Genomic DNA, 144,179 nt, shown 5'->3' with positions numbered 1-144,179 from the left:
AAATACTCCCCTATTTGCAATTTGTTTTTGTCAAATGCCTGGTTGAACCTTAATGTTTCAGCATTTTCTTGACCTGTCCGTTGGACATCATAAAGGCCAGTTCCCCAAAATTTTTTTTCTATTACAAGTTTTATATGCCACCTTACTACAATCATAATCTCATGATCTGAGGGAATGCAGACATAATTCTGAAGGGCATCTGTATGCAATGCAGCCTTGCTTATGACTAGCTATTCTGAGTGTGCCACTTATGACATGGTTTTAGAAGCACCACCGATGAGTGTGAAAGCACACTTGAATGTTCTATTACTTCAGAAGCATTGGTTAAGTTATATGAGCTCCTTATTTGGAGACAAGAATTTATGAGCTCCAGGATAGCTTTTCCAAAGACTTTAGATACATAAGCCTTTTCTAAATGGGAAAAGGGACAGATTAGATTTCTTAGACTTAGATCAAAAGAAAGAGATTGTCTTTGAGGAGAGAAGTAGATTTAACTAAACTTTAAAATGTTAGAAGATGAGCTGACTAGAAAGAGAGGTGATTAAAGAGTCGAGAAGTGCCTGAGGCAGAACACAAGTCACCAGAAATCTTTAAGTTATCGCATAGACTTCAAGTATCAATAACATAACTACCACCTGGAACTGACACATATATTAAGTGTGTTGCTGATCTTTGTTCAGAGTTTCACTTCTTCTCTGTCCCTTATGAGACATTCTGGTATATTCTGGGACATTTGTGATATTCTAAACTCAACATTTTTGACACCTGCTCTGGCTGAAGCCAGCTGGCATTGGTTGGGGCCTGATTTTAGACGAATCTCTTCTTAGCAGGTCAGTGAAGGTCCTGGCCTCCATTACAGGTGTCTTGGAGGCCTCACAACCCTTTTCTCCATGTTTGTGAGTCCAATTCACAACACTAGGCCAATCAAGGGTAAGAGAGAGAAGATTCCTAACAAATAAGTTACAGTGACAGTCATAACTGGGTGACATCTGAGTGAAAGATAATGATAGAAGCAAGTGAACTTTAGTCCTGGGTACAAGTGCATTGCAACTGTGAATTGTATATCTCTTAAAGTTTGTAAGTATAATATAATATAATAACTCTTGGTTTGCATGAATAGAATTTGTAGGTTTGATAAAAGGGCATTTATGCTTTAAAGAGAAATATCTCCAAAAGACTTTCTCATTATAAAACATTTGATTTTATGGTGCAATAAAACAATTCCACAACCACACCAACTCAGTATTCAAAGCAATTCACTTCTCAATGGAAAGAGAAATGAACAGACACGTTAACTTCCTGGACATCTCCATTGAAAGAGGTAACAACGGCACTTTGGTTACAAATGTTTATTATAAAGAATGTTATGCAGACAAAATATTAAACTTTGGTAGCAATCACCACTTATCACATAAATGGAGTTGTGTTAAAACATTGTTTTAAAAGGTGTATATGTCACATGGGCTGGACGGGCATTCTGGCCAGGAAGCATACCCGGAAGGAAGAGATGGACGGACAGGCCCTGTAAAAAAAACAGATATCGCTGGGGAGTTTTTATTCCCCCAGCATGCTAGATGGCAGCAATCCCAGATATCCACGTCCAGTGGGAAGCCAGCAGGGTATGCCGGGAAATGTAGTGCAGTAGGGCAGCCCTGCTGGGGTCACTGGGTGCCACGAGAGGGTGCTGCAGGGAGACAAGCTCCCTATAATAATGGACGTCCGTGTCACCTGGAAGTGCTTCCATCGGGCAATCGCCCTGGCACTGGAAGTACTCCTGAGTCTGTAATAAATGGGACTGCACTCCCTTATCCAAGCAAGTCAGAGCTGGGAGATAGTGGAACAACGCTTGAGTGGAGGAGGGCAGTGCGGTAAGGAGAAAGAAGGAAAGTATTGTGGAGAGAAAAGACCTGTTTTTGTGTTTATATCACTTTTTTGAAGGTAAATATAATAAAACTTTCCAGTATTTGAACACGGGACTGTGCTTCTGTGTTCGTGTCATGGTTCAGGCTTGCTGATGCCTGGATTTCCTTCACAACTGGCGTAGTCGGCAGGATTTTATGTTCGTCAGACTGGCAGAAAACCTGTTTTTATAAATTTGTTGGAATTTACACGATTTTTTGTTTTCTTTTGCTTTTACCATTTTGTTTTTGTTCTGTGGCCGTTTGGCCAAGATTGGAGAAAAAATCCGTTAAGAAGAATGGGAATGCCCGTCCAGCCCATGTGACATCTACAAAGGATGTGAACCCACTGTAATACAAAACAACCAAAAAGAATGAAAGATGTCTGTTCAATCTTTTTTTTTTTTACCAAACAACTACCCCAAGACATTTATCAAACAATGCTTGCATTGAAGATGCCCCAGACCTCAGCAAACAATTGCCACCAACCTGCTCTCACATTGTACCTGGTACAGTCTTCCTTATTGCCGTAGAGTATCTGAAACCACAGCATGCATCCTCTCCAGATAAGGCATTACAGTAGCGCATAAACCTGAAAACACTCTATGGAGCATTGTTTTTAAGGCCAAAAGCAAGAAATCTGCAGCAGAGACACGGTACGCAGTACACACTATACCATGCAGTGCATGCCCAGCTGTATATGTGGGACAAACATCTAAAACACTCATAACATGTATACAAGAACATTGCAATTCTGTCAGAAGAAAGTATCAACAGTCTCTGATATATGCACATACAAATTCAACCAGATACATATTTAAGTGGGACACGGTGCAAGTAAAATTCAGGGCTAATACTAAAAGTGGAAGAGAGCTGGCTGAATTGTGGCTATCAAATGAAAATGCCATTAACAGACACTTGTACATAAACCCAGCATATGCAGGCTTAAAAAGAAGAATTTCCAAATAATAAAAAAAAAAATTTAAGACCAACACCCTCTGAAACCCACCTTACTAATCCACCCGTCTTACAATTCCTCATTTCCTAAATATTGCCTTTGATTTCTGCATGTCTAATCATTTTGCTCTGATGATGACACCTGGCAGGTGTTAAAAGCTTAAGAATAAAAAACTATTTAAGATATGTGATTCATTTTTTTTCACTTTGTGGCCTTCTTGCTGTAAATATGATATCGTGAAGAACAAACAAGATTTTTGTTTTTGAAGCTAGAAACAACTAACAAAGAATTCTTCTAAAAACAATCCAGTGGTTTTCTTACATGTTCTCTATTTACAAAAACAGCCTAGCAGTCTGCCCAGCTGCCTAAAACCCACAATCCCTACCAATCATTTTGATTTTTTTTTTATCAAGTCTATGTTTTGACCTTCTTGGTATTGCTGTTTCTAAGACCAGCCAATTTATTATTCCTGGTCTTGGAATGACACCTCACAGTGAATGGACGACGACAACAGCATCGCCAGCTATGGCCCCAATATCCCATTATCCCAAATTGTGAACAAAAGGCAGCATCATAGCACATTATAGAATACCCTGAGAATCGCTGAGACATCTTGCCCTTTTCCAAAACCTGAAGTCCACAGGGTTTGATTTTTCTCTTACACTGGTGCAGACTGGAATTTCAGGTAGATCTTCTGTGTTTTTTACTTATACTGTTCCCATCAGGAGAGAACCTTATTTAAGAATAACCAATATTGTTATCTAAATGTGTATATCTGTGTATACATATTCCATTATGTTTTTGATTTTTGCTGTAAGGGGTTGTGAGCCTTTTCTATTTTCTTTGGTTAATAATGTCACATGGCACATTGGTTGTAACTGTCACTTCACAATTCCGGGTACCTATTATGTGCAATCTGCAAGCCTTTCTTATGTCTGAGATGGGTTACTTTGAGCACTCCTGCATCTTCCGAAATTCCTAATATGTTTAGGCATTCAGTTAGTTGTGGAATCGAAAAAATCACGATGTAAGTGATTGTGAGTGCTATCTGTTGCTACTTACCTTGCGCCCAAAATTGCTGGGAATGGGAAAAGCAGGCAAATGGCTGACAGATTTTTTTATATGTGATGAAGCTCTGTGCAAGCATGCAGGATCTATTTGTCATAACCAATGTTCCTAACAGTACATGGTCAGGTTGTGGGAGGAAGAAAAAACATTGCACACTTTGTAAATATTCTGTAAATCTAGGTAAGGAAAATTATTTCTTAGCTATTGGATGTTAATACTGGAGAATATTTTTGAATAGTATATGCTGATGATATAGTGCATTACATATTAAATAAAGAAACTTCTTTCAGTATTTATTATTTTTAAAATTAGCAAGCATTTTGTAGAATACTGGCAGCATTTCTTTTTTTTTTTTAATTACAGGATTATTTTAATGCCCAATAGTTTATTACACTATTAAGATTTTCATAGTAAAACCAGCAAAATGTGATCTTCAAGCTAAATATTGTGCCATTGCATCTTTGTTTGACGTCAAGGTCTTATCAGAATTTGTTCCTTGATCTTTTAGCAAGTAACACCTGTGTGAGCACATTAGACATGTGGTGGGCTTTCAGTTGCTAAGCATTTGTGAAGATGACAGTAATAATTTCCTATTAGTGAAGCGTGATTGGAAACATAATACAGGTGCCCTTTCCAGTTTTTTGTACTCTGTGTTGTTCAAGTATCAGATTAATTCTATCCTATAATATTAATGATGTTTATTATATAGAATTACATTTGGCATAAAGTATATATAGATGTATAATTTTATTGTTTTCAGAAATAAGGATGACAAAGGAAGATCTACTAGCTTCATTTAATACAATAGGTTTACATAAATAAAGTAAGCCAATAGTAAACATTCACTTGAGACCTGGATAAAACACACTACAAAAAATCCAGGCTGTTCAATTATGCTGCAGTATTCCTCATGAAATTAATAATGTACTGTATCTATGCAAATTACAAATGAATAATGTACTGAATCTATGCAAATTATTTAAGCAATGCATCCAATTACTTATTGGCTGCTTTTGACTGCATCTCTTCAAAGGTTAGATGAATCTGGAAAGCAGAGTAGTCGGGCAACATTAAAGCAAACTTAAAAGAGATCAGCAAAGAGTGAAGGTTTATTGGTAGAATATTACTGTACTTGATGTTTTTTAGAATAATAAACAATATTTTGTTAAATGGGTGGCAGAGTGGCACTCTGGTTAGTGCTGTTGCTTCATGAGGTCCAGCATCCTTATTATGAATCCTTCTACCGGTCATTGTCCATTTAGAGCATGCATGTTCTACCTGTACTTGTGTCAATTGTCTTACAGTACATCCACAAAGATGTATAAATTAAGTTTATAGACATTTCTAGGACTGTCCCAGTGCGAGTGTCAGTGTGCACACAAGTACACCCTGTGATGGACTGTTGAACTGTTTAAGGCTGTTTCCTGTGGGAAGAGGCGACCCAGAATAGAATTAAGTGGTTTTGAGAATGTTACGTCACTTTGTTGCACCATGATTAGAATTTCTGCTGAACAATTGGAAATGACTAGATTGCAGATTCCCAGCACAGTTAATGTTTGCATTGACTTTGCACATTCTTCCCTATTTGCGTAGGTTTTTTTCCCTGAGTTCTTCATTTTCTTTCCATATATTCACAGGTTAAGGTTGATTTTTGACTATAAGTCAACTCTGGGTGAATATACCCTGTGATGGACTATCTGATGTTTCAAGAAGTAGTAACTATTCCTTACCACAAATTTGGTTCAAGAAATCAATAGATTTATTAAAGGTAATATTTTTTTTTTATAAATTTCAGCTAAGAAACTACAGTGCATTCGGAAAGTATTCACAGCGCATCACTTTTTCCACATTTTGTTACGTTACATCCTTATTCCAAAATGGATTAAATTCATTTTTTTCCTCAGAATTCTACACACAACACCCCATAATGACAATGTGAAAAAAGTTTACTTGAGGTTTTTGCAAATTTATTAAAAATAACTGAGAAATCACATGTACATAAGTATTCACAGCCTTTGCTCAATACTTTGTCGATGCACCTTTGGCAGCAATTACAGCCTCAAGTCTTTTTGAATATGATGTCACAAGCTTGGCACACCTATCCTCGGCCAGTTTCGCCCATTCCTCTTTGCAGCACCTCTCAAGCTCCATCAGGTTGGATGGGAAGCGTCGGTGCACAGCCATTTTAAGATCTCTCCAGAGATGTTCAATCGGATTCAAGTCTGAGCTCTGGCTGGGCCACTCGAGGACATTCACAGAGTTGTCCTGAAGCCACTTCTTTGATATCTTGGCTGTGTGCTTAGGGTTGTTGTCCTGCTGAAAGATGTCGCCCCAGTCTGAGGTCAAGAGCGCTCTGGAGCAGGTTTTCATCCAGGATGTCTCTGTACATTGCTGCAGTCATCTTTCCCTTTATCCTGACTAGTCTCCCACTTCCTGCTGCTGAAAAACATCCCCACAGCATGATGCTGCCACCACCATGCTTCACTGTAGGGATGGTATTGGCCTGGTTTCCTCCAAATGTGACGCCTGGCATTCACACCAAAGAGTTCAATCTTTGTCTCATCAGACCAGAGAATTTTGTTTCTCATGGTCTGAGAGTCCTTAAGGTGCCTTTTGGCAAACTCCAGGCGGGCTACCATGTGCCTTTTACTAAGAAGTGGCTTCCGTCTGGCCACTCTACCATACAGGCCTGATTGGTGGATTACTGCAGAGATGGTTGTCCTTCTGGAAGGTTCTCCTCTCTCCACAGAGGACCTCTGGAGCTCTGACAGAGTGACCATCAGGTTCTTGGTCACCTCCCTGACGAAGACCCTTCTCTCCGATCGCTCAGTTTAGATGGCCGGCCAGCTCTAGGAAGAGTCCTGGTGGTTTCGAACTTCTTCCACGTACGGATGATGGAGGCCACTGTGCTCATTGGGACCTTCAAAGCAGCAGAAATTTTTCTATAACCTTCCCCAGATTTGTGCCTCGAGACAATCCTGTTTCGGAGGTCTACAGACAATTCTTTTGACTTCATGCTTGGTTTGTGCTCTGATATGAACTGTCAACTGTGGGACCTTATATAGACAGGTGTGTGCCTTTCCAAATCATGTCCCATCAACTGAATTTACCACAGGTGGACTCCAATTAAGCTGCAGAAACATCTCAAGGATGATCAGGGGAAACAGGATGCACCTGAGCTCAATTTTGAGCTTCATGGCAAAGGCTGTGAATACTTATGTACATGTGCTTTCTCAATTTTTTTATTTTTAATAAATTTTCAAAAACCTCAAGTAAACTTTTTTTACGTTGTCATTATGGGGTGTTGTGTGTAGAATTCTGAGGAAAAAAATGAATTTAATCCATTTTGGAATAAGGCTGTAACATAACAAAATGTGGAAAAAGTGATGTGCTGTGAATGCTTTCTGGATGCACTGTATTAATATTGACAATAAATAATAAATCCAGGCTGAAGACTTACTACTTGAGTCTAGCATACCCTGACAAAAGCTACTAACCAGCTGTGCATACTGAATCTGTTAGTAATTTGTTCAAAAATGTAAGTAATAGACTATAAACCATTACTAACCTGTATTCTGATTCTTTTCTGAGTATCTAGATATGGTACTTGGTGTTACTGCTCTACTGCCAAGCTGCATTCCTACATATGAAAAAGTCGTCTCAGATAAAGGAGCATTGGAATCATCAGGTGGGAAGATTTTCTCATTACATTTGACAGCCTAGCACAGACTCCACTACAGAATGCTTAGGAGAGGGGGTAGGCAGCTTGTTGGTCTTGGTAGAGGTCTCCAGGACTGTGACTGTTTCTGACTTTGTCTGTGACTTTCTCTTTTACAATTTTAATCTCCTCTGTTGTCAAGTGGCCATAATTCATCGGTTAATTAATAGACAGATATTGCTGGCTTCAATCTATGTTGAATTAGTTTCTAATGTGTTTTAACAAATCTGTATTTTTATGTGTACTAATTCTGTATTAAGCAATTAGTATAATCATTACTTGTTTTTGTTTTTTTTTTTTTTTTATTAATTTTATTACAATCCATACAAAGCAATCAAGTTTTTACAAAAAGAAAAATTGAGTTAAGAACAGATCGATCCCCACCCCTGAGAGAGAGAGCAAGCCAAACGGCGTAAAATTTAAGGCTTGTAAACATACCTAAATTAATAAATTCTCTGTGCTTTATAAACTTATTTTAAAATATTACTGATTAGATCCTGCCATGTTTTGAAAAAAGTCTGTACGGATCCTCTAACTGAGTATTTGATTTTTTCCAATTTCAAATAATATAACACATTGATTTCCCACTGACTTAAAAGAGGAGAGTTTGGGTTCTTCAAGTTTATCAGAATAAGTCTGCGTGCCAAGAGTGTAGTGAATGCAATTACAATTTGTTTGTCTTTCTCCAGTTTAAGCCCCTCTGGAAGAACCCCAAACACAGCTGTTAATGGGTTAGGAGGGATTGTAAGTCCAAGGCTGTCTGAGAGGTAATTAAAAATTTTTGTCCAGAATAATGTTAATTTGGTGCAGGCCATTACTTGTTTTTAAATAAGAATTGTTCAAAGAGCTCTGTACAAACACATAGTGAAAACCACTATGCAAAAAATAAGTTGTATTGTCTTGTATTGTTATAGGTGTAATAAAGTGCCAAGTCATTTTCAGAATGGCAGAATCATGTTGTTCAATATAGCAAGACAGAGTTGGGACAGGGTCCAACAAAGCACTAAAAATCTTCTTTCTCCTAGCGGTTATCCCTTGTTGGCGCAGGGTCCGCTGACCGGTAGGCACATAAAGAGTGTCCTCGGGGTCTACATTGGCATGCTTCGTATTGTCCTTAATTCGATCCATCCACCGATGCTTTGGTTGGCCTTGTGGTTGCAGACCATGTGGGTTGAGACAGATAGTAGTTTGCACTACTGAGTTGTTGGCTCTACAGAAGACATGGCCATACCATCGGAGCCGGCAACACCATTGCCTCCTCAATGTGGCGTTGGCAGGGCAACGAGGATCAAGTCAATCAATGGCTGACCTTGACTAACGGAGATTGCTTCCATTTCACCAACATCAGACAGATACTAAGCATCAGTTGGCTCCTACAATAGAACACCCCATCATTTCTATCAAACACAAACAAAGCACCAAAAACATGAAAGTTAAAATTGAATGAGTGGTGTCTGGGTTTGGTAAGTCACGTTTTAAATAGAAACTGCACAAGTAACAGACAGATAACAGTGCCAATAGGTAACAATGCAACAGCAAGGCCCTTTTCTTACTACTTGATGTGGTGGACAGGCTACCTACACCTTTAAAAATGAACTGCATGTCAGAGATGCAGGAATGCCTGAAGCTGTTAGAGGAACCTTTGGGACAATGATGCCATAGGTTCCTGATCTCACAAATAGTTCAGGTCATTACCATCTGAAGTGATCTCAGATAGGGGCTTAAAACTAGATTGTGCAAGAGTATCCAGAAGATCTGAGAATGTGGTAAGGAAGGTGCAAGAAAAGTCCTTACTGGTACTGACATGGGTATTGGACCAACCATCGCATGTAATAGAAAGTGTGACTCTCATAGCCCAGGAAAGGGCAGACTAGTAGTATGATTTATTGGTATCATTTTTTTATGCTGGTTTACTAGTATCATGGTGCTGATCTAGAAGTGTAAGGGACATGTCATTTAATGGACAAATTATTCCCCATCCTTTTACTGTGCCATACAATGAAGATATTCAGATGAATCCTCAACAGCCATCTCTGCAGTATTATCAGCATTACCACTAATCAATGTGGCTTCATCAAGTGATATGGAACAACAGACACCATTCATGATGCTTGCCTGATCATGGAGAGATAGAATGAGAAGAACAAGCCACCCCACATATCATTCTTAGATTTACTGAAGGGATTCGACAGGATCTTGTACAAGCTCATTTAGTTCACTCATCCCACAATATCCCCAAAGCTTGTGTGCATTGGGCCCAACTCAAATACAGCAATGTCACAAGAATTTTTGAAGACACCCTGAAACCGTAACCATGTGGAGAGTGGTGATTTCACAGATACAAATCTTGCAGATGTTCCTTTTTCACGCTCAGTCCAGAAGGTTACAACCTGAAAGAAGAACACTGACTATTCTGGACAAATACTGCCTCCCTGGCCTCACCTCTTCTGGCCTAATCACTCGGAAGTGTACTGCAACCAGAAGGTGGCATTAGTTGAAGAATTAATTGGTATGGCTTGACTCAATGATTTTGCTTGGCTATGTTTCTAGACCATCCCAATGACTACAGAGCTACCCCTACAAATTTCTATATGCATCTTGTCTGTTATTTTTTCAGAAATATGTATAGAAACTAAAACAGGGAAGTAATTTAATTAACAGTCAGTACAATGGCAAGCATACAATTAAGTTAATGCAGAAATACTGTGTTTTGCAAGGAAAGGGTATATATTCATTTGGTTGCTGATTGAGACGAGAATTGTAATCATTCACTGTTCCTCATTTAGAAAAAGATGAATAAAGCAAGTCCCCTGTGACAAAAATGTGTAGTGAAGGTCATGCTGTAAGAACTTGTTAAAAACATTCAAGGAAACTATTTGAAATTTAGTTTCACATTCATGGGGTGCAAGATAACATTTGAATCTCTAGCATTTCTACATTGAAATGTTGCTTCTTTCAAGTCATTTTTTTTTTGCCATAAGCAAGATAGTGATGCAGTCTCGCATTAAAGACTTGGGAGGACTTTCCATTTGATGCTGCATTGCCCCCTAGTGGTAATGACTTGTAGCTGGTTTTATTAAAATAAGTTACACAAGAATTTCTCATTCCTGTGTAAATATCTAAATAATCTAAATAAGTAAATAACTTTGTGAGGTTGAATTTACACAAAAATGCACCTAAACCTTAGTGAATTTTAAATTAACCTTAGCTTGGAAACATTAACATTAATGTTGCAAACAACCTAACATGCAAGTGTGTAAGAAATGACAAATTTATTGCATTAACACTTTTAAATAGTTGACATAAAACTGGAAATATCATAAACTAACATGAAAGTGGCAAATATATATAATCAATCAGAATATTCTATATCCACATTTCACTCGCTAGTTTAAGTCCAACCTGCCAAAGATTTAACAATGAACATCAAGCATATACAGTACAGTATATATTAAAAATAGAAATGTGCTGCATCATTTACTTTATGATAAATTATGGTGCATTCAGACTTTTATAAGTACTGTAGAATAATAGCTTTGTTTCAGGTTTCAGTGCATATTTATAAATGAATAACACTAAAATACATTTTGAAACATGCTTATAAACTGGTAGTTAAAAAGAAAAGTAAAGACAATGGCAAAGTTGTTTAAAAGTCATAAAAAAAAGGTTTAGATTGTATTGTATGATGTGTCATTTGCAGACATTGTGGTTGCGCATGACAGAATTCATCAACCTCCTGCTGCAGCTCATTGTTACTAAAGCGTATAAAAGAAGTGTGTTTTAAATGCCAGATATGAAGAACTGTGGTGTGAGTTAATAAAATATAAAGCGAGTAAGACATGGGATTAGAGGGCCTCAGATGGTTAGAGACAAGCAGTAATTTAGGAATTGTTATTGAATCTATTTGGTAACACCAGTGCCTATTTACAATGTTACCAATACACACTAAGATCATTTAGATTTTTAAACATCCTGTTAGAAAATATAAAGAAAAAATCATTTTGAAATTGCCCACGTTTAAGGCTCTTGATCTTTCAGCATGTAACTGTACCTATCGGTTGTCAAGGATACTCTCACGCAGGTTTCAGTGCCATTTATAATTTAAGGCGTGCAGACAAGGTGAGTCTGGCTTTACTTTCTCTGATCGTAATTACATTTAATATCATTAATATGCTTTTTTTTATTTGTGATTATCTGTAAAAGTGAAATTCTTGAACTGTAGAATGTGCATTATGTTAATTAAAAGAGAACTCTGAAACTGAAGCATGTTGCCTGCTTATGCCTGTGTATTTCATTTAGTTTTAACTTTACGAAACCTTGAATTATACTGAAACTGAAGGTAAAAGCCTTTGATTAAAATATCATCTAGTGCACGGTCTATGTGAGGTTTGCACATTTTCCCCATATTCATGTGTGTGTTTTTTTTCGTCACTCATTTCTAAGGAGTGCATATACAACAGGGCTAATTTGTAACTTTAAGTTGGCCTTGTTTGAATGCCGATGTTCATTTGCAAGTTCTATCAATCCCAGGTTCATTACTGCCCTTTAATGTATAAAGTGGGATCAGAAAATGGATAGATAAATGGATACATCCATCCATCTATTTTCTAATCCGCTGAATCCGAATACAGGGTCACGGGGGTCTGCTGGAGCCAATCCCAGCCAACACAGGGCACAAGGCAAAAAAACAATCCTGGACAGGGTGCCAACCCACCGCAGTAAATGGATACATGTAAAATATATTAATATTCTCAACATTCTAAATAAATGTTCATAAACAATACCTTTTCTCTTGTCTTGAACGTGCTGTAAATATAATCCATATTGTATTTTTAAAAAATCTAATTTATAAGCATGCTTTGTTAATATTGTAACCAGTATAAACTAACAAATATCGCAGAATCCTGTTAAGCCTGCCACAAGTTGGTCCCAATACAGACTTGAGCCCATGGTCTTCTTTTGATCAGCTTAGTCACAGCAGGAAAAATTGACTTAGCTTGCCAACCCTCAATAACTTTCTCAAAGCCCCATAAGCCATAATGACTCATCATCCTTGATGGTAACATTAATGTGCTGCTTGAGGGAAAAGGTTCACAGTGCTCTACACTAATAATCACTTTAAGTCACAGTTGGGGGTGAAGCCCAGTGCTCTTCTGTCAGTCTGCTAATTCATAACTGATGAGCCCAGTCATAGAGCAGCAAGCCAATGGTGTAACCTGTTCAGGCAATGGTAAAGCACTGGCATCACTGCACTCATTTGTCATTGCCTAACCCTAGGGGTCACTGTGTTTGGATACAGCTGGGCTCCTTCATCTTCTCAATCTCAGTTCAGTTTCATTGTGGATTTGCTGAAATCATTGATAGTCAATCCTTAAAACACATTCAAATGCTGATTTGATGCTGTGCTTTATGGGTCTTTTTTGATCCAATTTCAACACCCCTTTTTAAGTGCACTGGACATCAGATTTTCATTCCAAACCTCTTTTATATATTGATTGACAATTCTAACATTAGTACCAATTATCCTAAGTGTATAGAACAGATGACATTTAGGATGATTTTATGAGTTGTAAACAAACAAAGAATAGAGAGTAAAATTCACTTAAGTATATCACCCAATTGACCCAAAGGCTTTGTTCAAATTGTGTAGCAGCTGTACAAACATTTGACATTTAGAAATTCTTTTGCTTTTTGTAAAGTTAGGGCACTTTACTGAAAATCTCAACATTTTCGAAAAGATGACATTTAGTATGTTGCATAGGTTGTAAACGAACAAACTACACTAAATGCGGCAGATCAAAATTGACCCAGAAGATGTGGTAAAAATTGAGAAGGTACACATTGTTTATAATCTAAACAATTCATGGGATATTTACATTTTTAATACTGTTCAAAAATTTGGGGAAATGTAGAAATGTAGATACCACCTGGCCAGTAAAGCCTACTTTTCTACTTTAGTGTTGAACTATAGGATCAATCGAGACTGCTTTTCAATTCCTGTTATACCTGTGCAGAATTGCTTGCACTAGGGCATCCTCAACTTGAAACTCTTCTTTCTTTCTTTCTTCTTTCTGAATTCTTTCACAAAGTATATTCAGCAGATGAATACAATTAGGAATGTTTTGAAAATCCCACTGTTTTTCCCAGGATTCACTTTTCTTGTTCTTCTATTGAACTTGATGTAGTATCAAATTGCTGCACACAACTTACAAAGGACAGAGGCTATGCGGTGGTTTGTTTTTTTATGGAATGTAAAGTATGTAATATACCAATGATCCCTGTGTGTTCAACATGTAAAACCTTTTTTCAAAGTACTGTCAAAATACCACTAGCACTCAGGATCTAAGCACTAAGGAAGCTCTTTTGATTTACTGTAACATTTTGGAGAGAAGCATTGGTAGTTTTGAATTTGTCGATACATAACTTTCTTGTAATGGCATGACAACTGTGGCTGAGGCTTCTCCTCCAGGTTTTATTTACTATTATAAACCCTGTCTCAAATCCTGGAGAGGCAGGGATGTAAGATTTATTTTTAGGTCATCTATAAATTTTCAATGATGGTCATCTGACATGATGATTAGTTCTACTGAATATTTAATGACAGTTTGATTTGGTGATGTTTTTTGAAGACTGTAGTTATTTACCATCCACTTGTGGCGGACAGCAATTTTGCTTTTTAATAATATTTCTATTGTTTAGCTCTGCTTTATGCCTGTCTATAGATGCAGTACACTTGTCATATTGATTCTCCAACTCACACAAAGGAAAATATTAACGTCTTCAATTTTACTATCTTAGATGAGTCAGATCATTTCCTTGTTTAGGGAGTAATTGATGTAAAGCCTTCAAAATTTCAGTGTATATGTTTTAATCAATGTCTTTATCTTTACAATGGGTCTTTTAAATCTTAAGCAGCTTGAGCTTGGGAAAGGAGCTATATATAAATAAAATCTATTATTATTATCATTATTATCCATCTATCCATCCATTATCCAACCTGCTATATCCTAATTACAGGGTCACGGGGGTCTGCTGGAGCCAATCCCAACCAACACAGGGCGCAAGGCAGGAAACAAACCCCAGTCAGGATGCCAGCCCACCGCAGTATTAATATCATTATTATTATTATTATCTCTAACAGGTTAGTTCTTGTTAAATCTGTAATTTTTAAAATACATTCTCCTTGGTTTACAATTTACAATTAAATCAGATATACGGAAGAGCAGAATGATTTTGAAGTTGAGCAAACTGGAATGTCATAAGAAGATCTAAATAGGAACTGAAACAACAATAGGAAGAATTTAAGGCTTGCCAAAATGTATGTTTGCGTATCATAAACAAAACTCAAGCACAGTGTGTAGGATCTTGCAAAAAAGTTACTTTTTGCAATTCATTTTGTAATTTTAGGAAATAAAATTAATTTTAACTTTTCTTGGCATAATGGTGATGGTAATGATTGCATGATGGTAATTTGAGATTTTGGAAAAATGTGAGACATTTTCAAAAACATTTATTTCAAGTTAAAAATGGAATAATTGGAAGGACACACCTCCAAATTGAATGTAATGTTATGAATGTAAAAGGAGAAAGAAGGGGGGCTTGGGGACTAAATAACCTAAACCACACTGACTGAAACATAGGCCCTCAAAAATACCTCCCAAGTATGTAGACGCCCTGATAAGCTAGAGGAAGAAGTAGATACAACAATCACTAATTGGAAGAGACTTGTAAAGATTACAGTAATAAAGTGCAAATATAGACAGAAGAGGAGCTATTTCTCAACCCAATGTCAAAGATTCCAAAAGCATAAGAAATAAGAGAGACAAAGTTTGGGAGGTTTGACTTGAATATCAGAGAGTGTTGAAGACCAGATTCTGTTCAGTGTGGAGCTAGAAAGAAATGAAGTGTGTACTGCCTATGGACTAATTCAGAATCAAGTAAAGAGAAGTCCCCACTCATCTAGTCATAGATTAGTACAGACTGGTTGGTTACAACAAGAACAGCATTTATGTATAGCATAGTTTCACACAAAAGAAGTTAAAAAATTAAATTAAAACAAAACATATCTTAAACAATATATTAATTACAAAAATAATACAAATTAATAATAGAATCATATAAAATATTGCAGTACAGGTAAAGAAATAAGTTAAAGAAATGGTAGTGTCCTTAAGCATGAGTTACATTACTATTAACTATACTCATTTTTAAGTATGTAACTGTCATAAAATAAGTTTGATGCTGTAATAAGATGGCCAGGGAGGAGAAAAAAAAATAATTTTAGAAAATAAAATTAATGTGAACTTTTCTTGGTATAATCTTGCTTTTTTTAATTTTGTTTGTTGTTTCAAAGTGTTACCGGCCACAGGCCTTGGGGACACCTAAGCCAGGTACAAGCCATTGTTGCTAGAGGGGGTAGCCACAGTGATTTGATGCCAAAAGCATAAAAGAATTGAATTGAAAGTCTTTACTGTTATTGTAAGATAATGACAAGGAAATTACAAATGCCTCTCCAACTGTGTACAATAAGCCAAAATGATACTACTTTTTGTGAAAACACAACAAATGCTACAACACATAATATAAGCAAGAAAAAAATACAGTTAAAAAGAAATGAGATAAAACAACAATGGAACCAGTAGTAATACTGTAAAATAATACTATTTCACTGGGGAGTAGATGCAGTTTGTAGAAGAAGACAGCAGTTCAGAGTCTCTGACCATACTTTCTTTTTTTATTCTGATTTACCCAGAGGAATATATCTGCTTCAATCTATGCCCCAATCAACATGATGATCAGTTAAACAATGGTACATATCAATTTTTTTTTCTGAACAATAGTTTTTTTATTGAACAATAGCATTGTTGTCAGCTCTCTTAAAGTACATATACCGTTGTATGCTGATTAGAAACCAGTGCCCCGGGAACTCATTAATTTTCAAAGCATATGACTCTTTTGCAAGACAGTTAAATATCTATGTCCTGTAGATAGCCATCAACAACAACCTGTAACAGTTATTCAGGAGATCTGCCTCTTTGCTTATCATTCCTGTCTCAAACAAAGGGTATCTTATGCCCCTTCATCTCTTGACTTTTAATATACATTTATTACTTACATGTTTTTTCCTAAAAGCAACACACAGAAATGTCCTTTTCTTTAAAACACAACTTTCTAGCCCATTAGAAATATACAAATAAAGGCCACCTATAGTTCTGCTTAATTTTATTGAAGGGACATATCACAACTTTGTCCTTTTCTTAATTTTTAGGGCTGTTGAAACCCTTAATCATTCTCAATGTTTAGATTATTGCAATGTCATATATAGTGGTCTTCATAAGTGATCAATACATAATTTTCAGATGGCACAGAACGTGCTGGCCCATCTACTGACAATATTATCCCAGTTTGGCATTGTCTGCATTGCGGCTTTCTATTGAACAATATATTCTTTTTAAAATTCCTAGCTTATAAAGTGCTACAGGATAAGTCCACATTATTTTTGTTGAATTTCATAAATTGCTATGCAGTTAATAGAAATCTTTATTCCATTAATATACATCTATTTTATTTAAACAAGCTTCTCTATTTGTTTAGATTATTTTTTAAAAACTGTTTGTAACATTTATATTTTAGTTTTGTTTTATGTTGTTAGGTTGTTAGTTATTGTTTTGTAATTCTGAATCTTGAACTGCATAACTTGGGTACAATAAAAATAGTCCATTTAAAGACTGCTTCCACAAATGAGTAAAGCTAGACAAGTCAAATAACACATGAATATAGTACATGATGGAAGCTTTTTTTCTGAGATAAAGGTATTTAATCCAGAGCTGGTAAAACAATAGCTTGGCATTCTTTTAGAGTATTACAATTTTGTTTTATTATTTAGTAGGTTGTCGACCATTCAATAAATGTATGTTACAGTACTTACACAATTTAAAATGGATTTGCTGAATATTTTTCTTTAACCTCACTGCTTTATAAGATAATACTGTATATGAGAAACTCATGTAATGGATCCCCTTAAATTTAACATTAAGAAAGTGATCATCTTGTCTTAATTGTTTAAATATCTTTGTGCTCAAATTTATTATTAAATTTCTGGAATACAAAAAGTGAAACTATTCCAAATAACATTAAAACAAGATAAAGGCAACTGCACATCAGCATATTCTCAATATTCCACCCCTGTGAGGCAAAGTTGAAAAAAATAAATAAAGGAAATTCTTGCAAGAGGGAAGCAGCTGTATCAGAAACTGAAAGGATGAAAGGAACGGATCAAAGGATTATAAGATATTAATTAATCAATCCATGCCACCATTCACCAGCAATGCAGCAGACAGCCACTTCCTAATTTCTAAACTATTAGTAGATGACCTATTATTCCAAGATTATATCAAGTTGTGTAAACAGGACTTTTAGAGATTAGAAGAGTGACAATTAGGGGTTCCAGCAATGGGCCAATGCAGATTTGGCCACAATAGTACCCAAGTGCAAAAGCCATCAGTATAAAGAGGTAAGAGGAAGTGCAGAAAAGTTCAAAAAGAAGAACTGTATGGAATGAAGGAGGGATAGCAATAAAGGTTATCAAGGAAAGAATGTCAGAGACAAAGAACAAGAAGGAGATAATAAGGGACAGCATATGTGGAGGCACGTTCTATGAGCATTTAAAAACCAGAAGTGATAGTAAGCATCAGTATCCAGTAGCACAATATTTTTGGTCACACAGTGACACACAGATTTAAAATTGAATATGATGGTAATTAGAGATTTTGGAAAAAGGTGAGACATTTAAAAAAATACTGTATATACAGTATTTCAAGATAAAAATAGAATAATTGGAAGGACACACTTCCAAATTGAATGCAATGTTAATAATAATAATACATTTTGTTTATATAGCGCCTTTCCCATGCTCAAGGCACTTATAGAATATAAGAAAGAACGGCAGGGTATACAGTATATAGCATTGTAGAAACCAAATAAATAAATAAAGAAGATTATAACAGTGAATTCAGAGAAAAAAAAGAAGAAAAAAAAGTCTAACAGACAACATAATTGATGGTCTAGCGCACACACACATAAAGGTTACATGAGCATCTTGACAGAGAGGTAAACTGGGAGAAGGTAATAAATTTAAGTAGAGCTAAAAGCCTTCCTGAACAGATGAGTTTTGAGTTGTTTTTTAAAAGAATTCCTGGAATCAGCTGATCTGATTAATTTTGGTAGGTCATTCCAGAGTCTGGGCGCTATACAGCTGAAGGCCCTGTCATCCATGGAGTGTAGATTAGTGTGGGGCATAACAAGATTGCCAGAATCAGAGGACCTTAATGGGCGGGCAGGCACATAGTGATGGAGGAGGTCACTGATGTAGTTTGGCATGAGGTTATTTAAGGCTTTGTAGGTTATCAGTAGGATTTTATATTCGATTCTGTAAGACACAGCGCTGAGCTGGATCTGCTGTTGCCAAGACTAACAAACTCTTGCCTATCAGTCAGATAGGACTTGAACCGCTGTAGGGCAGTGCCAGAGATACCCAGCATGTTCTCCATTCTGGACAGTAGAATGTCATGTCTGACAGTGTCAAATGCTGCACTGGTCTAACAGAATTAATATGCTGGTTTGACCAGAGTCTGCTGTCATAAGCAAATCATTGGTTACCCATAGCAGAGCAGTTTCACAGCTGTGCCGCACCCTGAAACCAGATTGAAAGGGTTTTATTAAGTTATTAGTGGTTAAGTAATTGGTGAGCTGGGAGGCTACAACACGTTCAAGAACTTTTGACAGGAAAGGTAAGTGGGAAATAGGCCGGAAATTGTTAAGATCGTCAGCATCAAGACCAGACTTTTTTAACATTGGGATTACAGAAGCGATTTTAAAAGTGAGTGGCACAGAGCCAGTGTCAAGGGATGAGTTTATAATTGTTGTAGCAGTCGGGATTATCGTATGAAGGCAGGATTTAAGTAGTGTGCTGGGGATGGGATCCAGTACACAAGTAGTCGGCCTCATCTTACAAAGCAGGTTATTAACAAACGCATATGTGACTGGTGAGAACTTAGAGAAGGAGCTGGATGGAGTGGGAAAAGAGGGAGAGATATAAACAGATGATGTATTTATCTTAGTTGAATTATTTAGATCTTTAATTTTGTTACGGAAAAAGTGGAGGAATTCCTCACAGACTTCAGTAGAAGAGGTAGTTGGGCCAGATGCTGGTTCAAGTAGTTTATTAACTACAGAGAACAAAACCCTTGGGTTATTGTGGCCACTTTCTATTATTCTGCCATAGTGGGTGTTCTTAGCAGCAGTTAGTGCTTCTCTGTGAGCTCTTTGGTGGTCAGAGAAAGCCTGGATGTGCACGGTGAGGCCAGTCTTACGTGACATTCTCTCAAGGCATCGGACAGCTGCTTTCATAGATTGCAATTCTGAATTATACCAAAGAGCTGAACATTTAAAGGAAACCTCCTTATGTTTTAAAGGAGCTGGTCTATCTAATGCTGAATGAAGGGCTGAGTTATAGTGGTCAACAAGACTATCTAGTGTTGGCAGAACAGGTGCAGACAGTAAAAGATCAGAAATTGATCCAGAAAGGATAGAGGGACAGATATTTTTAAGGTTTCTGTAAGAAATTTGTCATTTACAGGTAAGAGGAGGGAAAGGCAGTGAAAAATACTGCTTTATGGTCAGAGAATCCCAAATCAGTGCTGTAAATGTTGGCAACAGATAGTCCAGAAGTGCAGATCAGATCCAATATATGACCACCAGAGTGGGAAAACCAATATGTTGTGTCAAGTCAAAACAGTTCAGTAAGGATAGGAATTCATTTCTCAGTTTAGATGTTGTAGTGTCAATATGGATGTTGAAATCACCGGGAAGGATAATTCTCTGAGAGTAAGAGCTTAGGTGGGTTAAAAGTGCAGTCAGATCAGATAAGAAGGGTGCATTGTATTTTGGAGGACAATAAAGAACAATGAGTGAGACAGGACCTGATTCCGTTATTAGTTTAAGAGCCAGGCACTCAAAAGACAGTGGACAGTCAATTGGGATTCGTTTGATATTTAAGTCTGCTCTGATAATTACTGCTAGCCCACCTCCTTGTCTAGAGCTGCGAGGTTCTATATGGAAAGTGAAACTAGGTGGAGTCGCCTTTGTGAGAGACGTAAATTCGTTCAGTTTTTGCCAACAACCAGAAGCTGCCTGAAGAGTAGTGAATAGCTTTGATGGAGAGATGGGACAAGAAAGTGTCTGGTTAAAAGGAGAAAGAAGGGGGACATGGGGACTAAAGAACCTAGACCACACTCCCTAAAACAAAGGCCGTCAAAAATAGACGCCCTGATAAGCTAGAGGAAGAAGGAGATACAAAAATCACTAATTTGAAGAGACTTGTAAAGATTACAGTATTAAAGTGCAAATATAGACAGAAGAGGAGTTATTTTTCAACCCAATGTCAAAGATTCCAAAAGCATAAGAAATAAGAGAGACAAACTTTGGGAGGTTTGAGTTGAATATCAGAGAGTGCTGAAGACCAGATTTTGTTCAGTTTGGAGTTAGAAAGAAATGAAGTGTGTACTGCCAATGGAATAATTCAGAATCAAATAAAGAGAATTCCCCACTCATCATAGATTAGTATAGACTGTTTAGTAACAACAAGAACAGCATTTCTTTATATAGCATAGTTTCACACAAAAGAAGTTAAAAAATTGCAATTAAAACAAAACCTTTATATATACAGTATATATATACTGTATATACATATATCAGTAATGACACACTGCAGAAATACACTTGACTTGCACATTCATAGTTTTCATACTCTTTCTCTGTACATTTAGCATTCATTTGCTCAGAGGTTGATGCGCTTGCTGCTGCCTGAGCAGCTCTTCTTTTCTCCACCCTAGTGGCCCGCTTCTTCTTTTCTTTCATCGGCATCTTTTCATGTTTAAACTGATTAAGTCAGTTTTGTGTTGCAATTGCTTAGTACGTTTTCCTTAATTTTTCATTTAAGCTAAGACTTGTCTTCAATCTGCCTCAAGAATGATTTAAGATATAGAGAGGTCGGTGAAGTGATGGCGAAGGTGCATGCACTGCACGGACGCCCTGCCGCACTGCTGGCCGCTGCTGAGAGTTATTTCTACTATAAAATAAAAATAAAAAGAGGAATAATCTTGGAGGTCAATCATCACCGTGAAAGTGGATAGTAGATGGCATGTAGTATATGTGTACCAAATTTCAGGTCAATAGTTCAAATGGTTTGCAAGCTACAGGTGATTTAAAATCTGGACAGACAAATGGACAGTCACAGTAATGTATTATAGAAGATAAACAGTATCTGAAAGATGATGATGCCGAACAAAAATGATCTTGACTGCAACAAAGCAGGAATAAATTAAATCAGTCTCATTGGAGCAAATTTAAGTTCTCACAGAGGTGTTTGCATGATGCAAAAACAAACTTTACACTTATGTATCCAAAATCTGGAAATCTTGTTCTTACAATAATATTAATATTTATTTTTTTTTTATTGAAGGAAATGTGATTTTGGTGAGCTTGATATAACAATAAACCTGCACCTTTACCAGATTTTTAAGAAATTTTGGACTGAATCTGCCCTGTCTGTTAAATAAAATAATTCACAATGGTAGCCTTGCATATCTATATTGGTAAAATATTCTAGATTATTGGTGCATCGTCCTCTTTTCTGGGATCTTATAATAATATCCATTCTGCTATTAGAAGCATGGGGGGCAGGTATTCAAAAATGCAAGAATATTTAAGGCTTTATACACCATTAGTAGTATTATAAAGTCACTTCTAAAGGAGACAGGTAACTAATGAAACGACGCTAAAACTAATGAGAGTTCTAGTAACGATTCTGGCTGCTGCATTCTAAACTAATGGCAACTGATTGATGTCTTCTAAGTAATCCTGTTAGGAGCACATTACAGTATCCAGTCAACTAAAATAATAAGCACAAATGAATTTCTCAGCATCTTGCGGTGTTATAAGAAGTCTAACTTTTTCAGTGTTTCTTAATTAGAATAGAAAATGCAGTCTTAGCAATCTGGTTAATAAATGATTTAAATTTAGGTTAGAGTCCATGATTACACAATGATTCTTTACTTCCTCCTTGACTTGAAATGCTAAGGGATCAAGATTTTTTCTAATACCTTCGTTGTTTCCATTTTTACCAATAATTAAGATTTCAGTTTTTTCCTTAGCTATCTTCAATGAATTACTATTCATCCATTCAGAAATGCAAGATAGACATTTGGGTCAGAGAGCGCAGAGATTCAGGGTTATCAGGTGCTATAGATAAGTAAAGATGTGGTAAAAGACCCTCATGAATAGAGAAAGAAGGCACAGACTCCACTCAGACAATCACCATATTTATTTGTACATAGTATTTATTGTAAATAGTATATATTTTGAAAGAAAGATCCATTAGTCTATGGCATTTTCTTGGTTGAACTTATCAGATGAGCTCACTAGACAGCATTATTCTAATTATGTGTTTATCGTTGCAGATTTACTGGGATTTTCAGCTTTAGAATGCAGATGAACAAGGACAGGCATTTCTGCCGAAAAGCGAACATATAAAATTACAACACAGTGTTGAATACAGTATGTGGTTTGGCCACCCATAGACCTGCTTGTTATTGTTTCTCAAAAAGAGTTCAGTTTCTTCTTCTTCTTAAGGTTTCCATCATAAACATTACGTGCCATTTTTCCTTATTTTTTATTTTTACCACAGCAGAGAATTATGGAAGAAGCATTGGGAACAGTATGTGATATTTTAGGAATATCTTTGCAAGATGAATTATCCAGCCAGGAAATCAGCTTGTTATACAGGAATGTGTATAATATGCCGGTAGACCTTCAGGAAGTAATTAATGCAATGAGGAAGGTAATAAAACAGAAAATGACAATCACAAGAGATTGCACACTTTTGTGATTTTCGTTAAACAAAACCTCTGTGTTTTGGTGTGCATTGTAATGGTTTATAAATACATGTTCTGGATTCCTGTCCTCTTTCTCTTACAGTATTATTTTTTGATTTGATATACTTTATTAATCCCCAAGGGGAAACTGTCTTTTACTCATCTCCATCTTCCTATTTTGACAGGTTAAGGAGTCTTACAATGGGGCATACAGCCCAACTGAAGTGATTGCTGAAACTCTAATAGAAATTGAGAACCAGCATTTTCTTAAAGAACAGGTATGCACCCATCCAATTAAATAAGTATATGCCATTTGCTTATATGTCAAATTAAATGCTCTTTCAGACAATGTTTTGTTTTCGTCCTAAAGAAAACACATCCTTAATTAAGTTTCTGTATAAAGCTGGGTGGCACAGCACTGCATTTATTAATGCTGCTGCCTCACAGCTCCAGGGACCTGGTCCACTTGCTGATTGTGTAGAAACTGAATGATCTCCCTGTATTTCAATGTTCTTTCTCTGGATTCTCTAGTTTCTTACACATATCTTGACATTTGTTTCTGTGAGTCTTCTCTATAATGGAACGCCACTATATAGTATATAGGGTGTAAATCTAAACATGGGGCGAACAATTAAAAAAACAATTTAGCCTCTTTCCAGAAAGAATGTCAATGTCAACAACAGAAATGCTTAGCAGGGACACTACTGTAATAAGTAATAGATAGAGTCAAGGAAATAATTATTCTGTGGCTGTTATTCTGTAGCTTTGGAGGTATGTTGTCTTATCCATAACCGACTACACATTTACAGGTTCTCCTGCTTCTTATAAATATACATAGGGTTTCATTTAGGCAAAGAAACCTGGGCTGCCTAGGTCAAGCTGTAGAAAAAAGACCACAGGAATGATCTAAAGGTGTTAGAGTAGAGTTTGGAGATGGCTTTGGAATGGCTGGCAAGGACCCATTCAGCAGGAGGTGAGGCCAGAATAATTGTTGGAAAGCAGTGGGAGGTAAAGGAAACAATTTGGAGGTTTTTCCATGGGATACACAGTAACACACTTTTGATATAGGCAGGGTCAGGGTGACTTTAGATTTCATTTGTGTATTATATGTGTATCTATTTTGCTTCTTATGTAATATCTACCATTTCTCTGCATCTTTTAGTCAATAAATTGTCCAATTTTTTTTTTTGTTCTTTATTTCACCTTACACAATTTTTTGTATTAGGAATTTGTTAGTTTTCGCAATACCCCATTAGGTCAGAGTGCAGGGTCAGCCATTGTATAGCACCCCTGGAGCAATTGAAGGTTTAGGGCCTTGCTCAAAGGCTCAGCAGAGTAGAATCTCCTTTGGCAGTGATAGGGATTTGAACCAGCAACCTTTGGGATACCGGTACAGATCCTTAGCCTCAGAGCCACCACTCCTCTTTGTGTTTATCCTGGGTCAGAGAGACATCTTGAAAGTGCCCCAATGACCTTGAAGGGATGTTCATTCCATGTGCCCTGTGCTTATGGAATAGGAGGTGAGAATTCTGACTTTTATTGTAAATAGTACTATATATATATTGAAAGAAAGATCCATTAGTCTATGGCATTTTCTTGGCTGAACTTATCAGATGAGCTCACTAGACAGCATTATTCTAATTATGTGTTTATCATTGCAGATTTACTGGGATTTTCGGCTTTTGAATGCAGATGAACAAGGACAGACATTTCTGCTGAAAAGTGAACACCTGCTACAGTCTATAAAAGGGAATGCTTTTATGTCTGGCCAGGATATCTTCCTACGCAATGTAATGCAAAACCAAACTCAGGTCATGCTGGATCTTAAAGTTCAGTACACTCACAAAAGTGTCACACTTACTGGAAGTAAGAACAAGTTGACAGCAGCAGCAGTAAACAATGCACAAAGTGACAAACAGGGTGTTGGTGATGGGAATGAGCCCATAGTTTGGCACTGGATTCTTTGCCCATCTCCTTAGTAGTAGTGTTAGGCCACACTACTTAAATTACACCAGGGAGGCAGAAAAAGGCGTAAGCAAATAGTTTGGTATTAATGCTTATGATATTTGAATCAAGTTTAGAGGTGAACAAACAGCCTATGTGGCAGGTCAGTGTTCTGTCAGGAAATCAACAGACAAAATCAGGACAATTTCAATAGAGGTTCATAATATGAAAAAAAAATCAAAGCAAAGCATGTCTAAAATCCTGGTGTTGTAGGAGAAATACACTTTATATAGATTGAGATGTTTGTTTTAGTTTAACACCAGATTTTCTAATTATTCTTACAATATTATTATTAGATGCCTAACACCTAGACTGTGATAACTTTAAAGATGATTTTATAGATAATCATTTTCCAAATGAATATGGACCACTTTTGCATGATTCAAGTTCTTTTTCTTTTATGCTACATAAAGAAAGAGTGCAGTGCAGTAAACTCATTCAATAGAAAATAAATTTGTAGAATTGAAATCCAGATAAAGTACTTGTTTGGAGCAACATGGTGAGCTTATGCATATTGGGTGATGCTTTATAGTCTCTTAGCATTGTGTTTTGAAGTTTTCTAGTATATTATTTCATGTTTGTGTTTATTTAAAAGTATAAATATTGTTTACCATCTTAAATTAAAAACAAATTAAATTGATTTGGGTATTTTACTTTAATGCAACAACAGCATCATTCTTTTCTACCTGGTATTATTCTTTGAAACTACTTAAGTATATGGTATTGGTATCAGTCTGAGTGATTTGAATGGAAATGTTAAATTTATTCCATTAATCGTATGTTATTTTATCAGGATACACAATCTGAATCAGATGAGAAAATAAACATTTTGCTGTATCTGCAAAGATTAAAGAACAAAGCAAGAAATCTCTGTGACAGGTTTGCATACTATTCTGTTGACCAACGTTTCTGAAGCTGTTCTTCTGGGGTTTCCTGGGTTCTTATTAGGTTATTTTAGATTAAATTACAAATTAAGTTAAAACCTAATAGAACTGAAAATGTGCTTAAGTCTTATAAAATACTGGGTGGAGGAAAAAAAGAACATTCTTTCTCAAAAAAGAGAAATTAAATAGTATGCAAAGATAACAAAATCAAAAGTAATTCTGAAATATAGATACTGTGATTATGAAAATATTGGAAATCTGTAAAAGACAAGTGAAGCAGAAAGTGTACTATTCTAAACACTGCCTGCCACATTTCAGCAACTCTCCAAACCTAAATAGTAAATAAAAAACCAAAAATATATGAAACAGTAAGGGGCTTTATTACAAAAAACAGGTAATACCACAGATCTAACGTAAAAGTACAAAAGAAAAACTACTCATAAATGTGGTATTCCAGGTGTTTCTTACTTGTTGTATTCAGAATGCTCGCTAAGGAGTTACATCAGATATATCCTCAAGTGTGGCAGTTATTATTAAATGAGTCTTTCATCAAGAATTTGGGTACATAAATAGAAGCTGCTTAAGATTAATAGGCATTCAAATGTTTTAATTCAGACAGTGATTCGTAGATGCATAGAACAAATTAATAAGACTTTAGGCATCTTCTAAACTTGACTTGATGTCATGTTTGAGGAAAATTCTTTGTTGGCTGGTTCTAGTCAAATTGTCTGAATATTCTAGAAAAGTAATATCCTTTGCAACACTATTTCAATCTTTTTAAATATTATAAAAGCTATAAACCTAATTCTGGAGAACAATACATACCATCTGACATATGATTCTAAGTTGGTACTGAAAGAGGCTTTAGGTATACTTACATCTCTTAAAAATGTCATTTTATATAAAAAGAAGTCACCTTGGTTCAAACTCTATGCAAATTCTACAGGTGGAAAACTTATAGTAAAACTAGAACATAGATGTAGAGCACCAAAATTGCAGGTCTTCTGAACAACATGGACTGAAAGCATTAAAAGGTATAATATATTTTTTTTACTCCCTTTTGTATATTACTGCAGATTAATAGGTAAAAACAGGTGTATCCTATGGGTTTAAGAAATGGGAAATCTGGACTTTCATGAACAGTCTCTTAAGACATTGTGACTTTAAAGTCATCTTGGAAACATTGTAAGGGCATTAAACCCAATACTTGTCTCCTTGTGCAGACCTCCTTAGTAATTGTAACTTAATAGCAGGAAAAGAAATTATAAAGTTAATTTTTAACATGAAACATATAACCTGTTTGTGTAACGATCTCAATTGCGCTTTCTGGTGACACCCATTCTTAATATTATCAATAGATTTGTATTGACTATTACAGTTCCTAAAGTGGTAATAGTAATGATTGTCAAACATTTTTTAAAGAAAGTCCAAAATATGCTTTCACTCCAATTTCAAATGTATCTTTTCTTTCTAAAGTACTTGAAACACTCACACCCTCACAACTTCAGTCTGACTTTATTCATTAAAGCTTGAGAAGCTTTAGTCTGGATTTTGCACAGGTTTAAGTACAGAAATAGTTTTTAAATGGTGTTGTCAATGACATTCTAATGGCTTCTGACAAAATGAGCACTACAGTCATTAGGTTTATGTCATGTGTAGACTAAACCATTGGTTTGAACACTGTTCACTGCACTAAAATAGTGTAAAGAAACTAAAACATAATGGTCTTAAAAGTCATGTTCGGTTCTCAGGTACTCTTTTTGAATGGTTTATTTCATGTTATTCAAATCAATTTCATTATTTACAAAAAGGTGATAGTAGTATTCAATCATTATGTTCTGGAGTTAGACATTATGACCCTACTGGCCCAGTACTTATACCATGAGAAATATGGCTAGATAACATAATATTTGCCTTCACTCATATATAGATGATACCCTACTATTTATTTCCTTTAGACCAAAAGACATTTATTCTATTGTGTTCTTCATTAAATGTGCCAAGTTAAGAGATTGGATGAATAATACGTACTTGTCTTTGAATACAGAACAACACATTATTAATTCATGGGTATGATATAGATGGTAACATGGACCTCTCACTTTTTGACACAGTAGGCCTAAATACTGTGCCTACTGAATCAGCATTCAAGCTAGGTGTTTTCTTTGACACCAATTCACCTTTTAGCAACACAGATTATAAAACTATGAAGCTGAATTTTCCTGCTAGAACATACAAGAGTATACATTTTAGAATATAGGATACAGAGAAATTAACTAATGGATTTTTTCTGTCTTATTGAACTGATCACTGCAGTGCACTCATATACAAATCATTCTGTTTTTAGCTTTCAGTTAATTTTAAATGGCACTACAAGGATAACTACAAGATTTAGGAAGTTTGATCTGCCATGAACTATGTTTACTTCATAAACACGTTTATCCTGCAATCATGTTATTTATTGTTAGGAATTTTTTCAGAATTTCAATTGTATATGATGTCTTGTGAAAGTGATTATTTTTTTGTTGCCATTTAAAAATACTATTGTGCTGTTTTGTTTTTATTTGGATGTCACTGTTTTGATACCTGTTTGCCAGGTGGTCACTTGGATTATTCTCCGATAGAGTCTGCAATCCTGTGTCAATTGCACAATAGTATAAATTACGTCAGGGTGAAACATCTGCCCTCCAACTTTGTAGATGACTTTAGAAACATTTGCAAAAAACTTTTTTATGTTTATTTTCAGTTTTTCACCTTGCTTTGTTTTCTTTTTTGAATTATGAGTTTGCATTCGGTTTAGTCACCAGATCTCTTGTCTTACTGGTTCCATGCCTGCCTATTGAATTCTCTTCCCAGTTAGCCCCTTTAACCTGTCTGCATGTTTTTTTTCCAACTGCAGAACAATAACCAACATAAATTTTGTTCTTAAGTCTTTATGCTGGCTCCCCTTATGCTTAACGCTGTTTACTTTCAACATATTAAAATGTTTAAATGGACAGTGATCTTTAGAACATATTACTGTAATGCCTAACTACTTACTGGATCATTCAATGCTAATCTAACAGTTTCATGGATAAATAAAATTACTAGAGATCAGACTTTTAGCTACAGTGTCCAAAACTGTGAAACAGTCTGTCTGCTTGGATGAGGGGCGGACAATTGTTTTCAGCATTTACAGTATATCTACACTAAAGACTTATTATGTTTGTCAGGAATATGCAGATTAGATCTTATAATTAGATGTTTCTGCTGTGCTTCTCATTAGTCTTCAGCTCAAAAATAAAAGTTTGCCTGCAACTATGAACTGTTAATGATCCTCACCTTTCTGTATTTATTCTTTATATCTTTCTGTGACACTTGATGCTACCGCCTTTGCCAAACTATTATATTTCCCTAGGAGAAGAGACCTATAGTTAGGGATTTAACAATTAAATTACTGCTGTGGGCTGGCGCCCTGCACGGTGTTTGTTTCCTGCCTTGCGCCCTGTGTTGGCTGGGCTCCAGCAGACCCCCGTGACCCTGTAGTTAGGATATAGCAGGTTGGATAATGGATGGATGGATGGACAATAAAATTAATTACTCTGTTTCTTACTTGTATTCAGCCGATACATTTAATATGTAGAATGTCCTGAAGGTGGTAGGTTCTCATTAGGTTTATATCATCAGAACCCTGGCTTTGTCTGACTTTAACTGTAATTTTCTCCATTGTAACTGACCTTGGAACCATATACCAATTTATTTCCTCCAAGAATTAGTCTTATCTCAATTTTAATGTGATGATTTATGAATTATAAATTAATGGTCTGTTTTACCATGTGCTTGATATAACTTGTGTGTGCTTTTAGGGTATGTAATTTACTATAAATACACATGGCTGCAAATATATGGAAACTCCCTGAACTGCTACTTAGGGAAGGGTGATATAGAAAAATAAATTAAATTGAAGTGAGCTATTTTGCAAGATGACGTCTGCAAATTTTGGCTGATGGTTCCACACATCACACAGTATACCTGATCACAGAGCTTCTAACACAAATGTCATATCTTATTGTCTACTAAATGTGTAATTTTCTAAAATGTTGTTTTCTGCAATAGATGGTCATCTGAAGGATTGATGGCTCTACTTCTTGAAAAGGAAGAGGAACATAATTTCAGCATAACATATCATTTGACATTTTGGGACATCTTTAGAGTACTGGAGGAAAAATATAAAACTCTTCTACAAAAACTTTGCATGGAGATGCTGAAAGAACATTATGGTAAGAGAAAATATTATTATGATTTAGCATACTTAAGATAGCTAAAGTAAGATTTGATTGAAGTATAATTAATAAGTAATTATTTTTATAGCATATACACTTGTTTGTAAAGTACATGTTCGTATATGAAATAAAAATTGTTCAGGTTTGTGTATTTATTATTATCACAATGGAGTCAATGGGGAAAAATCCTAGTCTGACATAAACCCGGTCAGTACTTTGATTTGAATTGCCAAATACAGTACATGCTACTTAGAGCTACAGTTTGCACTCCACTTCAGGGAGGTAGCCATATTCACTTTGATTCAGTAGCTTTACTTTTTGGTTGTTATTATTAGCATACTAGCAAATGTACATTTACCAACATTATTAGCATTGGTTAAAGATTAAATAAATCACTAATGAATCTGATACAAATCCAACATAATGTGGTACATCGTAGGTTCTTCTATGTGGGATTCCATGTCTGTTGTTCAACAAGAGGAGAAACTGGAGGAACTGTACGTTTTAGCAGAAGATGCACTTGAAAATAATGACTTCCTGTCCATGTCCAATCTGCCAGGAGCCTTCAAACATTACAGGTGATTGGCTCTTAAAGTAAATCTCTATTCTGGTAGTTCATGTGTCTTGTCTAAATACGCTACTTGTTCTTAATCTGTGCGAGATTAGAGGAAAACTGTCTCAAAGAATCATACAGCATTGTGCTAATAGCACAGTACAGTAACATGGACAGAGATTACATTGTTATTATTTTTGCATGTCTTAGTTTTGCATATGCAGCATGCATATTATTTTCTCTTTTTGTGCTAATGCTATGTACATTTTAAATGTTTTATAATCATATCACAATATTATTTTGTTTACTATGGGCACTGCCATTTTGTATTGGTTTGGCATATACTCCTGTGTACCATTGCCATGCATGGCTGCTGATCATGTGAGTCAAGTCATGGAACTTCTGACATCACCATACCATCACTATAAAGCAGTGCTTCCCAAACTTCCTGGGGACACACTGTGGCTGCAGGTTTTTGTTCCAACCAGCTTTTGTTTTTAATTGGACTCCTGGGCTAATTTAATGAGCTGTTATTTCCCAAGTTCTGTGTTTTGGGAACAATATTGAAATTAGAAAACTAAGTTTGATAACATATATATATATATATATATATATATATATATATATATATATTAAAAGGTACCAAGCAGTTATATGGGAATAATGTATTTTTTTCTTTTTAACAATATTTTCATCTTGATTTTCATTTTACTTTTCTAGGTGTTCTAATTGTTTAATTAATCCATTATTTACTAATTAGTGGGTCTGATGCTAAAGTAGTTGCAGCCTTTGATTATTCAGTGTTATTTGCCAGGGTGTCTGCTCTGCTCATTTTTAATTGTCATTAATAAGATAAAATGAAGGGGGAAAACTGCACAGAGAAAGGGTTAAAATATAATGAAATCAATAAAAGAGAGTTAAGCATTTAAATCTATAGTGAAAGCAGAAATATTTCTAAATGTCTTATAAATGTAAAATCATGCTGCTGTGCTTTTCTGAATGTACTGTAGAATAAGAGAACAAAAATACCAGCTAAATAAATGAGATTAGTGCTATCAAGTGTTGTTACTGATTATGAATCTGGTTGGAACAAAAATGTGAAGCCTCTGGACTGAGTATGAGAACCCCTGCTATAAACCATTACAGGGCACTGTTCTCAGCATCAAGGTTTAAAATACAATCTGTGAAGAAACAAACCTTTACCTTGTGATTACTTAAGGACAGACCATTAGACAAGGTGTGAATCTCTAGCTTTAATAATAATAATAATAATTCTTTGCATTTATATGGCACTTTTCTTACTACTCAAAGTGCTCAGCAATTGCTAGTTAAGGGCCTTGCCCAAGGGCCTAACAGAGCCGAGTCCCTTTCGGCATTTACAGGATTCGAACCGTCAACTTTCTGATTGCCAGTGCAGATCCCTAGCCTCAGAGCCACCACTCTGCCTACAGCTTGGTTTATTTTGACTTTGACTTTGGGTTTTGGGTTGATCAATATTCTCTTTTGATTTCCTGAATAATAATTATAGCCTGCTTCTTATTTTGATTCATCTTTTTGACATTATTATTAAGATAAATACTTCTATAATAATATTGTTACCTTTGTGTGTGTTTTTGTATGAGAATTTATCTGCTAAATGGAAAAAATAGAAAATGGTTTTACACACTGAAAAATAAAAGTTTAGGTAATCTAAATTGTATCTCAAAATACATTTTAACATGTTAAAAATATATCTTGGGCAGCACGGTGGCGCAGTGGTAGCACTGCTGCCTCGCAGTTAGGAGACCTGGGTTCGCTTCCCGGGTCCTCCCTGCGTGGAGTTTGCATGTTCTCCCCGTGTCTGCGTGGGTTTCCTCTGGGCGCTCCGGTTTCCTCCCACAATCCAAAGACATGCAGGTTAGGTGGATTGGCGATTCTAAATTGGCCCTAGTGTGTGCTTGGTGTGTTGGTGTGTGTTTGTGTGTGTCCTGCGGTGGGTTGGCACCCTGCCCAGGATTGGTTCCTGCCTTGTGCCCTGTGTTGGCTGGGATTGGCTCCAGCAGACCCCCATGACCCTGTATTTGGATTCAGCGGGTTAGAAAATGGATGGATGGATGGAAAATATATCTTAAAAAGAATTATAGATATATGATTTTAAATGTATTTTCCAGATACTGTATTTTGGATACAAATAGAGAAATATGACTTTGAGACACCTTAATGAATTTTCAGAAGCTTGGAAAACTCCCTATTTAGACATTGTGGAATAGTGTTTCATACATTTTGAAAATTACATTTATTATTTAATTTAATAATAATAATTTGCTAGCATATGCTGGTAAATGTAACACAAACACAGAGAGGTAAGAAGCATAGTAAAGATTTGGAGGTATAATGGAATAGTGACTCCATCAACTTATGTGTGATCCTGTCTAAGTCTGGACACAGGGAATAAACTGACATCCAGTTTCCCTGGTGTGGTGTATCATGATTAGAGTTGGCTTCTGCCAGCCACATCCTATGGAGTCTCCACTACTTACTCAAATCATATTCACAACCTTGCTCATTCTAATCAAATTATACCCCCTGAAATGGATAGTAGCACCAATTATCAGATCAAATCTGTCTGTGTATCTCTTACAGAACACAAACAGTCAGAGCACAAAATGCAAATCATTCATCAGGGTATTTTCTCTCTTATCTTACACTGATATTTGACAACCTTTAGACTTTAGGTATTGGATTATGGAAACTGCAAAGCTGAATGCAGAGATCTCACCAATGAGTCACATTAGTCTCGCTGCTCTATTTTTGAAACATGGCCCTAGATAAGCCAATTAGGAAGATAGATGGATGGAAACAATTGTACTCAAGGGTGGTGGCTGACAACTTTTCAGGATAATAACTTTGTAATTCAACTGTGTTAACTGTCATCTGTCAGTTTAGTGTCTCTAGTGCTATTTGGTAAAAGAAGAATCCTAAGTGGTTTCAAGCAAAGGTACTTACAATCCTGTATCCTGTAAATGTAACAATATATTTAAACCTGAAAGTGTTTTTTCCAAGTGAGTGGCATCCTCCAGTCCACTGATTTCATAACAAAACTTTATTTTATTAGACAACATAAAATGCATCCAAGCATGCATAGCAGCAATGCTAAAGCCACGTATCATCTATTAGGGTATAAAAATTTATCTCCCGAAAGAGTGGAAACAATTTTTGTTCTCTAGCTCCTACTTCCAGTGTTCCCCATCAACCATTTTAGCTATATTTCATTGTCACACCGCTTTTTCTGCTTCACTCCGCGCCATTTATGCAGCTCGGCTGCAGACAGCTTAAACAACTTAACACATCCACATAAAACAACAAGGGTGAGCTTTCTTGAAGGCTCTCACTGGATGTACCTCATTTTAAACTGAAATATATACAAAAGAAACATACAGGTATTTACAGGTGTACAACCAAAGGCAATAAATAAGAAGTAATGTTTTACAAAGCAGTACATAGCAGGCAGTATACAAAGCTTCAAGATACAGTATAAGACACTTACAAGTGATTTCCAGGGTTAGGTCATGACAAGAGAAGTACATAGACAAAGGTTCAAATGACTGTGTATGACAGCTAACCAGACCCTGGGGTTTATATACCTTAAAGATATGTTTCGGATGTGACTGAAAAATAAGATAAAAGGTGCATTGTATTTAAATGTTCATTATGGGGCCTACATGCTTTATGTGAGTTTCATAGACATTTATAACACTACTGTGAGTGTGGGGTGTGACTGACAGGTGTGTTAATAAATGACAAAACAAAGGGGGGGACACAGGTTGACAAATAACAGTAACAGTTAACAGCATGTGAGGCAGAACACCACTCTTAGAAATACACTCTTATTTTTAATGTTGCAGTAAAAACGAATAGATGTTTTTCATTATGCAGTCAATGAAAATAAGGACATTATGACATAAAAACAATGAACCTATTCATAGTGTGACATCAACCGATATTGTTCATTTCACTCCACAGAAGTGCAAATGGTTTGATGCTGAGGAATTGCCTGGAAGAGAACATTTCTGACAGCGGACTGGAATGGACAGCAGTGTATAACCTATGGGAGCTTTACAAAAACTACAAATTGGAGAAGACTTACACACTGAAAAAGATAATACACAGCAACAAAAGGTGTTCATATTATGCACTCTCTTTATAAAAAAATAGTCAGAGACACAGCCTTTATATCAGGAAATACCTTGCATAGTAAATGTAGAGTGAGTCATCTTAATAACTAGAGCAGAACATATGTGTAAGCCCTTTACAGTTTTAAGTACTTATTTAAGAAAATAAGACCAAAAATTGCTACAAAATTTAATTTTAATTTTTACAATGTACAAGGGAGGTAGTTCTAATTATGCTTCTGGATATTTCTTCCAGAATCAGAAATGACTTTATAAACTGTATGGGCCAAAATCCAACATGTTCTCCAACATGGATCCCTGCATCCCTGAACATTATGCAACCCTTATAGGTCTAAATCTCTTGTCCAGCAATTTACACTGCCTCATCCAAAAGAACCCCATTATCCTACTCCTTCCAATGAAGAACCATGTGCTGCCACCTGAAAAAACGGAGGATAATGAACAGTCCTCCATGATTGTGCCTTCAAAATGGTAAAACATGGTTCCATACCTGATCTGAGACTGTCTCTGAGGAGATGTTTTACCACTTGCCAGTCCTCTTAGCATTTTAGGAAAGCATTGCATTATTCCAACATTGTACATCTCTCTCTCTCTCTTTCTTATCTTAGTATCCCAGCTATTGGTTTTCTTGGGTTTCCAATACATTTACTGGACATACCACCCATTAGCTTTGTCCTTTCTATGGCAATTACATTGCAACTAAGTCAGCACTGCCAGCAAGTATTTTTCTCTTGTTTTCATTCTTTGCATGTGCCAATCTTCTCATCCTGATCAGTGGAAAACAATTTGGCACCCAGTTTAGGAACACAAAAAATGTTTCATATACCTCAAATCACCACTCAAAGGCAAAATTTCCAGATACACCTTGTAATTGTGATGAAGCTTGTACCTCTGAGTTGTCACACAGATAGGGTTAAGAGGAACATCCACATCACATGGGATGAACCAAGTAGAAACTGCCTGCAAAATTTGAAAAAAACAAATTCCACCTTTGGGGTCTAAAATATCACTGTGGTTCTCCTGTATCTAAAAAATTCTATTGCCTAGGTGTTACTTTTGAATTATATTCAAATGCAGCATGTGAAGAAAAATGATGCAGATGTTGCTGATATATTCTGCTTCGCTCCCTGTGTCTTACACGATTGAATTTAAAATTCTATTAATAACCTAAAAAGCTTTAAATGGCCTTGCACCAGACTACATCAATGACCTTCTAAATCACTATGCTCTTGTTCGCCTACTAAGGTCCCCTGATTCTGGTAATCGTGTTGTGCCTCACACTAACCTGCACTCTATGGGTGACAGGGCCTTCAGCTCCATAGCACCCAGACTTTGGAATGACATCCTGAAATAAGTTAGATCAGCTGACTCCATTCATTCTTTTAATAAACAACTTAAAACTCATCTATTTAGGAAGGTTTTTAACTTAACTTAGCATTCTGCCCTTTCTCTCAGTTTACCTCACTGTCCAAGTGCTCTGTCTGTTATATCACAACTTAGGTTACTTGTTAGGTTTTTCTTTTAGTATTGAATTTAGTATTTTACTCTGGTTTATTGTTCTTTATTCTATTTAATGCTTTGTTATCTGTTTTATTGTTCTATTCAGGAAAACATTTGTATCCAATGTTACATATACCCTGCTGTTTTTTCTAAGACTCTGTGAAGTGCCTTGAGCATAGGAAAGGCGCTGTATAAATAAAATATATTATTATTATTATTATTATTATAACAGACAGATACATAATTTGCATCTCCATAGTTATTTAAATAGTTTTTCAGTTTTACAGTAGAATTTATTAGATGTGGTGATTTAAATTTAAAATACCTGTTGTGTCCTGTGTGAATCAACTTTTTAGTTAAGAAATATCAGGAACACTTTATGGTAGGTACTATCTGTATATTAGTCACATACTATTATTTAACCAAGGCTAATTTGGGTTTGTAATTTTGCATTGAATCATTGAGTCATTGAATGATGCGAATGCGAACGATTATTGTAGATTTGGATATTTTGCCTGTAGTGTTTGTAGATTTCACTTTCACCAAATAACAAATCTTTTATTTCTCATGGATATGCCTCTTCATTGGGAAGAAACACTACTTTTCCCTAATGGCAACACAAATTAGACAATCTACAACTTTTTGACTTATACATTAAAGCCGAACAATATCGTCATATCACCTATATTCAACCTCTTTTCACTGTTCCGTTATTTCACTGAGTAATAATTTCTGTTTGTTAGCGCTAATGCAATCTTTACTATCAGTTTTTTAAGACTTTTGAATTTTGTAGTTTCATAATCTCTAACCTGCTCTGTATGTGTATTGCGTCAACATTTTTGAACCTCTTTACAACATTCTACTTTGTCTTCTACTCTTTGTCTTTTATTTCCGCCCCCACTTGGACCTGTTAGGTTTTCAATTCCACTTGGTAAGGCTGGTTATAACTTTCCTTATTTTCTGAATTTGCATTTAGATTATTATTGTCCTTTTTTGAATTCTTTTCTCTCCAATGCTTTTGGGCCTGTTTTCGACGTGCTGCCCTTTCTTCTTCGCTTAGTCGTTGACATTTCATCTTGAACATATAAAATTATTGTCCAGAAAAGGACTACATTGGAGGAAACAAGCAGATTGTATGTCTTGTATTAAAATGAGGAAAATGTAAAAATTTATAAGAGCTGAGAGCAGAGGAGCTGCATCTGACAATAGCATTCACACAAAGTCTTGTCTTGCGGGACTTGTAATTATCTCTCTGAAAAAGTCTTGTCTCGTCCCAGGATTATTTTTATATAATAGAGAGATATGCATAATAAAGAGTATAAAGGGCAGAATAAGGTCACTCTAGGGCCCTAATATGACAAAAAAAGGCTTCTTATAACACTTGCAAAGCCTCAATAAAGTGGTTATTTATCTTTGTGCAATATGGAATATGAAAATCACATTGGTGGTTTAAGTAGGTGATAATATGTCTCTGAACACTGTAAACCTCTGTATAAGGCTTGCAAATCCTTAATTAATACTTGAGAAGATTAAATGAAGCTCTCATGTTCACAAGTTATATTACCATATTACAAATAACAAAAAAACCCTTCAATTGATATTTTGTCATTTTTGTTAAGACCAAAAGAAGTAGCTGCTAAGGTTTTATTACATACAGTAACTGTGTGTGACTAATAGATTCCTTATAGGAATTACCTACTGTAAAGTGTTACAGATATATCCTTGGGGTAGCAGACAGCTGAAAGAAAAGAAATATGAAATGTGGCAACTCTGATAAGAGAACTTCTATAATAATCTGTGTGAGTATAAATTACTAATGAGACTGAAGAAATAGCTTTATTATGGTAACAGTTATGGGAGTGTGCTGAGTGCTCATACATGTAAATGGTTTTACAGATCAGAAGTACAATTAAAGCTACAGGGTCATCAGCTATTTTAGAGTGACTAACTCTGATGTGTTCTGAGACAAGGCCAAAAGCTTCCAGACTTCAGATCTTTGTGCATATGAGATGTGCAGTGACTCATTTTCAGGAAAGAAGAGCTTAACCTATGGTTATGTTTGACAGTTTAGTGCATCAGTCACCCTAAAAATTACAAAATGATTAAATTTTTGGAAAGCCTAAGATAAGCATTGTGTTGTAACTCATTTGGCATGTACTCCTAAACCTCACACTTTGTTTCATTTCAGGAGATAGGTGTCTAAAGGCTGCCCAAGAAGCATCATTACATAGCATTAATGACGTCTTATATACTACTGATTAGCACTGTCATCAGCCTGCTTATGCAAATGCTTAATACAGTTTATCTCCTCCTCATGCAGTGGTCTTTTTAAGGGGTTCCTAATTATTAACAGCAGACTATCTCATCTTTCTCTCTTTTTTCAGATAAATAGTTCCTGTAACTTTTGCACTTCCTTAGTGCACCTTCATGTTCTTTTCTGTTCCTCTGTTTGTGTGTTGTTTTATTTTATGATACATTCACCTGAACGTTCAGTAAAATTAGAGTGAATAAAAAAAAAAAATGCTGGTGAATATCTTGTTTCTCGAATTGTCATCTCAATTACAAAAGCACAATATATTTTTGGTGAATTTCTTGTTTTACTCCATCAGAGCCATTCAGTGTACCTTCTTTCTTCATTCATTAATTAACCATCTTGCTGAATATGATGAATAGGAGTAATGTCTTATGGTTATTGCAAATTATTTATTTTTGAATCAGCAAAAAAGTTAATGACCTCACATCTGGTTAGATCCGTTTATTATAATCGCACATCCATGCATTTTCTGAAGTTGTTCTTTTTATCCCAGAGCTGCCTTTACAGGAAACAAAGTGAGATAGGAATCAATCCAGAATGGGATGCTACTTCACTGTGTGGCCTACTCAACCATACACCCAGGCATAACTTATATGAGAAGATTTAAAGTCCTCATTATGATAACAAGCACATTCCTAGGATGTCAAAGGAAACCAGAGAAAATCCAACTCTACTTTAGTACAACAGATTGCACTTGGGTCCCCGGACATTTGAGGCAGGTGTTATTGACTACTTCTCCATGATGCCCACACTATACATTTGCCTTAAGTCTATATTTTAGATAGATAGATAGATAGATAGATAGATAGATAGATAGATCTATCTAAAATATATTTATATATTTCTCATTTTATATTTATTAATATATAATCAAGTTCATTTTGATTGGTGTCATATATATATATATATATATATATATATATATATATATATATATATATATATATAGTATATTGAGCATAGAAGCTAATAAATTGTTAGTCTTAAATGAAAACTCAGAGACATTATAATAGACGATATTTCTAGCAGGGTCACTGTCAGTGCAGAGTTTTTACATTTTGACTGTGTTTTTCTGCAGTTCTTCTACTGATTATATGTTTATGCTTTAGTTAAGTATAAACTGGCCTGTTATAACTGACTGTATGAGCATATGTCGTATGTGAGTATGTCGTGGGATGGACTAACATTTCTCGGTCATTTCCTGCCATAAGCACTATGTTGCAGGAGAGCCTCCAGCGCTCCAAATCTCAGAATTGAAATAAGCAAGTACAGTAAGTGGATGGTTGAATTTATCTGTATGTCTATTTGATAGTATTTTAATTATGATATAATGTCATGAATTCTTAGCAAGCAAACAAACATATTATATCTCTTCTGGAGTGTCTTTAATTATACCAGAGTTCTCATTTTATGATGGTTTACAAATTTCCACTGCAGTCTTCTAGAAAAGGTTACTATTCTTGAAAAAAAGGTGAAGTGTGATAATCATGTTGACTTTCTAAAAATATTTAGAATTAATTTAACAACTTTTGGTAATTTTTCATTAGACAATGAGACTAACATACCATAAAACACTAATACTAATTGAAATACTATTAATACTACTAATGACTTCTATGACTATACTACTACTACTACTACTACTACTACTACTACTACTACTACTACTACTACTACTACATATTCTTAATTACAAATTCTCATTTTCTTAAAAAGTGACCTTCAGGAGCCAGAGAGTATGGTGTTTTCCCTTTACATGAACGCAATTTATATGAAGGTGAAAAGAGAGAGACATTTCCTGCCTGCGTTCTTAGTTGCATATCCATGTTTGGAAAAATGGTGAGTGCATGATTTAAGCAATTGTCTGTACTGGTGTGATTGTGAAAATCTGTCTTCAAATGAAACACTTCCAACAAGCACTTCATTTTCTAATCAACTTGTCCCATTAAGGGACATAATATGACTCCATTTATTAAATAAAACACATCAATATAATTTGAGCATTTGAACTATTTTCCGTTTACTCTAGAAATCTAAGGAAGTCTTTTTCATTTACCACTTTATTGAAATTTACTCCAATATGAAACATGCATGTATGATCAGTAATGATCCATTTTGGCAAATATATATTTATATTTCTTTTGCATGTCTTCATATACAGTGTTTCTCAACCATTGGGTCACGAGTTTCTGTCATTGGCTGCTTTAGTCAGTCATGGTGTTTTACCTAAGCGATCGATATTACCGACAATGTTTTAATAGGTGCACTTGATTTACCAAAGGAGACCACCCATCCTCCCACATTGAACTTTGAAGTTGATCAATCAAAGTGTATATATACTTGCAGAGGAAGAGATTGAGAAACACTGTTCTTAAATGTAGCTTTATATTATGTAATACAGACTCCCCTCTATAGCTAACATACTTCGCACTTGAGCCTCTTAACTGCACCTCCTGATGCAGATTTCCATTGTTGTTGTCAGGCAATTACAATTATACTGCAGTGACTTCAAGCAGCTTTGTAATTTTCACTTTATTTATTCTGGCTCCTCTAATTACTTCTCATTGTTAATTTTCTCTTTGTAGACTTCTCCAGCTTTTAATATTATTTATTTGTTTCTTCGTCTCAGAATATTTGTGGGGTGGAGTGTTGGCTCTGAGACTGGGGATCCGCACCAGCAATTGGAAGGTTGCTGGTTCGAATCCTGTAAACGCCAGAAGTGACTCTACTCCATTGGCCTCTTAACCTGCAATTGCTTTGTCCTGGGCATGACATTAATCTGCATCCAGCCCTGCAAGCATGTCCTCCAACTGGGAGAATTTGGGGGTTTGTGGCAGGATTGGCACTGCAGCCACTGTAAAAAACCTCATGCTGTTTCAGTGTGGTGCTGAGGTGTCACCCACTGCACTCGAGTCTCAATCCAGGTGGTTTGTCGTGTAGTGGGTGCGACAACATGCTATCAGAGCATGCTCCCAAATTCTCCGTCTCTTAGATTATTTGTGTGTATTTTTCTACTGTTGCACATCTTTCATAAAACTGAATTGGTCTTATGTAGGTTTTCTTTAATTTATGAGTTGTTGATATTCTTTCTGATTGGGAAGGAACAAGAGGAGAAGTCAGAGGGGATGCGGTTCTGTATACTAAATAAGCAGTGAACTATTGTAGTGAGGAGAAGAATAATTGTACAGTGTCTGATCACTCGTGTTTTATTGTGAGGCCACCTCTCAGAAACATGAATCCCTCATTGCTATATGAAAAACTTCCTGTAGACCCATAGTTATACAGTATGTGGTCTTCTAGCCCCTATACTCTATTCACCCATTTGAATGGAGACACAGGCCAGACCCTTGGCTATTAATGAGTAGCTCAGGTCCATTCTGTACTTCTGATGTATAAAATCAGATAGTAGCCACTGTTTGATTACTATGTCTGGTGCTTGTGTAACTACATAGGTAGGGATGTATTCTGAGTAGGTCAAGCAATTCTGCTTAGTCAGCTGGTTCAAACCAGTTCTTATCTTATCAAAATGCCCAACTGTTCAATGCATGACGTACAAAATCTAAAAATATGTTAACTGAGTAAGCTTACATCTATATGACCTACTTAATATGAACTCATTGTCCTTAATACTTTTAACATCTTAAATCTGAAAAGAAAAATAACTAAAATACATTCTTATAAATGTTACTACTTACGAACACCAAATTCCCCAACATCTCAAAATTTACAGTTCAATTTTACTACCTAAAAAGTATGCCTTAATTATTGACTACTTTTACATATATTAAATGTATTCATATATCACCAAACCTACTTACTACATCTTTGAAATGCAAATGAAATAGTAGGGAGAAAATATATGAATTCAACACATACAACGACAGGACCAGTGTTCAATTGAGGAGCTGTGAGGCTGTAGCTCTAACCAATATTAAAAACTTTGTCTCTTGAGAATATTCCATGCATGTTGAAATTAAACTTCTGACTGCCAGAACTCAAATTATCTTACCGTTCAGGATCTTCTTCAGTTCTCTGTTACATGACACAGTAATTCAACATTGTTATACTAGTCTTTGGTCTCCTTTAGGTCTGATGTCATATCACCAGATCAGGAACAACTAGCAAGGTGGTGGATTGAGAAAGGCATACAATCAGATGGTGTAAAACAGTTTAAAAAACTGGAAGGACATACAAAACAGGTGAGAAACCTAAGTTTGTGAATATGTTAATGCAGTTAACCTTTTTTGCAACTGTCACCTCTTAATTATATATTGAACCACAAGGGGCCACTAGAGCCACAAACCACAGGTCCAGCAATACACAATGCGTTAATAGAATAAAATAAAAGATTTTTAGTCTTCTCCCAGGCACCTTTCACAAACATGGTGGTGGTGGTAGTATCATGGTTTGGGCCTGTTTTGCTGCATCTGGGCCAGGATGGCTTGCCTTCATTGATGGAACAATGAATTCTGAATTATATCAGACAATTCTAAAGGAAAATGTCAGGACATCTGTCCATGAACTGAATCTCAAGAGAAGGTGGGTCATGTAGCAAGACAACGACCCTAAGCACACAAGTTGTTCTACCAAAGAATGGTTAAAGAAGAATAAAGTTAATGTTTTGGAATGGCCAAGTCAAAGTCCTGACCTTAATCCAATCGAAATGTTGTGGAAGGACCTGAAGCGAGGAGTTAATGTGAGGAAACCCACCAACATCCCAGAGTTGAAGCTATTCTGTACGGAGGAATAAAATTCCTCCTAAAATTCCTCCAAGCCAGTGTGCAGGAATGATCAAAAGTTACCGAAAACGTTTAGTTGCAGTTATTGCTGCAATGGGGGGTCACACCAGATACTGAAAGCAAAGGTTCACATACTTTTGCCACTCACAAATATGTAATATTCATTTTCCTCAATAAATAAATGACCAAGTATAATATTTTTGTCTTATTTGTTTAACTGGGTTCTCTTTATCTACTTTTAGGACTTGAGTGAAAGTCTGATGATGTTTTAGGTCATATTTGTGCAGAAATACAGAAAATTCTAAAGGGTTCACAAACTTTCAAGCACAACTGTACACAATCATAGTCTTCTACTTAGCACAATAGTCGCATATCACAGTAATATTTTTATGATTAACGCAATGTGGCTACTGGCACACACTACAGTGGTCAATTGTTTTGAGTCCAGTGATACTGCACATGTATGGCACCTTCTGTGTTTTTGTCCACTTTTTTTGTCCAGTTTTGCTTTTCTGAGAAGGCGAAGTGACTTGTGCTGTTTCGCTTTGTACAGCTGCTACAGCTGCCTGCCCCCTTGTCCTTAAACCTGCTCCATCTTGTCTGAGCTCTGCCCCTCTACAGTTTTCTGTCCAGAGCATTCAGGATTTCATGTCACCAGAAGTATCACTCTGTACTGCCTCATTCTGTTTTTCATTGTCCGATTCCCTGCTGCCTGCTTCTGAGTCTCACTGACTCAGTAATCTGCCATCAACAACAGGAACTCTTTCAGGGGCTTGCTGTTCTGATAAGTGCTGCAGCATTTCTGATCTTATCTCTTAACTCTGTAAACTTATGAATACCTATATATTAAGCAACAAGATAGAAATGTAGCTGTACTGAATACACATAGATTCAAACAATTCCTGGAAAAAAAACATTTTGTACAAATGCAACACTGAAAATTCACATGTAAAAATTCTGACACAGCACCACATTTTGGGTTGCTAGCAACCGTGTATGTTTTATGCAAACGGATAATCATAAAATAACTTTAAGCAATTTTGGTGTATGTTTGGTAGTAAATTGTTAGGGATGAAATGAATGTGACATACCTGGGGAATGGCACTGTATCATATGGCCTGTAAATATATATATATATATATATATATATATATATACAGTATATATATATACTTTATATACTAGCGACTGGGAACCCAATCGAATCGGGCTGCAAATTCTATGTTTGTGAAATCCATACTTTCTCTGCAAAGAATTATTTGTTTTTTTAAGTCCTTGAAATGATTTTGTTATCATGGCACTGATTTCTGCTTAAAATAGACCTTTTCAGCCAATGTAATGAAGAGCTTCCTGTTTAAACGGGGATGCGAGATGTGAACTCAGCTCTTCGGCGCACCTCATTTGATTTTTTACGGCAAACAAATTTTCAAAACCCATCCTCCATCCTCTTCCGCTTATCCGAGGTCGGGTCGCGGGGGCAGCAGCTTAAGCAGAGAGGCCCAGACTTCCCTCTCCCGGCCACTTCTTCCAGCTCTTCGGGAGAATCCCAAAGGCGTTCCCAGGCCAGCCGGAGACATAGTCCCTCCAGCGTGTCCTGGGTCTTTCCCGGGGCCTCCTCCCGGTTGGGCGTGCCCGGAACACCTCACCAGGGAGGCGTCCAGGAGGCATCCTGATCAGATGCCCGAGCCACCTCATCTGACTCCTCTCGATGCGGAGGAGCAGCGGCTCTACTCTGAGCCCCTCCCGGATGACTGAGCTTCTCACCCTATCTTTAAGGGAAAGCCCAGACACCCTGCGGAGGAAACTCATTTCAGCCGCTTGTATTGCGATCTCGTTCTTTGGTCACTACCCATAGCTCATGACCATAGGTGAGGGTAGGAGCGTAGATCGACTGGTAAATTTGAGAGCTTTGCCTTACGGCTCAGCTCCTTTTTCACCACAACAGACCGATGCAGAGCCGCATCACTGTGGATGCCGCACCGATCCGCCTGTCGATCTCACGCTCCATTCTTCCCTCACTCGTGAACAAGACCCCGAGATACTTGAACTCCTCCACTTGGGGCAGGATCTCTCCCCCAGCCCTGAGAGGGCACTCCACCCTTTTCCGGCTGAGGACCATGCTCTCGGATTTTGAGGTGCTGATTCTCATCCCAGCCGCTTCACACTCAGCTGCGAACCGATCCAGAGAGCTGAAGATCACGCCTGATGAAGCAAACAGGACAACATCATCTGCAAAAGCAGTGACCCAATCCTGAGTCCACCAAACGGACCCCTTCAACACCCTGGCTGCGCCTAGAAATTCTGTCCATAAAAGTTATGAACAGAATGGTGACAAAGGGCAGCCCTGGCGAGTCCAACTCTCACTGGAAGCGGGCTCGACTTACTGCGGCAATGCGGACCAAGCTCTGACACGGTTGTACAGAGACCGAACAGCTCTTATCAGGGGTCCGGTACCCCATACTCCCGGAGCACCCCCCACAGGATTCCCGAGGGACACGGTCGAATGCCTTTTCCAAGTCCACAAAACACATGTAGCCCGGTCGGGCAAACTCCCATGCACCCTCAGGACTCTGCTAAGGGTGAAGAGCTGGTCCACTGTTCCGCGACCAGGACAAAACCACACTGTTCCTCCTGAATCCGAGGTTCACTATCCGGCGGACCCTCCTCTCCAGAATCCCCGAATAGACTTTTCCAGGGAGGCTGAGGAGTGTGATCCCTCTATAGTTGGAACACACCCTCCGGTCCCCCTTTTTAAAGAGGGGACCACCACCCCGGTCTGCCAATCCAGAGGCACTGTCCCGATGTCCATGCGATGTTGCAGAGGCGTGTCAACCAAGACAGTCCTACAACATCCAGAGCCTTAAGGAACTCGGTATCTCATCCACCCCGGGGCCCTGCCACCAAGGAGTTTTTGACCACCTCGGTGACTTCAGTCCCAGAGATGGGAGAGCCCACCTCAGAGTCCCCAGGCTCTGCTTCCTCATTGGAAGGCATGTTAGTGGGATTGAGGAGGTCTTCGAAGTACTCCTCCCACTGACCCACAGCGTCAGTGAGGTCAGCAGCGCACCATCCCCACCATATACGGTGTTGACACTGCACTGCTTCCCCTCCTGAGGCCGGACGGTGGACCAGAATCTCCTCGAAGCCGTCCGAAAGTCGTTCTCCATGGCCTCTCAAACTCCTCCCATGCCCGAGTTTTGCCTCAGCAACAACGAAGCCGTTCGCTTGGCCTGCGGTACCTATCAGCTGCCTCCAGAGACCCACAGGACAAAAAGTCCTATAGGACTCCTTCTTCGCCTGACGGCATCCCTCACTGCCGGTGTCCACCAGCGGGTTTGGGGATTGCCGCCATGACAGGCACCGACCACCTTGCGGCCACAGCTCCGGTCAGCCGCCTCAACAATAGAGGCACGGAACATGGCCCATTCGGACTCAATGTTGAAGCTACTTCTGACAGGGGACTCTGCCAGCCGTTCCCAGCAGACCCTCACAACACGTTTGGGCCTACCAGGTCTAACCGGCATCTTCCCCCACCATCGAAGCCAACTCACCACCAGGTGGTGATCAGTTGACAGCTCCGCCCCTCTCTTCACCCGAGTGTCCAAGACATATGGCGCAAGTCCGGCGACACGACCACAAAGTCGATCATCGACCTGAGGCCTAGGGTGTCCTGGTGCCAAGTGCACATATGAACACCCTTATGCTTGAACATGGTGTTCGTTATGGACAATCCATGGCGAGCACAGAAGTCCAATAACAAAACACCGCTCGGGTTCAGATCGGGGCCATTCCTCCCAATCACGCCCTCCAGGTCTCACTGTCATTGCCCACGTGAGCATTGAAGTCTCCCAACAAAACGAGGGAATCCCCAGAAGGTATGCCCTCTAGCAACCCCTCCTGAGACTCCAAAAGGGTGGATACTCCAAACTGCTGTTGGCATACGCACAAACAACAGTCAGGACCCTTCCCCCCACCCGAAGGCGGAGGGAGGCCACCCTCTCATCCACCGGGGTAAACCCCAATGCACAGGCTCCTAGTCGGGGGCAATAAGTATGCCCACACCTGCTCGGCGCCTCTCACCGGGGGCAACTCCAGAGTTGTAGAGAGTGCAGCCCCTCTCAGGGAGATTGGTTCCAGAGTCCAAGCTGTGCGTCGAGGTGAGTCCGACTATATCTAGCCGGAACCTCTCGACCTCGCGCACTAGCTCAGGCTCCTTCCCTTCAGAGGTGACATTCCACGTCCCAAGAGCCAGTTTCTGTAGCCGAGGATCAGACCGCCAAGGTCCCGCCGCCACCACCCAACTCACACTGCACCCAACCTCCTTGGCCCCTCCCATAGGTGGTGAGCCCATGGGGAGGAGGACCCACGTTACCTCTTCGGGCTGTGCCCGGCCGAGCCCCATGGGTGCAGGCCCGGCCACCAGGCGCTCGCCATCGAGCCCCACCTCCATGCCTGGCTCCAGAGGGGGGCCCTGGTGACCCACGTCCGGGCAAGGGAAAACGTCGTCCAAGGTTTTTATTCTTCATCAGAGGTTTATTGAACCGCTCTTTGTCTCATCCCTCACCTAGGACCAGTTTGCCTTGGGTGGCCCTACCAGGGGCATAAAGCCCAGACAACATAGCTCCTAGGATCATTGGGACACGCAAACCCCTCCACCACGATAAGGTGACAGTTCAAGGAGGAGAATTTTCAAAACAAACCGTATTTTACGACTCTAATCAGAGTCGGAGTAATAATTATGTTGGCGTGGTCATTTTAGATCTGAGATTGGCTAAAATTTAAACAATGACCTGCTAAGCTGTTAATACCCAGCTGTCATTACTCAGTTTGCCAATAGCTGTCAGAAGGACAGATGCCAAAACCGAACTGCCCAAAGATAGATTTCGACGTACCAAGCAGATGCCAATACGTTCTCAATTACTTACGATTCCGAATCTGTCGAAGGGTTTAAGTCAGTCGACGATGTTAGTCCTGGAAAATACGCCCCACCAAACCAACGTTCCAAAATCCAACTGAACTTTCTGTTATCGGCTCGAACCAACACCAACTTACTATACTCGGCCGTCCAGCGGCGTCACTGAAGCATTCGAACATTCTTAGCCAATCATGCAATACTGCGTCCGCATTTGCCACGTTATGTTCTAACTACAGAGGCACAGTCCCATTGCATGGTTCTAACTTGTACTGAGTCGAGGTATTGACGCGAACACCATACATATGGTGAGTCGAGGTATTGACACGAACACCATACATACGAGGTATTGACACAAACACCATACATACGGATAGTATCAAATTATATATAAGGATATATATATATATATGTGTGTGTGTGTGTTTGTGTGCGTGTGTGTGTATATGGTAACACTCTCTTCTAAACTGACTTGTATGTTAGTTCTTCATGATGAGGAAAGAAGGAAATGAAAATATATAAGGATAAGGTAATAATCTCAGTGATCATGGTGTCCAAGAATAGCGATGTGCTACATGTTGATAAAAAATGCAAATAAGAATTTCATGTTTAATGTGTACTCATAAATATTTACCCTATGAACTTATCAACCTATGAAAAAGAGAGCTAAGAACATTGTTTATATAGTGTGATTGTAAAGTCAATACTGAGTTAATGTATAGTCCTGATTCCCTTTGGCTCTGTCTATAGTGAGGGCCCCTTTTTTAGGTCCACCCCTAAAAGCTTAACACCATTTCAGGGATGACATGAGTGACTGCTGAGATTCTATGTTTAGCAATAATGAATGAAGGATGAGAATTAGGCAGGCTAGCAAAGGTGTGGTGGTGTTTGTAGTTGTTGTAAAGGAAAATGAGCTAAAGGAATATTGCATGGAGTGTTTGTGGGCAACTGGAATAGCATCTTCATGTGATAGCATCACCTATTGTTTTTTTTATTTTCCTATTTAGGTATACTTCATGTTTTCACTCAAGAGCACAGCAAGTTATTTTGCAGTGGGTCTGACGCACTTGATGGGTTGACAACAGAGCACTTAGTCCACCACAACTTGACACAGCAAGGCACCCTCTGTATTCCCCATATTTGTGCTGCTGTTTTCACTGTTCACTTGGGATTCTTTTATAGTAAACCCTTATTTTTTACACCTTTAACTTTCCTAGGTATGCTTTGGGTATGAGGACACCCTTAGAGCAACCCATGGTCCAGAAAAGAAATACTTTTGTAAAAGTAATTAAATGACTGACAGTCATTTAAGAGCATTGCTGCTATTGTTATATCTTGGCAAGGAGTAATACTGATACATGTAGTACAGCTCTGTCTAATAATTTAGAAATTATGGTTTTCAGGGTCTGTAGTAGATGAACATGAATATGGATTACTTTCTTTTAGGAGACAGCAGTGGAATGCCTACTGCTTAGACAGGAATGGGAGAGGTGTTATTTCATTAGACTACTGCACAACCTCTCCTTGGAAGACTTCAATGAAAATCAGGAGATCTCACCCAGTCTGAATGCTGACCTCTCATCTTTCTCAGGTATGATTGATTAAATCTGAAAACAAACCTTTTTCCTCTTGCATATAAATTCTGCTATCCTCTTACTTAATTATGTTACAGATAACCCATAAATAAGTACTGAAGCCAATTCTGTTGTTTTGTTACAAAATTAGGTATTTTTATTCTGGCTTGATGCCAGAACACTTGTAGACTTTTCCCAGTGTCTCACTGATTCCCTGTGTTTAATTTTGTCTCTTATTTATCTTTTAAACTCCCAGGCTTTTATGTGTTGCTTTGTTTTGTAGTCTTCATAAAGAACCATGTAATATTAAAAACCACCATATACACCAAACACAGATGTTTTTCGTGATGTGTTGGCTCTTTATCAATACAAAGTTAATCACATTTGTATAACATTTTATAATAAAAAAAATCTTGGAAGGAAACAAGATGTGATTTTCTCAGAGAGACACTTTCATGTCCCATGAGGCGAGTTATTGTGCCAAGAGATTTAACCATGCCCGGGCCGGAAATGAAAGACAAAGAGTAGATGACAAAGTAGAATGTCGTAAAGAATTCAAAAACGTTGGCGCGGTACACATGCAAAGCAGGTCAGAGATAATGGAAGTACGAAAATTTGAAAGTCTCAAAAAAAGGATAGTAAAGATCACATTAGCACAAACAAATGAAAATTATTACTTGGTGAAATAAAGGAACAGCAAACAAAGATAGAATATATTGTCTGAATTGTTCGGAGACTTGAAGAACGTCTAATTCGTGTTGCCATCGGGGAAAAAAACGAGCAGGGGGCAAAGCCCCCTAGTAAAACAAAACATTCTCAAACGACCCCATGGGGCAGTTTTGTTAACCACAGTATCGTCATATTACCCTGACCATGTTTTTATCTTCCAGTCAGTTTGCTAATGGTTGACCACCAATTTTACAACATAATCTCTAACTTTGTTGCAGATGACCTTTTGGAATTGACAAGTGTATTGAGAGTAGCAACTGCCCGAAAACTGTGGCAAGTCAAATCCTCTTTTCAGCTAAAAGTTACATGGGGAGACTGTGCTGTGTGCCTTTTGACTGAACTTATACAACATCAGGAGAGAGAGCTAAGGAGTGCTGTGATGATTTTGGTTAGTAAGGTAAGGAAAGGTGAGCAAACAAAAAAATAATAAGAAATGATTTTAGCACGTATTTTTCTGTGTATGATACTGCACATTATACAAAGAAGGCTAAGACCATTTTTATTTTCTAGCTTATGAGCATGTGGCCTTTGAAGAGACAAAAAGGAAAAGTGTAATGCAAGTTGAAAAAAATCATTCAGCTGTTGTCAGGTTTAGATTAGCACATATCTTTTTATACAGTAGTATATAATTAAGATAAAGCAATTTCTTACAAAGCAACTAATCTGTTTATCTTTTTCCCTTTCCACTCAATAAAAATATTTTCTCATCGCCACTGTATGGATAATGAGAGATCTCCTTCCTCATTATTTTATGTTTGTAATAAGTATGATTTTAAAGAGCTATACAGCATCTATCTTTACACGAAATCTTTGTCTTTAATCCTGTATTTTATTGGGGGTGGTGGTTTCCTAATCACAGGGACTTAATCTGTCACCGTCACCATAGCTGTGGCTAAATAAATTGCCTATTCTGCCAACATCCAGAGAAATAGATTTCTAAATTGTTTTGAGACTACCACTATGATTCATGTTTTGGACTTGTGAGTTTTGATTTTTCCTTTGGTCTTTTGGCCTTTTTGATCCTAACTTGTTATTTTTGACTTTCATTTTTTTTCCCCAGTCCTTTCTATAAAATTCTCTCAGCATTTTTCCTTCAAGACTAATTGAGGTGATTTATCTTTCTCTTCAAGAAAAATATTCAATTCAGTTTACTTTTTTTTGAGTATAGTGCTGAGTGGAGTTGCATAGTCAAAATATCAAAATGAGTTATTAAAATGACATGTCTAACATCCCACTTGATGTCTTGCAGCCTTTCCTTGGGAGAGATGGTCACCCTACCCCCTTCTGTTTTTTATTGGCAATAACCTGAATGAAGTATGATGTATGAAGTAATAAATATGAGTATAATTGTACACTCTTAAAAATAATGGTTCTTTAATGGCACTTTATGGCTAATTTACTGTTTTGTGTGGTCCCCCATAGCTCAATTGCTTGACAAAGCACCATTTCATTTTTGGAAGGGTTTGCATATGAGGTTGGTTCTTTGTGCTTTGAAAAACTTCCCAATATGTAGAAAAAAAAAACCTGACATCTTTAATGTACAGTAGGCTATGTAGCAGGATACTAACAGATTAAGATAACCTGGAACTAGCCTATGTTACTGTGCATATGCAGCAAGGGAATGTGCCCTGCAAAGCCCCCCAGACGTGTGAATTACTATGCTTATATTGCTCTGAGGAAATATAGTAGAACAATTTTATTCACAGTATGTTTTGTCATTATGAATGTAACAGATTAATATATATTTTCAACTAGTCTCCTTCTTATTTTTCCCAAGAATGAAGAGAACTGCTTTGTCCTTCAAGACCAATATGAAAGTGAGCTAAAGGAAAAACGATCAGACCACTTAATTTGGTTACTTTTTTCTCATCAAATGAAACACGCCTTAGTCATCCAAACAACTGATAATGCACAGGTATGCATTATTTATTATTTATTGATGGGGGCACCACTGACCACCATCCCAAAGTGAAGCAAATGACAGGAGAACTGAAATATACTGAACTAAACACATATTCACACATGTATATAAATATGTGTGTGTGTGTGTGTGTGTAGTTTCTTTTAATAAAAAGTTTAGACAGTGATGACTAAATGTAGTGAATATATAATAATAATAATTCTTTATATTTATAGAGTGCTTTTCTCACTACCGTCCTGGGTATGACGTTAATCTGAATCCAGCCCAGCATGTAAGCCCTCCAACCAGCAGGGAAAAACCTGGGGGTTGGTGGCAGAATTGGCTCTCCGGCCGCTATAAAGAAACCACCCACTGTTCCACTACATCTGAACTAGTGTGGTGCTGAGGTGTCACCCATTGCATGACTGCATTCGGGTCCTAATCTAGGATCTTGATTTGGTTCGTCATGTGGTGGGTGAGGCAATGCGCTGTAACAGCGCCTGCTCCTAACCTCTTTCTCATTACTCAAAGGGCTCTCCATGTATGGAGGACCTGAGATGCAAACCCATGATCTACTTACTACGTATATATATTTCCCTTGCCCGGGAAAGGGTACCCGGGGCTCCACCCTGGAGCCAGGCCTGGGGGAGGGGCTCGCTGGCGAGCACCTGGTGGCTGGAACTTTGACCAAGGGGCCCAGCCAGGCTCAGCCCAAAGGAGCAACATGGTTCCGCTCTCTTGTGGGCCCACCACCTGCAAGAGAGGCCATAGGGCTCGGGTGCAATATGATATGGGTGGTGGCTGAAGGCGGGAGCCATGGCGTTCCGACCCTCGGTTACTGAAACCGGCTCTTGGGACATGGAATGTTACCTCTCTGGCAGGGAAGGAGCCTGAATTGCTGTGAGAGATTGAGAGGTACCAGCTAGATATAGTCGGGATCACCTCTACACGCGGTTGTTCCACTCTGGAGTTGCTGTGGGTGAAAGGCGTCGGGCAGGGGTGGGGTGCTTCTAGCCCCCCCAGCTCGAGGCCTGCATGTTGGGGTTCTCTCCGTTGGATGAGAGGGTTGCTTCACTGCACCTTTGAGAAGGGACTGTTTTTTGCGTTTATGCACTGAATGGTAGTTCATAGTACCCAGCCTTCTTTGAGTCCCTGGAGGAAGCGCTGTGAAGCGCAGCTTCTGGGGACTCTATCGTCCTGCTTGGAGACTTAAATGCTCACGTCAGCAACGACAGTGAAACCTGGAGAGGTGTGATTGGGAGGAATGGCCTCCCCGATCTAAACTCGAGTGGTGTTCAGTTGTTGGACTTCTGTTTTGGTCATGGATTGTCCATAACAAACACCATGTTCGAGCATAAGGGCATCCATAAGTGCACTTGGCGCCAGGATGCCCAAGGTCATAGCTTGATGATAGACTTTGTAATCATGCCGTCGGATCTATGACCTTATGTCTTGGACACTCGGGTGAAGAGAGGGGCTGAGCTGTCAACTGATCACTACCTGGTTGCAAGTTGGATTAGATGGTGGGAGAGGCGTGCCGGACAGACCAGGCAGACCCAAACGTATAGTGAGGGTCTGCTGAGAACATCTGGCTGAGGAACCGGTCAGAAAGATCTTTAACTGCCACCTGCGGCAGAACTTCAATCTCATTCCAAGGGAGGCGAAGAACGGAGCTATGGCCGCAAGGTTGTCGGTGCCTCTCGTGGCGTTAATCCTAAGGTTCGAGAGGCAATCAAGTTGAAGAAAGAATCCTATCGGGTCTGGTAGACCAGTGGGACTCCAGAGGCAGCTGAGGGGTACCGACGAGCCAAGCTTCTGGCGGCATCGGCTGTTACAGAGGCAAAAACTCGGGCATGGGAGGAGTTTGGGCAAGCCATGGAAAATGGAGGAGTTCAAGTATCTCGGGATCTTGTTCACGAGTGAGGGAAGAATGAAGCGGGAGGCTGATAGAAAGATCGGTGCGGCATCCGCAGTAATGCAGGCTCTGTAATGGTCCGTCATGGTGAAGAGAGAGCCAAAGAGAGAGTCAAAAGGCGAGGTTGTCGATTTACCAGTCAATCTACATTCCTACCATCACCTATGGCCACGAGCTTTGGGTAGTGACCAAAAGAGGATGATCGCAGATACAAGTGGCCGAAATGAGTTTTCTAAGCAGGGTGGATGGACTTTCCCTTAGAGATAGAATGAGGAGTTCAGTTATCCAGGAGAGACTCGGAGTAGAGTCGCTGCTCCTCCGCATTGAGAGGAGTCAGCTGAGGTGGTTTGGGCATCTGGTCAGGATGCCCCCTGGGACGCCTCTTTAGGGGCGTGTTCTGGGCATGTCCCACTGGGAGAAGGCCACGGGGCAGACCCAGGACACGCTGGAGGGATTGTATCTCCCGGCTGGCCTGGGAACGCCTTGGGTCCCCCCAGAGGAGCTGGAGGAGGTGGCCGGGGAGAGGGATGTCTGGGCTTCCCTGCATAGGCTGCTGCCCCCATGACCCGACTTCAGATAAGCGGTGGACAATGAATGGATGGATGGATATATATATATATACACAGGATTAAATTTAAATAAATGCAACAAAAATTTCCTGTTTTGCTAGGACGGTTTAATACAGGTTCCTTTGACCCATCTTACCATCCTAGAGGAATTTCCATGGACTAACCATAATAAGTCTCTCTTCTATTAACATCCCCATCTTCCTGTCTCTTCAGAAACTTAGAAACTCAACTGAATGTTCAAAGTGACTCTGCAGGATGCAAACACACTGAACTATACTGAATTGCTTCAGGGATTTATGAACTTACTTGGATTAATGGTTTCCATATTCCCACCTTTCCCAAAAACATTTTCTTCTGGGCTTTCTCACCTCATTTTTAATTAATAGAACCCCAGAAGTGCCTATATTAATTAAGTATCTTGGAGTATAAAACCATTCTTTATGGAAACAAAATTTTCTGAGTGACACAAATTTGGGACTAGGAAGGGGAGGAGGAGGAGGAGGAGGTTGGCAGCATGCGCTGATAGCGCATTGCTGCACCAACCACACGACAAACCACCTGGATTGGGACACAAGTGGAGAGGATGGCACTTCAGCACACTGCTGGAACAGTGTGAGGTTTTTTGCAGTGGCTGGAGTAGGATGCTTTGTTAATACTCAGAGGTAGGAGTAATTCTTATCTTAGTGTTACTTTTGTGCAATTTCTAGGAATAATTCTGAGACACTTCATAAATATGAACTCAGATGCCTCGTGGAATGTCTCTTGTGTTTTCTAGCATCCTAGGAGAATCACGCCAGACCCATCTTAGTCATTTTTAACCTCTCTGTTACTGTGGTTTTCCTGGAAAATCCTATTCTAGGCATCCCTTACAATCTTGACAAATCCTGTCCATCCACCTTTTTATATACTGTACATGGACTGTCCATTTATTAATGTGGGTTTTTTTACTCATTAGATGGTCTCTGACTTGTGCCTATCCAGTGTTTGCTGTTCCCCTTGAAATCTCTTGTCAGCAATATATGCAGCAATCTTGCATTCAGCTTCCCTAAATTGCACTGTTCCTTGGCTGAATTCTCTGAGAATGTGTTTTTAGTCTGTGCATATTCAGTTAATTGGTGACTCTGCGTGCGTGAATGCCATGTACATGATGGTTCCCCTCAATTAACTTGCCCTGCACATAATCATTCCAGGATAGGCTCCAGTTCCCCAGAAATATTTAGTGAAAATGGCATATACAGTAATCTATATATACTGTATTTAATGAAAAGTGAACTCAGTCACTCATTCACCAACAAAACCTCTGTTTCCTGTTTAGTTAAAAAGCTCAAATTTGGCAGTATGGCACATATACATTAGAAGATGTCAACTAAGAAAGGATACCTTAATATATCAATATTTAGGGGTCAGGACATAACATAGAGGAGGTGGACATCATATATAGTTTATGATATTATTTTTTTTCACCTACTCTTATCTGTACAATGTTTAAAACTTTGCGTTCTCTAAATGGGACATGTAAATGTACAGCCTGTAAACTTTAATGCTGTATGTAAAGTTAAGGGAAGCCATAATTCAATGTATATTACTTTGATCTAAACCCTCTTAAACTCTGCAATGGTACAAGATTATAGATCAAACTGTAGCATTCAAATCTGATCGAAGCTACTATTTTTATTATTTTACAGTATATATACTGTATATATACTCACTTCCTCACATAGTACATCTGATACATCCAATTAACCGTCAGCACTATAACTGAGGCCAAGTGTCTTAGGAGATCTCCTCAGTGAAGCTGAATAACACAAGGGAATGAATAAAGTAACTCCAAACCAACCCTCTTTTCATTTTTATTCTATGAGCTTATTTTCAATTTTGTAAATCAATGCAATACAAAGCAAATTAGAAATTAATGGGCAATTTCAGGAAAGAAAATTAGTCAGTTTAAAAAAGCAAAACTAATGGATGTTGAATCACTCATTTTCCAAACAAGGTTAATTTAATACTAAAGCAATGGAAGCTAGAGACCGCCCCAGCAGTGTCAAGTCAAGGCAGGGACCAAACCCAGAAAGCATTTTAATTATTTCATTTAACTAAATTCATTTCTGGAATTTAATTATCTGAAAATGTAAATTCCTCAAGGTTTACCAAGTCAGTGACCAATAATGCACACATACATTTCTGTGTTTTCATTTTGTGTAATTAATTATGTTTCAGAGGTGTCAGCCTTACTATGATTGCTACACTTTATAGAATAAGAAATAATTGAAAAATAATAATGATTTGATTAGTTTGTAACTTAAATTTTAGGCCCATGAAGAATGCTTTACTGAAGAAGATGCAAATGTGAAAACTGGTAACAAGCCTGAAGTTCACTCAGAGATTTCAGCAGTGGAAGAAGGAACCCATCAAATAATTTTGACCCAACAAGAAGAAAACGAGATCTGCTCTGGTAAATTAATATAATTTTTTTTTTTTTAATTTAATTTAGGTTGTTGCTTGTGTGACTTTTTGAGTGAAATAAAAATGAAAACTGTGCATTTGGTTTTAAAAGTAAATGGCCTGTTCTCTAGGTAAAAATCAAACAATCATTTTTTTCAACTGTAGATCTAATTGCACAGATACAATGTTTTTTTCATACAGTATAGTATGTAAAATGATTGTCTCCTAATTTCCAAACAACATGATACACTGTGCTGGGGAGTTGATGTGGTCAGGTCCACGGCTCCACCCTGAAAAAATAAGATAAGAAAGGGACAGGGAGGTGCTGTCCTGACTCCATCTCCTGGCGTCAACCGACCTTCTTGACAGACAGTCCCTCCAGCCGTGGCCCAGATGGTGACAATCATAGCATCGTCTCTCATGACTTTGGAGAGAACCAGCCCTAGTCTGACAGGCCGCTTCATCCCTCAAGGCTAAGCTGTGGGAGGGGCAGTGTGGCACATGGCCAGGGCCCATACCTGGATGGGACACCTCCACACTGGAAGGACCAGGGCAAGGAGCATCTAGAACACTTCCAGGTGCCCAATAGAAGGAGCCAGAAGCCACTATTCTGGAAGCCAAATTTGGGAAGTGGAGGACAAAGCTTGTCAGGAGGAGTAGAGGTGGACAGGAAGAGATGAGAAAAGAAAGAAAGAAAGGACAAAGCATTGTGTGCCATTTGGTACTGTGCTGTTCAGGGGTAGTGAAGGAAGTGCTCCCACGTGTAAATAAACTGTGTGCTGTGTGGCAAACTTGTGTTTGTGTCGGGGTTAGGGGGGCTGTACACGCCCCAGGCGTCACAATATATGTGTATTTAAACTGCATATATACAGTAATATCATGTCACACAAGCAGCAACTGTCATAGCAAATGTAAAAAAAGGTATTTGTCTCTTGAGTTCATATTCAGTGTGGGGTGGAAGTACCTTTTCAGGGTACACAGAAGTTCCATCATGCAATGGAGGAGGCTAATAGGTTTAGCATCTCTGTGATGCAACCAAAGAGGAGATGGCAGTAAGAAGGATGATGTTTGGCAGGTGGTTAGCCCATGGGAAATGTATTAGTAATGTGTTATATCTAAAAGGTGCAGAAACAATTCCTGAATTAGCTGTTTATGGTAAGAGAATGATTGTCCACCTTGGTGGTCAAATGTTTGTGCTTGAGAAGTAAAATACAGAAAAACAAAATCAGTCTATGAAAAGTTTGGTTCTATATTAAAGGGCACAAGTGATGGTGAGGAAAATTGTTAAAAGCAAGAAAAGAGTTCTGGAGGAAATTGTGTAGGAAACTAGAGAGTTGTGGATGAAACTGTCCAAATTATCCAGATTATTTGGTAACCATTGACAGATAGCTGTCTTTTTGGTTTTAACAACAGCTGAGCCACTGCCAACATAAGTAAAATTGTAGGGGAGTCAAGATTTCTCCATTTAATGGTAGGAATCAAAATGTAAGATCTTGCTCTTGCACTAAAAAAAAAAAAAATCTAAACAAGTGAAAAGTATTTATAGCATGACATTAAGTCTTGTTTTCCTTATTGTAAGAATGATTTATTTATAAAAGAATGTGTATTATGATTTTTAGCTTACTTTAAGAAATCTTGTCAAGTAACTTTTGCTTACCTCATTGGTAGATTTTGTTTTTTGCTATATAAAGGCAAAACAACTCTCATTTAAAGTTTTTTGTCTATCTTTTTTATATGTGTTTTTTTGCATTGTGCTCATTATCATTGTTTATATTATTCTAGTTTCTGCTGCCCATGGGTGCCATGCAAGTCAGAATCTCATTGCACTGTGTAGACACTGGAGTGCCATGGAATTGTATACTACATACATTATTGTGAGCTTTACTAGGATGAAGCTTCTGTGACTGTCAGTACTGAAATTAATAATAGATATTAATCTATTGTTAGATCAATCCTTTGATACTGGCACAGGGGGCTAGAGCATTTCCTAGCAGTAGCAGACATAAAGCAGGAACCAAATGTCCAATCAACTGATTTAAATGATAAAGAAAGAAAAGATTAGACAAATACAAGGGATGTTCAAAAGGTTTCCGCACTTTTTCTTAAAACTATATTTATTAAGAGTTTCAAAAACAAATGCCATCACTTTTCTACATAGTCACCTTCCTTTACAATGCAGTCTTCCAAGCGTCATACCAATTTTTAAATGCCCAATTACTACTCCTCCTGCCTTCACTGTTTCAAAGAAAAATATGAAAGTGCAGAAACCTTTTGAACCTCCCTTGTAATTACAGGTGTGAATGGCATGGCATGGCATGATAGCTCTACTGTCTTATTAACTGAATGTTCTGATTTCAAAGTATGTACCACAGTGTTGTCGGTGTAGATTGTGTTTGTTCTCCCCATTTCTCTGTCTGTGTGGATTTTCTTCCATCATCCCTAAAGACTTGTAGGTTAGCGAACTGGCCCTGTGCTGAACTAATGCCCTGCCTAAGACTGATTCAACTCTGCTACCACATACTACCATGATATGCACTCATGCTTATGTTTAAGATTAATATCTATTTTTTTCTGCATTCTCTAGCATGTGGAAATGCCCTTACTGCTAATGAAATACCCTACTTGGAAGTCATGGGCGCTGAAGATATGACTGAGGAATACAGTAAATTAGATGAAATTTGTGTGGAAGGAAATATAAGTGGACACATCCCAAACTATGAAAAACAAGGTTCCCTCATTGCATCTGCATGGAGCAAAGATACAGAAGATATCAGACATGGTGATTACACTGACACAAAACTTAGTGATCATTTTCAGACTTAAGTTTGTGTAATTAATAAGATTTTGAAAGTTTGCCAGGGGGTGGATTCATTACATGAAAATACAGGATGCTTTTATTTAGATCAATGATATAAGGCTTAGACCTAAAATCATGTACAGTATATTATATACAAAAAAAGAGTATGTTAGCTTCCTCCATATAGAAAAGAGGCCCCTTCATCTTGTCAGTAGCGGTTTAATCCTATACTTGGGTTTGTATTCATATTTGCATTTCATAGTGGTTGTATAAAGCATCTGACATAATGGATATGGCAAACGTAATTGCTAGGTGAGATCAATACTTTTTTCCCTTTCATGTGCAACAGCAGCATCATCACACAACACTGTGGTGTCCTGTTTTGAGAGCGTCTGCCTGCTTTTCTCTCAAATGGATGTGATATAATGATAGAATTTTGAAGACTACATAAAACATACAAAAAACAAATGTGAAAAAATGGCACACAGTCACTGTACACTGAAGAAATCATAAAAGGTTTCAACAAATTGTAGGATGAATCGTGCTAAATCAATACCCTGCTACTACTTGAGGTGTCCTCTCTTCTGGTCAGGATTCTGTATGTTAAAAGAAACTTTTTTCTCCATGAGTTTGCAGCTTTCTGTGGTCTTCCTCAAAATAACGACTTCATTTTCTGAGGCAATTTTAATTCGACTGAACGTTTGCTGCTGCGGTTTATTTATGCTATCATAAATGTGAAAATTCAAAGCAATGCATCATATACTCTTTCAGATTTAAAATGTTGGAGAATCATGCATTGAATCTGCAAGTAAACTGGAAGTTTGAGCAACATCAAATTAAGACCCTGAGAGGCCCCAGCGGGTCAAAACTCAAAAAGCCCCCCTCACCTCACCTCATTACCCCAATAGGCAAATGCATATACTCACACTCTACGAACATCACATACTGTGTGTCGATAGTAAATCAGAAACAGGGATTAAATTAAAAAATATTTCAAAACTTTACGTCAGGGCAACTTGTTCATTAGTGTGCTACAGTCAGTACTAGAATAGGAAACAAGTAATTACCAGTACTCTCTGTTTTTGTCAGTTTTGTCTTCATTCTCCTCGCAATGTGTTAACCATTTTTCACAATTTCATACTCAAGCAGGGGGAGATTTGAGCAAACTGAATTTCATATATTAATAGACAGAGAGCATCCCCGTTGGAGTTTTGAGTGCAATGTTATTCACAAATTTTATCGATGAGGGAATTTCAGAGTTTCGTGTGCTATTTTAAGTGTACTGTATTGTTTTGAAGAGAGGGTAGCTCCTTGGGGCTCAGAGTGCAAGGTGCTGGATTTTTTTTTCCTTGCTTCCTTGTTAATGCTCCTTGGTGATCTGGGCCCTAAGGCACTAGGACAGATTACCCTGATGGTAGATCTGGAGTTGCCCGGAGCTGCCACTGCCTTTAAGTATGTGCTGCAGTGCAGGGACAACTGGTTCTGGTAGCAGGAATTCTTGTGGGAAGAGCATAGGAGTTACGGGGAGCATTGGAGGCCTGTGCAGTTAAGTACTTTGAAACAAAGGCTAAAAAGCGCTATCCAGTATATGATATAGAGGGAGAAAGTGAGCAGGTTAAGGGTATATTCTACGTATAGAAGCAAGGAAGAAAGAGTAAAATGAGAAGAATGTAAGGTAAGAGAAAAAGGAGTGTATATTTTGTAATTCTGTAAATTCTGTAAATAAGCAAACAGAACATCATACAGAGTTGGGGACTTAGTACCCCAGTTAATAAATTAGGTCAACACGAAATGCAATTTAAGAAATGGCAACAATAAGGATGTCTAGGGTCCTTGTGAGTCATGGTAACAAAAAGTTTCTTCCATCTCAGAGTTCTTAACAGTAAGAGTGGTTCAAATGGGCACAGACTTCTTTGTAGTTTAAGTAGCTCCTGCAGGTGAAAGTAATGGGACTTCCAGGGTTGTAACAGACATTACATTTTGTTCCAGGACTTTTGCATTTGTTTGTGAAATAGAGAACAGAGGTGGTCAGCAATCGCTTTTACCCTTGCCATGTGGTTGACCGTCTTACCTTGATCAAGTTGCTTAGATCCGGTTGTTAGACACACCTTTTATTAAGGTGGATGTTAGGGCATAGTACTGCAATGAATTTTCAGATACATCATAATATCTAATATCTTATTATAGGTTAGTGGTTATGTAAACAAATAAAATGCAAACATAGTGGCATATTAAATGAAGCTGTGTTGTGAGTGCAATGAGAAATATTCTTGCACTGTAAGTACTTGTTCACAACAATCTTATCACAATAAGTGTGCTTAACACTAGAATTACCAAGTCCTACGAAAAAACTTGTAAATACGGCCCACTTTATATCCCGTCACACTTCTCAGTCAGTCTTGTCTTGTAAATATGCCGATCAAGACAAGCAGCAAGCAGCCTACTACTCCATCCCTAGACAGAACGGCCACAAAGTTCTCCCTGTTCCAGACTTCATTATCTGGGAGTGAAGTGCGAGAGTTTTAGAATGGAAATAATAGATCATTATTTGGAACACATGCATTTCACGTATGTTCAATTTCTACAATGATCTGTGTAAACACATTGTTAAAACAGAAACATTATTCGTATTTTAGTAGTAAATGACAAAATGTAGACATAAACTATATGATATGTAAAGCCTAAAGTGCAAAGATCAAATAAACACTTTCACAAAAGTGTTGCAAAGATGATGCAAATGCTTCTGTGGTGCAGCTGTATGAACTGCTGACTTATAATCAAGAGTCCCCCAGTTCGATCCTGACTGCCTCGTATATTTACCGTTTTGGGCAGTGAGCTGCTCTTATTATACAAGAAACACATACATTTGGTTTGCGTCTGTAGCAGCTGCTGTACATTTAAAGTACATGTAAAAGTTACTGGTTTTTTTTTCACTTTTATTCTCTGACTCATAATCACGACACATACTACTGCCCAAAGCCCCCACATCCCAAGGGATCTGAAGCTGTTACTTTTTATCTGAGACTGGGAATAACTGTAGATGTGAGTAGTGTTTTGAGACAATCGAACTAGAAATTCTCTGATCTAGATGGATAAAAGTTGACACACAAATGCTGGTGAATCTGCCTTATTCGTATCTCATTGTCACTTGATTTTGATTATTCCTTTTATTGAGTGTTCCTGCTTATGCTGAATTAGTATGCGCCTTATGGTCCACGATGTCAAAGCCGAATTGACAAAAAAACAGAGACATAGGTACTTTATATATGATATTTAGAATTATTCATTTTATGACCTGTATAGTACATTTCAGAAAATATTGTGGCACAGATGCAACATTATTCAAATTATTAATATTCATTCGTGTACCTTCTTGCGCTTGTAATCAGTGACCGCATTTTTTTTCCCCTGATTTTGCCCAGTCTGCACAGGAGTCCAGGACATGCAGTGGAAAGAATGTTCCTCTGCAAGGTGAGCCATGAATGCTCTTCTTTTCTCAATGGACCCCATACATGCTTTGCACAGTACATGTGCCTTGATCGCTGCCAGGTCAAGCTTGTTGTAGCACAAGCAACCGGCCACCTGCGTGTTCCTGCTCGCACTGGATAAGCTCATGTCTTCTGGTCAGCACAGCACCAGGGAAAAAAAAGAAAGACACAAATATATGTGACATTTTGAAGAATTCATTGTATGACCTGAATAGTACCAATCAGAAAATATCATCGCACTAATGCAATATTATTTGAAAACGAACACTGTCAGATCATTATATGTTCCAAATAATGATCTATTATTTCCATTCTAAAACTCCAGCACTTCACTCCCAGATAATGAAGGCATGAGCTAGGAGAACTTTGTGGCCGTTCTGCGACGGTGGGGGGCTGGAATAGTAGGCTGCTTGCTACTTGTGCTGATTGGCACATTTACAAGACAAAATACGCTGACTGAGAAGTGCGAAGGGATTTAAGGTGGGCTGGATTTACGAGTTTTTTCGTAGGCTTTGGTAATTCTAGAGTTAAAACTGGCTACTTTCCTATAGCATGAGGCAGAAGAAACTGGACAAACAGATAAGCAAAGACATGAGATTTTGCTGAGTGAAACGAATGAAGAACTGCCTCCTGGATCAGCCGAATTCACCAATTCACTTTTCCGAGAAGAACCTATAGAAGCTGAAGATATAAAGAAAGAAGAGTTCTCATGTAAAGAAGTAAGATTTAATTGTACAAAAACATTGTCATCATGTACCAAAATAAACTATTTTAGTGTTTTAGTGTATAAGAAAATGAGTTGAATGCATTGAATGAGTTATGCTGGAGATTTTTCTGTTCCTTATATTCTATAAATGATAACATTTTATCTAAACTGATACTGCTGAAATTTTCCTTTAGATGCATGACAAGCATCTACTAGCAGGTACACAAACTGAGAAATTTTCATAACTCACTTGTGCTACCCATCAGTCAGACATTTTTGTGTACACATTAGATGCTTGTGAAATCCTTAAGGTATCATTTTATAAACATCTGTGGTGTTAAAATCATTCATTTTCTGTGCCTCTGGGCTGTAAAATTATGATCTCAGCCAGTTATCAATTTTCCAAAGCATATCACTACCAATCAACATTATTGTATTCCAAATGGTGTGTGCAGATATGAATTTTATTTTTTTGCATTCTGTATTACTTAATAATAGTAAAATCCATCTTATTTTGCGATTGTTACTCATTACTTCATACAGTAATTAAAATATATAATACAAATAGAAACGCTTTCCTTAAAATGGATTGTTCATAAGAAATCAAGATGGACCCAACACCCAAAATTACTAGTTTTTATTTTCATTACCATTAAATTTAGAAAACAAAAGTTTAAATTATTGTAATTATTTTTTAAAAATCAGATAGGCATTGTGTATGTTAAATTGTCATTGTTTTCTCTTCATAATCTGGTGGTTTGTGTAGGCCGTACTCCATATTTCTGAAATGGACAAGGAGGAGACAATGAGAAGTTTAGTGGATTTACAGAGAAAAGCTGAAAATAAACTTCAAAGGGACAAGGAAAGGCAGATGCTAAGGGTGGGTGATTCTTTTTTTTTTTTAACCTCATATGACCAGTATTATTGACTAAATTCAGGTAAATCTATTTCTGGCAACTAAAGCTATACATTTTTTTATTTGAAGATAGAAAATAGGTCAATAGTAAAGTACAACTCATTAATTGTAAATTTATACTAATAAAAGGCAAAGCCCTCACTGACTGACTGACTGACTGACTGATTCACTCACTCACTCACTCACTTATTACTCACTCACTCACTCACTCATCACTAATTCTCCAACTTCCCGTGTAGGTAGAAAGCTGAAATTTGGCAGGCTTATTCCTTACAGCTTACTTACAAAAGTTAAGAAAGTTTCATTTCGAAATTCTACACGTAACGGTGATAACGGTCGACAACGTCCGCCATGTTGAACTTTCATATTTATGGCCCCATCTTCACGAAATTTGGTAGGCGGCTTCCCTGCGCTAACGGAAACCAATGTACGTAATGATTTCGGTGGTATAACCCCACTGTCGGCCGCCATATTGAACTTTCCAACGGTCTTTGTTACTTATGGGCCCATTTTCAAGAAATTTGGTACGCGGGTTCCCAACGCTAACTGAATCCTACTTATGTACATATATACGTCCATAGCCTGCAGATCGGTCACCGTGTGAGGTGGCGTTTGGTCCACCATCCCAACATCTCCCACATTGTTGGCTGCCTGCCTATATAAGGCTGTCCGTCTCTCCAGTCTCTACATTCCCTTCCTTGCTTCGCCAAGGGATTCACGTCTCCCTGCTGATAACTGCAGCCTTTTTATTTAATCCACGGCTTCTCCGCTGTTTTATTGTTCATTTATTACGATTATAGTTATTGTTTAGGTATTTTAGACTTACTTTACATTGTTCAGGTACCCATTTCCTTTATCGTTCCAACCGTACCCCCATTAACATGTCTATCGAGGTGATCACCATCGATCAAAGAACTATCACTTACCGAGTGGTTTCCATGCCCGGAGATGGCACCTGCCTTTTCCATTTTCTGTGTTACATATTGCACGGCCATATCAGGCTCACTCTTGATATCCGGAGTGTCTTATGTGTCTTATGTATTGAATGACTGGGACAGGTTCAAGGTGTGGAAAGATGACGGTACAGGAGATAATTATACCACACAGGAGCACTATAAGAGTGAAATGCTTAAGCCCTTCACCTATGGTTCTTTCAAGTGTACCAAAATGGCCAAATATTTTACACCTTTGGACAACCGCCAACGCCTCTTAAACATCTTAGATTCACAGGTGACGATTTCAGTAGTGGACACTTTGATGTTTATGAATGTTTAAACTCTCAAAAGCTGGATGCAAAGTTATTGATGAAACCGGTTGTATGCTTACAACGCTTGACAGATGCCGAATGTCACTTCGACACAACAAGTCCTGCAAATACTGTCGTAATTGAAACAAACCATGAAACTCAAACCGATTATGACAGCAGCAGTCCAAGTTGTGAGATTTGAAACAAGATTACTGTTCACATGGCCAACTGTACGTTGCATGATCAAGAGTAAGCTCAGCACACAGCTTGGTCATATTACAACCGGAGGGCCGAACTGACAATGTGATATACAAAGAAACCCTTAACAAATAATTATTGGTATATTTTCCCTCAGTTTAAAAAGGTTTAATTTTCTTCTTAATAAAAATTTTAAGGCAGTACTTCGCCGCTGAGAAGCACGGGTGTTTTGCTAGTGATGGAATATAGTGCAACGAAAAAGATACACAATAATTTCTCTAGCATATTTATCCAAATCAATTTAAACTTATAATCTAATTTTACAGGTATTTCCACATTTAAATCCTTAGTAATTATTTTGCTTAAAGTCATGCAGTGAGAAAGTGGTGGCGATTGAACTGACAGCCTTGTGGTTTGCAGTCTAACACCTTAACCACAAGGACACATAGCCTGATATTTTGTGAATGGTGTATAATATGTCCTGTTTAATATATAACTCAACTATTTACAGTACAGAAACTGAAATATGACTATTTATTTTTAAAAAATTCCTTAGGTCCAAGAGCGATTGTCTATAATACGCAATAGGAAATCAGACGAGGATTTGCTGGGAAACAAAGAAGGTGACGGCTTCAGACATTTTACTGAAGACCTAAAAACGGTAAAACCTTAAAAGCATAGCCTTATACAATAACAATACTAGACAGAGAGTCTTTAAATAATCAACAGAAGTTGGGACACTGGTGAAAATTGTTTGCTTCACCTGGCAAGACTCAATTTACTTTGGCTGCTGCAGAACATATGTAGTTTGTAACCTATTAGTTGTTTCCTGAAAAAGGTCCATTTCTAACATTCTGAAATTTTCCTTTTTTCACATTTTGCTAACTTATACTTTAAATTTAAACCTCTGGCAGTTTACTGCTTACCTATTCACCATTTTAGAAAACTTTGTATATCATTTTCTTTTTACAGCAACCTTATATAAAGTTACTAACAAATACATATCTAATATAACTACAGTGAAACCACAGGATGTTATTTAGATAGATAGATAGATAGATAGATAGATAGATAGATAGATAGATAGATAGATAGATAGATAGATAGATAGATAGATAGATAGATAGATACAGATATCTCTGTAAACATTTTGCGGGAGTTTCCATGTATGATCATTTTTTTTTATATCGTCTGAAACAGGGCTACAACCTTTTAAGAAATGATTTGCTGTTGTCAATAAACATAAACAAAGGGCACGTATTGTTCATGAGTGCTTAGTTTAAAGAACTGATGACTTTAAAATTACAATGTCATCTTGTAGCCTTAGCTGCCTCGAAAGCTTACATTTTTAATCTATTTAGTTAGCCAATAAAAGGTGTAATTTCACCCTACTTTCTCCAATGTCATCTTGTTAATGCCAAACATGCACGTCAAAGTTTAGTACTACCACTTTACATCTCCTGGAGACTGCATTCAAATTATTGGTGTGACGTGCACATGTTTTTCCATGTCTCTGTGGGTTTCAATCCCAACTGCTCTGATTTTTCTCCTACAAGCACTCATGTTAGCTTAACTGACAATGTTAAATAGTGATTGCTTCGCATTAGATGTAGTTTCCTGCATTGTGCCCAGTGTAACAACAATCAATTCCCATGATATTTAATTGAAAAAGAAGGTTGAGAAAACTAGTGGCCAGAAATATGCCATGGTGACCCATGCTACTTTGCAAACAATGCTTCATGTGGAATCCTCTTGAGAAGCTTACATAGAACAATCATAGTGACAGACTGACAATCCCCCATTTTTCCATATGACAAGTCTCTCTCTTATCTTTAATTGCAGGTGAACAAAACACACCAAAGGACTTTAGTCAAAAGAAAACTGGAACAACTAAGACGTGAACGCACATGCATCATGCAGTCCAAGAGAGAAAGGTGAATAAAACTTTACATGATTGCAAACCTTATATTAATTAGCACTTCCCACTCATTGTCACAAATGGATGTTATCATTAGTTTCTGCTATTTTTCATCCTAAAAGAATATGACGTTAAAATGAAAACACATCAAAGGTGTATTTAACAATCTAAGTGCAGTCATGCACAGTATTTATTCAAAATGTTCTACAGTAAGATGACTATTACACCCTTTTTTTAGTTGTCGGTCAGAACCACTTTGGGTAATGCTGCTGCTGCCGTGGCTAAATGTAATTTTCATTCTTGACTGGATTCCCTTCTCTGTATTTTAACATTGATCTCCTAGTTTGTGTAGGTTTCACTAGAGGACATCCTATGACAGCCTTAAGACATGCTGGTTAAACAACTGATTACTCTAAATCTTGACTTAAGTTAATATGATCTTGTGTTTAATACAATGAAGTAGTCTCCTGTCCATTTCACTTCCTGATTTTTGTCTGTTGCTGCATCTCTGACCACAAAACATTCAGTGCAGAAAATACAAAAACCCAAAATAGAAAATTTTACTTAATTTGTTTAAAAAAAATCCACTGAGAGTTTTTAACAAAATCTAATATATTAATAATAATAATACATTTTATTTATTTGTAGGCGCCTTTCTAAACACTCAAGGACACAGAACAATAGACAAAACACAGATTATAAACACAAGTAAAATACAGAAGTTAAAATCAGACAGAGCAATTGTAATCAAAGAAAAAAAATCAGTCTTAAACAAATGAGTTTTAAGTTCAGATTTGAAAAGTGAAAATGATTCAATATTTATAAGCTCAGGTGGTAGTGAGTTCCAAAGCTGGGGAGCAGAGCAACTAAGTGCTCTGCTCCCCATAGTGGTAAGATGGACGAAGGGGACAGTCAAGTGGACGGAGGAAGAGGAACTAAGGGTGCGGGAGGGAATGGCAACATGGAGGAGGTCAGACAGATATGGAGGGGCAAAGCTGTGGATAGCCTTAAATGTTAGTAGGAGAATTTTGAATTGAATTCGGAACTGAACTGGAAGCCAATGAAGCTGCTGCAAAATGGGAGTGATATGGTGAATAGAAGGGGATCTAGTAGTGATGCAGGCAGCTGAATTCTGGACCAGTTGAAGCTTATAAAAAGATTTGTGAGAAAAACCAAAGAAAAGGGAATTGCAATAATCCAGATGAGAAGTGACAAAGCTATGAACAAGGAGAGCAGTGGTTTGGGGAGTGAGGGAGGGGCGAATACGATTAATGTTACGCAAGTGGAAATAAGCAGACTGGGAGATGTTATTGATGTGGGACTGAAAGGATAAAGTACTGTCGAGTATGACACCCAGACTCTTAACCTGTGGGGAAGGGGAGACAGAGGAATTATCAGTAACAAATGAAAAGTGATCAGTTTTGGATAATGTTGATTTTGTAACAATGAGGAGAACCTCAGTTTTGTCAATATTTAATTTAAGAAAATTTGAAGAAAACCAGGATTTGATTTCTGCTATGCAAACAGTAAGTGAGGAGGGTGGAAAGGAAGCAGTAGGTTTGCTTGTGAGACAGAGCTGGTTGTCATCAGCATAACAGTGGAAGCTAATGTTATATTTATTAAAGATATTGCCAAGGGGAAGGAGGTAAATAATGAAAAGGAGGGGCCCCAGGACAGAGCCCTGGGGCACACCTGAAGTAACAGCAGTGGATTGGGATGTAAAAGTTTTATGCTGAACAAACTGAGTGAGGCCTGAGAGGTAGGATCTGAACCAATCTAGTTGCAATTGAAGATAATCTATTGAGAAGAGTAGTGTGACAAATAGTGTCAAAGGCTACACTCAGATCAAGGAGGATGACAATAGTAATTTAACCAGAATCAACTACCATAAATAGGTTATTAGTAATTTTTATAAGTGCCGTTTCTATACTGTGGAGGGGACGAAAACTAGACTGAAACTGTTCATACAGATTATTTTGAGATAAATGAGAATGAAGTTGAATAGCCACTGTTTTTTCAAGAGTTTTGGAAATGAAGGGTGGATTAGAAATAGGACGGAAATTACTGAAATTTGTCGGATCGGCACCAGGTTTTTTCAGTATTGGGGTTATTGCAGCAGTTTTAAAAGATGAAGGAACAGTACCAGTAGTGAGAGAAGAGTGGATTATAGCAGAGATAAGGGGGACCAGAGAGGGGAGGCAAGCTTTGACTAGAACTGTAGGGAGGGGGTCCAGTTGACAGGTGGATGGCTTAGACTGACAGACAAGATCTGAGATTCCTGAGAAAGTAGGAAGCTGAAAAGAGGAAAATGAGTGAGTTGGTGGGTGAAATTCAAATGAAGTACTGGAAGAATCCCTACAGAGAGACTGATGAGTCTTCCGGATTTTTTCATTAAAAAAGGACATAAGGGAATTGCAAAATTCAGTTGAGTAAAGGTGAGAAGGTAAAGAATCCGGGGGTTGTATGATATTGTTAAGTAGTAAAAACAATGACTTGGTGTTTCCTTCATTGGAAGAAATAGTGAGAGTATAATAGTTAGATTTAGTTTGGGCAATACAGTCCTTGTAATAAAGTATATGGTTTTGGTACATCTCTTTGTGAACAAAGAGTCCAGTTTTTTATATAACCGTTCAGGTTGCCGGCCTTTGGCTTTCAAAAGCTGAAGTACAGGAATGAACCAGGGAGCAGAAAAGGAGAAAGAAACAGATCTAGTTTTTAATGGAGCGACAGAGTTAAGAATACCATTAAGTCCAGTGTTATAGTGTTAGACCAGTTCTTCAAGAGTGAATAAATTATCAATGTCCATAAGGGAATCAATACTAGAGGAAAGAGAGTCTAAGATAATATTCTTAATATTACGGAAAGACATGAGACGGGAAAGCTTAGTGTTGGAAAGTGCAAGTTTAACATTGAATGAAATAAGAAAGTGATCGGTTATGGGGAGTTCATCTGCAGTACAATCAAGCGTGGTCACTCCAGAACAGCAAATCAAGTCCAAGATATGTCCTTTGGAATGAGTGGGAACATCAGTATGCTGCTGGAATCCAAAATTCTCAAGGCAGGATGTAAAGTCTCTAGTAATAGGGACATTGATCTTACCTATATGTATATTGAAATCCCCCAGAAGTATCATGTTTGATGAATCAGTAGATGAGTGTGTAAGGAAAACAGCAAAGTCGTTCAGAAAGTCATTGTTTGGTTTAGGGGGCCAGTAAACAGTTGCAATAATAGTTGGAATAGGTCAATTTAATTGACAAACAAGAGATTCAAAAGAACTGAAGGCAGGGACAGAAAACGGCAGGACTTTCCATTTCTCATGATTCATTAACATGAGACCTCCACCTCGGGCAGAGCCACGGAGTTGAGAGATGTAAACAAACCCTGAGGGAGTGGATTCGTTAAGTTGGGAAAAGTCATGGGGTTGTTGCCATGTCTCAGTTAGACAGAAAAAGTCAAACTTACGATCGGTGAGGAGATCGTGGATGAAAGGCCCCTTGCTCGTGAGTGAGTGGATATTCAGCAGACCAAACTTAACAACGGCGTTATCACATTTAGCAACGGTGTTAGCTGACTGGGCTAGGCTGGCTAACACACTGTGGTCAGCGACTCTGCCTAAATTACGAGGAGGATGTCAATAGCTGGACCAGATGGAGTTTATTATTTTCGAACTATCAGTTTGGATACCCCAGTGGGACCCACGGTGGATGTATCTCCAACGGGAGAGGAATACGATGTCTGGGTGGAGATATAGGTCAGTCAGAGGAGGCTCGGACAGGTGAAAGCAGAGTCGGAGTAGCTCGGCAGCTGAGTACTGAAGCACGCCCATCGCAGGTTGGATAGCGAGCAACAGGAGGGACCAAACAGGTACAGGTTAAGTGAAGATGCAGACACCTCAGATGTCCTGAGAACAATGCCACGTAAGTCTCAAGGCAGGGATAGACTGAAAAATAGTCCATACACAGCCAAATCAGCAGTCAAGCTAGAAATCAGTCTAGCTTTAAATGATTGAAAAATAAAACTCAGTGAATAAATCTGCCCAAAATGAAAATGAAAACAGCTGCTTAGTCCATTAGATTGTAAGTTAATCGTAAAAAAGTTAAAAAAGAAAAAAAAAAAGTAAAAAAGTTACCGGAGAGCAGCAGCGATCAGTTATGCCAGGGTTCGCTCAACCGGAAGTTAGTAAATATAGAACACATGATGTGACACCACATTGGTTTATAATCCGGATGTGTCATTGTATTCCAAGGGTCTATTCTCAATATTCTCAGCCAACTTTTATAATACAGAGTCACCAAAGACAGAACCTATCCTGATAGATTCAAGCACAAAATATGGACTAATCATGAACAGGACACCATTCGATTGCTATCAACATTTTGATGCTTTACTGTGTTATTGCAGCAAAACTGTCACACTAAGGTTTAAAGTAGCATTGACAGTTTCTTTGAGATGAAGTGAAAGGAGACAAAGCGGTAAACCTGGGCTTGTTATCTAAACTGTTCAGTGATGGTGACCTTTTTTAAGCCATTTACAGGGCAAAATCAGCAACAAGCTGTGTCTTTCACTGACAAAAGTTAGTTAATAGAACTGAGCTGAAGTTCAAAGGACGATCCAAGTGTGATCCAAGATGTAAAATATGGCTGTTGTAAGCAAGCAGAGGTGTCTCCTAATTTTGTAATGCTCAGATTTTGTTTATCATTCTCATAGGAATATGGCTGGTTTCCAGGAGCTACTGGATCCTCTTGTACAGGGCAGTCTAACAGCTGAGGAAAAAAATAAAAGCTCTGAAGGAAAATAGCTAACTGCTGCCCACAATCTGGTGATGTCAAATGTTCTGGCATTCATGTGGTTTCTGTAGGCAGATGAGCCCGTTTAACTACTCTACATGTTTTGCAAATTTTTACACGCATTTTTAGGCTTAGTCCTACACTGTAAGAGAAGAAATTAATTCTCCCATTCCATTTTAGGCTTCTGAATGTGAACTGTATTAATATATTTCTTTATGATTAATTGTGTGTTTACATTTATGTTTAATTAACGAAACTGCAGATATCATTAAATATTTTTGAACACTTCACAGAGTGATGTTTTTTCCTCCATATATGAAGTCTAGAGTTTAGATTACACAACATACGGGACGTCTATAGGACTCTGTCGGCCTCTCTGTCATTTTTTGCCATACAGCTTAAATAGTCTGGAGAGTTGTCTTAGTTTGTGGATTAACAAGCACATAATTAACTCACATGTGGAAGTTAGGATTAATAAAGTTGAATTAAAAACTAATGTGTTTGTTTTGTTTTTTAATTAATCAGGGAGATGGAGCTTGAAGTAGCAAAAGAAAAAACTCCTGGAAAAGTAAGAACGGATGATAATCAAACCCAATAAGCTACCAGACAAATCCATGAATCTGTCTTGATATGGGGGCTGTAAACGAAGAATCCAAAATGACCCTATGTTACTGCAGTTTGTAATCTTAATTACAAAAAAATGCATTCCTCCATGAAGTTGTAGAAAACTGAATAATTAAATATAAAAGTAAGCTTTCTTTTTTCATATGGGCTATATCCCGATTAAGATTGCTGTCGAAGGTGACATAATAATTAGCTTGTGATATGAACTAAAATCTCTTCAGTTTTAGTCTTCATGTCTCTTCAACACCAGCCATCCATGCTTCAGGTAGACATATGCAGAATCCCTCTTAGCTGAAAACAACAGACTAAGTCTTAGCAAATTTTCTTTAGCATTATTTATTCATGGGCTTAATGCATGACTGGTCTGCAAAATTACAAAATTCACCCAAATGATGTGATAGTTCAAATTCCATTTCCTTTTTGTTCAATGCATAGTACATGTGATAATTTATATTATCTCTAAATGTTTTTAGTCAGTGAATTTAATCAGAAATATCCTCACCCTACAATATTTCTTTAAGTCATTTGCCTTAGATACTAATTAGAACTTCAATAGAACTTCACTACATCTTCAACACTTATGACCAACCAAACCCCGTGAGACAGGGAACTGCTTATTAGCACAGAGGGTTAGGAAACAGGAATGGAAAAGAGAAAAAGGACAGCAATCCGCTTAGGAATCAACAGGTGCTAAGAAATTAAATCAGATATACACCTAGTAAACTGTGACAAAAAGTCTGAAACAAAGCAAGCAAAATAAAAGGAGAATTATTAGGCATATAAACTAGCAGAACATTTTTAAGTGGGAGGTAAAAGATAGATAGATAGATAGATAGATAGATAGATAGATAGATAGATAGATAGATAGATAGATAGATAGATAGATAGATAGATAGATAGATAGATAGATAGATAGATAGATAGATACTTTATTAATCCCAAGGGGAAATTCACATAATCCAGCAGCAGTATACTGATACAAAAAACAATATTAAATTAAAGAGTAATAAAAATGCATGTAAAAGCAGACAATAACTTTGAATAATGTTAGCATTTACTCCCTCGGGTGGAATTGAAGATTCGCATAGTGTGGGGGAGGAACGATCTCCTCAGTCTGTCAGTGGAGCAGGACAGTGACAAAAGTCTGTCACTGAAGCTACTCCTCTGCCTGGAGATGACAGTTCAGTGGATCCAGTGGATTCTCCATGATTGACAGGAGCTTGCTCAGCGCCTGTCCCTCTGCCACAGATGTTAAACTGTCCAGCTTCATTCCTACAATAGAGCCTGCCTTTTTCACAAGTCTGTCCAGGTGTGAGGCGTCCTTCTTCTTTATGCTGCCTCCCCAGCACACCACCGCGTAGAAGAGGGCACTTGCCATAACTATGAAACACATAAAGTTTCAAAATGAAGAAAAGTAGTTAGTGTAAAACCAAAGCTAAGAAGGCCTGAATGATTGTGCAATGAGTAATAATTGTATAAACAATAAAGGCAGAAAAGCCTCGGGTGAGTGGAAGCCAAAGCTGGTGGCACATTACATGACTTCTGTTGGAGGCAATGCCAAACATGACTACTGCATTTCCTTACCTTGTTGCCTGAGGATGTCAGGTTACATGGCTAGAAATTGCAGAACATGACAAATTACATGACTCCATAATGACTTTCCCATGCATTTTCACATTTCCAAAGTATCACAAGCTTATCCCTTTTTTTGGCAGTCAACAATATCCTCCCCGATTGAACCGGTGCTGTATGAATCCTATCCATGTATGCTGACTTCAGCCTCAGTTTCTGCCTTTTCTTTCTTTTTTCTTTCTTGTCGTGGTACATTAAACAGGAGACATCAGATAGACAATCCTGTCTTCTGGTTGCAAGGTCTAAAACACCAGTGTTTCTTATAACTTGTAGCTGCATTATATGTATTGAATTTCTAGCTGAGCACTCATTGATTTTCAACTCTCGCACACACACAGCCCATCGCTATGACTTAAAAAACAAAAAACCTGTTTCATGTTGTTGGGTTGAATCACAGAATGGTCAAATCGAGCTGTTGAGTAAGACTGACTACATGACTCAATATCAAAAGCTTTGTGACTTCCTGTGACTCATTAAGATTTTTCAAATGAAGACTGCGATTGCATGAAGCTGAAAAAAGGTAGCTTCTAGGTCGAGCACAGAAAAAAAAACATTTATATGTGGCTCATCTTTATTTCTAGCATTTAAAATTTTTATTTACATGACTACCACCTCCTCATTTTTATTATCTTCTTCTTCTTCTTTCAGCTGCTCCTGTTAGGGGTTGCCACAGCAGCATCTTCTTCCATATAATAAACTTGTTTGAGTGTAATGATGCTCTGTCTATCTTGTTCACAGCTTGTTCCTGCTATACGCTGAAGTTTACATGGATAGGCTAACCTAGTTATTGACAGTGTAATGAAAGCAGATTTAGAATATGGATTAAAGGATGGACCATCCACAACACTTGACTACAGGCAAGCTTCTGCTGTTGCCAACAACATCGTATAGACAGGCAGTGTGGTCTGGTGATCAACTCGACACAATCTATATATGACCCTCAACAAATCACAACCAATTATCAAAAATTTCCTTAGCTAAATTGCATGATGAAAGCCATGATGATCAGAGGCTTGAAAGACAACCTTCTGAATATTTTCATAGTGCTTAGATTAAATGGAACATTTCCAAACTAAATTAATGCACGTGGCTGCTGCCGCACTACCATCATCTTTGATCATTGTATCTACAAAGCATGTAATGTTATGCATCACTTTTGACAACATTGCAAAGGCCTTTGCATGGTTCCAAATATATTGTGGAGGAATAAGATATAAATGTGTGTCCATCAATGTATTCATTTCTCAGTCCACATAATTCAAATTTAAGGTCATGCAAGGAATTTGGTAGGAGGAAACTGGACACGGCACAAGCTCATCTCAGACATCAATAATGATACTTTAAATACTCAATGCATCACAGTGGTACACAAATGGTGCACTGATTACCTCCACTGCCATACCATCCCCAGGCATGCCACTGTCTGGCTGGAGAGTGCACATTGTCCTTGCATTTTTATCGATATTCTCCATGCATAGTAACTTGTAAATGAGAATCAGTGCACCTTAGAATGGACAGAAGTCTCATCTAAGGGAATCTCCCAGTGTCCACCAGATCCTGCATCCCTATAATGGTATAAAAATTAGAAACAATCTAAAGGGTCTGAAAAAAAAACCAAAAAGTATACTTTATAGGTAAATATATTTCAACAACATCTGACAATTTTAAGTGTTTTCAAAAATTCTTTACTTCATTATAATTTTATACATTTCATATAATATCAGATTAAATCCATGGCAGTAAGCAGAAGCAGCATATTCAGTACATTCCTATTGCAAATAACATTGCATTTCAACAATCATTTTATTACTGATTAACTTCTTCACAAACAGGTACTACACATCAAATGCCCTGCTCTTGGCTGCTCCATGTGAACTTTGAAACCTTCCTGGATGTGTGGAAAATAAAGAAAAAGAGACATCTGAATTGTTCCTACTATTTTGCATTTTCAACTATTTGTACTGATCAAAGACGTGACTTTGACCTTATATCCTGCCTCCATCGGACTTGCTGCAAGTAGCAATCAGACCCCACAAGCATATGACGATGTGTGCAATGGAAATATTAACTTAAATACAGGCTGTGTATCAATGGGTTCTGTATTGGTGTCCCTTTGAGGGTTGGTTTCTGCCTTGAACTACTGAGTTCCCAATATACATTACCCTGAGATGGAAAAAAAATGGCTAAGTGTATGGATGATCTGATTCTCCCTCTGGTCTCTAAACCCTCTTAAGGCACTACAAAGGATCTATCTCTGGTTTAAAGCTGGAAATTAACTGTAAATCAGGCACACTTTAACACTGGGCCAGTTAAGTACACACTACAATTTAACTTTAACATATTTTAGAATATGGATGATAAGGGGTGCTTGTGGTGTAGCAGGTCCGCGGCTTCAAAAAAAGGCCAGTTTTAAATCCATAGAGCTGTGTAGTTCTGCATGGGCGTGATTGCACGGCCGCGGGGAGTTAATGAGGTAGTTGGAGCGAATCGCACCTGCATGTGCGGGTGCGATTGTTCTCAATTGCTCCATTGGCTTCCTGCGGTGTGTAATTAAGGCACTATGCCCAGAGAGATGCGAGGGTATATATACATGTCGACACAAGGAAAAGAGATCGAAAGCAAAGTAGGTTAAAGGATATGAAAGACAAGCTTGGGAATGATGATCTGGCCACCTGGTAGGAGGAGGCAGCACGAGCTGGGGCCCCGTTACGGAGCATTAGCTGTGGCACTCTAGGGGCTACTTTGCCCCACTGAACATTTGGGTGGAGTGTGGCGAGCAAAGCTGGTGCGCTCCCTAGGCATCCAAGGTGCGACCACGTGAGCGCAAAGGAAGAAGGGAGGAGAGCCGACATCGGACGGTCTGGCCGTAATGCCTGGAGGTCGGCCGAAAGGAGCTCATGTCTGCTGAGTCTCCACTGGCTACGCAAGCAATGGGTGAGCAGGGGAAAGTGAGAAGGAGGTGGGCTGAGATCAGGAGGAGTTAGACTGCATTTTAACCTTGGATATTTAATGGATTTATTTATTGATTTTTTTTTTTATCCCTAATTTTTTCTGGATTATGGTTTTGTTTATGTACTTTTAGAACACTGCACAATTGACACTTTTGTTGGTTTTACTTGTGTTTTGACTTTTCTTTTAATAAAAGCACTTGAGCACTTTTTCCACCATCCTCTGGCTTCATCAGAAAATTGTCCTCATTTGTCAGCTCATCTCGGTCATAACTATCGATGGTGTTGGTTCAGCAGACTTCCACGTGGGAAGAGGGAGTCAGTATGGGACCGGCATTGTCACAGTGATCATTAATCATTCCTAAACCAAAACAATGACAAGAATGACCAAAATTAATAATAAAAGAAGCCAAGGGAAGCCATCAAAGCAAGAACCAAAGAAAACACATATCAGATGAAAATAACAAAGTGTAAGCCTTCTGACCTCCATAAATACAAATACCACTTGCTTTATTCATTGTACAGTTTTGGCTAACACCCTTCACAGAACTAGGAAACTGTTTTTCCTGTTGTTTATTGAAGCCTTATCAGTGACTACCTCCCAACTCAAAGCCCCCATATATACTGAATGAAAGTGGCTTTTACACTTGCATCCAGGACCCCTTCTGGTTAACCTTTTGAAAGCAATTTGAGGTTACTCAGCCACTACTCAAAAGCCTAATGGTACCCCTAAGGAACTCTCCTCAAGTGGCACCAGGTTTCCCTGCAGGCTCTCCGAAGTGTGACTGAGGACTGCCAAACTGTCTGTTTTCTCTAGAGTTCCTGTGTGTCTAACCTTCAGTGTTATGTACTGAACTTGGGGACATTTACTAGGTTAACAATTCTGTTGTTACAAGTTCCTTATTCACAGGCTGAAGAAGAAAATCAGAGTATTGGTGGTAATATGTGCTGTTGTTAAGCATCATTTACTACTACAAAAATAAGCAACAGATTTTTTATATACTATATAGCCCATACTTAAAATTTGTTTAGGGTAAAGTAAATAAATAGTAGGGTGGTGCGGGGGTAGTGCTTGCTGCATAACAGTAAGGAGCCTTTCTGCATGGAGTTTTCATGTTTTCCCCATGACTGTGTGGGTTTTCCTTGGGTGCTCCACCCACAGTTGAAAAACATACAGAGCAGGTGGGTTTGCAACCTAAACTGGCCCTAATATGTTTGTGTGTGTGTGTGTGTGTGTGTGATTGTGAGTGTGTGTTTACCCTACAATGGACTGGCACATTGTCCATGGATTGTTCCTGCCTTGTGCTCTATGCTTGCTGGGATAAGCTCCAGCCAATGATTGAGCAGGCTTTGAAAAAAGGTATGCAATAGGTAAATAAATAATTATCAACTAGCCGACCCGCGGCGCACCATACGCCGCATAATCAGGCCGGTTTTTTAATGATTTTTAAGCACAGGGAGAAAATTAACATTTGAAAAATCAGTAATGTAATAAATCAGCAAGAAAAGCAACATTGTAACAATACACGGAACGAACCAACACACAATCGTCCGTGACTGAAAACTGGCAGACCGCCATCGCTCATTTGCCCACCTCCAACTCGTCACTTGAGTCATTGTCGTCTTTGCACAGTCCAGATGCACCTGTGACTCACGTAGACTTTCCGTGTTCCTGCAGGAGCATCTAAAAAGACGCATGTTTGTCGCGGATGCGAATTGCTGTATGTAGCGTGTAAAACAGTTTGCTATGGTGCACGCGGCCGTACGTCGTAACCGAAAACTTGGTTTTTAAAGACTGCTTACTTCATTGTGTTTTAACCTCAGTTGTAAAGGATTGTTTTAAGGATCCCATGGGATACCCCTCGCAAACCGTTTTACACGCTGAGCACTTTGAGCTACATTTTTTTGTATGAAAATGTGCTATATAAATAAATGTTGTTGTCCTCTGTTCAACCTCAACAGATGTTTTAATGGATTGATTTATACACATCCTATCCAAGGGTTCCAGGCTTCTTTCCTTCAGTGTCCAAAGGAGACCATGCTTATTAAAATCTACACATACATGGACTGAATTTGGAATAAAGGCTCTGTAAGGCAGTAGCAATAACCAAAAATTATTGTGCCTCCAATCTAGTGTTACTGTCTCTAAGGGGTAAAATAGATTGGAAAAGACGTGTTTGTTTTGTGAAGAGAACTTTGTAAACAGTTCAAATCAAACATTAACTCTTAACCCACCCCTGCAAAATGAACTCCATTCCCACAGTCAGCATAGCTCACTTCACGATCTGCTGAAGGGCTCCTGATTGCTGAGGTTTAGTAATGCTGAGCTCCTCCAGGACTGATCTTTCATGGGACCATCTAGATAACTTTTTAATCTCTCTTTTCTTTCTCAATTGCCTTCCCAGAATGATCCTTACATTTTTCCTGTGTTTGCTTACTCTGAATTGTTCTTTGGTTTGTCCACGAGGTATTGATACAGCATCCCTAAAACGTTCTACCACCGAGGATGCAAAGTAAGTAAACTGGGGATATTCAGTTTCAAATATAATGCAAATTAATACAGTATAGAAAGCTAAAATTGTATGCTGAGGCATGTTTTACTGAAAGGAAATAACTTGACATTCATGGAGCATTTCCATCTGGAGGTGATCCATCTTTTAACCTGCTCATCTAGCTTAGGGTTGTACTACAGTATAACTCATACATCTGTCTAAGCCTCCACAGCATGGTTTGACTTTCATTCTGCTTGTTCTCTTAAGTATTGATAGATATGTTCATTTTTTATGTTACTTGAGATCACCCAAAGTATTTTATTTCAACCATTACGTGGAGGTGAACCTAGTTTTGCCCTCATTATTTGAAGACAGAAATACTGTTCTTATAGGAAATTTAGAAAAATGATTCTGTAAGTGAGGCAGGTGGGTAGTATAGTGGTTATTTCTGCTCCTGCACAACTCCAACATCCTGGACCTAGCACTACCTATATGGAGTTTGCAAACTGGGTTTCCTCTCCCATTACAAAGAAGAATGTGTTTGGTTAATTGCTGACTTTACATTATTCCTTCATAATGGAGTTGGAATGTACTCCTGCATTGGTGTAGTATCCCATTCTGGGCAGATTATTGTCTTTAACCTAACACTATCAGAAAAAACTACATCCCCAGGGATACTGAACTAGACTATGGGGGGTTGAAAATAAATGTTCATTTTGCCAAAATGCTTTGGAATCAATTAAAATAAAAGTGTCAATTAACAAAGAATTGGCAAAGGTGCAAATAACAATGAACCCTGAAAAGGTTATTAAGTTATTAATTATGGTGACATTACCTTAACTCTGCGGGTGGAAATCTTAGAATTCAGCACTACATCAGACTTTTTTCTTTCATTTTAGTTTATTAAAATGTGAACTTTAGCATATGCACATGAAGTTTTAAACTGCCTGAAAGTGGAAGGGCAGCCAGTTAGTCAGGTCAGCAAAACTATGAATTGGTTTACATTTCTCCATCTGGACGTGTGCTCTTTTTTCTCTTTTATTGTTAGTTGTCCATATATTTATTCTGCATTAACTGGAAATTAACATAAATGTATGTACATTATAATTATTTTTGGATGTAATGATTGCTTATCTTGTTTTTTGTGTTTGTGTATGTAAGTAAATGCTATAAGGTGGGCAGCACAGTGATGCAGTCGTTAGCACTGTTCTCTTATTAATTCATCATTCATCATTTTTTATTGCCTAACTAAAAAAGATGACTTCTCATCACAAATCCCCAAAGATATCCCAATGGTTAAAAGTTTTCTCTGTGTAAGTGTGGGTGTGTATGTAAATAAATAGGCTTTGCAGTGGACTGGTGCTCTGTCTTGGGCTGTTTCTTGCCTTGCACCTAGTGCTGCTGTGATAGCCCCCCTTGTCCTGAACTGCATTAAGCATCTTTGAAAATGTTATCCGTATAAACATTGGAGTTAATTGGCTATATCACATGAACCTCATGGATGTGTGTGCTGTGTAAATGGGCCCTAATAGACTTGCACCTCTTCCAGGGTTGTTTCCAGCCTTGTACCTGGTGCTCCCATGTCCTAATGACTCTGAATTGGATTAACAGATTAAGGATTATGTATGATAGCATGTTATAAGGGTTTTGTAATTTATTACTAATTTGAGCATGCTTTGAGACTATTTCTACTGTATAAAGTATTCTGTCTACTTTCACTTTTTCTTCACTACATTTTCAAATCCAAACCACTACTTTTATGCTTACATATTTTGCTAGATTCTTTCATTATTAAACAAGAAAACAAACAGGCTACGCAAATACTAGGCTGATCTTTGTAATTTAGCAAACTCACATGTTTTCATCTGCTTTAAGAACAACTGCGCCATGAAAACGTGCATACATGTAGAATCAACACTCTGCCGGTATGCTAACTCCCAATTCCGCACACATTGCGACAGCCAGTGAAATGGGCGGAGCTAACTATTTGAGGTCGGGGATGAATATTGGCGATGCACGCTCTCCTGTCTCAGTTATCATGCTATGGAGTTTGATTACTAGAGTAAGGTCACTGCCAAAAGTAACCAAACAAGCACCATGTTACATTTTGAACGTAAACTATGCGTTTCTAACTCTGTATGATGCTGACAGTGACGATCAGACGTTGTGCATGCGGCTACCTGTAAAACTGGGTAGAGCTTGACTGAAGGCAGCAGTGAGGTGAGTTTGTGCATTCACATGCTGTAGTTTATAGAAAGCCTTTTGTAGTGTTAAATCACCTTGTTTTTCGTGTCAAAATATTCAACGTTTTGAAATTTGATAACGGCAAGATATCAGTATTTAAAGAGCTGTTATGCAACTTCTAAAATTTGATATTCGCATTTTGAATTCGATATCAGACTTTGCCTTTTGAAATGTCACATCCAAAAAAGACTGACTAAATGTTAAAACCGTTTGCCATAGGAGTTCACTCATTTTGACACTTGGTTGGTCTTATGCAGAACATCACAGATCATGAAATGGTTGGGGGAGCCCCCTTAAAATTAAAAACGAAGAAAGACCATTCTAACGAATGTGAAACTAGAAGTGACAAATTCTAGATAAAGAGGTTTGTTAAACATTTATGATGACTTGAATTGATTTTTTTTCTTCTTAAAGCAGGCAAGGTCTGCACACCTCTCCTATTCATGCCTGCCCCACTGAATTAAGTTAAAATCATTAAGATATCTGCTCACACTGAATCTCACTGCTTCAAGGTGCTTACTTAGCTCATACTTCAGTTATTGTAATACGACTCACATGCATAGCTTGAATTATTTTAGATTGTATGAACTTTTATGACTATATATAATACTAAGGAAAATTATACATTTACTTGTACTTTTGATACTTAATTACACTTTAATGTAAGATAAGATAAAACGTTTGTAGTTCCTTCCTCAGGCAAATTTTACTTTTACTTAAGTCACTTTCCAGAAAGGTTACAGAACATTTATTCAGTTATGGCTGTTGGATACTTCATACAACACTGACATTTACAAAATTCCCCAGTATTTCAGTCTTCCAGATTAAGTACTAAATATAGCAAATGTTTGTACCCATTGCTACTGGGATGACCTGAATTATAAAACCGATAGATATTTGTATCTAATTGAATAGGAACAAGTCTTTCTGAGTGTCACTCTCGAAGCTGTAAACTTCAATTCAGTTTTCTGTTTGCACTGTTCCTATTTTTTGCTTTGTGGTACTATTATGTTTTTCCAAGGTGTGTATATCCTACAACAGAATGTCCAGGTTGACTTGTGAGTTGTACCTAATGCTCTATGGTAAGCTTCCTATGATGCCATCAAAGAACAATTGGAATCAGAAAATGCGTGAAAAAGAGGACAATTCAAGACTGAAGTTTTGACTGATTGACTTAATTTTGTTTTATACCCACAGTATAGATGAACACCTGCAAGGAAAGAATGAAACCATTTTGAATGCCACACAGTAAGTGTATTCAGTTTTCTTCCTTTATAATATGGATCACAGACATTTTAGCTGTTCTGTTTTACAAAAAAATATTCACATTTTTACCACAGCACCACCACAACAAAGTTTAGTAAGTGTGTGGACTCCCAGTTTGGTTCCCGATGTTGGTTTATTCTTCACCTGTTGACATGCATTTCTTTTCACTCTCCATTGGTATACTGTACTATCAGGTTGGTTGACATTAGTGCTGGGCGGTATGACCAAAATTCTATATCACGGTATTTTTCAAAATTATACCGGTTTCACGGTATTCAACGGTATTTTTTTCCCATGCTTGATTGGATGCTAACCACAATTTCCACTGCAATTACTGCACTAGACTGGCTAAGAATAACCTATTCCACTGTCATGAGAATTGCACATTGTAGAAAAAAACATTTTAATGTGAATACAAGTATTAATACATGTTTGCATGGCGCAAATATCCAGAGGTGCTTGTCAAAATTTGTATTGCACCGAACCTGTCTTAGAAAAGGAATAAATAATAAATATTTTTTGTAAACCAACTACACTTTCTGTTAATGTTAACAATCTCTGTCCACTGACACATTAGCTATATGGATTGTAATGGCATTGGTTATCTCGATCCACCGCTTGGTTTTTTTGTCATAGGCAGTACCTCTAGCAAACGCGTCTACAAGTGACGTCTGACTCGAGTGTCCTCTAGCTGTTTCAGTTTTACCTGAGGATGTGGAGGGAGTCCATCTTAATTCCATACATTCATAGCACTACAAAGCATGTTTACGGCTAAGGTGGTGCAGCAAATTGCTCGTGTTGACAACTTCAGCACGATAGCATTTGCAGTAAATAGTTTGGTCCACATCTGACCTTTTAAAACCAAAGTATCTCCAGACAACAGACACGGCTCCTTTTTTCGGCAAACGTTCTTCTGTGTCATCATGTTCAACTTTGTCGTCTGCTACAGCTTCAGTTTTGGAATGTTCTCTGTCCATTTTCACTGTGCAATACTTCCACTAACACATGCACTCCGTTGCATGCGTGTTTAGCAGTGGAAAAGGCCCCCCATTAAACAGTTTCCTGCTGCGCTACATTCCAAATTTTGTTTAGGCTATTTAAACCGGTGTTGCAGTATAAGAAAAATCCATATCATAACAAAAATAAAAAGCAGTTTTTTCGAAATGAACCGGTATGCCTCCCAGCAAAAGCTGACATATTTAAATGTTTACGGGTGAGTGTGGGTTGGTGTATGAATGCATCCGGTGATGATCTTGCATCCCATTCAGAGCTAATTGTGATCAGTCCTGCTGCAATAGTCTATACTTTCTGGGGTCTCTTGCTGGGAGTAAGAGGCAAGTGAGATGCAAGAGTAACAGAGGAATGAGCCCACCATCATCCTAATACTGCTGCAGAACATTCCTGTCAAATATAAAATAAATAAATATATCTGTTTATACATCTAGAGACAATTTTACAGCACCCTGACTCAAAAGCCAGCATACAGTTTCATCTAAGGAGACTTGTTAATTGAGGCATAAGCTTAACCACTTTTTCCACTTTTTTTTTTTAATTTTCAGCTTTTCCTTAAGGTGATATAGTTTGTAATAAGATCCACAAATGACCTGTGAGGTGGGCACCAGCAGTATTAGTTTTGAGTACAATTTTCTTCAATGCTACCAGCTAATGGCCTGAAAAGCATTGAATGGTGCACCATCAGTGATCAGACCTTCATCCATCCATTCATTTTCCAACCCGCTGAATCCAAACACAGGGTCACAGGGGTCTGCTGGAGCCAATCCCAGGGCACAAGGCAGGAACCAATCCTGGGCAGGGTGCCAACCCACCACAGGACACACACAAACACACATTAGGGCCAATTTAGAATCGCCAATCCACCTAACCGACATGTCTTTGGACTGTGGGAGGAAACCCACGCAGACACGGGGAGAACATGCAAACTCCACACAAGGAGGACCCGGGAAGCAAACCCAGGTCTCCTAACTGTGAGGCAGCAGCACTACCACTGCGCCACCGTGCCGCCCTAGACCTTCATTGAATATCATAATTATTAAGTTTTTGCTTCTTAGTGTGGTGCTAGATATTCACTCTTTGAAGCATATATTTTATTTGTTGTGCACTATTTAACTATTCATATTGTTTAAAAATAATACATAATATTTTGAGAAATGCTCACAGCTGCTTATTAATTTATTATTACATTTACTTCCATATAGTATTCTATATTGACCACTGGCTCAGCAACCAAAAAGTTGTTTTGGTGCCTTGCTGGCGTTTTGTCTTTATTGAATCTGGGTTCTCTCCCTTTGCTAATGTTGGTTCTTTCAAGGGTGTCTGGTTTGCATCTTTTACAGCCTTAGGAAATGCAGACAATTCAACTGGCCACACATTTACTGTATATGAGTGGAACTGTGTGCAGCCTATCCAGCACGAGTTCCAGCTTTACTTTTGTTGCTGTAATGAAAAGCTTTCGCTCATTAGGAAAATGCATTTACTAAAGTCAATGGATTATACTCCATGGTGTAAAGATTAGAATTGCTGCTTTCTTCACGGTGATTCAAATTTGATTTCAAATATAGGAGTGACTGTTGGGCAGGAGATGGAAAATTGTGGCTAAGGTTATGAGCTTTAAATTGCCTGTGCGACAATTATAACGCATATCTGTGGAGATTTGTAACATATCCTGAAATTAATAAAGACATCAGCTAAAAATATAATAAACAAAATATTTAAGATCCTGCAGCTGTTAGAATGAACAGTGGTGAAATCATTCATTTATCCGATGGGAAGATTTAAACCATCTGAGTACAAAAAGGAAATCTGGAAATGAAAAATACCTTTTACCTCCCTAATGCTTCCCCCATTTCTTCTGTTATATCGCCAACCATAGATGTAATTCAAATTAAAGTATGTGTCTTTCTCCTTGGGGTAGGGTCACAACACAAAGCTGACATCCCTTTAACTTGCATTGGAGATCCTGTTCAGTCAAACAGTTTTTTGAACATGCATTACTGTCTTCCACAAGCATTTCCAACTCTTCAGTACATCTTCTAACACAGGCATGTTGGGTCTTTTCACAGACCATTTTACCCTCAATGCTAACCTACCACACTGCTATGAAGTTTTATCGAAACTTGAAAAATTGTGCCTTTGGCATTTCAGGGGCTCAAAAGTAATTGGACAAATTAAATAACTGGAAATAAAATGTTCATTTCTAATACTTGGTTGAAAACCCTTTGCTGACAATGACAGCCTGAAGTCTTGTACTCATGGGCATCACCAGATGCTGGCTTTCCTCCTTTTTAAAGCTCTGCCAGGCCTTTACTGTAGCAGCTTTCAGTTGCTGTTTGTTTGTGGGGGTTCCTGTCCAAAGTTTAGTCTTCAACAAGTGAAATACAAGCTCAATTGGGTTAAGAAGGTGACTGACTTGGCCATTCAAGAATTTTCCACTTCTTTGCTTTAATAAACTCCTGGGTTGCTTTGGCTGTATGTTTTGGGTCATTGTCCATCTGTATAATGAAATGCCGCCCAATCAGCTGGATTTGAGCAGACAGTATCTCTCTGAACACCTCAGAATTCATTCGACTGCTTCTGTCCTGTGTCACATCATCAATAAACACTAGTGTCCCAGTGCCACTGGCAGCAATGCACGCCCAAGCCACCACACTGCCTCCACCATGTTTTACAGATGATGTGGTATACTTTGGATAATGAGCTGTTCCACGCCTTCTCCATGCTTTTTTCTTGCCATCATTCTGGTAGATGTTGATTTTGGTTTCATCTGTCCAAAGAATGTTTTTCCAGAACTGTGCTGGCTTTTTTAGATGTTCTTTAGCAAAGTCCAATCTAGCCTTTCTATTCTTGAGGCTTATGAATGGCTTTCCCCATGCAGTGCACCCTCTGTATTTACCTTAATGCTGTCTTCTCTTTATGGTAGACTTGGATATCGATACGCCTCTCACTTTATGAGAGATTAGACCTCTCAGGCTGTACTTTTTGTTAGTTTTTTTTATGTTAGACAAATGAGTTGTTATTTTATACGTTTGATATGTCATACTAAGAAGATGATAAAATATTTATCCTCATTGCTGGATCTTAATTGTATGAGCCATACCGATGAGGAGCTACAAAAGTTGAAGACCAGATTTGGATGGAGATGGAAGTGGAGAGACAGATGGAATCAAATTTATATGAGTCTTCACTTTTTCATATTGGACATAAAAGACATGCACACAAAGAGGAATGCGGGCACTCGCATAATCATCTCAAATGGTGTCCACTCCACATGTGATACTCTGACTGAAACAATAGCTTGCAATGAAAGTACTGTATATCTTTTGCAATACTTTTTGGTCAAACACAGTAAGTCACAAGAAAAATATGTTTGCTGCTGATTTTCAGTGTAAAACTTTATTATATAACCAGAACTGGAATTCAATTAACTGTTTTTTTTTTCTTCCAAGAGTAGATTTACCAGAAAGAAATATGACCCTGGATAATTCTACTTGGTATGTTTTGTTCTTAGCCTCTTCTAATCAATTCTCAGTTTGTCTGTTTATTTTAAGTTTAAGTTTTGGTTTAGGTTTATTTGTCATATATAGGTTAACACACGGTCAACATACAATGAAATGTGTATGACGAGAAAAACAAGTCACTCAGCCTAGATCCAATAAAGCTAAAAATAATTAAAAATAATAATAAAAAAATTACAAGTTAAAAATAGACTAGGTATATAAAATAAAAAGTGTACATTTTAAAAGAAGTTATAGAGCAATATGAGTTGAATTTAACATGAATTGTTTATATTACAGTGTGTTTAATAATACAAAATCTGAGCAAGAGAATGGAAATTATACTGAGTATGTATATTATATTTAAATTACATTTACTTTTATTTGCTTAGTAGATGCTTAATGTTTAGGAATTTTTGGTTTTTTTCTTATTTATTATATATAAGTGAGGCACAGCGGGCAGGTTCAAATTGTACTCCAGTTATTGACTGCATGGAGTTTCCACAATCTTCTCATGTTATTGAAGGTTTTCACTGGTACTCCAGTTTTCCTACTAAATATAAATACATTAACTTGATTAATCAATAAATGTTACAGTCAGTGACGAAATCAAGATTTAATGGATTGGTATAAAAACATTTTATTTGCTTAGATTCCACTTTTTGCAGTGTGGGTTTATCATCTGTGGGGAGTGTGCATGTTCTCCTTGTGTCTATAAGGGCTTTCCTCTGGGTACCTTGGTTTTCTTTCCAAATCCTCAAATGGTACTAGGGTGTTGTACAATGTTAGCCATTTTGAATGTAGTGAGAAGTCAAGTAAAATGAAAGCTTTTATTGCCTAACTAAAAAAGATGATTTCTCACTACAAATCCCCAAAGATATCCCAATGGTTAAAAGTTGTCTCTGTGTAAGTGTGGGTGTGTATGTAAATAAATAGGCTTTGCAGTGGACTGGTGCTCTGTCTTGGGCTGTTTCTTGCCTTGCACCTAGTGCTGCTGTGATAGGCCCCCTTGTCCTGAACTGCATTAAGCATCTTTGAAAATGTTATCCGTATAAACATTGGAATTAATTGGCAATAACACATGAACCCCATGGATGTGTGTGCTGTGTAAATGGGCCCTAATAGTCTGGCACGTCTTCCAGGGTTGTTTCCAGCCTTGTATGTGGTGCTCCCATAATAGCCACTGGTTCTAATGACTCTGAATTGGATTAACAGATTAAGTATTGTCTATGAGAGCATGTTATAAGGGTTTTGTAATTTATTACTAACTTAAGCATGTTTTGAGAATATTTCTACTGTATAAAGTATTCTGTCTGCTTTCACTTTTCCTTCACTACATTTTCAAATCCAAACCGCTACTTTTATGCTTACATATTTTGCTAGATTATTTCATTATTAAACAAGAAAACAAACAGGCTACACAAATACTGGTCATATCTTTGTAATGTAATAAACTCACATATTTTCCACCGCTTTAAGAACAACTGCGCCATGAAAACGTGCATACATGTAGAATCAACACTCCGCCGGTATGCTAACTCCCAATTCCGCACACATTGCGACAGCCAGTGAAATGGGCGGAGCTAACTGTTTGAGGTCGGGGATGAATATTGGCAGTGCACGATCTCCAGTCTCAGTTATCACCGATGCTGACTGTGACGATCAGACGTTGTGCATGCGGCTACCTGCCAAACTGGGCAGAGCTTGACTGAAGGCAGCAGTGAGGTGAGTTTGTGCATTCACATGCTGTAGTTTATAGAAAGCCTTTTGTAGTGTTTAATCACCTTGTTTCTCGTGTCAAAATATTCAACATTTTGAAATTTGACAACGGCAAGATATCAGTATTTAAAGAGCTGTTATGCAACTTCTAAAATTTGATATTCGCATTTTGAATTCGATATCAGACTTTGCCTTTTGAAATGTCACATCCAAAAAAGACTGACTAAATGTTAAAACTGTTTGCCATAGGAGTTCACTCATCTTGACACTTGGTTGGTCTTATGCAGAACATCACAGATCATGAAATAGTTGGGGGAGCCCCCTTAAAATAAAAAAACGAAGAAAGACCATTCTAACGAATGTGAAACTAGAAGTGACAAATTTTAGATAAAGAGGTTTATTAAACATTTATGATGACTTGAATTGATTTTTTTTTCTTCTTAAAGCAGGCAAGTTCTGCACACCTCTCCTATTCACGCCTGCCCCACTGAATTAAGTTAAAATCATTAAGATATCTGCTCACACTGAATCTCACTGCTTCAAGGTGCTTACTTAGCTCATACTTCAGTTATTGTAATACGACTCACATGCATAGCTTGAATTATTTTAGATTGTATGAACTTTTATGACTATGTATAAAACAAAGGAATATTCTACATTTACTTGTACTTTTGATACTTAATAACACTTAATGTAAGATAAGAAGAAACGTTTGTAGTTCCTTCCTCAGGCAAATTTTACTTTTACTTAAGTCACTTTCCAGAAAGGTTACAGAACATTTATTCAGTTATGGCTGTTGGATACTTCATACAACACTGACATTTACAAATTTCCCCAGTAATTCAGTCTCCCAGATTAAGTACTAAATATAGCAAATGTTTGTACCCATTGTTACTGGGATGACCTGAATTATAAAACCGATAGATATTTGTATCTAATTGAATAGGAACAAGTCTTTCTGAGTGTCACACTCGAAGCTGTAAACTTCAATTCAGTTTTCTGTTTGCACTGTTCCTATTTTTTGCTTTGTGGTACTATTATGTTTTTCCAAGGTGTGTATATCCTACAACAGAATGTCCAGGTTGACTTGTGTGTTGTACCTAATGCTCTATGGTAAGCTTTTTATGATGCCCTCAAAGAACAATTTGAATCAGAAAATACGTGAAAAAAGGACAATTCAAGACTAAAGTTTTGACTGATTGGCTTAATTTTGTTTTATACCCACAGTATAGATGAACACCTGCAAGGAAAGAATGAAACCATTTTGAATGCCACACAGTAAGTGTGTTTAGTTTTCTTCCTATATAATATGGATCACAGACATTTTAGCTGTTCTATTTTACAAAAAAATATTCAAATGTTTACCACAGCACCACCACAACAAAGTTTAGTAAGTGTGTGGACTCCCAGTTTGGTTCCCGATGTTGGTTTATTCTTCACCTGTTGACATGCATTTCTTTTCACTCTCCATTGGTATACTGTACTATCAGGTTGGTTGACATTAGTGCTGGGCGGTATGACCAAAATTCTATTTCACGGTATTTTTCAAAATTATACCGGTTTCAAGGTATTCAATGGTATTTTTTTCCCATGCTTGATTGGATGTTAACCAGAATTTCCACTGCAATTACTGCAATAGACTGGCTAAGAATAACCTATTCCACTTTCATGAGAATTGCACATTGTAGAAAAAAACATTTTAATGTGCATACAAGTATTAATACAAGTTTGCATGGCGCCATAAAGTGATAGTTTTCAAGGCGGTGGCACTAATCACATTGCATGACAGCTGCAGTCAAAATGTAGAACCTTTTTATTGAACAAATTTTGCAAACAACTTAAACTATAATTTTGACAATATATTTTCAACCATCCAAAGAGGCATTTAGACTTATTAAAATATCCAGAGGTGCTTGTCAAAAGTTGTATTGCACCAAACCTGTCTTAGAAAAGGAATAAATAATAAATATTTTTTGTAAACCAACTACACTTTCTGTTAATGTTAACAATCTCTGTCCACTGACACATTAGCTATATGGATTGTAATGGCATTGGTTATCTCGATCCACCGCTTGGTTTTTTTGTCATAGGCAGTACCTCTAGCAAACGCGTCTACAAGTGACGCCTGACTCGAGTGTCCTCTAGCTGTTTCAGTTTTACCTGAGGATGTGGAGGGAGTCAATCTTAATTCCATACATTCATAGCACTACAAAGCATGTTTGCGGCTAAGGTGGTGCAGCAAATTGCTCGTGTTGACAACTTCAGCATGACAGCATTTGCAGTAAATAGTTTAGTCCACATCTGACGTTTTAAAACCAAAGTATCTCCAGACAACAGACATGGCTCCATTGCATGCGTGTTTAGCAGTGGAAAAGGTCCCCCCATTAAACAGTTTCCTGCTGCGCTACGTTCCAAATGTTGTTTAGGCTATTTAAACCGGTGTTGCAGTATAAGAAAAATCTATATCATAACAAAAACCGGTATACCTCCCAGCAATAGCTGACATATTTAAATGTTTATGGGTGAGTGTGGGTTGGTGTATGAATGCATCCGGTGATGGTCTTGCATCCCATTCAGAGCTAAGTGTGATCAGTCTTGCTGCAATAGGCTATACTTTCTGGGGTCTCTTGCTGGGAGTAAGATGCAAGTGAGATGCAAGAGTAACAGAGGAATGAGCCCACCATCATCCTAATACTGCTGCAGAACATTTCTGTCAAATATAAAATAAATAAATGTATCTGTTTATACATCTAGAGACAATTTTACAGCACCCTGACTCAAAAGCCTGCATTCAGTTTCATCTAAGGCAAATTGTTAATTGAGGCATAAGTTTAACCACTTATTCCACTTTTTTTTTTTAATTTTCAGCTTTTCCTTAAGGTTATATAGTTTGTAACAAGATCCACAAATGACCTGTGAGGTGGGCACCGGCAGTATTAGTTTTGAGTACCATTTTCTTCAATGCTACCTGCTAATGGCCTGAAAAGCATTGAATGGTGCACCATCAGTGATCAGACCTTCATTTTTTTGCTTCTTAGTGTGGTGCTAGATATTCACTCTTCAAAGCATATCTTTTATTTGTTGTGAACTATTTAATTATTCATATTGTTTAAAAAAATACATAATATTTTGAGAAATGCTCACACCTGCTTACTAATTTATTATTACATTTTCTTCCATATACTATTCTATATTGACCACTGGCTCAGCAACCAAAAAGTTGTTTTGGTGCCTTACTGGCCATACATTTACTGTATATGAGTGGAACTGTGTGCAGCCTATCCAGCACGAGTTCCAGCTTTACTTTTGTTGCTGTAATGAAAAGCTTTCGCTCATTAGGAAAATGCATTTACTAAAGTCAATGGATTATACTCCATGGTGTAAAGATTAGAATTGCTGCTTTCTTCACGGTGATTTAAATTTGATTTCAAATATAGGAGTGACTGTTGGGCAGGAGATGGAAAATTGTGGGTAGGGTTTTGAGCTTTAAATTGCCTGTGTAACAATTATAACGCATATCTGTGGAGATTTGTAACATATCCTGAAATTAATAAAGACATCAGCTAAAAATATAATAAACAAAATATTTAAGATCCTGCAGCTGTTAGAATGAACAGTGGTGAAATCATTCATTTATCCGATGGGAAGATTTAAACCATCTGAGTACAAAAAGGAAATCTGGAAATGAAAAATACCTTTTACCTCCCTAATGCTTCCCCCATTTCTTCTCTTATATCGCCAACCATAGATGTAATTCAAATTAAAGTATGTGTCTTTCTCCTTGGGGTAGGGTCACAACACAAAGCTGACATCCCTTTAACTTGCATTGGAGATCCTGTTTAGTCAAACAGTTTTTTGAACATTCATTACTGTCTTCCACAAGCATTTCCAACTCTTCAGTACATCTTCTGACACAGGCATGTTGGGTCTTTTCACAGACCATTTTACCCTCAATGCTAACCTACCACACTGCTATGAAGTTTTATCGAAACTTGAAAAATTGTGCCTTTGGCAGAAATCACATACTGTTGCAAAATTAAAAGCATCTACTTTTATTGCTAAGTAATAAAAATGTTATTTCTGTTTTCCTGACAATAACAATTTTCATATATACATTATTTTGTTTAAATAAAATGTTGCAAACAATGAAATGTTGTTTTATTATGTTCTTTTTAAGTGAAGTTGCTCTATTAATATTGTTACCCATATGAACACAATGGTTCAAATGGAAAGAGTGGCAATGTCCAATAAACAAATTATTCTTTCCTGTCAAATACTAATCTCCAAAACCCCCCATTCCAAAAATGCAGGCAGGGGTCTGCTTTCCACAACTGATCTGAGCAGAGGTAATTCTGAACTGAAATGAAATGCTCAGCCGTACTTCATCTTATTTAGCAGTTATAGATAAGTCCATAAATGTAATTTAAGCCCATATACAGTTAGGTCCATAAATATTTGGACAGAGACAACTTTTTTCTAATTTTGGTTCTGTACATTATCACAATGAAATTTAAATGAAACAACTCAGATACAGTTGAAGTGCAGACTTTCAGCTTTAATTCAGTGGGTTGAACAAAAAGATTGCATAAAAATGTGAGGCAACTAAAGCATTTTTTTAACACAATCTCTTCATTTCAGGGGCTCAAAAGTAATTGGAAAAATTAAATAACTGGAAATAAAATGTTCATTTCTAATACTTGATTGAAAACCCTTTGCTGCCAACGGCAGCCTGAAGTCTTGAACTCTTGGACATCACCAGATGCTGGGTTTCCTCCTTTTTAATGCTCTGCCAGGCCTTTGCTGTAGCGGCTTTCAGTTGCTGTTTGTTTGTGGGCCTTTCTGTCTGAAGTTTAGTCTTCAACAAGTGAAATGCATGCTCAATTGGGTTAAGATCAGGTGACTGACTTGGCCATTCAATAATTTTCCACTTCTTTGCTTTAATAAACTCCTGGGTTGCTTTGGCTGTATGTTTTGGGTCAATATCCATCTGTATCATGAAACGCTGCCCAATCAATTTGACTGCATTTAGCTGTATTTGAGCAGTCAGTATGGCTCCGAACACCTCAGAATTCATTCGGCTGCTTCTGTCCTGTGTCACATCATCAATAGATACTAGTGTCCCAGTGCCACTAGCAGCCATGCACTCCCAAGACATCACACTGCCTCCATCATGTTTTACAGATGATGTGGTATGCTTTGGATAATGAGCTGTTCCATGCCTTCTCCATACTTTTTTCTTGCCATCATTCTGGTAGAGGTTGATCTTGGTTTCATCTGTCCAAAGAATGTTTTTCCAGAACTGTGCTGGCTTTTTTAGATGTTCTTTAGCAAAGTCCAATCTAGTCTTTCTATTCTTGAGGCTTATGAGTGGCTTGCACCTTGCAGTGCACCCTCTGTATTTAATTTCATGCAGTCTTCTCTTTATGGTAGACTTGGATATCGATACGCCTACCCCCTGGAGAGTGTTGTTCACTTGGTTTGCTGTTGTGAAGGGGTTTCTCTTCACCATGAAAATGATTCTGCGATCATCCACCACTGTTGTCTTCCGTGGACGTCCAGGTCTTTTTACATTGCTGAGTTCACCAGTGCTTGCTTTCTTTCTCAGGATGTACCAAACTGTAGATTTTGCCACTCGTAATATTGTAGCAATTTCTCGGATGGTTTTTTTCTGTTTTCGCAGCTTAAGGATGGCTTCTTTCACCTGCATAGAGAGCTCCTTTGACCGCATGTTGTCTGTTCACAGCAAAATCTTGCACATGCAAGCACCACACCTCAAATCACTCCAGGCCTTTTATCTGCTTAATTGATAATGACATAATGACAGACTTGCCCACACCTCTCCATGAAATAGCCTTTGAGTCAATTGTCCAATTACTTTTGAGCCCATTAAATGAAGGGATTGTGTTAAAAAAAGGCTTTAGTTGCCTCACATTTTTTTGTTCAACCCACTGAATTAAAGCTGAAAGTCTGCACTTCAACTGTATCTGGGTTGTTTCATTTAAAATTCATTATGATAATGTACAGAACCAAAATTAGAAAAAAGTTGTCTCTGTCCAAATATTTATGGACCTAACTGTACTATATAATGATATGCACAAATGATGTATGTTAAAGGACAAGTTTGGTATTTTTAAAGTTATTCATTCACAATTGTGGCATACATTCATCTCCATATAAATATTAAAAAAAATTTACAAACATATGTATAAACATTATTAAAGTCTCTCTCAGCAGTTTACTCTGCCCATGTATGGGTCACTGGATTAAACATGAAACAAAAGTCTAACAAATAACTAAATGGATTTATCTGAAGCCAAAATGTTCAAGTATTGATTCTCTTCTTGAGATTGCATGCACACTGGAAAAGTGCATTTCATTATCGTTTACACATAAGGAGTTCACCATTTTTAAAGAAGCCTGGCTATCTTATCCACTTTATTCCTTTTCTCCATTAACAGATCCTTGATTTCCATCAGCTCATTTCTTGAAAGCAGTTGTAGTTACACTTTATGAGAGATTAGACCTCTCAGGCTATACTTTTTGTTAGTTTTTTTTGATAGACAAATAAGTAGTCCTTTTATACGTTTGATATGTCAGACTAAGAAGATGATGAAATATTTATCCTCATTGCTGGATCTTAATTGTATGAGCCATACCAATGAGGAGCTACAAAAGTTGAAGACCATATTTGGATGGAGATGGAAGTGGAGAGACAGATGGAATCAAATTTATATGAGTCTTCACTTTTTCATATTGGACATAAAAGACATGCACACAAAGAAGAATGCGGGCACTCGCATAATCATCTCAAATGGTGTCTACTCCACATTCTATACTCTGACTGAAACAGTAGCTTGCAATGAAAGTATTTCTTTTGCAAAACTTTTTGGTCAAACAAAGTAAGTCACAACAAAAAAATGTTTGCTGCTGATTTTCATTGTAAAACTTTATTATATAACCAGAACTGGAATTGAATTAATTGTTTTTTTTTTTTTAAAGAGTAGATTTACCAGAAAGAAATATGACCCTGAATAATTCTACTTGGTATGTTTTGTTCTTAGCCTCTTCTAATCGATTCTCAGTTTGTCTGTTTGTTTTAAATTTAACATGAATTGTTTATATTACAGTGTGTTTAATAATATAAAATCTGAGCAAGACAATGGGAATTATCCTGAGTAAGTATATTATATTTAAATTACATTTACTTTTATTTACATGGCAGATGCATAATGTTTAGGAATTGTTTTTTTTTTCTTCTGATTTTTTAAGTATGTTTTATTATATATAAGTGAGGCACAGCGGTCAGGTTCAAATTCTACTCCAGTTACTGACTGTATGGAGTTTCCACAATCTCGTCATGTTATTGAAGGTTTTCACTGGTACTCCAGTTTTCCTACTAAATCCCTAAAGCTATGCAATATAGAATAATTGGTGATTCTACATTGGCACTTTACCAGTGATTGCGCCAATCAAGGTGATCTGCTTGCTCCTGTGATTTTCTTGTCTGGAGTTCCCCTTTCCCTTCCAGACCGTCAGTAAAACCATAGTGTCATATTGTCACTTCTGTACAGCAATTACCGTATATACTCGAATATAACCTAAAATGTGCTGAACAATGTCACTGAACACGTACAAATTGGGTTACGACCAAAAAGTTTGCCAAACTTTTGCATCTGTTCATGACCACACATTTGGTATACAAACAAGCCAGTTTCTCTTTCGGTTTGTGACAATGATTTCCGCACATATTTAGTCTCTCCTTGTGCATTCCTTGTGCAGCAACTGAGAGAGAGAGAGAGAGCACAACACACACATACACACACAAGAGAGTGAGCGAGCGAGCGAGAGAGAGAGAGAGAGGGCTGGCCGCATAAGCCTGAGAAGGCACTTAAAGAATTCACCGGGCTTGTTTTTAAAGAGACAGAGTTGAGCATTGTTTTAACCTCGTTTTACTTAATAAAGCCTTTTTTCTATTGTATTTTAACCTCCACTTCACTTCTGTTTACAGCAATCGGTTCGTAGCATGCATTGTTGCAATGTTACTTTTCTTGGTGGTTTATTAAATTATGGATTTTTCAAATGTTCTTTTTTTTCCCCTGTGCTTAAAACTCATTAAAAAAAGTTTTTAACAAGTGGTTCGTAGCGCTATAGCGCAAACTCTTGCAGTGTTACTTTTTTCTGTTGTTCAAGATTTTCTCAGTGTTATTCAATGTTTTTACATTTTGTTTACTATTACGCTGTGCATTATATGGTGTAATTAACTATATTTGTGCTTAAAAATCTTTAAAAAAATATATTTATATACAGTTTGTACGGTCTGGAACGAATTAATTGTATTTACATACAATCATATGGGGGAAATTACTTAAGGTCATGACCCAATCGGGTTACGACCAGAGTTTTGGAACAAATTATGTTCGTGACCCGAGGTTCCACTGTACCTGGTTTGGTCTACAACCACAGAACCGCTGTGGGCTCTGTGTGGTGCTGTGCAGCCTCCGTGAGACTCATTCCAGGCTGTGTGCTCAATTAAAGTACAGTAATTTTATTGGTATTTATTTTGATTATTGAAACTTAGCAGTGGCTGCTACATTTCACACCCTAGGCTTATACTCGAATCAATAAGTTTTTCCAGTTTTTCCAGGTAAAATTAGGTACCTCGGCTTATATTCGGGTCGGCTTATACTCGAGTATATACGGTACGTAAGCTTGTGACCTGATCTCACACAGACCAATGGTTTGGCAATATCAAAGTCATTTAATTGCCTATACAACTGAAGGTACTTCTTTTGGGCATTCTTGGTGAGTTATCCTATCATTTCATCTCTCATGACACTTTTCATACAAATTAGCCTACTGATTCTGGATGCACCACAGCTGTATTTATCAGACAATGGAAATAAACAGATAAACATGAAGAAGAAGGACCTAGGTATTATATTCTATCAAACTAAACATCACATTTTTATCTTATCATAATCTTTTCTTTTACCTCATAATTAAGTGTCAGTTTATTGTAATTTTCACCAGTGTATACTGTGAAACATTTAATATTACATTTGATTATAAACTCATTTTTAATACTTTTTGTTAATTAAGTTGTTTTAGGGTTAGGGTTAGGGTTTTAGACCATGTAAGGAGATGCAGAATTCAAGGTAAGCATTAAAAGTAAAAATGTAGACTTCCTGAATGGCACTGGATTGCATTGAATTTAAAATTATAATGCTAGAGGTTCACAGGCTGCCTGTAAATGTGTTAGTGTGCCACCAAACCATTGTTGTGGAAAATTTAAGATGCATCACTGTGTTGACAAAGCTGAGTGAAATGAAACTTTGTGATTAAAAAAACATTAATCATCACCATTTATTTTAAAGATAGGGTCAGATAATAAGTAGATTAATTGAGCCTGTAAAAGGCCCTTTTATTTGATTACACACTATGCTGTTTCTGCATTCAAACTACTACTCAAATGATACATGTAAACATTCAAAACATTTTTATTGTTTTTGAGGTCATAAGACTGCATTTCCTCAATTTTATCTATTCATTTTTTTTATCAAGACCACCTGAACCATTTGCAGAATTGCTAGGTGTGCTCGGTTTCAAATGGATTTGGGTGTCTGACATGTCCTAATTAAAACTTTATTATTCATGCTGGAGTCTGCTTGCCAGTAGTTAGTTTCTTATTACAAATCTTTAAGGAATTAGTAGATTTATTTAAACTAGTTATATTTAAATTAGACCAGTGTTAAAAAAATAAGGCAAATGTGTAAGAATAGTTAATTTACCAAGTCAAAGCAATTAAAAATACTGTATAGACAAAATGTAATGTGTTTTCCAAGTAAGCATGGTAAAAGTACATTTAATTAACATGTTTATTTCAAGTATAATTTCCTAATGATTTATTCAGAGATTATTTTCTATTTCTAGACTGCAAATGAATCAAATGCTGCCACTTGGATTGTTATTAAGAATTACAACCATGTAACTCTTGTTCTTAAGTGGTAATATTGTCTTCCAGCTAAGTTTAGAACAGAATTCATAATTCTCCTTCTAACATGTTATTTTTATTTGATCTTGGCTCCATTTACTTTATAGAACTAATGCATACATCCCAGAGCATATGATATGATCACAAGATGTAGGTATTCTAAACATTCCAACAATAAACAAAATTATTACAGGAAATGTGACCTTTAGATGCAGGGCCCCAAACTTCAGAAAGGTCTTTTAGCCTGTGTATTGTTGAGGCGTGGATTAGCTTAATTGCTTTGCAACTCTGTAATGAGGGTTCAAAAATTGGTTTAAGTAACCTATTTAGATATACACATATACATTACTTTGAAAAAGTCAGCTACAAAAATTATTTTAAGAACAGTCAGTTGGGCAATAAGTCTTAATTAGAATAAATAGAAATACAATAAAATGTCAAATTAAGAAGATGATGAAATGTTTAGCCTCATTGCTGGACCTTAAAAAAGCTACAAAAGTCAAAGACCAGGTTTGGATAGAGGTGGAGGTGGAGAGACAGATGGAGTTAAATTTATATGAGTCTTCATATTTTTATATTGGACAGAAAAGACATGCACACAGAGAAGAATGTGGAGGCTCACACAATCACCTCAAATGGTGTCCATTCCACATGTGATACTCTGACTGAAACAGTACCTTGGCAATGAGAGTATATCTCTTTTGCAATACATTTCTCACAAGATCAAACAAAGTCACAACAAAAATATTTTCGTTGCTGATTTTCAGTGTAAAACTTTATCATATAACCAGAACCTCAATTGAATTTACTTTTTTGAAGAGCAGATTCACCAGGAAGAAATATGACCTTGGATAATTCTACTTGGGACGTTTTGCTGTTAGCCTCTTCAAATTGATTCTTGCCTTGTCTGTTTGTTTTAGATTTAATAAGATTTAATTATATTACAGTGTGAATAATACTGAAACTGGAGGACACAATCAAAATTATTCTCAGTAAGTATGTTGGGCTTAATGTTCAGGAGTTTCCTTTTTTTTTTTAAATATGTTTTATTATATGCAAGTAAGGCACAGTGGGCAGATTCAAATTCTAGTCCAGTTACTGACTGTATGGAGTTTTCACATTCTCTTCATGTTTTTGTGGGTTTTCACTGGTACTACAGCTTTCTTATTAATTCCCTAAAGCTGTGCATTATAGAATAATTGATTGTCCTACATTGGCACTGTACCAGTGATTGTGCCCTGTTATCAAGGTGATCCACCACTTTATGTGACTTTGCTACTCTGGGGTTCCCCTTCCCTTTCAGACAGACAGTTGAACATTTCTGCAATCTTCCCTTCCAGTGGTGGTTTGTAATGTGCCCCCTCCCCTCAAATATTTAAAAAACTACTTAAATGAATTAGGTAATGTGAAATAACCATGAAGTAAATGTGTATAAGGGCGGCACGGTGGCGCAGTGGTAGCGCTGCTGCCTCATAGTAAGGAGACCTGGGTTCGCTTCCCGGTCTTTCGTGCATGGAGTTTGCATGTTCTCCCCTTGTCTGCGTAAGTTTCCTCCTGTTGCTCCGGTTTCCTCCCACAGTCCAAAGAAATGCAGGTTAGGTGCATTGGCAATCCTAAATTGTCTCTGGTGTGTGTGCCCTGTGGTGGGCTGCCACCCTGCTGGGGGATTTTTTCCTGCTTTGCACCCTGTACTGGCTGGGATTGGCTCCTGCAGACCTCTGTGACCCTGTGTTAGGATATAGCGGGTAATCCATTAAAAATTGGTTCCGACTTAAATTTGTTTAATATCTGTGTGAATACCTATATTTCATGACTGACGAGCGCCGGCCAAATGAGATTGTATGTGAGTCCATGATCTTTTGACAAGCAGTTGACCTGAGGCTGCCCTTTAGTTGGTTGCTTTTTGATTTTTTGGTGACACAGCTCTCTGCATCCCGGACAGTTCCACATTTATTGGCAGCGGATTAGTGTTGTTTTAGGTTTTATTAATCTAATGTGATTGGACAATGATCCATGCACTATGTCATATTGATGTCAGTGGTTCACAGTTCACACCCTCCTTTAACATTATGTAACTACAGATGAGTAAGTGCAACTTTAAGAAGATAGCAACTTTAGGTGGAATCGGAAGCCGAACCTACATTATGTCTCAACACATCATCGTGATGGACCACCAATGACCTATCAGGTAGGAGAGTACCGTCCTTGTGTTGCCGAGCTGGGATCTGACGGTGTGTGTCGGGGGGATCTGGAGTATGTTCCGACCCAGTTCTCCTTAACACTAGAATTACCAGAGCCTACGAAAAAACTCGTAATTCCGTCCCACCTTAAACTGCTTCTTAAATCCCTCCACACCTCTCCGCCAGCGTCCTTTGTTCTCTAAATGTGCTGATAAAGAGAAACTAGGAGCAGCCGGCTATTCCATCCCCACCAATTTAGAACGTGCACGAACTTCTCTCAGCTCATGCCTTGATTGAGTATCTGGGAGTGAAGTGGAGTTTTAGAGTGGAAATAATAGATCGTTATTTGGAACACACGCATTTCATGTCTGTTCCGTTTCTACAGTAATCTGTGTCAACACATTGTTAAAACAGAAACTTTTTTTATATTCTAGTAGTAGATGACAAAATGTAGGCATAAACTATATAATGTATGAAGCCTGAAGTCCAAATAGCAAAGAAACATTTTCACAAGAATAACACAATTGCACTTTTATTCAAACATATAACTGCAGAAAGAAAAAGCCGCCTTAACATGCGACATTGACAGTAGTTTATTGTAACTTCCTCCGTGGTTCAATAGACTCAGCCCCCGCTTGGGAATCAAAAGGTCACGAGTTCGATTCTGCGCCCTTCTGTTTTGAGAAGTAAACTGCTTTTAGTCTTACTGTTTTAGAATAAAAGCATACATTTGATTTCAGTCTGTAACAGCCGGTTCAATTTATGATCCTTGTAAAGGTTAGCTTTTTTTTTAATTCACTTTTCATTCTCTCAGTCGTGTTCAGAATCAATCCATACAACCCCATCTGACACGGCTGTTTTCACTAAAGATGCGCTATAGCTCTGCAGTGTACCACGATGCATACTAACACGGGTTCTGACACACAAACGCTGGCGAAGCTGCCTTCTTCGTATCTCACCGTCACTTGCTTTTCCTTTTATTCAGTTTTATTGAGTGTTCCTGCCAGTCCCCGCATGTTGCTGTATGCTTTTTCTTTTGTACTCCAGGACATGCAGAGGAAAGAATGGTAAAGACCAGTAACTTCGGCGCTATATGCAATCATCAGACACTCCCCATCTGCCCGTGTCGCTCAAACACAGGAACATATGTTGGTGTAAAAGTATAACAAAAGTGCACTTTTATTCAAGTGCACTTTTCCATCGCCTTTTCCTGTAAGAAGCAGTGTACACACTTCTCTCTATGCTGTGGTTTCTATTACACACCTGAAAGAAAGAGACAATATATGTGAAAATATAATCGCACTAATGCAATATTATTTGAAAACGAACAGCGTCAGATTGGGTGTGAATTTATGCAGGAACTGGAAATTCTCTGATGCAGGACCTTCCCCCAGGGAAGAAAGTACAGTGTGAGGTGCTCATTCAGTGTAATAGAAACCATAGCACAGAGAGGTGTGTACACGGCAACAAGTACACGGGTCGTAAATGTAGGAAGGACGGTCCTTGGATGTGTGGGAACTGTTAATATTTGAATGTGATGATTTCATATAGCACGGAATGAAAATCTGCACTTCTTAGCATTGCACCATGCAAGATGTCGTATCAATCGCCTACTGTAACTTGCTTTCTTTTTTCTTCGGTTATACAGGTAGTTTTGAATAAAAGTGCACTTGTTTTGTTTGCGAAATGAAGTGTCTGCGTGCACTTTTCGTGGCATTACACGTGTATTTTTTGAGCATGCCCGTTTGAGCAGTATAAAAAGTATTGAAAAGTATAAGAAAACAACGGGCAGATGGGGAGTGTCTGATGATTGCATATAGCGCCGAACTTACTGCTCTTTACTATTCTCTCCTCTGCGTGCCCTGGAATACAAAAGAAACAGAATACAGGCGCTATAGCTCTGCGTTGTACCACGATGCATACTAACGCCCCCACCGGTTCTGACACACAGGCGCTGGCGAAGCTGCCTTCTTCGATCACCGTCACTTGATTTTTTTTTATTCAGTTTTATTGAGTGTTCCTGCCAGTCCCCGCATGTTGCAGGAACACTCAATAAAACTGAATAAAAAGAAAAGCAAGTGACGGTGAGATACGAAGAAGGCAGCTTCGCCAGCGTTTGTGTGTCAGAACCGGGGCGTTAGTATGCATCGCGGTACACTGCAGAGCTATAGCGCGTCTTTAGTGAAAAACAGTCATGTCAGATGGGGTTGTATGGATTGATTCTGAACGCGACTGAGAGAATGAAAAGTGAATAAAAAAGCTAACCTTTACAAGGATCATAAATTGCACCAGCAGTTCCAGACTGAAATCAAATGTATGCTTTTATTCTAAAACAGTAAGAATAAGAGCAGTTTACTTCTCAAAACGGAGGGGCGCAGGATCGAACCCGTGACCCTTTGATTCCCAAGCGGGGCCTGAGTCTATTGAACCACGGAGGCGGTTACAGTAAACTGGTGTCAATGTCACATGTTAAGGCGGCTTTTTGTTTCTGCAGTTATATGTTTGAATAAAAGTGCAATTGTGTTATTCTTGTGAAAATGTTTCTTTGCTATTTGGACTTCAGGCTTCATACATTATATAGTTTATGCCTACATTTTGTCATCTACTACTAGAAATATATATTAAATATATATTAAAAAAAAGTTTCTGTTCATGCACGTTCTAAATTGGTGGGGGGATGGAATAGCCGGCTGCTCCTAGCTTCTCTTTATCAGCACATTTAGAAGACAAAGGGCGCTGGCGGAGAGGTGTGAAGGGATTTAAGAAGCAGTTTAAGGTGGGACGGAATTACGAGTTTTTTCGTAGGCTCTGGTTATTCTAGTGTTAAAGAGAACCTGGGAGCGTAGGCAGAAGACCTACAGACAAGGGCCAGGTTCTGAAAGGAACACAGTGGAGACCTATTATGGGTTCCTGAGGATAGGGACCGACCCAGAGAAACCCACAAAGAAAAATTTCTTTGGAAAGGGTGGGGGTGCCCTGGGTCGGCAGGTGAGGGAAATAATAAATTGGGAGTACAACCCAGAAGAATCTCTCAAAGGACAGGCCATGAAACTTTGGGCAAAAGTCGGGTGTTGGCTACGGCAATATAATAAAAATGCCTGAAACATTGTGGAAAAGGTGGTCTGTGCAATAATAATAAATGGCTTACCCACTAAACTCGCCCAGCTGACTTGGGGACAATCATACAATAACATGATCACCCTCCTGGGGATAATTAACACCTTGAGGGAGGAAACCTACTTGGGAGATCCAGAACGGAATCCCTGTGAACCCAGAGGGAGTTGTGCCACTAAATTAGGGTCTTTTTCTTACATTGCGGAACATGCTTTGGAAAACTCCAGTGCATAGCGGAGGGCTTCGCGAGGTGACACGAGGGTCTGTGGAGAGATGCAGAACGAGGGGCAGAGTGCTCCTGCTAATCCTTTGGCCTTTTCTCATACGGGAGAAGCGCTAGTCAATGGCTTTAAAGTACCATCTTTATTTGACTCTGGCAGTAACATTACCATTGTTGCTCGCCATTTAGTTTTGCCATGACAAAAGTTAAAAATAAAGACCCGTCTAACCTGTATTCATGGTGACGTCCGATTGTAAGAGTCTGCCCGCTGCTACATCTGCCAAAACGGTGTTGTAAAAAAAATAATAGTGGCGGTGCACGACAATTCTCCTTTCCCTTTGATACTGGGTAGAGATTGGTCTGATAAAAACTGGGGCAAAATAATCGCTATCCCTACAAAAACTCTAGGTCTTGTTATGGACGCTGATTCTGCGTCCTCAGCTACCTCCACGCCATGTACACAGCTGGTAGGGGAGCAGAATGCGGGCTTAGAGATTGATGTGGAAACAGCCAGACCATCGCAGAGCGATACGTCATCTCCAAGCACTGTGCCGGCCCAGTCTGAAACCATGCCCCTTGAGGTCAAGTCTGATCACCTCAGTCGTCTGAAATTTCAGTTTAGACAGATACCGGCTTCATTTAAAAGGGAGCAATGTAACGACGACTCCCTTAAATTTGTGAAAAGTGCAGTTGTCTTGGTAGATGACCAGCGCACAACACATCCCATGGCACAAGGTCCCCACTTTGTATTAAATAATGACCTTTTATATCGGGTGGCAGATCATGAAGGAGAGGTAAGGTCACTGCTTTTAGTTCCACGGACTTACCGGCGACAAGTCTGTGAACTAGCTCATACCCACCTCCTGGGAGCCCATCTGGGTCCTGAGAAAACTTTAGAGCAAATCGAGCTCCGATTTTTTTGGCCTGGGATTAATGAGGAGGTCTGCCGTTTTTGCATGTCCTGTCCAGACTGTCAATTACGACAGATTCTTTGACAGGACCGTGCTCCTCTAATCCCTTTACCACTAATTGATGTCCCATTTGAACGTATCGGGGTCGACCTGGTGGGACCCCTAGAGCCTTCAGCCAGAGGACATAAATATATAATGGTCCTGGTGGATTATGCCACCCTGAAGCTGTTCCATTACGCTCAGCCACTTCCAAAAATATCGCACGGGAGTTAGGAGTATTTGCGTGAGTCGGAATTCCTAAAGAAATCCTGACGGATCAAGGGACTCCATTTACCTTGGAGACGTTCAGGAGACAGCAAAGTTACTGAAAATAAAATATTTAAAGACCTCTGTATATCATCCTCAAACAGATGGTCTAGTTGAGAGGTTTAATCAAACTCTCAAGCAGATGTAACGCAAAGTAGTCAATGAGGACGGAAGGAACTGGGATCAGCTCCTCCCCCTCGTCCTTTTTGCTTACCGGGAAGTCCCACAAGCCTCCATTGGGTTCTCACCCTTTGAATTATTGTATGGACGACAACCCTGGGGTTTATTGGATATATTAAAAGAAGGATGGGAAGAGGAGGTCCTTCCCTCTGTAAATATACTTGAATATATCGCACAATTACGTGATAGATTTGCAAAAATTAGACCTATCCTACATTCTCACATGGAGAAGGCGCAAGCAGCCCAGGCTCGTTGTTACAACCGTGGCACATCTCTTCAGGAGTTCCATGCGGGGGATCGTGTCATGGTATTGGTTCCTACCTCACACTCCAAATTACTGGCTCATTGGCAAGGCCCATAAGAAGTTAAGTAGAGGAAGGGTCTGGTTGATTATTTAATTATCCAACCTAATCATCGACCTAAAGAGCGGATTTATCATGTCAATTTGCTGAAACCATGGAAAGAAAGGTATCCCGATCTCTCCTCCGGACAGCCCTGCTCACTCTTCGCTCATTACCTTAACTTCGGTGATGATTTGACTCGCCAACAACGACAGGAGCTCGAAGCAGTTATCCTGTCTATCCCAGAGGTAGAGAGCGAAATTCCTGGATGAACCTCTCTGGTTGACATAGTGACGAAACCAGGGGTTATAGTCAGAGAACGCCTATATCGGATTCCCGAAGCAAAAAAGGCAGAAGTGGAGTTGGAAATCAAACGAATGCTGGATCTAGGTGTGATAGAGGAAAGTTTTAGTCCCTGGTCCAGTCCTGTTGTGTTGGTCAAAAAGCCAGACAGAAGTTGGAGGTTTTGCAATGACTTCCATCGGCTTAACCAAGTCTCCCAATTCGACGTCTATCCGATGCCACGAGTGGATGACCTCCTTGAGCGGCTAGGACATGCCAAATTTTTGACTACTCTTGATATGACAAAGGGGTACTGGCAGGTTCTCTTAACGGATTCCGCAAAGGAAAAGACTGCGTTTAGCACTCCTAGCGGACACTGGCAGTATCATGTACTTCCATTCGGATTACATGGGGCACCCGCTACCTTCCAACGTCTGGTGGACAAAGTGCTCCAACCCCATAATTCGTACAGTGCTGCCTACTTGGATGACGTTGTCATCTATTCCAGCGCATGGTTTGGAACATCTACTGCAGGTTGATGCTGTATTACGGACACTAGCGAATGCCGGACTTCGTATTAATCCAAAGAAATGCTATTTTGGATTAGTCGAAGCCAAATATTTAGGTTACCTAGTGGACCGGGGTATGGTCAAACAACAATGCTCCAAAATAGATACCATAGTAAATTGGCCCCGTCCGATAACCAAGCGGCAGGTACAAGCATTTCTCGGCTTAGCGGGTTACTATCGCTGGTTTGTACCCTGGTTTTCCGAGAGAGCAACGCCCTTGACAAATCTGACAAAGAAGGGAAAACCTAACCACATGGTTTGGGATGATAATACTGACGCTGCATTTAGTGACCTTAAGCAGGCCCTTACGTCATCTCCTATTTTGAAGGCACCTGAATTTACTTTGCCTTTCATTCTCCAGACGGATGCTTCGGATACAGGTCTTGGTGCCGTGCTGAGCCAAAGTATCGATGGAGTGGAACACCCCGTTATGGACCTGAGTCGGAAACTGTTGGACCGAGAGACCAGGTATGCAGCAGTGGAGCGGGAGGCTGTGGCGATTAAATGGCCGATTACGCAGCTGAGGTACTACCTCCTGGGTCGGGAATTCACCCTGGTGACTGACCATGCACCATTACAGTGGATGGCGTTACACAGGGATTCGAATCCACGAGTCACGAGGTGGTTTTTGGACCTACAGCCTTATAAGTTTTCAGTCGTTTATCGTCGAGGTCTGCTGCAGGCCAATGCTGATGCCCTTTCCCGGTGCCACGACCTCACGAGCAGAGGTACGCCTGACCCGCTGGGTCTGGGCTGAGGGGGCGTGTCACACACGTGCAACTAGGAGCGAGCTGAAGGGACCAAGTGGAGATGATTACCCGCCAGGCTAGGGGGTGGCGGGGTGCTCTAAACCTTTGTCTGTTATTTCTGCAGTTTAAATAAGGGAAAACCTGCCTGAACTGATGTCACTTCCTGTTGCGGCACCCAGACTGACGTCACTTCCGGGTTACAGAATATAAAATCCTCCAGCTTGGCTAACTAGTTTAGTTCAGTGTGGGAACTCAAACAAGCAACATTGCTGTGTCAAATTTAATCCTTTGCAGCTAGGAACAATATACGGGTGGCTGCCCCAAACCTTTTTTAAGAGTGTTGAGACTTGTTCTTTCACAATACAGGGAGTGCAGAATTATTAGGCAAGTTGTATTTTTGAGGATTAATTTTAATATGGAACAAACACAGTGCTATCAGTCAATCCAAAATGTTAATAAACCAAAAACCTGAATGTTTCACAACGGAAATGTGAGTGTGAACATTATCAGGGGAACACATATGTGCGCACAATTATTAGGCAACTATTAATGTGCAGATTTATTATGCAACTAAAGGAAAAATGAAAATTTTCCCATCTCACTTGTTTATTTTCATCTGTTATAGTGAGAATAATAAACAAACACCTCAAAATTTACAAATAAACATCTCTGACATTTCAAAAAATCAATCAATCAATCAATGACCAATATAGCCACCCTTCTTTCCAATAACAGTCATAAGCCTTTCCATTCATGGAGTCTGTCAGTTTCTTGATCTGTTGACGATCAGCTTTTTGTGGAGCAGTGACTACAGCCTCCCAGACACTCTTCAGAGAGGTGTATTGTTTTTCTCCCCCGTAAATCTAGCGTTTAAGAAGTGCCCACAAGTTCTCAATAGGGTTTAGGTCAGATGAGGAAGGGGGGCCATGTCATTATTCCTTCATCTTTAAGGCCTTTACTGGCTGGCCACGCAGTGGAGAACTTCGATGCAAGTGATGGAGCATTGGCCTGCATAAAAATCATGGTCTTTTTCCTGTATCACTGTTTGAAGAAAGTGTCTTCGAAAAACTGGCAGTAGGTTTGGGAGTTGATTTTGAGTTCATCTTCAATGCAAAAGGTCCAACTAGCTCATCTTTAAAAATACCAGCTCATACCAGTACCCCACCTCCACGTTGGAGTGGAGCTCTGTGCCCATTACTGATCCACAGGTCCATCCATCTGGTCCATCAAGAGTCACTCTCATCTCATCGGTCCATAAAACCTTTGAAAAAAATCTGTCTTCAGATATTTCTTGGCCCAGTTTTGACGTTTCAACTTATGTTTCTTGTTCAGTGGTGGTTGGGTTTCAGCCCTCCTTACCTTGGCCATGTCTTTGAGCACTGAACACCTTGTACTTCTGGGCACTCCAGGTAGGTTGCAGCTCTGGAATATGAAAGTACTGGAGGATAATGGGTTCCTGGTAGCTTCACGTTTGATTCTTCTCAAATCTTTGGCAGCTAATTTGCGTCTTTTGTTCTCAACACGTTTCTTGCGACCCTGTTGACTATTTGCAACAAAATGTTTGATGGTTCTGTGATCACACACCAATATCTTAGCAATTCCAAAAGTGCTGCATCCCTCTGAAAGACTTTTTACAATTTTTGACTTTTCAGCGTCAGTTAAATCTCTTTTTTGGCCCATTTTGCCTGAGGAAAACTAGCTGCCTAATAATTCTGCACACCTTGATATAGGGTGTTGATCTCCTTAGGCCACACCCTCCCTCATTACACAAATACACATCACCTGACGTGCTTAAATCCAATAAGCATTCAAGTTAATACAGCTTGGAGTTGGAATATACGCATAAAAATGATGATATGGTCAAAATACTCACTTGCCTAATAATTGTGCACACAGTGTATGTATAATAGACCTAACTATTATACATTACAGTGAGTAATTAACCATAGTAAAAAATAGTAAAATAGTAAAAATTATGTTTCATGTTGTGTTAGAGGTATTTGTTGCGTTATGCGTTTTCTTTCTGTTTGGCTTTGAAATTAACATACAAATACTTTTTAAACTTGCAATTTTACTGTAAAACTTAAGTTAAAATAATATTTGGAATTAATTTTTCCTCAACATCGCATTGAATTTTGATTCCGTGTTTGGAGTTACATCGTGACAATGCAACATATAACTGAATATCGTTTCTTTCTCTCTAATAAATAGGTTGATTTTTTCAAATGTTTGTCCCTATGATTTGTTAATTGTCATAGCAAAAACTATTCTAATGGGAAACTGTAAACGTTTTAATATTATTGGCATATCAAGATCTACTCTGGTGCCTAATGTTATCCACGGAAGATGTACTACAGTACCTTTCTTGTCACCTGTTAAAATTTTACATGTCAGAATTGTTAAATCAATTTTGAATAAAACTAATCTTGTCCTATTGCATAGCTCATCACTTATACATAAATTATGCAATAGCATTACGATACAACCTTCTTTCAACAATAATTCGGCCAGTGAAAGACCAGGGGCCTCATGTATAAATGGTGCGTACGCACAGAAATGTTGCGTAAGAACTTTTCCACATTCAAATCGCGATGTATAAAACCTACACTTGGCGTAAAGCCACGCACTTTTCCACGATACCTCATGCCTTGTTGTACGCAAGTTCTCCGCTTGGTTTTGCAGACTGGCGTCACTCAGCGTCAAAGGAATGGTACTGTTCCTGTGTGGTTACTCATTATTTTCCTAACGCGGCCTTATAAATACACTGAAACTAATCGCATATTGTTTATTAGTGTAATGCATCTGATTGTAATTAACTTGTAACAATATGATGGTCCAGGGAACAGCCATAGTATTCCAAATGCCATAACTGCTTTAGTGTTGTTACTCTCACTTCTCCTTCTTCTTCTTCTTCTTCTTCTTCTTCTTCTTTCAGCTCCTCCCGTTAGGAGTTGCCACAGCGGATCATCTTTTTCCATATTACTCTCACTGCACCACTCGGAGTATTTATATCACTGTATCTTAGTGTGAATCACAGCAGCAGCTGATCGGAAAGAGAATTATCGAAATACAGCTTCAAGGACACGCTGTCTCAGCCACTGCAAAACGTTTTAAAGCCTTTCCTGTACAGACCTCGCGGTTCAGAAACAGTTTCATCCCAAGAACTTTAAATGCACTCAATCAATGGCACCTTGTAGAACTGTTTGTACTTATAAGTACAATCACCCTACTGTAAACTTTCACTATAGTTATAATATCGCACAACCTGAGCCACTTTATAAAGCGCGTATTTACATATGATGACGATATCATTTTTAAGGTGAAATGCAGCAAAATGTTTATTAAATTATACAGATAAAACTTTAACTTCATTTAAATAATCTATATTCTTCACTGGGAGTGTCGTTAAGGATAGAATAATTAAACATGTACTACGAAGATATTTCAATGTTCCTTAAACGTTTTGAAGAATTGGTGCTAAGCTTACAGATGGCTTAACTTCTATTACAGAGCTGATTGTGTGGCGATTGGTTACTTGGGGAAAGAAAAGCACTGACTGCAGTGACAGCTACGCCAATATATATCTATACTAATAAAAGGCAAAGCCCTCACTTACTCACTCACTCACTCACTCACTCATCACTAATTCTCGAACTTCCCATGTAGTTAGAAGGCTGAAATTTGGCAGGCTTATTCCTTACAGCTTACTTACAAAAGTTAAGCAGGTTTCATTTCGAAATTTTACACGTAACGGTCATAACAGTCGATAACAGTCGACAACGTCCGCCATGTTGAACTTTCTTATTTATGGCCCCATCTTCACGAAATTTGGTAGGTGGCTTCCCTGCGCTAACCAAAACCGATGTACGTACTTATTTCGATGGTATGACGCCACTGTCAGCCACCATATTGAACTTTCCAACGTCACTAATTTTCCAACTTCCCGTGTAGGTGGAAGGCTGACCCCATCTTCACGAAATTTGGTAGGTGGCTTCCCTGCGCTAACCAAAACCGATGTACGTACTTATTTCGGTGGTATGACGCCACTGTCGGCCACCATATTGAATTTTTGCAAACGTCACTAATTCTCCAACTTTCCGTGTAGTTAGAAGGCTGAAATTTGGCAGGCTCATTCCTTACAGCTTACTTACAAAAGTTAAGCAGGTTTCATTTCGAAATTCTACGCATAACGGTTATAACGGCCAACAACGTCCGCCATGTTGAACTTTCTTATTCATGGCCCCATCTTCACGAAATTTGGTAGGCGGCTTCCCGAGCTAACCGAAACCAATGTACATACTTATTTCGGTGGTATGACGCCACTGTCAGCCGCCATATTGAACTTTTCAACGTCACTAATTCTCCAACTTCCCATGTAGGTAGAAGGCTGAAATTTGGCATGCTCATTCCTTACAGCTTACTTACAAAAGTTAACAATAGAATTACCAGAGCCTACGAAAAAACTCGTAATTCCGTCCCACCTTAAACTGCTTCTTAAATCCCTTCACACCTCTCCGCCAGCGCCCTTTGTCTTCTAAATGTGCTGATAAAGAGAAGCCGGCTATTCCATCCCCCCACCAATTTAGAACGTGCACGAACTTCTCTCAGCTCATGCCTTGATTGAGTATCTGGGAGTGAAGTGGAGTTTTAGAGTGAAATAATAGATCGTTGTTTGGAACACACGCATTTCATGTCTGTTCCGTTTCTACAGTAATCTGTGTCAACACATTGTTAAAACAGAAACTTTTTTTATATTCTAGTAGTAGATGACAAAATGTAGGCATAAACTATATAATGTATGAAGCCTGAAGTCCAAATAGCAAAGAAACATTTTCACAAGAATAACACAATTGCACTTTTATTCAAACATATAACTGCAGAAAGAAAAAGCCGCCTTAACATGCGACATTGACACCTCTTTACTATAACTGACTCTGTGGTTCAATAGATACAGCCCCTGCTTGGGAATCAAGGGGTCACGGGTTCGATCCTGCGCCCCTCCCTTTGAGAAGTAAACTGTTCTTAGTCTTACTGTTTTAGAATAAAAACATACATTTGATTTCAGTCTGTAACAGCCAGTGCAATTTATGATCTTTGTAAAGGTTAGCTTTTTTTTTTTATTCACTTTTCACTCTCTCAGTCGCGTTCAGAATCAATCCATACAACCCCATCTGACACGGCTGTTTTCACTAAAGACGCGCTATAGCTCTGCAGTGTACCACGATGCATACTAACGCCCCAAGGTTCTGACACACAAACGCTGGCGAAGCTGCCTTCTTCGTATCTCACCGTCACTTGCTTTTCTTTTATTCAGTTTTATTGAGTGTTCCTGCCAGTCCCGCATGTTGCTGTATGCTTTTCTTTTGCATCCAGGACATGCAGAAGAAAGAATGGTAAAGACCAACTTCGGCGCTATATGCAATCATCAGACACTCCCCATCTGCCCGTGTCGTTCAAACACAGGAACATATATTGGTGTAAAAGTATAACAAAAGTGCACTTTTATTCAAGTGCACTTTTTCCATCGCCTTTTCCTGTAAGAAGCAGTGTACACACTTCTCTCTATGCTGTGGTTTCTATTACACACCTGAAAGAAAGACAATATATGTGAAAATATAATCGCACTAATGCAATATTATTTGAAAACGAACAGCGTCAGATCGGGTGTGAATTTATGCAGGAACTGGAAATTCTCTGATGCGGACCTTCCCCAGGGAAGAAAGTACAGTGTCAGGTGCTCATTCAGTGTAATAGAAACCATAGCACAGAGAGGTGTGTACACGGCAACAAGTACACGTGTCGTAAATGTAGGAAGGACGGTCCTTGGGTGTGTGGGAACTGTTAATATTTGAATGTGATGATTTTATATAGCACGGAATGAAAATCTTCACTTCTTAGCATTGCACCATGCAAGATGTCGTATCAATCGCCTACTGTATCTTGCTTTCTTTTTCTTCGGTTATACAGGTAGTTTTGAATAAAAGTGCACTTGTTTTGTTTGCGAAATGAAGTGTCTGCGTGCACTTTTCGTGGCATTACACGTGTATTTTTTGAGCATGCCCGTTTGAGCAGTATAAAAGTATTGAAAAGTATAACAAAACAACGGGCAGATGGAGAGTGTCTGATGATTGCATATAGCGCCGAACTTACTGCTCTTTACTATTCTCTCCTCTGCGTGCCCTGGAGTACAAAAGAAACAGAATACAGACGCTATAGCTCTGTGCTGTACCACGATGCATACTAACGCCCCCACCGGTTCTGACACACAGGCGCTGGCGAAGCTGTCTTCTTCATATCTCACCGTCACTTGATTTTCTTTTTATTCAGTTTTATTGAGTGTTCCTGCCAGTCCCGCATGTTGCTGTATGCTGGATATGTTCATATGTATTGTCTCTTTCTTTCAGGTGTGTAATAGAAACCACAGCATAGAGAGAAGTGTGTACACTGCTTCTTACAGGAAAAGGCGATGGAAAAAGTGCACTTGAATAAAAGTGCACTTTTGTTATACTTTTACACCAATATATGTTCCTGTGTTTGAACGACACGGGCAGATGGGGAGTGTCTGATGATTGCATATAGCGCCGAAGTTGGTCTTTACCATTCTTTCTTCTGCATGTCCTGGGTGCAAAAGAAAAAGCATACAGCAACATGCGGGGACTGGCAGGGACACTCAATAAAACTTAATAAAAAGAAAAGCAAGTGACGGTGAGATACGAAGAAGGCAGCTTCGCCAGCGTTGTGTGTCAGAACCGGGGCGTTAGTATGCATCGTGGTACACTGCAGAGCTATAGCGCGTCTTTAGTGAAAACAGCCGTGTCAGATGGGGTTGTATGGATTGATTCTGAACGCGACTGAGAGAGTGAAAAGTGAATAAAAAAAAAAAAAAAGCTAACCTTTACAAAGATCATAAATTGCACCGGCTGTTACAGACTGAAATCAAATGTATGTTTTTATTCTAAAACAGTAAGACTAAGAACAGTTTACTTCTCAAAAGGGAGGGGCGCAGGATCGAACCCGTGATTCCCAAGCGGGGGCTGTATCTATTGAACCACAGAGTCAGTTATAGTAAACTGGTGTCAATGTCGCATGTTAAGGCGGCTTTTTCTTTCTGCAGTTATATGTTTGAATAAAAGTGCAATTGTGTTATTCTTGTGAAAATGTTTCTTTGCTATTTGGACTTCAGGCTTCATACATTATATAGTTTATGCCTACATTTTGTCATCTACTACTAGAATATAAAAAAGTTTCTGTTTTAACAATGTGTTGACACAGATTACTGTAGAAACGGAACAGACATGAAATGCGTGTGTTCCAAACAACGATCTATTATTTCACTCTAAAACTCCACTTCACTCCCAGATACTCAATCAAGGCATGAGCTGAGAGAAGTTCGTGCACGTTCTAAATTGGTGGGGGGATGGAATAGCCGGCTTCTCTTTATCAGCACATTTAGAAGACAAAGGGCGCTGGCGGAGAGGTGTGAAGGGATTTAAGAAGCAGTTTAAGGTGGGACGGAATTACGAGTTTTTTCGTAGGCTCTGGTAATTCTAGTGTTAAGCAGGTTTCATTTCGAAATTCTACGTGTAACGGTCATAATGGTCAATAATGTCTGTCATGTTGAACTTTCTTATTTATGGCCCCATCTTCACGACATTTGGTAGGCGACTTCCCTGCGCTAACCGAAACCAATTTACGTACTTATTTCGGTGGTATGACGCCACTGTCAGCCGCCATATTGAAGTTTTCAACAGTCTTTGTTACTTATTGGCCCATCTTCAAGAAATTTGGTACGCGGGTTCCCAACGCTAACTGAATCCTACTTATGTACATATATACGTCCATAGCCTGCAGCTCAGTCACCGTGTGAGGCGCATTGGGTCCCCATCCCAACGCCTCCCACGTTGTTGGCTGCCTGCCTACATAAGGCCGTCCGTCGCTCCAGTCTCTACATTCCCTTCCTTGCTTCGCCACGGATTCACGCCCCTGCTGATAACTACAGCCTTTTTATTTAATCCACGGCTTCTCCGCTGTTTTATTGTTCATTTATTACGATTATAGTTATTGTGTAGGTATTTTAGACTTACTTTACATTGTTCAGGTACCCATTTCCTTTATCATTCCAAACGTACCCGCATTAACATGTCTATCGAGGTGATCACCATTGATCAAAGAACTGTCTCTTACCGAGTGGTTTCCATGCCCGGAGATGGCACCTATCTTTTCCTTTCTCTTTGTTACATATTGCACGGCCATATCAGGCTCACTCTTGATATCTGGAGAAACATTGTGTCTTATTTATGTATGTTTTATGTATGATTTATGTAGCAGAAGAACGTGGAAGTTGGAGTACACACAGATTCCTGCATCTGGATTTTTCTGTGCGTAAGCACATTTCGGCTTTTGTGCTTACGCCATGTTATAGTGCGAGTTCTACACACAGCTTTATACATGAGGCCCCAGATGGTGTTAACGGTTGTAGATATTCTACGGGATATTTAAGTTGATGTTTTTATGAACTGTTTCAGCATAGTCTATTGATACGCATTTAACCAATTTGCCGTGTAACCGATCAACAATTTTGTGTTAATTCATTTGACTTCATTGTTTCTCAATGCTAGGAGTGCCCGTGTACTCATTTCTTCTGTTGATAACCCTTCGGGGTGAATTTCTTCAGTAAGATTTGGACATAATATGTCTTTCTTTTATTGGGAATTTAAAGAGAAGAAAACATAAAAATTTATAAGAACTGAGAGCTCAGGAACTGTGTCTGACAAAAGCATTCACATGAATGAGAGGTGAGAAGTCTGAGGGCGTGGGCTGTTAACCATAAATGGTTGAGCGGAGGGCGGAACTTGAAAAAATGTCTTGGCAATAGTCTCGTCTCAAGATTTTCTTTTATAATAGAGTGATATAGTACAATTTATCATCGGGCTATTTGGATTACCTGTGGACATATCTGGCTGCTGCATTTCTTCATGTCATGTGTTTCTGAATTATTATTGCCTGGTTGATATTTTCTCAGCTACTCTATTCTGTCACACCCTAACTCCAGTACATGGCAGGTGAACTTTACTGGCTATTATTTTACTGTGCTGAGCCACCCCTAGAATTGTACTGTCACTTGGACATTATTCATCAGGTCCATCGGAGATATATTCATCATAAATCCTGACAGTACTTTAACGTCAATGGCACAAACCCAATATGGTCCTTTTAGTCTTCTAACCAGCAGTGCTCAAGGAAGTGTGGCTGGGCCGCTGATTGCAGTGTGCTAGTGAAGCCAGCTAGGTCGGTTAACGTTAGGGCTGATGTAAACAGTATTGCTATTGGACATTTTAACATTTGTTCACTTATGAATAAGGGTTTTTTAGTTTGTGATCTTTTGGACAATTGTTAGTATGATTTTAAGTGTCTTGTTGAAACTTGGCAGCAGCCTAATGACTTCTTACATCTGAATCATGTTGTGCCCCAAGGGTATGTCAGCCTCAAGCCTCTGGTAGAGGGGTTGATCCCACAATAATTTACAATGATAGGTGGAATGTATCTTCTGTGGCTTTGCCTGTAAACACCTCATTGGAGTCCATTGTTCTACAAATCAATAAGCCCACTCCTACTTGACGAGCCATTATTTATTGACCATCTAAACCTAATAAGGACTTTTTAAATGAAGTTTCAAGCTTTTTAACTTATGTCTGTACCATGTCGTCTAATGTTATTTTGGTGGGTGATTTTAATATGCATATGGATAATGTTAACTCTCTTATTGTGAATTTTACATCTTCTTGTGACAGTTTTGGCTTACAGCAGTACATTGTAAAGGTCATAATCTTGATGTTGTTTGTTGCACTGGTGTAACTCCTCTCAGCAGTACTGCATCTGATCTGCCCATATCTGACCATAAGCAAATATCCTTTTATGTTAATTTAACACGATCCAAACCTAAGCAATATCACTTTATTATATTTCACAATATTAAGAATACTTACTTGCCTACTCTGTGCAGTGAAACTGATCTCTTATGCAAAGATAATCTACTCACAACTGATGATCAAGTTTCCCATTACAATGATGGATTACATAGTCTATTGGATAATCTTTTTCCTTTAAAATCGCAGTCTGTTACTTTTACTTTCTCTTCCTTTAAAATCGCAGTCTGTTACTTTTACTTGCTCTGCCCCTTAGTACACAGCTGAGCCGCACCAGCTTAAAGCTAAAGACTGTCTTTTTGTACGTCTCTTTTTAAGACAGGGTCTGCTGAACATAAACAAATGTACTATGAGCATTTACTTTATTATAAGGGCTCTCTTTCCACTGCCAAATCAGCTTATTATGCGCAACAGTAGAGGTTAAGTGAATAGAATTCTAGAGCTTTATTTTCTGCTGCTAATAAGGTTTTACAGCCACCTAATGCCATTTAACCTCACCTTTACTCCACTGCACAATGTGATATTTTCATGAATTACTTTAATTTAAAATCACCAGCTGATACCATCAGCAAGTGTACTACCAAAATTCTAATTTTGCTTCTGGTAGGTCTTGCTTAAACTCCTTTTTGTTCTTTACGCTTCCTACTTTAATTCCCATTTAAAATAAACCTAGTGCTGGTCCCAATAATCTGAATAAGTTTAGACCAATTTCAAAGTCAGTAGCTGCACAGGTACATGCTTATCTTACTGATAATGATTTATTTGAACTGTTTCAGTCTGGTTTCCACCCTTTCTACAATACAGAGACAGCTTTGGTTAAAATCACTTAACAAACTGTTAACAGCTGCTGACTCTGGGCTGTTGACCATTCTGATTTTACTTGACCTGAGTGTGGCCTTTGGTTCAGTATCTCATAGCATTTTGTTTGATAAATTAGCCTCTATTGCAATCAGTGGTATTTACTACACTTGATTCGCTTCATATGTCTCTGGTTGTACACAGTTTGTTCAAGTTAAGAATTTTACATCACAACACACTGCAGTCACTAGTGGTGTTCCCTAAGGCTCTATTTTGGGCCCTTGTTTATTTATTATCTACTTTCTAACACTTGGAAATAGTTTTTAGGAGATTTGGTGTTCAGTTTCATTGCTATGTTAATAACACCCAACTGTGTTTATCTACCAAGGCTAATTCTGTCCTTTCTCCCTTCACTCTCTATGATTGTCTTGCTGAAATAAATGTGTGGTTCTCGTCCAGTTTTCTCCAACTAAATAATGATAAAACTGAGGTCCTCCTCATTGGCACTAAATCCACACTCACTAGAATTGACAGTTTTTCTTTGATAGTTGATGTTTCTATAGTTTCTCCTTCTCCTGAGGCTAAGAGCTTGAGTGCCACCCTTGACAGCACTCTATCTTTCAAAGCACACATTAATAATATTACCCGGTATTCAGATTATCACCTTCATAATATAAACCATCTTCATCCATTTCTTACACCTAATAGTACTGTTATCCTTGTACATGCTTTGGTAACATCTCGCATTGATTACTCTAATCATCTTGAAAATAACGTAACATGATCATCAATGTAATTGTTTTGTCACTGTTATGAGTGTTGCTGTCATATATATATATATATATATATATATATATATATATATATATATATATATATATATATATATATATATATATATATATATATACACATACATACATACACACATTATATATACAGTATATATATCTAATATCTATATATTGTGGACGCTGGCCTGGACACAGACAGACAGACATGTTGTTCTTCACCACACACCGTTTATTTACAGACTAATATTTACAAAGTTACCGTGCTCTCACAAACCCCAGTGCCTCTTGCACCGATTCACCAAAGTCCAGGCTACACAGTCCTTTTCTGGCCGCCTCCTGTCCTCTCGCCAGCTTTGTCTTCCTTCCTCCCGACTCTCGCCCGACTGCTGGGAGGCGGCCCCTTTTATGGGAACCCGGATGGGCTCCAGCTGCTTCCCGGCACTCCTCTGCAGACACGCCCTTGTGTGGCGGAAGTGCGGCTGCACACCCGAAGCCATCCGGGTGATCCCTGTAGTCTTCCCCAGCACTTCCTGGTGTGGCGGAAGTGCTGGGCTCCAGGGCTGTTCAGGCAGCGGGGCGCCACCTGGCGGTGGCCACGGGCCCCTACAGGGCTGGGCTTCCATGTCCCCTACCCGAGGCCACCAACGTAACCAGGGCGGACACCCCCTCGTGGTCTGGTGGAGGTACAGGCCTACTCTGGTCCTCCTGGGCGTCCCGGCCGGGCTCCTGCCTCGGCCAGATGTGGCCTATGATGGTCTGGAAGTGGGGCGCCACCTGGCGGTGGCCACAGGTCCCTACAGGGCTGGGCTTCCAAGCCCTGTACCCGAGGCCCCCAGCATAACCAAGACGGATGCTCCCTCTCGGTCTGGAGGAGGCACAAGCCCTCCTCTGGTCCTCCTGGGCGTCCCGGCCGGGCTCCAGCCCCCCACCGGGTCCCACATGGGATACTCCGGCATCGGGGCGCCGCCTGGCAGTGGCCACGGGTCCCTACAGGGCTGGGCTTCCAAGCCCTGTACCCGAGGCCCCCAACATAACCAGGACGGACGCCCTGTCGGTCTGGAGGAGGCACAAGCCCTCCTCTTGTCCTCCTGGGCGTCCCGACCACAATATATATCTATATATATATCTATATCTATTTATCTATCTGTATATCTATATATCTATATATATACTCAGTAAAAAAAAGAAACGTCCTCTGACTTTCAACTGTTTTTACTTTCAGTAAACTTAATGTGTAAATATTTGTATGAACACTAAAAGAGTCAACACCATAAGACATAAACTAAAAATGTTTCACAATGTGTCCCTGAATGAAGGGAGGCTGCTTGAAGTACTGCAGTGCATCTCCTTCTCATGGACTGAACCAGATTTGTCAGTTCTTGCTGTGAGATGTTACCCCACTCTTCCACCAAGGCACCTGCAAGTTTCTGGACATTTCTGGGGGGAATGGCCCTAGCCATCGATCCAAATCGATCCCGCTCCAGAGTACAGGCCTCGGTGTAACGCTCATTCCTTCGACGATAAACACGAATCCGTCCATCACCCCTGGTGAGACAAAACCGTGATTCATCAGTGAAGAGCACTTTTTGCCACTCCTGTCTGGTCCAGCGAAGGTGGGTTTGTGCCCATAGGCGGCGTTGTTGCTGGTGATGTCTGGTAAGGACCTGCCTTACAACAGGCCTACAAGCCCTCAGTCCAGCCTCTCTCAGCCTATTGCGGACAGTCTGAGCACTGATGGAGGGATTGTGTGTTCCTGGTGTGACTCGGGCAGTTGTTGTGGCCATCCTGTACCTGTCACGCAGGTGTGATATTCGGATGTACCGATCCTGTGCAGGTGTTGTTACACGTGGTCTTCCACTGCGAGGATGATCAACTGTCCTTCCTGTCTCCCTGTAGCACTGTCTTAGGCGTCTCACAGTGCGGACATGGCAATTTATTGCCCTAGCCACATCAGCAGTCCTCATGCCTCCCTACAGCATGCCTAATGCACGTTCACGCAGATGAGCAGGGACCCTGGGCATCTTTCATTGGGTGTTTTTCACAGTCGGTAGACAAGTCTCTTTAGTGTCCTGCGTTTTTAGAATTGTGACCTTAAATGCCTACTTTCTGTAAGCTGATAAGGTCTTAATGACCATTCCACAGGTGCATGTTAATTAATTGATTATGGTTAATTCAACATGCATGGAAAACATTGTTTAAACCCTTTACAATGAAGATCTGTAAAGTTATTTGGATTTTTAAAACATTATTGTTGAAATACACAGTCCTGAAAAAGGGACGTTTCTTTTTTTGCTGAGTATATATATATAAATACACATACACATTATATATATATATATATATACTGTATATATAAACTGCTCAAAAAAATTAAAGGAACACTTTGAAAACACATCAGATCTCAATGGGAAAAAGAAATCCTCCTGGATATCTATACTGATATAGACTGGGTAATGTGTTAGGAGCGAAAGGATGCCACATCGTTTGATGGAAATGAAAATGATCAACCTACAGAGCCCTGAATTCAAAGACGCCCCAAAAATCAGAGTGAAAAATTATGTGGCAGGCTAGTCCATTTTGCAAAAATTTAATTGCAGCAACTCAAAATTGTACGCAGTAGTTTGTATGGCCCCTGTGTTCTTGTATACATGCCTGACAACATCGGTGCATGCTTCTAATGAGATGACAGATGGTGTTGTGGGGGATCTCCACCCAGATCTGGACCAGGGCATCACTGAGCTCCTGGACAGTCTGAGGTGCAACCTGGTGGCATTGGATGGACCAAAACATAATGTCCCAGAGGTGTTCTATTGGATTTAGGTCAGGAAAGTGTGGAGGCCAGTCAATGGTATCAATTCCTTCATCCTCCAGGAACTGCCTGCATACTCTCACCACATGAGGCCAGGAATTGTCGTGCACCAGGAGCCACTGTACCAGCATAGGGTCTGACAATGGGTCCAAGGATTTCATCCTGATACCTAATGGCAGCCAAGGTGCCTTTGTCAAGCCTGTAGCGGTCTGTGTGACCCTCCATGAATATGCCTCCCTAGGCAATCATTAACCCACCACCAAACTGCTCATGCTGAATGATGTTACAGGCAGCATAATGTTCTCCATGGCTTCTCCAGACCCTTTCACTTCTGTCACGTGCTCAGGGTGAACCTGCTCTCATCTGTAAAAAGCACAGGGCACCAGTGGTGCATCTGCCAATTCTGGTATTCTCTTTTTTTTTTTTTTTTTTTTTTTTTAATTTTATTACAATCAATACATAGCAATCACATTTTACAAAAAAGAAAAAAAAGAATTATGCTAAGAACAGATCAATCCCCACCCTTGAGAGAGAGAGCAAGCCAAACGGTGTAAAATTTAAGGCTTTTAAAAATACCTAAATCAACAAATTCTCTGTACTTTATAAACTTATTTCAAAATATTACTGATTAGATCCTGCCATGTTTTGAAAAAAGTCTGCACAGATCCTCTAACTGAGTATTTGATTTTTTCCAATTTTAAATAATATAACACATCAGTTTCCCACTGACTTAAAGAGGAGAGTTTGGGTTCTTCCAGTTTATCAGAATAAGTCTGCGTGCCAAAAGTGTAGTGAATGCAATCACAATTTGTTTGTCCTTCTCCACTTTAAGACCCTCTGGAAGAACCCCAAACACAGCTGTTAATGGGTTAGGAGGGATTGTGAGTCCAAGACTGTCTGAGAGGTAATTAAAATTTTTGTCCAGAATAATGTTAATTTGGTGCAGGCCCAGAACATGTGACCTAGTGAGGCTGGAGCTAATTTGCAGCGTTCACAGGTTGGATCATGTCCTGGAAACATTTTGGAGAGTTTTAGTCGAGACAGATGTGCTCGATATATAATTTTGAGCTGTATAATTGTATGCTTTGCACATATGGAGCTCGAGTGAATTCTCTGCATTGCTACTTTCCACTCCTTTTCTGATATATTAATTGAGAGATCATTTTCCCAGTGTCCTCTTGGATCTTTGAAAGGAAGGGATTGTAAAAGGATTTTATATATTGTAGAGATGGAGTCTAACTCCTTTAAATTGAGCAATAAATTTTCCAGCGTGGATGAGGGTGCCAGATGAGGAAAATCTGGAAGGTTCTGTTTAACAAAGTTCCTGATTTGAAGATAGTAAAAGAAATTTGTAGCTGGAATGTTAAATTTGCAATGTAATTGTTCATAGGATGCAAAGACGTTGTCTATATAAAGATCCCTAAGCAATTCTGGTATTCTATGGCGAATGCCAATCGAGCTGCATGCTGCTGGGCAGCGAGCTCAGGGCCCATTAGAGGACATGGGGCCCTTGGGTCACCCTCATGAAGTCTTTCTGGTTGTTTGGTGAGAGACATTCACACCAGTGGCCTGCTGGAGGTCATTTTGTAAGGCTCTGGCAGTGCTCATCCTGTTCCTCCTTGCCCAAAGGAGCAGATACTGGTCCTGCTGATGGGTTATGGACCTTCTATGGCCCTCTCCAGCTCTCCTAGAGTAACTGCTTGTCTCCTAGAATCTCCTCCATGCCCTAGAGACTGTCCTAGAAGACACAGCAAACCTTCTGGCAATGGTACATATTGATGTGCCATTCTGGAGAAGTTGGACTACCTGTGCAACTTCTGTAGGGTCCAGGTATCTCCTGATGGTACCAGTAGTGACACTGACTGTAGCCAAATGTGAAACTAGTGAAAAACAGTCAGAAAAGATGAGGAGGGAAAAATGTCAGTGGCCTCCACCTGTTAAACTATTCCTGTTTTGGGGGTCCATCTCATTGTTTCCCCTCTACTGTACCTGTTGTTAATTTCATTAACACCAAAGCAGCTGAAACTGATTAACAACCCCCTCTGCTACTTAACTGACTAGATCAGTATCCCAGAAATTTCATTGACTTGATGCTATACTCTCATTAAAAAGTGTTCCTTTAATTTTTTTGAGCAGTATATCTATCTATCTATCTATATATATATATATATATATATATATATATATATATATATATATATATATATATATATATATATATATACCCACACACACACATATTATATCTATATCTATATATACTGTATATATATATCAAAATACCCGCGCTTTGCAGCGGCGAAGTACTGCCTTAAAAGTTTTATTAAGAAGAAAAATTAAACCTTTTTAAACTGAGGGAAAATATACCAATAATTATTTGTTAAGGATCTCTTTGTATACCACATTGTGAGTTCGCCCTCCGGTTGTAATATGACCAAGCTGTGCGCTGAGCTTACTCTTAAGTATGCAACGTACAGTTGGCCATGTGAACAGTAATCTTGTTTCAAATCTCACAGCTTGGATTGCTGCTGTCATAATCGGTTTGAGTTTCATGGTTTGTTTCAATTACGAGTAGTAATAGTAATATGGCAGTATTTGTAGGACTTGTGTTGAAGTGACATTCAGCATCTGTCAAACGTTGTAAGTATACAACCAGTTTCAGCGATACTTCACATCCAGCTTTTGATAGTTTAAACATTCATAAACATCAAAGTGTCCACTACTGAAATCGTCACCTGTGAATCTAAGATGTTTAAGAGGAATTGGCGGTTGTCCAAAGGTGTAAAATATTTGGCCATTTCGGTACACTTGAAAGCGACAACCAAACAATTCAGCGGCAGCCATCAACTCACATGCAGATGCATAGGTGAAGGGCTTAAGCATTTCACTCTTATAGTGCTCCTGTGTAGTATAATTATCTCCTGTACCGTCATCAGTCCACACCTTGAACCTGTCCCAATCATTCAATACATAAGACACAATGTTTCTCCAGATATCAAGAGTGAGCATGATATGGCCGTGCAATATGTAACAAAGAGAATGGAAAAGATAGGTGCCATCTCCGGGCATGGAAACCACTCGGTAAGTGACAGTTCTTTGATCGATGGTGATCAAATCGATAGACATGCTAATGCGGGTACGGTTAGAATGATAAAGGAAATGGGTACCTGAACAATGTAAAGTAAGTCTAAAATACCTACACAATAACTATAATCGTAATAAATGAACAATAAAACAGTGGAGAAGCCGTGGATTAAATAAAAAGGCTGTAGTTAGCTGCAGGCTATGCACGTATATATGTACGTAAGTAGGATTCACTTGGCATTGGGAACCCGCGTACCAAATTTCTTGAAGATGGGCCCATAAGTAACAAAGACTGTTGAAAAGTTTAATATGGCAGCCGACAGTGGCCTCATATCACCGAAATAAGTACCAAATTTCAGCCTTCTACCTACACGGGAATTTGGAGAATTAGTGACGTTGGAAAGTTCAATATGGCGGCTGACAGTGGCGTCATACCACCGAAATAAGTACGTATATTGGTTTCGGTTAGCGCAGGGAAGCCGCCTACCAAACTTTGTGAAGATGGGGCCATAAATAAGAAAGTTCAACATGGCGGACGTTGTTGACCGTTATGACCGTTATGCGTAGAATTTCGAAATGAAAACTGATTAACTTTTGTAAATAAGCTGTAAGGAATGAGCCAGCCAAATTTCAGCCTTCTACCTACACGGAAAGTTGGAGAATTAGCGACGTTTGGAAAATTCAATATGGCGGCTGACAGTGGCATCATACCACCGAAATAAGTACGTACATCGGTTTTGGTTAGCGCAGGGAAGCCACCTACCAAATTTCATGAAGATGGGGTCAGTCTTCTACCTACACGGGAAGTTGGAAAATTAGTGACGTTGGAAAGTTCAATATGGTGGATGACAGTGGCGTCGTACCATCGAAATAAGTATGTACATTGGTTTCGGTTAGCACAGGGAAGCCACCTACCAAATTTCATGAAGATGGGGCCATAAATAAGAAAGTTCAACATGGCAGACGTTGTCGACTGTTATCGACCGTTATGACCGTTAAGTGTAAAATTTCAAAATGAAACCTGCTTAACTTTTGTAGGTAAGCTGTAAGGAATAAGCCTGCCAAATTTCAGCCTTCTATCTACACGGGAAGTTGGAGAATTAGTGATGAGTCAATGAGTGAGTGAGTGAGTGAGTGAGTCAGTGAGGGCTTTGCCTTTTATTAGTTTAGAATTACATAATTTTATTTTATTTTAATTGTTTTTATTGTATTGTTTTCGTTTACCTTTGTAGGGAGTCCTTGAGTGCCATGAAAGGTGCCTTTAAATAAAATGAGATACAGTATTCTTCTTCTTCTTTTGGGTGCTCCCTTTAGGGGTTGCCACAGTAGATCATCTTCTTCCATATTATTATTGTTTTTAATTATGCTTATGTGATTATTTTATGAAAGTGATCACTTCTCGGGCGACACGGTGGCACAGTGGTAGCGCTGCTGCCTCGCAGTTAGGAGACCCGGGTTTGCTTCCTGGGTCCTCCCTGCGTGGGGTTCGCATGTTCTCCCTGTGTCTGTGTAGGTTTCCTTCAGGCGCTCCGGGTTCCTCCCACAATCCAAAGACATGCCGGTTAGGTGGATTGGCGTTTCTAAATTGGCCCTAGTGTGTGCTTGGTACGTGGGTGTGTTTGGGTGTGTCCTGCGGTGGGTTGGCACCCTGCCCAGGATTGGCTCCTGCCTTGTGCTCTGTGTTGGCTGGGATTGGCTCCAAGATACATTAAAAAGGTTGAGAACGCTGTGTTGCCTAAACCTATAATGTAACAACAGTTGCCTTGATAAGAAAGGACCTTCTTAGGCATTCTACAGCTCCTGCAGCTGTAAGCATTCAAAATATCAAGTACTCACAGAAGCAATTCAGTGCTATGCTAAGTAATGTTATTTATTTCATAAATTAAAATCATCCATCCATCCATTATCCAACCCGCTATATCCTAACTACAGGGTCTGCTGGAGCCAGGCCCAGCCAACACAGGGCGCAAGGCAGGAAACAAACCCTGGGCAGGGCACCAGCCAGCTGCAGGGCACGCACACACACACCCACCCACACACTAAACACACACTAGGGAAAATTTAGAATCACCAATGCACCTAACCTGCATGTCTTTGGACTGTGGAAGAAAACCGGAGTACCCAGAGGAAACCTACACAGACATGGGGAGAACATGCAAACTCCACGCACGGAGGACCTGGGAAGCAAACCCGGGTCTCCTAACTACAAGGCATAAAATAAAATCTAAATATTAATAAATACAAAGAAGCAAATTATTTGCAGACAACCTGACAAACCTTTTAATTTTCTTAATAGCCAAGAAGGATGGATTTTTATTTTTAATGGCTGGGTCTTTGAATTTGTGTACGTGTATTAAAGGATACCCCTCATTTGGCTGGTGATGGCCAAATTCTATAAACCGTCTTATGTTTACCCACCTAGTTTCATATATGCCCACCCACCAACACATTTCTGGCTATGCAATGTACTACTACTACGACTAATAAAAATAATAATAATTCTATAGAGTTTTTCTGACTACTCAAAGTGCTCTATGTGTAGGCAACATTCCAGTTTGTGTATGTCTTTTTTGTTTTCTTTCCTCCTGAGCTATGAAGTGCTGTTTCAGTTTTTCCCTCCAAAACTCTGCCCCAAATTTTTTCACCAGCTGCCTTTTGTCATTTCAGTACAGCAAGTATTTAAGCTTGTGACCTGATCTCACACATACCAATGGCTTGTAATATCAGAATCATTTAATAGTTTGTAGAGGTGACCCTTCTTCTGCTGGGCATTTGTGTTGAGTTGTCTTATCCTTTCGTCTCTCATGATGCTTTTCATACAAATTAGTCCACTGCTTCTGGATACACCACAATTGTGTTATCAGACAATGGCAATAAACAGATAAAAATGAAGTAGAAGGACCTATGTTCTATATTCTATCAAACTAAAGGCAAGTTATTTTTTTTTTTTCAATCATCATTTTTGTTTTTGCCTCATAATTAAGTGCCAGTTTATTGAGATTTTTGTCAGAGTATACCGTGCAATATTTAATATTACCTTCGATTATAAGAATCTTTTTTAATACTAATGGTTAATTGTTGTTTTTCTGTTTTCTGTTTTAGACCAAATAAATTAATGTTGCAAAGGTAAGCATTAAAAGTAAAAATGTAGACTTCCTGAATGGCACTAGATTGCACTAAATTTAAAATTACAGTTTTAGAGGTCCACAGGCTGTCAGAAGATCTGTTAGTGTGACACCTAACTTTTGTTGTGTAAAAGTTAACATGCATCACTGTGTTGACAAGGCTGAGTGAATGGTATCTTTGTGTTTAAGAAACATAACCATGAATGTTTGTTTTAGGGATAGGGTCAGATAATAAGTAGGTCAATTGAGCCTGTAAAAGGGCCTTTTATATGATTATACATTGTGCTATCTGTTTCTGCATTCAAGCTAATGTTCGTAGGACAAATATAAGCATTCTTCAAAATATTTTTATTGTGTTTGAGGTCATAGACTGCATTTCCTCCATTGTATCTATTCCTTCTTTATCAAGACAACCTGAACCATTTGCAGAAGTTTTAAATAGATTAGTTTTTTGCTGAAAGGTAAATCTTAACTGATAATTGGATTTGGGTGTGTTTGACATGTTCTAATGAAAACCTTATTATTCATGCTGGAGTCTGCTTGTCAGTAATTAGTTTCTTACTGAAAATCTTTAAGGAGTATGTAGATTTATTTAAACTAGTCAGATTTAAAATAGACCAGTGCTAAAAAGTCAGACAAAACCATAAGAATAATCAAATTACCAAATCAAAGCAAATAAAAATACTGTATAGAAAAAATGTAATGTGTTTTCTAAGTAAGCATGTGTGGGGGTATTGGCCGGGATAAACGCCCCCTATCTGTCACACATGGTAAAGCAAATTTAATTAATATATTTATTTCCAGTAGAATTTCTAAATAATTTATTCACACATTGTTTAGTTTAAGCTCTATTTGTAGACTGGAAATTATTCAAATGCTGCCACATGGATTGTTACTAAGAATTGTGACCATATAACTCTATATTGTTCTTCTTCTTCTTTCGGCTGCTCCCGTTAGGGGTCGCCATAGCGGATCATGTTCTTCCATATGTTTCTGTCCTCTGCATCTTGTTCTGTTACACCCTGCATGTCATCTCTCACCACATCCATAAACCTTCGCTTAGGCCTTCCTCTTTTCCTCTTACCTGGCAGTTCTATCCTTAGCATCCTTTTCCCAATATACCTAACATCTCTACTCTGTACATTTCCAAACCAACGCAATCTCACCTTTCTGACTTTGTCTCTCATCCGTCCATCTTGAGCTGACCCTCTAATGTACACATTTCTAATCCTATCCATCCTCGTCACACCCAGTGCAAATCTTAGCATCTTTAACTCTGCCACCTCCAGCTCTGTCTCCTGCTTTCTGGTCAGTGCCACCGTCTCCAGCCCTTATAACATATAACATAATGATGTCATCAAGCGTCACTTGTCTGATTTTCTTACAGACTACAAGGTAAATGTAGAAGACGGTATAAATGGCTATTTTCTTTCCCTCCTTTCCCTCCTTTCTCCAATATCCTGATAGTGACCCTACAAATCACTCACTACGCTCATGTGCATTACGCTTGCCCAACCCTGGGTTTGGTTATCCAGATATACAATTTTAATTTTCATGGGAATTGCTACATACTCTTTCGATTCTATGTTGCATCATTTCTCCGTGATCATAAATATACACCCGACCAAATTGTGGTTTCATGGAAATTAAACTTGTTGCAGCTTTAATTGTTGTGGGACCTCAGATTCTCATAGCATATGGTCCATTATTGTGTATATCTATATTTTGAGCATTGAATGATGCAAACGCAAAAAGATTATTGGATTGGATTTCAGTTTCACCCAACAACAAATCTTTTAATACTTGCCTCTTCATTGGGAGGCAACACTACTTTACTTTTCCCTTATGGCAACTTGAATTAGATGATCTACAAGTCTCCAACTTAAACTTTAAAGCCTTACAATATCTACATACTTCTGACATATCACTTATGTCCAAATATTCAATCTCTTTTTGCTGTTCTGTTATTTCACTGAGTAATAATTTCATTTAGCACATTTTTTGTGCTAATGCGATCTTTACTTTCTTTTTTTTTGAGCCTTTTGAATTCCAGTGCTTTCATAATCTCTAACCTGCTTTGCATGTGTATCACGCCAACGATTTTAAACGTCTTTATGAAGTCTTTTATTTCTGATCCTGATTGGACTTACAAGGTTTTCTATACCACTTGGTCTGGGCTGATTATTACTTTCCCTATTTTCAGAATTTCTTCTTTGCTTAGTCGTTAACGTGCCCTCTAGAACATATAACAGTTTTAAGAGCTGGGAGCACATGAAGTGTGTCTGACAAAAGCATTCCAACAACTGAGAGGTTAGATGTCCATGATCTTGTTTTAAATAGTCTGTAAGTAGGGCATGATGTGCAAAGGTGACTGTCTCATGGGCCTTCCTTCCAAAGGTTGTAAAGTCTACTCTCACGGGACATCAAAGTGTCTTTCCGAAATTTCCCAAGATTTTTTTATTGTAATTGAGAGATACAGTATGTGTGTGGGTGAGCATATATTATATATTTGAGTGTTTCTTACATGTCCTATATATTTATAAATAGTCAAGTTTGGGTCTCACAGTTGCACAAGAGACTGGAAGATAACACCAGGTTTCCAAGGAAAGAATAACTTTATTGCTGAGAATGCAGGAACAGTCTGAAGGCTTTATTCAAAACAGAATTTTTTCTTCAGCTCACAAGCACACAGGTTAAAACTCCCTTCTTCAGATGAAAGGAAAACAAAGCTTTCTTCTTCGAGCAGGTTCAGAGGCTCAGAAGCAGTGGCTAGGACAGAAACAGTCTGAAGGAAAGAGGACAGGAGAGTGAGCCAACAGACAGGTCAGTGCTCAGCTTTGAGTGTTCTAAATATCATGTGACAAACATGTTATGCGGTAAGCCTGCATACCTACAGCTGATCCTGCAAAAGGCAAGTTCAGTGTGTGCTTGTATCCCACTGAAATACTAAGAAGGAGTTTTCTGAATGGTAGTTGTGTTACTTAGAAAATGCAGCAGAGCGTCTTTGTGCAGATATCATTGCAGTCAGAGATGGTGAACCAATGGCGATACCAGTCATACTCCGTCACCTCAGCTTTGTTAACAGCCTTGTGAACTAAGTGACATTCAAACCAGGCTCTGCCAGACGAGTAAGTTACTGAGCCACCTAGTAAGCCAGGAGTTTGTATCTTTCTGTCTGTGGAGCTTCTGGAGAGGTGTGTGAACATTCACCAGGGTAAATTTCTGACCCCATAAGTAATAACGGCACAATTCCACAGCCCATTTAGTCACCAGACACTCTTAGTCAGTGATTGAATAATTACGTTCCCTGGAAAGCAATTTCCTGCTTAAATACAGGATGGGATGTTCTTCACCATCAAAAAGTTTAGATAGGACAGCCCCCAAACCAAACGCACTCGATTTCTCTGACAACAAAGTGGTCTTTAAGTCAGAGAAGGACCTTTAACAATCATCAATCTGCCTTTGCGTTTCTGGATGTGGATACACAATCACCTCACCTCCTTGTAGGCATTCCAGATGTGTCTGTCAATCATTACTGAAAATTACCAAATCATCGAGATACGATCCAAGATATTCAGAATGGGGGTGCAAAATCTGATCCATCATACACTGGAAAGTTAAAGGAGCGCCATGAAATCCAAACAACTGCAACTGGAATCCTCAAGAGGTACCTGTCAGTACCCCTTTTTTAGATCCAGCATAGAGATATAGAAGGCTTTATTGAATTTTTCCAAATAATTTGTCAATATGCAGCATCGGATATGTATCAAATGTGGAAATTTTGTTCAAGCATCTAAAATTTATACAAAACTGAATGGAGCCATCTGGCTTGGAGACTAAAATTGTCAAGCTCCACCATTTGCTTTTACTCTAGTGAATTAGGCCCAATTTGAACATCTGCTTCACCTCATTGCGCAACACATTCATTATTGCCTCTGTTATATGATAAGGACACATTTGCACTTTAATACCAGGCTCAGTTACACTTTTATGTTCAGCAAGTTTAGTCAGGCCAGGGGCCTCATGCATAACGCCATGCGTAGAATTCGCACTATAACATGATGTAAGCACAAAAGCCAAAATGTGCTTACGCACAGAAAAATCCAGATGCAGGAATCTGTGCGTTCGCCAACTTCTGCGTTCTTCCGCTAAATAAATCCCGGTCAGCTTGAAATGTAACTCTCGTGCATGCGCCTGCTGTCCCGCCCCAACTCCTCCCAGAATTATGCCTCTTTGAATATGCAAATCAATATAAATAGCCCTTAAGCTCAGCGTTCTGCGAAAAGACAATGGGAAAAGGAAGAGGGAAAATGGAAGAATTTCAGCGAATACCAAGTAGAGGGAAGGAAAAACGTACTATTTGTTGGTTTAAACAGTGGTATAAACAACAAAAGGAAGCTGATAGAGTGACATAGCGTGTCGGAGAAACTCGAAAACAGTTCACAAAGTCGCACAGTGCCTGAAATAAAAAAGAAGCTGTCACTTCTACTTATCAAAGTCGCCGTGAAAAGGCGAGTCGTAGCCCACCATCTGAGTGTCATATGAAAGCTTATTAGGGTACAGAGAAAAAAAAGGCACACAGTGGGGAAAAAGCATGAAATGTCAACTTCAATCTTGAAATTTCCACTTTAATCACGTAGTTTATTTTGTCATTAAAGTAGCACATCATAAACTTCATCTTAAAATCGTTTAATCTACAAGTTTCTCAAATCCCATCGTAACTAAAGTAGCACGTTAAATGCTGTATATGCTCTATGTGTGTGAATCACTATGTACTTCTTAAACTGGCTTTCTCTACCTCCGCCAGGACACAGAATCCATTACATTCGTGATATTACAACTCTCTGAATTACTAAAATACTGAGATGTATATGTAATATCATTTTCATGATGATAGGAGTTAAAGCATGTTATTAAATATGGGTTTCACGGTGCTGCAGTGATTGTGCACGACCTTCGATGAAATAATTTATTGTAGCAGTACTCGGTGATGGCTCTAGGCTCGTGGTGGCCCTGGGCAGAGAAAGAATCGGTGGTCCCTTCGCCCGCCAATGTCAATATGGTATCTTAATCATGGCGGATGGCCAACTCTGTTGCGGACACTGCATAGCCGCCTCGTGCTCATGACACAAGCATTTAACTTTTGTCAAAATTTGCAGCTGTTTTTAGCTGTGTTATTTTCTCTTTCTGTTTTACATTCAATATATATTTGCGTGGCGGCCCCTGGGATTTGGTGGCCCTATGCAGGTGCAAACTGTGCACCTGTACAGGGCCACTCCTGCAGTACTGTCTCTTTCAAACGTACTAACTTCCAATTCCTGTCCTTCCTTTTCTTTCTCCAAGTAACCGATCGCCACATAATCAACTCTGTAATAGATGTTAAGCCATCTGTAAGCTTAGAGCGCCGATTCTTCAAAACTTTTAAGGAACGTTGAAATATCTTCGTAGTACATGTTTAATTATTCTATCCTTCACGTCGTCCCAGTGAAGCATACAGTGCGAGGCAGGAACAACTTTTAATTATTAACATAATAGATTATTTAAATGACGTTAAAGTTTTATCTGTATAAAATAATAAACATATTTTGCTGCATTTCATCTTAAAAATGATATCATCATCATATGTAAATACGCGCTTTATAAGGTGGCTCAGGTTGTGCAATATAATAACTGTAGTGCAAGTTTACAGTGAGGTAATTCTACTTATAAGTACAGATAGTTCTACAAGGAGCAGTTGATGGACTGATTGAGTGCATTTAGAGCTCTTGGGATAAAACTCTTTCTGAACCGCGAGGTCCATACAGGAAAGGTTTGAAGTGTTTGCCGTGTGAGAAACAGTTCAAATAGTAAGCATGGCTGAGGCAGCATGTGATTGATGCTGTATACCGATAATTCTCTTTCCAATCAGCTGCTCTGAGTGGTGCAGTGAGAGTAATATGGAAAAAGATGTTCCGCTGTGGCAAACCCTAACGGGAGCAGCTGAAAGAAGTAAAATAAGGTGCAGTGAGAGAAACAACGCTAAAGCAGCTATGGTATTTGGAATAGTTTGACCATTCCGTGGACCACTATATTGTTACTGGATAATTACAATCCGATGCATTAAACTAATAAACAATATGCGGTTAATTTCAGTGTATGTATAAAACCGCGTCAGGAAAATAAAGGATAACCACACAGGAACAGTAGCACTGCTTTGACGCTGGGTGCCGCCAGTCTGCAAAACCGAGCAGAGAACTTGTGTATGACAGGGTATGAAGTACCGTGGAGATGTGTGTGGCTTTACGCCAAGTTTAGGTTTTATACATCCCGATTTGAATGTGGAAATGTTCTTATGCAACATTTCTGTGCGTATGCACCGTTTATACATGAGGCCCCAGGTAAGGAGGAAAAGACATCAGTGTTCCTTCTGCTCACAGTCAGCAGCTCAACAGTCTGAGTGTCCATTAAGTCATCATTAATAGCAATGTCAGTCTGAGAGGTAGCGGTTAACACCACATTAGGGCCATTCCAATCCTTCCAAAGATTAACATGTAAGATCTTGTATGGTCTATCTCCGGCCCAGTATCCTAACCTTATAATTCACAGGGTTCATCCGTTTTTCTACTACAGCTGGATCGTGCCATTTCGCCAGAAACTTATGTGGGTCAGACAGGATTAAAACAAGTACTCGATTGACTTTTTTGAATTTGCAGAGTTTACTTTTCCTATCATAATTACGTTTCTGCACCTCCTGTTCGTGCTGTTGATACTCCACATCGATTAAGGACAATTTCAAAATTTGTACCTGCAGTGAAATGACTCAATCCATAAAATTCAGACTCTGGGTTTCAGTCTGAAAACTTGTCCATTCTTCTCGAATAATATCCAAGACACCTCATAGACGCCTGCAAAATAGTAATTCAAATGTACTTACACCGGTAGAAACTTGAGGAGACTCATGAAAAGTAAACAAAAGAAAGGGCAACACAGTATGTTGGGTCACCATGAGCCACACACTCAACCGTCTGGTTTAAAGTCTTGTTACATCATTCAGTCAGGCCATTCATCTGAGGATGGTAAACACTGGTGCTCAATTTTTTAATTGGAAAACTCTTACATAGCTGTTTCATTACTCTGGAAATAAAGGGCATACTTGGTCAGTTGAAATTTCACGTGGAATGCCAATATGAGTAAAAATCTCAAATACAGCCTTTGCAACATCCTGCGAGTTAACATTCCACAAGGCAGCCTCTTCGGGATATCTTTTTGTGTAATCATCCAACACAAGTATATACTGATAACCATTCTTACTCTTGTGGACCAACAATGTCCAAGCAACTCTCTCAAAAGGGATGTCCAAAATAGGCATTGGTGAAAGGGGAGGCCTTGTGGGGCCTGGTAGTTGGGGCAGGACTTACAGAACTGCTCCACATCTCTGCCCAAGTTCAGCCATTAAAACTATTTTGAGACTAAATCACTTAATCTTTAACAGCAGCAGCACAAAAACAGCCCCATAGCTGCTCTGCTGTGTCTGGTAAACAATAAATCAAGGCCAAAGTAATTGGTTGTCATCTGCAGAATTAGGCTTACTGAATAACATACTTGTCACATGATGTTCAAAACATTTAAAACTAGGCTCTGACCTGCTCTTCCTCTTCCTCTCCTTGGGCCTTATGTATAAACGTTGTGTACACACAAAAATCTTGTGTAAGAACGTTTCCACGTTCAAATCTCGATGTATAAAACCTAAACTTGGCGTAAAGCCATGCACATTTCCACGGTACCTCATACCCTGTCATACGCAAGATCTCTGCTCGGTTTTGCAGACTGGCAGCACCCAGCATCAAAGCAGTGCTACTGTTCCTGTGTGGTTACTCTTTCTTTCTTAGATGCACATTCCTGACACGGTTTTATAAATACACCGAAACTAACTGCATATTGTTTATTAGTGTAATGCATCTTATTGTAATTAACCTGTAAAAATATAATGGTCCAGGGAATATCCATAGTATTCCAAATACCATAACTGCTTTAGCGTTGTTACTCTTAACTGCACCTTCTTTTTCTGCTTTCAGCTGCTCCCGTTAGGGGTTGCACAGCAGATCATCTTTTTCCATATTACTCTCACTGCACTACTCAGAGTATTTATATCACTGTATCTGACTGAGGAATCACAGCAGCAGCTGATTGGAAAGAGAATTATCAGGATACAGCATCAAGCACACGCTGCCTCAGCGACGGCAAAATGCTTCACAGTCTTTCCTGTACGGACCTTGCGGTTCAGAAACAGTTTCATCCCAAGAACTTTAAACACAGTCAATCAGTCCATCAACTGCTCCTTGTGGAACTGTTTGTACTTATAAGTACAGTTACTTCATTGTAAACTTGCATTTCAGTTATAATATTGCACAACCTGCGCCACTTTATAAAGCGCCTATTTACATATGATGACGATTTCATTTTTAAGATGAAATGCAGCAAAATATGTTGATTATATTATACAGATAAAACTAACTTCATTTAAATGATCTGTATTGTTAATAATTAAACGTGTGAGGACACGGTGCTGCAGTGCTAGCTAGTTCACAGATTGATCCTGATTGATTGTTGTATGCTGGAAGGATAGATGGATAGAATAATTAAACACTTACTACAAAGATATTTCAATATTCCTTAAAAGTTTTGAAGAATTGTCGTTGTAAGCTTACAGATGGCTTAACGTCTATTACAGAGCTGATTGTGTGGCAATTGGGTATTAGTAAAAAGAAAAGTAAGGACAGGAATTAGAGGTTAGTATGTTTGAAAGAGACAGTACCGCCACCGTGTTCCCATGTTTAATAATATGCTTTCATTCCTATCATCAACAAAAGATATCACGTATACATCTCAGTATTTTAATTATTCAGACATCTGTAATATCACGAATGTAATGGATTCTGTATCCTGTCGGAGGAAGAGAAAGCCGGTTTAAGAACCACGTAGTGATTCACACACAGAGCACAAAGAAGATCAAATACAAAACAAAGCATTTAACGTGTTACTTTAGTTACAATGGGATTTGAGAAACTAGTAAATTAATCGATTTTAAGATGAAGTTTATGATGTTCTACTTTAATGAAAAAATAAAATATATGATTAAAGTGGAAATTTCGAGATTAAAGTTGACATTTCCTGCTTTTTTCCCCACTGTGTGCCTATTTTTTTTTCTCTGTACCCTAATAAGCTTTCATACGACACTCAGACGTTGGGCTACGGTTTGCCTTTTCACAGGGACTTTGATATCTGACAACTTCTTTTTTATTTCGGGTACTGTACAACTTTGTGAACTTGAGCTTTCAAGTTTCTCCAACACTCTGTCACTCGATCAACTTCCTTTTGTTGATTATACAACTGTTTAAACCAACAAATAGTAAGTTTTTCCTTGGCTCCACTTGGTATTCGCTGAAATTCTTATATTTTCCCCCGTGCTTTTCCCATTGTCTTTTCACAGAAGGCTGAGCTTAAGGGCTATTTATATTGATTTGCATATTCATAGATGCGTAATTCTGGGAAGAGAGAGGGCGGGACAGGAGATGTGTGCACGAGCGTTACTTTTCACGCTGACCAGGATTTATGTAGCGGAAGAACGCGGAAGTTGGCGAAAGCACAGATTCCTGCATCTGGATTTTTCTGTGCATGAGTACATTTCGGCTTTTGTGCTTACGTCATGTTATAGTGCGAATTCTACGCACAACGTTATGCATGAGGCCCCTGGTCTGCCACAGCGGTGATTCTGAGCCGCTGGTGTTCTTCTAATCTGAAGATGGGACCTATAGCACGAGAATTGCCCATGTCGCGACTCCTATATCATGTGCTTGAGTGCTGAAATAGCTCCTATTTTGAATGAAGTCTTGAGACTGTACCAGCCTTCTCTGTACAATAAAAAGATACCTGCATTTTCCTTGGAAACCTAGACTCACCTTCATGTCTCTTTAAGAAACAGCGATTCTTAAACTGAAAATCACATTTTATTAGAAATTAAGATGTTAGATGTAATTTATTTTTTCATATAAATACAGGTATGAGTATAGAATGAAAATGAGATGTTCCATGAAACTTTCTTTTTCAGCGTGAACTGACGTGGTTTCTAATTTTTTTTCATTTATTGTTAATAAAACTTTGAAGCGCTATAAAACTTGAACAGTACAGTATCCGCACATGACAGAAATACCCACACAAATGTTCAGTGGAGCACTGAGTCAGAATTTTGTTATGTGCATGATGTCCCTCCTACACTCTCGCTGAGCCTCGCCAAGACTGCCCGAGACTGGGAATTTTGCAACAGACTATTTTGGTCTAACAAGAAAGAGACAGCCTGTTGCAGGATTCCCAAGATTTGTTGAAAGTGTAGGAATGCACTTGCAGCACATAATTATCTACAGTGGCCATTTCTGGTTGAAAAAATATTATTGTATAAATGTTTGTCCGGGCCAACAAAAAGTATTCATTATTCTGAAAATATGTATATAGTGACAAAAAACAATGAGAGATCGTAAACAGTTGTTGATCCAGTGGTGATCCCCATATAATTGTTGGCACAAAACAAAATTGATTCAACATCCGTCTTTGAGTTGTCATTCTTCTGGGTTGCGGTTAAAGGAAGAGGGGAGGCGTTAAAAGACAGTGCCAAATGGTGGTATTGCCCTGAAGTTTTCCTCCATGTGCACATGTGTTACTATATATTTATATGTTTGATTGGGATACATTGGTTTAGATATATACATTAGTTTGTATAGATCCATTCTGATATATATGAATTGGTTGAGATACATTAGATTGGATATATACATTGCTTTGAATACATCTGTTAAGATATATACATTGATTGAGATATATATATATCAGTTGAAATACATTGGTTTAGATATATATGTGGGTTTAAATAGAGTGGTTTAGATATATACATTACCTCAGTTTGGATACATCCGTTCATATATTGTACTGTATATATACTGATTGAGATACATCTGTTATAGGTTCAGATATATGCATCAGTTTGAATAGAGCAGTTGGGATTTATGGGCAGTCACAGTGCAACCACCTAAGTTTAGCATCACCGTTTCACTTCATCTCTGCTTCAACATTGTTGTCATTATTGTACATATTTTATACAGGAAGTTTATGCCTGTCATTTGCGTTTTATTATTGTAAGCCATCTTGGTTGTGGGTTCTCGATTCCAAAGCCCTTTTTTGGTTGCATTATTTGAAACACTTGTTGCACCCACCTCACTCACTCCCCCTTCTCTCCCCCATGACAGATTCTTCTCAAAAGGTGAGTTATCAAAAAGCATTGATCGCAGCCTCAGTACGTCCCCATTTTCACTTCACAAAACATGTGTTGATCATTGACCGAAAGCCACACGGTGATTCTGGTATTCCTTTCATTAAAAGGTGTTCTACGTCAGGAAGGATATGAATCCTGTTTGCTAAAAGGAAGAATCTCTTTATAGAGGAAAACAGTGGAGCTGCATTGTTTCTTCTCAATGTTAATCAGTGATCAGGAATCAGAATGATCAGAATATTCCTGCTTCTCAAATAGCTGATGTTTAACTCTTTTTATAGTTAAACTGCCCCCAAAATGCACACACGCACACCCACACACACACACACCTATAGCAAAGCTAGTTATTTGATTATCTTGGATGCAAAAATGTGTATGTTCTGTAAATTAAAGCATGGGGTACAAAACTGTTTTAGACTTTTTGGGTTAAAAGGCTGATTTTAAAATGATCTTTAAACTAGTCCGTGTAGTGATTTAAAAACTGTAGTTGGGTCTTGTAATGATTGTACTTGATAAAGAACTTTGAAATAATGGAATGATAAAAAGAAAATTATAACATAGTTTGAGAGTAATGTGTAATAACTAATGCATTACAATTGTCCACTCTTATTTAAATGAGTGAATTGGGCCTTTTTGTGTCCTGCACAGTAAAGAGTTCTCTTCATTTTGCTATATTTGTCAGCCGGAGGAAAATATCTTAGACATTGAATTAATTTGAGTTCTCCAGGTTGGATCAGCCTCAAAGAGGCTGTAACACATGTAAACTAAAGCTCAGTATGTTTACTTTCAGAGTTCATGGTATTGTATTGCTTTCTGTAGAATGTGTATCCATTTAAAATCTTGTGCTTGATTAAATTTCTAATGCAAAGCAGACAGTCTTTCAAAGATGTCTATCTTGGTGATTACATTTCTATCATGATCTTGCTCAAGAAAATGTTAACCTGCCGATCATATTCCAGAGTATTATTTGTATTATTATTTATTTAATTATTTGTTGGATGGCTTTAGTTTTTTTTTGTTTGCATTTTCAATTTTTTTGCACTTTTTGTATTTTTGTTGGTGATTTTATCTTTGTTTGTGTTTTGCCCTTTGGGGCCACGATAGATCAGAAAAGTTTACAATTATTTTTGGGGAGTTACGTTACTTATACCTTTTTTTGTCTTTTATAGTAGATGTAATTTACCAACTTGCGCCACAAATAATCTTATACATGCAATTGCTGGAGGTGCAGATGAAAATGCTGGCAAGGCTACGTCTGATCCCTATGGATTCGGGAAACGTAAATGATACAATTTCAACAGCAAGTTAAAGACAGAACTACCAGTGATGAAAAATCATCATTCATTGTGGATATTATCCTTGGCTTTGCATCTGCTACTACATGAAGATCAGTTTTGCTCAATGGATAGTACAAGTGCAGCAACAAAAGTGAAGCAAACGGTGTTTATCACAATAGAAGTGACAAATAAAATATCTGCCTAATCAGTTGCAGCATATGTCTCAGTTTTTTCATCTAAATATTTGACATTGTGTAGGAGAATCATAATATAAACTAACTGATCAATCACTAGGAACACCGCATAGAAGAAGACAACTTTATAAAAACAAGCAGTTGTATGGCTTGTGTTGTACATGTTTCTCTGAAAAAGGACCATTTTATACAATTCAGACATTCTTACCCTTTCCCCGTCTTTCTGTGTGTCAGGGAACTGACACTTTTGTTTCCTGCTTACTGGTTCCAGCACCCAGACCTTGTCAGTCTCCAAAAACTCCTAATGTTACTTCAAGATGAAAGTGTACATCAATTCACAAATATCTGACATGGCAGAATGGACAGTTTCTTCTTGCATTGAAGTCTTATTCTCCAGCTATATCTGTTAAACAGTCAAGCAGCTAGTCATAGCTACAGACAAGGTGTTGCATGAAATGCTCATCATTTTGGATCTTCACACTGAGGTTTATTCCA

General features: G+C 38.5%; 2 protein-coding genes across 14 annotated transcripts; both read left to right on the top strand.

Moving 5' to 3' along the window:
* Positions 1–26,387: 26,387 nt before the first annotated feature.
* LOC120534572 lies at positions 26,388–60,866 on the top strand. The gene is made up of 11 exons (XM_039762165.1): positions 26,388–26,457; positions 30,558–30,721; positions 31,164–31,302; positions 35,280–35,435; positions 40,980–41,102; positions 43,351–43,462; positions 50,361–50,505; positions 51,436–51,614; positions 52,995–53,132; positions 57,912–58,053; positions 60,628–60,866. Exons 2-11 carry the CDS (start codon positions 30,577–30,579, stop codon positions 60,864–60,866), a joined length of 1,518 nt encoding a protein of 505 aa, XP_039618099.1. The 5' UTR covers positions 26,388–26,457; positions 30,558–30,576.
* Positions 60,867–81,541: 20,675 nt separating this feature from the next.
* Positions 81,542–143,698, top strand: LOC120534120. 13 transcript variants are annotated; one of them, XM_039761413.1, is made up of 12 exons: positions 81,542–81,614; positions 81,709–81,816; positions 85,237–85,287; positions 89,769–89,813; positions 90,117–90,164; positions 92,763–92,813; positions 98,535–98,579; positions 98,663–98,710; positions 102,474–102,518; positions 130,892–130,915; positions 142,191–142,204; positions 143,386–143,698. In XM_039761413.1, the coding sequence occupies exons 2-12, from the start codon at positions 81,710–81,712 to the stop codon at positions 143,520–143,522; spliced, it is 615 nt and encodes a 204-aa protein (XP_039617347.1). In that variant the 5' UTR covers positions 81,542–81,614; position 81,709; the 3' UTR covers positions 143,523–143,698. The 13 variants fall into 13 exon arrangements, with proteins under 13 accessions (XP_039617347.1, XP_039617346.1, XP_039617352.1 ...); XM_039761412.1 differs by having other exon boundaries at positions 143,383–143,698; XM_039761418.1 differs by lacking the exon at positions 90,117–90,164 and having other exon boundaries at positions 143,383–143,698.
* Positions 143,699–144,179: the final 481 nt, after the last annotated feature.

This window comes from Polypterus senegalus, chromosome 8, assembly GCF_016835505.1.
Source record: "Polypterus senegalus isolate Bchr_013 chromosome 8, ASM1683550v1, whole genome shotgun sequence".
NCBI lineage: Eukaryota > Metazoa > Chordata > Cladistia > Polypteriformes > Polypteridae > Polypterus > Polypterus senegalus.
This window is presented reverse-complemented; position numbering and strand designations above follow the sequence as displayed.

Coding starts and splice junctions, on each gene's coding strand:
- LOC120534572 (XM_039762165.1), top strand. CDS start 30,577: ATGGCTCTACTTCTTGAAAAGGAAGAGGAACATAATTTCAGCATAACA. Junction 41,103..43,350: donor TATCCATGTTTGGAAAAATG/GTGAGTGCATGA, acceptor GGTCTCCTTTAG/GTCTGATGTCATATCACCAG. Junction 50,506..51,435: donor TGACCTCTCATCTTTCTCAG/GTATGATTGATT, acceptor ACTTTGTTGCAG/ATGACCTTTTGGAATTGACA.
- LOC120534120 (XM_039761412.1), top strand. CDS start 81,710: ATGATCCTTACATTTTTCCTGTGTTTGCTTACTCTGAATTGTTCTTTG. Junction 98,580..98,662: donor ACCCTGAATAATTCTACTTG/GTATGTTTTGTT, acceptor TTTATATTACAG/TGTGTTTAATAATATAAAAT. Junction 98,711..102,473: donor GACAATGGGAATTATCCTGA/GTAAGTATATTA, acceptor ATTATATTACAG/TGTGAATAATACTGAAACTG.